Below are 102812 nucleotides of genomic sequence, written 5' to 3' on the forward strand. Positions count from 1 at the left end.
CTGAGCTGATCACCTTTCTGGCGGGAGAGCAGCAGGCCTGGAAATGTGATTTATTGCACCAAGACACCAGCCTGGAGGTAACTGTCACAAGAACAGGCACCACGCCACCCTTTGAGGGCTGACACGTTTCCGGAGGATTTTGGCCACCTCCCCATTAGAAGGAACAGTGAGACGCTTCAGATGCATCCCAGACTGGAAGTGCCTAACAGCAACTATTTCCACTGCTCCCACATCTAAACTCAGTCCCGTTCCCTCTTGCCTGCCCTTCCCTACTCCCACCCCCATTCCAGGTCAGGGTCCCCACTGCCCCTTTTTACTTGTGGAAACATCCCACGCTCTATTTCATAAATGTTCTTTACAGCTTAGTTCTCCTTCAGCCAGTTCCAGTCTTCTCTATGCCGCAAAGAGAAGGCCCCTAGGTCTAGTCACTGCTTTCTGTGACATTAGTGGCCGCCCTTGCAGTTACATCAGGCTCTTGATGGAGCCTACTCACCTTCCCTCAGACTCTTCATCCCCTCTGCAGTCAAACCAGACAGCTGCTTCTTGCCTGAAGACCTGTAAGGGGTCATTCCATTCAAGCAAGAGAAAAGAAATTACTACACACCTCCTATTCCTGAAGACACCTTACTTTCAAAGAGCTGTTACAGGGAATATCGCGGGACTGGCTCACATGCTTAGCACAGCTGGGACATGGACAATATGGTCAATGCTAGATGGAGTGAGGGGAAGTCACATGCGATGGAAGTTAACTACCTAGAAGAAACTATCAACTGATGTGCAGAACTTATACAGGAATTGCTAGTAATTCAGCTGAATTAAAGGCCTGAGAAAGTCACAGCTTCTGTCTCAATGTTTTAAAACAGACATGTTTGAGACCACAGCAGGGGGTTTTGTTTTAAGTTTTGTCAACATAATAAACAACTTGACACCCAGCCTTTTAACAAAGGAAAACACAGAACCACAACAATTTCCCTGCTCAATACAAATGTAAATACAAGGCAAGTAAGCACTTGACCATTTTTTTTTTGCCAGTTGTTATAGGTGAATTTGAATCCAGAAACATGAAGCAGTTCGCTCTTCTCAAAGGATATTTTGCTAAGTAGTAACCCAAATACAAAACGCATCTTGGCATGTATTAAAATGAAAAAGTGTTGACACAGATTCACACTTTATTTTGTTTTTTCTAAAAGAATAAAGTACCAGTAAAGATCCATGTGTTTGCCTTCCTGCAAACTCTTTGCTTTTGCTGAGAAGTACTTACTCCTGCAGACAATCCCACACAAATCAACGCTTCCTTTCCTTAGATGTCACATGAAAACTACTCAGGTTTTAAGTGTTGTGAACAGGATTTGCAATCTGTTATAGCGTAAGTAAAGAGGATTGTCTGTATTTATGGAGCAAGTGCTGGAAAACAAAGAGAGAATGACATCTCCTTTAAAGTAAATGCAGACAGTACGACTGGCATATTTTGAAATTCTAAGGCAACAATACTGGACCAGCATATGAAACTACTGTTGAGTCCAAGTTAATGTACCGCTTTCTTCTGCAAAGTAGAAGTACTCTGATGTTTTCTCCCTTTACGTTTTTTTTTTTTTTTATAATTCAGTAACAGGTAGCAGTATGAAATGCGAATATTGCCACCAGATAACTTACATACTCGACTTCTGCATTCAGTGAATCCCTTAAGATAACATGTAACTTAAATAGCATAGTAGTATGCTATTCAAGAAGATCTATCTGGCAATATTTCATGTATATTAAAAATACACATGCACATTTTTGCAGACTTGTAATTTAATTTATTTTCATAACTCACTACAAAAATGCAGGTTCACAACTGCTACCATACACTGGGACTCCTACAGTAGTATGGAGAATGTACAGGTGTCTTTCCCAGAACCGGCAATACTGCGCATTGTGCAAATTTTCTAGGACTCCAATCCTTTTTGAGCAGCAGTTAGAAGAAAACTTGCGGGTTGAATACTGATATCAAAATACAGATTTAAATAATTTACTCTTAAAAACATTCATATTTATAGCCTCTTACAGAAAATAAACAATTCATCTGATTATCAGTTATGTCCTCAGTTTTTCCAGTTCCAAGGTATACACAGGTCTCCATCCTGCAGCACAGAGTAGAAATGCGAAATGCAAAGGTGCATGCCTTGTAGGTATGGCAATGATTCTTCTAGCAGTCGCTTACAACAATCTATCATCTGTGCGCTGGAAACACTGGGTTCCTTATACAGCCGATCCAAAGAAAATTTTTCAGTGGAAGTATCGATTAGCTCTTTTTCTGTAATCATCATCCTAGCAAACGAAGACAACACACAGTGGAAAAAAAATTAGAACTTAATCTCTTAAAGAAACCCTTGAAATAAGTATATTTGTAGGTTATATGTATGTAAACAAAGGTGTCACTTCATGTACAGCTATGGTACAGCTGAGATTTTTGTGCAGGCTGGTACCCGTGTCTAACTCAGAGGTTAGACTGAACATGCTTCCATGACCATGGTCAACAGTACGCCTACAGAATCGCATTTGAAAGCCTGCACCATGACATTTTTTTGCTCACCAGGTAATGGGGAAAAAAAACCAAAATAAAAGTCCTACGAAGCTCCATTTTTAATGTAAGGGATGGAAGTACTTTAACCTTAAAAGTGTAAGCCTTAAGAATAAAATCATGTTAGTAACTGCTCTGTCTTCTTAACTACAACCAGTACTCTGCATGTCATCAAAAACAACAGATGACAGGTACGGCCACCTGATGCATAAGAAATGTGTTAATAACTTACTAATTGCAGGAAGTATATAGAATATTGAATTCATAGCGCGCAGATGACTTTTTCCATTCACCCCAAAGAATGGTAAGACACCAAATGGAAAACTCAAGCTACTCAGAAATAAAGTTAACACGCAGAATTAATTAAGAGTCACTGGAACTGTGGCTCATCTGATACAGACAGTTCAGGTTCAGGCAAGACTTACTAGCTCAGGCACTGTGCCACATTAACATTGCTACATACTTCTTCCAGAGCCAGCTTGGTTATAGAAACACGACTGTCGCTGCCCCATGACACAGACCTTGATCTAAGAATGCTCCACAACTCCAACCGGACTTTGTGAGAGCAGCTACAAAGCAGCAGCACCGTTTGCAGAGCCACTGGGATGTGAATCTGCCCAAGCTAGGCACGGACACAGCTACTGATACTATTTGACTCACATAAAATCACTACTGAAGGGGCTCAACGCCACTCTCCAGAGCTCAGTTTGGGATCTCCATGTACTTGGCATGGCACTATGCTCTGCTGAGGCACTCGGATGGCTCCACAAGAGCCCAGCTTTCGCACTCAGGGCTGAACTGAGCCAGTGAGTTACCCTAGAGCATATCTTCTACCCTCTCTACCGACTGTATCCGCACCACCCTCCTGCGCACCATCTCTGATACCCAAGCACCAATCTTTCCTGTTCTGTGAAGTCTCAGGCTCCCTTGAAAGATATAAAGATAGCTGCACATAGTCAGAACTCCAGGTTTATTTTTAGTCACTTCCACAAGGAGGTTCACACCTCTACCACAATACAAAACTGCTACTTTACAAAGGCAAGGGAAGAACTAGATTCATACTAAATCCTGCATTACTAGAAGACTGACATTATCCACACAGATAAAAGCATTTTCTAGAGCAGCAGTGTTTGAACTCTCTGGTGCATCAGATCATACAGAATTCCAGCTACGCTATGCTATTTACTGGATGTAAAACATTCATCTGCCTGGGCAAAGTAAATCCAGTATTTTTCAAAATATTTTCCTTTATCTAAGGCTACAGAAAATCGGAAGTACAGAATGGGTTCTGTTCAAGGAAGCATTAAGTAGAAGTTTTCAACTTCAACAAAAAGACAAGGGGAAACATGACATATCCACAAAAAAAATAAGTAGAGGCGATAAATACAGAATAACTGTTTTGTATTTCCTACAGCACAAGAACAAGACAATGCCAAATTAAATCATCAGGCTGTGGGTCTATAAATCAAAGAATGCCTCTTCCCTCCTTCATATACACATACTATATGTAATTCAACTGTGCAATTTGCTGCCGCAGGATATTCTGGAGCCATAAAGTGCAAATTGGCTTGAAATTAGACAATTAAGAGGGAAAAAAGAAGATCTATTGAACCCTCTTAACATGAGAGAATTATTTCCAGCTTCAAGTATTTTCTCAAGTGCAGTTGAGAAATGCAGAAATTGGGAAGGTGTACTGTAAAAAAACTCACCACATTTTTTGCCCCATTCATACAGTCTTTCCGTAAACAGATGATAGGGACAGAGCTTCAATATGACCAAGTATAGCTGCTGTTTACTATTTTATACAAACCAGCAATCATCCAACACACAACAGAAAAGCTGAGATATTTAGCTTGGCTCTTACATTATTACAACACAGCTGCTTATACTCTGAGGGGAGTCCCACAATTCTTTCACTGCTAGTCTAAAGACGACATTTTTCTGGATTACTGTCTTCATCATGTGGGGTAGTGAGGCTTTTTGCATCTGGGTAAATCGCTCACCAAATGCACGCATTTGCTACAACATCCCTCCCAACCTCTACAGACAATACTTTCCCAGCTGTCACATATGGACAGCTACATAGAGGGCTATTCAGCGGTTATTGTATGATAAAAGTAACTTAACTTCAAAGCTGGACTAGGGTTATGGAAAAATTCCAAACCTCCACGTTTTACAGAAGTCCACCTCCAAAATACATTCTCCCAAGTAATCAGATCTTAAGAGAGCTAGAACCATAAAGCCTTCAGTAAGACTCATGCCTAAAATAATCTTCACAAAAAAAGATCTGGATCCATACACCCTGCATACACTCACAACAATGTGATATTTCAACAAATCATTAAAAGCTTTCCAAAGCAGAAAAACAGACTTGTAGTAACAACATCTAAAAGGACAGTAACACCCAGTTACCTATCACAGTACTTTATTCAAAATAAAACCAGTATCTTTACTTTATGCTCTTAATCCTCAAAGACACGTACTACATACAGGGTGGCAAGGACAAAATTGACAGTTCTGATAGATATTACAAGTCACAGACTTAATATTGTCTAATATTGACTAATAGTATGGTACTATGACTCACTATTGTCATCTCTCCCACCTCACTCACACCTGTGAAAGTACCAAGGAGGTATTTCTCTCATCATTCTAACCCAATTTTTTTTCTTCCCCCTGTTAGGTGCTAACTAATCTTTTCCTCACCTAACTGACAAAAAACCAGAAAGAGTAATTCTCTAGTCGGTCCCAGTTATTTTTAGTTTAGATTTCACTGTTTTCCTGTCATAATGTTAGTAATATTAATAGAAGTTTGTTGCTTTTCTTATTGAATGAAAAGGTCTCTTCGTTAAAAAAAACACACCTCTTCTTTGGGGAAGTAATTGTAAAAAAAATTACATAATTTTGTCTTGTAAGCAAATATCTTTTATTTCTGCATAAAGTACAACTGTTTATGTTCACCGAACAATGAAATTTTTAACTTAGTAAAGCTGATAGGTAAAATTCTACTTCATAAATGGAAGTTTTTTCCACGAAAAAAATCATGAATACATTTTCCAAAGTTCTCCTCCTCCTCCAAATAAAATATATGACATGCAAAGATTTTGATGAGATAAATGTATTTAGTCACACAAACACTTACTCTTCCTTTCTTTTCAGATTCTCTCTTGCTTCCTGTGCTTTGGCAAAAATAAACCATTGAAGGGTTGCTGGATCGCAGACTGTTGGGATTGTAAAGTGTCCAAATTCATGTAAGCTTGGTGCGTATCTGTCACTAATGAAACATGATGGAAATAAAAAACAAGGTATCATTATTTTTATTATGCAAGTATTTATATGAATTACTTTCAGAATGAAGATAAAAAGAGTATCAATTAAACAAAATCGGAATAACTGATAAAAAATTAATCAAGTTTGGTTCATGAGAACACAGAAGCATCACACAAAGCTTTTTAAAAATTACATTTCAAAAGCAACTCTGTTGACAATACTCAAAAAATATAAACAGCAGCACCATCATACACAGCTGAGCGTTGACCTGACAGCATAAAACGTTTGATTTAACCCCACACCACATTGTAAGATAAAGACAGAACTTTTATTTTAACTTGAATGAAACATGCAGATTTTCTTCAATATGACTCTTCTTACCCTATAAAAAGGCACTTAAAACCTTCAGAAACAGATGTGGACATATTAGTGACTTTGATTATACCAGTTTTCTTCTTAGTGAGAACAATAATCACAGTAACAAAAAAAAAAAAAAAAGAGAGAAAAAGATCTAAAAGGAAGAAACTTTTCCTACAAACACCTACCTTTCCAGAATCATTTGCAAGCCTCGCAGACTGCGAGGATGAAAAGGTAGTCTACTGTCACATAATTTATTATAGAAATTGTCCAGGGTCTCATAGTACTCTTCTAGAGTCAACAGGGGTTGCAGTTCTTCAATATATATTACTTGTATGCCTCCCAGAAGCTGGCTTATGCGATCTTCCAAGAACAGCAGCCTTTTTTGAAGTTTATAATAATTTGGCAGTCTCTCAAAAATCTGTGCACACATACAAACATTTCCTATGTTACAAAGCATATAACTTAATTTTAAGAAATTAAAGAAATAGCAAGAAACTATAAAAGAAGAGACACTTAACAATGCAAACATGAAACCCAAGGGGAAAAAATAACCAAAGAATACAAAAAAAATCAGAAATATCAAGTATATATATTTTTGGGCAAGATATAATGGAATACGCTCTTACATATTTTCAGTATTTATACTATAAAGGCACCAAAAGGTCATAACAAGATTGATGGATGTCCTTTATCTCTCTATACACAGAAATTAATAGTCCCAGATCCAAAAATATAATGATCTGAGGCTTAAATAAAATGTTTATCACCACAGTTATAGTGGTATTCCACATACAATCAAAAGTGGTTTTGCCAGCCTAATTTATACCAATTCTCAAAAAATAAAAGTGTCTCCGTTGCTGGAACTATTTCTTTCCAAGGGTTTGGTGATAACTTAGCTCGTCTTGAGTCTGAAGGGAGAGGAGAAAGGAGGACGGTACCAGACTTCTAACTTACAAAACCTATACCAGAAAAAGTTAAGAAGTGATCAGACTTGGAAGCTGAGACACAGAAAGTGTGACAGGGAGAAGGCTGGAACAGGGCAATAAGTGAAAAAGGAAAGTCTGTAGTAATAGTCACTACTTACCATCTACCCAGTTATTACTAGAACATATTTCTCCACAGAAAAAATAATGCTGTTGTAACAAGTCAAGTGATTTCAGAATAATCTCTTCAGAAATCCAAGGCAGTAGCAGAATCAGAGCAGCTTTTGGCACAATAAAATCCATTGCTTCGACATCTCCATTTGTTACTGAGAAAAACTGCAAAAATCCTCTAAATACTGTGCCTCTGACCAAGCATTCTACAGATTGACTTGGACACTATGGCTTCCTTTTTCTAATAATTAGTAATAGAAGTACTAGCACTTAGGACTGCTTTCTAAAATGAGTTAGAATTGGACAAAAAAAAAAAAATCTGGTCTCTAAAAACCAAGCAACTAACCAACCTCACACAGATTTTCACTGACTTTTCTGTGTATCACTTAACATGATCTTCAGTGCATTTTAAAATAAAAAGCCCTTGATTTCAGATTCAAACACATACCTCTCCTCTGTCTTTCAAAGCAAATACTATAACCACAGCCAACTCTACATGTTGTCCCATCTGTACAATACTTTGCGCGGATAGATGACTCCTTCAGAAAAACCCTCAGGAAAAGTTCAAAAGAGGAAGCATTTCTCTTTTCAAGGAAGGAAATGTTTTTTAGTATTAATCAGAAGAACACTTTTACTCCAACAACTACCAACACTTGCAAATCTCAGAGTAGGAAGTTTTGCATTAAATTTTAGTTTCTCAGTTTAAGTTCTTTGTAAATCATTCACATTAACAAACCATAGTTTGTTTTCTCCCAGTGAAACAGATACTGGCAAAAATTCAAACAACTACCAAAGAAAGCTTCGGACTGAGTGCTAAATTTTCATATTATTAATTGATTGGAATACAGAAATAGAATATTCTGATAGTCTAGCTGGGTGAAAATTCCCAACTATGAAATTCCACCAATTATCTCCTTTACGAAGAAATATTTTTTGATAGAACTATGAATAATATTTCAGCAACTGAGACTGAAGAAAATTTCCTTGAGTGACATGCTGATATGACCATGTATTTTATTTGTGGCTTTGCATAAATACTTTATCACTTACGATGTTAGAAAGCTTGCCAGCTCTGAACTTTCTGCAAGCAGCAGAATTCACATAGCCACTAAAGAAATTTCTGCAACATCCACATTACCTGCCTAAAAGAACAAAGTGGAGTGACAGGGTTGGTTAGCAGCCATTGACTGAAACGATCACTTCACAACTCCCTTTAAGTCTCATTTTTACAAAAAAAAATAAATAATGAATAAAACTCCTAAATTCTTCATGGGAATGAGCTCATGATGGATAATGAAATATTGTCCCAGTTCTCATTGCACAGACTAGACCATTGCATAATAAATTAGTTTTCTTTATAGCTGCTCAGGGGTAGGACTGATTTGTTAGTGAAAGCAGCAGTAAAGATCTGACAAAGATTGTTGTTAGTAACAGTATATCACAGGATTAAATTTAGAATGCGATGCACACAGTTATGTTATACATAGTAGCTTTGTGTTTGCTTTAAATTACTCATCAGTTATCTGCACCCATTAATATTTTGGTTATAGTTGAAAAAAGGATGTCATAACAAGAGGCATTATCGTTTACTTTGAAATCTTCTTACTTTGGTCCAGTGATGGTGAACATCCATGGTCCCCAGCATTATGTGGCCTGCTGCACTCATACCTGAACGGTCTGTAAATACCACTGTGCGTCCTAAAGATTGAACAAAGCTCTTTACTAATTTGAGTTATTGCAGTTATTCCCACAACTATTTAAGGCTTAAATGTGCCACTAACATGTCACAAGCAACACATTTCTGCAGCACAAACACACATGGGTAGGTACTTTTGTTATTCTCAAAATATGAGAGTGATTCTTGACAACTCTAGTTCAAGAATTTTTTTCATACAAACTTGAGTTAGCATTCGCCTTCTCCCTGTTTAAACTTAATATATTTTTAGTTAACTGGATTCTTTTCTTACAAAGATTACTTTTTAAATAAGAGAAAATCTCAGCAGACAGCACATTCAAAGAATTTGTACAAATAATGTATGCAATTGGAAATATATGCTCTACGTATAGATCAAGAAGGTAAAGGTTGGTCAAAGAACTATTAGCACAGCCATTCAACACTACTCTCTCAGAACTCTCTGCAATATGCAAGCCATGAGAAACACCTTCGCATTAGGTGTGGGGGGTTTTGTTTGTTTGCTTTTTTTTTTTTTTAAAGAAAGAACAGAGACAACACAAAAGGATTATACTAGGCTCATTTTTTTGAGAGGATAAATCAGTTTAGAGTCTCAGTGTGGGTTTGTTTTCTTTTTTTTATTTAAAGTGAAGTACAAAGATTTTCAAGAATTCTTTAGGGTAAAAGCACAATTATTTATCACAATAAGCTTACACAAAAGTCATCAGTGACATCTATTAATCTATAAGACAAGGCTTAAATAGATGCTCCTGCTCTCAGAATCAGTTTTCCAAAATCCTTAAGAAAGAGCAACACTGACTTTAAGGCATCTAGTCCATCCTTGTACCCCAAGGCAAGATCAACTGTACCCGTATAATTACTGACAGGTATTTGTCCAGTATAATATTAAAGATCTTCAAAGATGGAGACTACAGCAGGTTCACAAAACAGACTTCTCTAGTACTTTAAATCCTCAGCATGCTTAGGTAAAGAAACTAATTTGAAACCTGATACAATTTAAAACTACTACTTATTGTCCTACCCACTCTGTCTTTTGACAAAGGATTAGGTGAACCCTCAAATGAAAGCAACTCAAAACTGAGTATCTGCAGACAGGCATAAAATGTGGAGTTACAATCAGAGAAAACAGCTACTGCCACAGGTCAAACAGCTGTATGAGAAGAATGGTAGGTCAGGTTTACAGAATATTACAGTTCTTCCTGACAAGATACAGACTTCAATATAGGTATTTTATAGAAAATGCATGATAAGAGAAGACAATATGATTTTAAAGGTATTCTACTAAACCCTCCTTATATGGGCTCTTTAGAGAGCTACTAGCATTTTTGTCTTGTATTTACCATGGGTAACAATTGATTGCTACCTTTGCCCCTTTCAGAGATTTAGTCTGGATTTTTTACATTCATTGTTAGTACTAAGTCTAGTGCCTTCAACTCACTCAGTTTGCATTTATCAAGAAGTAAAATAGAAGCCGAGTGTAGCAAATACACTGTAAGGAAAGGTCACTTTAAAAAATACTCAGTAGCTTAAAATGTAAGTTCTCATCAGCTGTTCAGTAAGCCCGTCAGGTTTTTTTTGCAGTTATCAAAAGCATTCTTGAGAAGCACTAGAGCTCCCTTGTCACAGAAGACTCATGCTCATCTTTGAATCAATACTATATTAGGATATATGAAACAAGCAACAGAAATACCTTTAACATGCTTTAATACTTCAGGTCTCTGCTGGACTAAGCGACCTAGACTGTGTAGTTGGCTACAGCGGTGAGCAATACCCCAGCTTCTCTGCCACCTAAATAAAAAAACCCAATTCAACAACTAAAACAAAATAACACTTCTTCATCAGTAACAAAAGCAAAGACCTACTGAAAAGCTGTCCGTGTCATATGCTATTTTAACACATAAATGCCTAAATAAAATTTCGCAATCTGTGTTAAAGTGAGTGCCAAAAAAAGGAATAAACCCAGATGAAGTCAGATATAAATAAATAAAAAGTAATAAATAATAAAATGGAATAAAGCCAGATATAGGAAAAATTAATATCAAACCTGGTAGACAGAATAGAACTTGCAAATCTTTCCCCCAATAAGAAGGGAATTAGCAAGTAAATAGCAACAGACAACCCATTATTTGGTTCAGTCATGTGGCACAGTTTCTGTTTGTACACTACCTGATGTTTGTCCAGAGGAGCAAATGCTATATATAAAGACATTGCCTCTTTCTTTTTTTCCCCCCTTTCATAGTCCAAAACATTGCTATGATTCCCATAGTAAGTTGCTATATATACATAATCATATTTTACAGTGGAATAATTTTTATATATGTATATATATAAATATATATTAAACCATACAGGAGCCAGGTATTATGTTGGTGACTTTAATATACATAGTTTTGACATCTCTTTTGTCACAGACAGATCAGACAAACTATTAATCAAATTTCAAAAAGCATTTAAATTGCAAAGTTGTCCCAGTGTATAGAAAAATTACATTCTTTCACAAACTTCTGGCTGACATAAAATTGCCTCATAATGGGAAATTTCCATTCCCTTATTGTACTGGTCTGTCTGGGATGGAGTTAATTTTCTCCATAGCACCCCTGTGTTTTGGATTCTTTAGTAAACCAGTGTTGATAACACACCAGTCTCTTGGCTGTTGTGCAGGGCTGACACAACATCCAGGTTTTCTCTTTCCCCCCGCCCCACTCTGCCCCCATCAGCAAGCAGGTTGGGGTGGGACACAGCCAGGACAGGTGACTCCAATTGACCAAAGGGATATTCCAGACCACACAACATCATGCTCAGAATAAATGATCAGGGAAAGGATGACGAACAGTGGGACCTTCATGGTTATGGCATTTGTCTTCCCAAGCAACCATTACACATGCTGAGGTTCCCCTTTCCAGAAGCAGCTAAACATCTGCCTGCTAACAGAGAGTAGTGACTGCATTCCTCCTTTTGCTCTGCTTGAATTCACAGCTTGGCTTCACTTCACCTATTAAACTTTTACCTTAATCCACGAGCTTTCTTGCTTTTCCTTTTATTATTCTCTTCCTCCCATTCCGCTGGGTGTATAAGAGTGAGCAGCTGTGTGGGTGCTTAGCTGCTGGCTGGGGTCAACACACATCATCTCATCTAGGGAAATCTAACTAGCAAAAAGCCACTCTGGGATGCTGATAATGGGACCATGCCACAGCACTTCTGAGGCAATTTGATCTATTATAACGCAAGTAATTCTAATAACTATTTACTGGTACCTAGCAATACCACTTTGCTTTTAGTGCCACCAGGCAGGAATGTAAAAAGGTGGCTTATAGATCCTACCTTCTCTTCAGCTGTCTGAAACATACATGGAATAAAGCCAACAATCCCGTTATTTTGCTAATCTCTGAACGCTAGCGTTAGGCAGCACGATCACTAGTAGTAGTTTCCTATTGAGACTGTCAGATTCCTCACACTCACGTTCTTTTCTGAATTATGGTAATACAACTCTTGGAAGGTTAGTAACTCCTCAAAGAGCACAATAGTTTTTGTGTATTTTAAAAGTGCAAACTATAAGAAAATTAAATATAAGCCATGAATAAAACCAAACCAACGGATTTAATACTGAAGACTGTTTCAGTAACTTAAATAAAAAACCCACCACAGCACAGTTGCAGAGGATTAGAAATTGTGTTCACAAAAACTGGGTTCAGCTTAAAGGAAGCTAGGGTCTTTCACAGGGGGAAAGGAACAAAAGCATATCAGAAGCTCCAGCTCTTTCATTCGTGGTTAAAAGGATTTTTAGCCTTAATAATTTAACAGACTAGCCCTTGAAATAATTCCCTCAAGTTTATTTTTCCATTGTTGAATAACCTCACTGCCATTTTCCCATTCTGAATATCCCACTTGAGAACATCCTCATTTAAAGGGGCAAAATTTAAAAAAAGATCACACATTATTTTCTGAAAAATATCCTGATGCATCAAGGTCACCAACTGTACCCAGGCCTTTTGAGCAAACAAATATCCTCCTCCTCTGGAGTGTGGGGAACAAGACGCTAGAAAGAATAACATTTTTTCTTAAGACTTCACAGGATGTCAGTATGTACCATGCGCAAAGTTGCATTTCACCGCCAATCTAGTCAGATTTGTAGACATTCACTTGAATTCAGGAAGAGAAATTTTATCCAGCAAAACACTCGAACTAATGCATACACACAGGTCCTATTTCAAGTGCTTAAGTGTTTGCCTCAACTGGAGTCTATGCTTTTAGTTACAAATACTAGGTCTTTTTGATCAGATTGTAACAGGAAGCTTTTGTCCCAGGAGAATTCTTCTGGAAAAATCTTATTCAGTGCAATAATGCTTTTACATATATGAAATATAGGTCTTTTGGAATAAGCCTTTAAGGCTCATCGACAGTATTACCCAACACTTATGACTGTCTTAACGCAAGTCCGACTGATTTAATTTATTACCTGATATCTGACAGCTGGAGTTGATGAGAGAGTTCAAATTTTAAACGTTCTAGTTCTTTTCTAAGTGGCAAACTCTTTTTCAGCTTTTTTACTGCACTTGCTTCATTACCATCTAGCCAGGATCTGAAAGAAGAGGAGGAAAAATAACCCAACAGTAGATCATAACAGACCATCAAATAAGGGAGGTGGTACTAAAGGGTCAAGATAGATAACTCTTACAGAGCTGGGATGAACACAGATTAAACAGGTCAAGGTTTTACAGTTCTTTTGTCAATAATCACAACCGGGCAAACATGACTCATGAAGTACATCTAAAACTTTCAATAAATACATCATTCTATTTCTAGGAAAAAGCTACTATAAGAGACTTAGCCTTTGTTCCTAGCATAAACTTCTTTTCATGCTCTTATTTTTACAAACAAATACTTGAATTCTCATACTGTATTCTAAGTGAAAAAAATTCAAACTCAGAAGCAAAAGGAGAGGCCTAGTGCCAAATGGCTAAGTATTAAAACCAGACTGTTAATATGTAACTGTTTGTGGCACTTCCCGTAAATGTGTAAAAATCAGTAAAAATATTCTGTAGTATGTTGAATCTGAGTTAGGTATTCTACAGTAGCATATATTGTAATATTTTTATTTGTGAGGTGCTAGGCAGGATGAGGGGTATTCTTTGCTCTGAAGATACTACCACTGCAGTTCTGCATTTATTTCAAATGGCACCTAAATCTTAGTGTTACAAAATGTTTTTCAAGGCAGTATTTTTCACCCTTCCCCAAAATGAGCACATACAGAATTTATAAACAACCAACTCCTAAAATACAACACGCTGCCTTTAATGCAAGTTCAGTATTTTTAATTAGTTCCATTTAAGTACTAAGGTCGGTATGCTGAACAACTAATCAGAAGCACAACACTAAGATATCTGGCAAATTAAAACCTTCTAACCTTAGTTTTCATGTATTATCTCCCTGACCCCCAACAGAACGTGGTAATGAAATATTAACAATCAAGTTAATAGCCTTATAGTTTTGTGTTACAGAAGTCCTGTAAGAGGTAAGGAGCTATTTGGAGCAAGTGGAAACTGTCTCCTTCTGAATCGCCACCAATATTCCACAAAACTGAAAACCTAGATTAACCAAAACTAGATTGACCAAACACGAATGCTGGGCACAGAGACAAGAATGCCTTGGCTTAGCTGGCATTACAGTTAACCCAGGAGCTCATCTGAACTCTCTTTAATTATAAGAAGTTTGACAGAATTACATGTTGGACATTAAAGTTTTGTAGTGTTCAGAATGTTTACTGATTCCTTTAAAAACCTCAGCATCAGAGTAAGACCAATTTAGGTTACAAAACATCAGTTAAATAAAAGCCTTACGTACATTAAAGTTGTTTCCACTCTCTGGGCTTGTTCTAGTTCCTCCTCAGGATCCTTGAATCCAGTAAATGAATAATAAGTCTTATCCCATTTGATAGGTCTGTTCAGCGTGCTTTTTGCTTCCTTGTGGGGCTGAGAGTTCACATTCAAACTTTGAATATGCTCCGTAGATAAACTGCAGGAGTTGAGAATATCTAATACTGTGCTCAGGAGATCCCTAGTATGTAATGTAAAACTGACTGCTCGAAACCCTATAAAATACAAGTCCCACAAAATTAGTATTATTTAACTAGAAATATTTTACATACATTCATACTTCTCTCTTACAAGAACCCAAACAAGGCATACATAGTTAGAAAATGTTATTATTTCAATACTCAATGCAAAATTCATGTGCAGTTTAACCTTAAAACTGTTATGTGTCCAAAAATATAAATAGAGCTGTTTTAACTATCTGAATCATTGGATAAATTGGAAGCCTAGCTACAGATGCAGCATAACCCAAAAAAGGATGCTTTTGCTTTAGCAGTCGCAATATTGTCCAACAGCTCTATACAATTCACATTATTACTGATCATCGCTCTGGATATCATTTACTGTAGAAGCACAGTACTACTACAGCTCTCCACAGGCTATGAACAGAAGCTTCAGAACAAAATATTACACTTGCATACTGGCTAAAATTAAGTCCCATCACTTAGCTATTGGGCCTAACCGTCCCCTTGGAAAGCAAGTATTAGACTCAAGAGCAGAACACAGCTGCCAGTTTAACTGTTATTTTAAGGAGACTGGACTTAACTCCACTATTTTCCTGAAACACAGCATGATTTTGTTTTCTAGACTAGGGTCCCTCAAAATTTTCTCAAGTGTTTTGACTAGCAGGATACAGAACACAAAACCCATCTGTTAGATAAGGCACATTGGTACATCAGAAAAAAATATGTAGAATAAAATTAATCAAAACCAATATTCCAAACTCGGCAATATTTTCTGTAGTTTCAAAGCTGAGAGATGACGTGCTAAGTTGAAGCTTTGGATATGTAAAACTTCTGATTACAGAGTAAGTTCCTACTGATCCTACAAGCACCCTGTCACTGTGTACTACACGTAATCTGCAATGAAAACAAGGACCCAGCTGTTCCAGTTAAACACAACAACGACAACCTATGTTTTTTTACTTCCTCATACTGTAACTTGACCTCAACTTTGTAATTTCTTATTCTTTCAATGCTTTTTGCAGCTTAAGGTGTTTAATTACTTGAGATGGACCTAGTTGTCTGATCTAATACATATTTTCATGGTTTGACAAGATTTTATTCAGTTGAAAAGTCATTACAACTGCACAAGACTAAGTAATGGTCTGAAAGAATTTAGATACAGGAAGATACATTCTGCACGATATAAAAGCACCTGAAGCACTGAAGGATTCTTGAACATTAGAAGAGTTTGGTTCTCTTTCTCTTACATAAAAAGTAAGCTGGGTTGGCTTAAAGGAGCGAAATCCTGGTTTCTGTAGATTCTCCAAGTAGCCATTTAACCTCTTCAGAGAGTTTTCATTTACTTCCTGTTTAAAAAAAAAAAAGAAAAACCCCAGTATTACAGATAAAGAATTTGGCCACTTTTCATCTAAATGTTTTTAATCTTACATGCAGAATTAGTTTCTACAAACTGCCAGCTGCTCTTAACAAGTATGATACAGTTCATATTCTCAGCATAAATGAATAATTACCTGGCATGAATAAAGTGTATGATGTACATACTTGTACATTCCAAAACACCACTTTTAAGGCTTTCAAGCTTAAAGGAACCTATTGATTCAAATGCAATGCTTTATCACTTTGAAATGCTGTGCAAGTAACATGTATTATAAATCAGACTGAAGAATTCAGTATTGTCTTTATAACAATTAAACAGAAAATATGACTAATAAATAATGGGTGTTTAAGGGATCTATCCTCATTAAAAATAAAGTCCATCTTTCTGTTCTCTGGTAACAACCATATTCAATTCTAATACTACTTTTGTTTCCCTGACAGCAGGAAAACTAGAAAGTTTCCATCCTTGATATACGACACATTTACAAAGAAAACATACTAAAAGATTCTTACCCTCTCTTTGGGATGCTGGCCAAAGAAATCTGGATGCACAGCAAAATAGAAAGGTCTGAGAGCATTGATGGCATCAGCTCCTGACAAAGTTCTTGACTGAAGAATGCATTGTACCAATACCTTCTCAAGACATAACCTAGTAAAGTAATAAAATGTTTATGTACTATGCAACCAATCAAGTGACAAACTGATATAAATTACATTAAATGTGATAGAATGGACTAAACATTCACAGTTTCCAGTATAATCATTTAAAACTGGTATTAGAAGTCTGAGTTCTGAATTCTTCCTGTTGGGACTCACAGAACAAATCCAACAGGTTTGAGAGATGGTGGATGCCAACAGCTGATTAAAGACATGTAAGTAAGTACAATAACTTTTCCCTCTACTTTCTCAAAGCAGGCTCAAATAGAAGTTCCCCAGTCAAACAGTTCGAATGATGAAGACTGGCTTTAGTGGTATTTTTTGCAGCTATTGCTGAAGCTGCTCTTAAAAGCCAATCCTTACATACTTTTGAACCTCCAAGTTAAAAAGCAAAACCCAGTATTTTTCAAGCAGTGCCAAAAGAATATTAAATTTTACCCAGGAATAACAATCACAATTCAATCAGAAGTTGTTCTGCATTATTTTCTGAGGTCCACATACTTGTGTCCATTAAAAATAAATTAATCTACTTTCCCAAACATATTCTTTTATACAAGACATCAAGTAAAAAGGTTGTACTTTGTTGTCCTTTGATCTTCACTGAAATAGAAGAAAACAAGGACTAAAAGAAATTTCAGTGGTGGGAAAAGAAGATTGTCTCAGCTAAGAACAGAAGGAAAAGTTGAAAAAGTTCTAGGAAGTTCAGAAAGTACAAGAGATTGAATACCTCCAATCATGCATAAATCAGACAACAGTTCTGCACCGAGCGCACTTGTGTAACAGAAGACTGAAATGGAAGGAGAAACAAGTTCTGAATTAAAGACCACCAAAAGCTCTTGCCACAGCTCAAAGTTGATATTCAAGTTCACAGACTAATTACCAAGAGACAGTATATATAAAAGCAGCAAAAAAATGTGAATTGGTAAATATTTAACAATAGATTTCTCCTTCAGCTGATTTCACAGGCTAACAAATTCAACAGACCAACCATTTTCTGTGTGATTAATGCTCATTTTTGTTTGCAACTCAGAAGGGTAGGGGATTCTGCTTAACAAGCAATACAATGCTGTTTCACTCCTCACAGTAACGTTCAAACTGCAAGCCCTAAACAGGACTATACATGGCAGATTGGAGGAAAAGCTGCTTCCAATTCACATAAAACTAGTAACTTTATTATTAATAGTAAGCAAGACTGTTTTACAAAGAGCTATTTGTTCAGCATCCTAGACAAAATAATTGTCCTGGACACAGAAACATATGAGACTATTTTCTGACTGCTTTCATTAATTAAAAAAAAAAAATCTCCACACTCCTGCTTAGACAATAAGCAGTATTTTTCACTTTGTCAAATGGTAGAGTAAATGACAACAGTTGAGTTGTCAAGCAGATGCAATGACCCTTACTTTACCTTTTTTCTGTCAGCCTTTCCAGCTCTTCAATTAGATAAAAGCAGTTAAAGCTACTATTTATTTTCTGCCTAAGAGGTGGGCAAATATTTAATTAGTGGATCTTAAAAGTCAGCTTGCTAAAAACAGGAGAAATTTTCGTAGGAAAGTGGAATGGAAAAACCTGTAATGTAAGATGACTGCTGAAATTTCAAAACATTATGACTAAAAGCAACTTTTATGTGAGCAGATTAAATGGAAGATTTAGATAAAAAGATAAAATGAATTACTGGCAAACACTCCTACCTCCTTGCTGGCTGCATCTCAGAAAAACTCTAAGACTAGTCATCACTATAGCCCAGGATCCTACTCAAAAGAGCAAGAGATGGTGAACTACCACAGCAATATCATGCTTTTATGGAGACCAAAAGCTCTCAATGGCAAGAACATGCCAGAGTTGCTCAGCGATGCAGGAAAAAAACCCTTTACCTGACCTGGCAAGAAAGGAAGCCAAGCACACTAGATAAAAGTCCACTTGGTCATATGCTTTACCATTCTGGATCCAGAAACACCCAAATAATTGTCTTGCTGAGAAAAAAAAACTGCAGAAATGTTCTTTTTTTTTTTGGCAGCAAGCGGACACAAAATGGTAAAAAGGAAAAACATTCTTTCCAACAAAGGAAAAAAAAGTAAATTAACCAGCTACCTATCTGATAGCAGTTTTGACTGAGAGCCATGCAAGAAACCCACATTCTCCTAGACCCAGCTGCTAGGAGGAAGTAAGGAGCTCAGTTCTCTCTTCACCTTATTCATACACTATTTGCCACATCCACTCTCGAGCTACGTGGCATGCCGCTTCCAGTAGTTAGGAAAAAAAGTTCCAACATACCTGGAAACTATTAATCATACTTCCAGGTTTATTAAGCATAAACTTCCATCTGGTATTCTACCAGAAAAATGGCAAAGTATGGTTAACTTTACTTCCCTTGTTTTGTATCTAAACAACACTATCATGCTAGTAGGAAGGCTCAGGATTCCAGCCAAAGCCAAAAGTCTATTTTGAACTTGCTTAAAAGAGAAACGCTCAAGGGCCAAAATTAGTCTGCGTGACAGAAGGAAGAATTCATTCACTGAAGGTGAAAGACAGAACTCTGAGGCATCCTTCAAGTGAAGTGACAAAATAAATGAATTAAAATGAATTTAGAGAGAAAAAAATGCAAGAGAGATGATTATGGCTTCGCTCACAAGGAGCAAGGATTGTTCCAAGAGCTTCATTCAGATTTGAAGAGCAGAGAAAGGCTTCCTGTTAAAACCAAGGTCATAACAACTTTGAGGACAGCCGTCTCCACTTCAAGAAAGATATGAAACACAATCTCTACAAGAACACATTATGCAATCTTACTCTAGGACTGATTTAATTTATTGATTAAATAATTCCCTTCAGCTTTCTTTTTACTTTTTCTTTGCATGTCTCTGAAGTTTAACTTTTTGGTTTATAGCACTGGCACTGAAAGGTTTTGTTAAATTAAGCTTATTATTACAGATATGTTCACTCATTTTGAAACACTGAGCTTTAATAACTCAATAATGCAGTGATATATTGGATATCATATTCAGATTTAGACTACCACTTTCGTATAATTGAGCTATTTTAAAGCCCTTGTTTTATTGAGAGCCTTTTTAATGTCTCACTTGAGGATAGGCATATGGCTTTGGGGGATTTTCAGCTGTGGATGGTCTGATGAAAGCTTCAAGCCGTAAAGATGAGAAAGCCAAAGAAATAAGCATTAAACAAAATACAAAACCAGTTCTACATATATGCAAATCATAAGCAAACACTTAAACATATGGCAAAGGTAAATTAGGTCAGTAACACGCCATACCTTCTCACGGCTCTCAAGCAGCAAAACATTTCAGCAACTCAGTGGTCGAGCCAACTTTTAGCCATCCACGAGCTCACTTAAAAAAAAAATAATCCTGTTTAGTAACGGACATGAGTATTTCCCCCTGTTACTTATCAGTGCATTCTCTAAACGCTAGGCAATAACTTTTAACGTCACAATATAAAGTAATATAAAATTGAGAAATCACACATAAAATCTAAAGCTTTTCATAAGAATGTTTTCAGTTTCCTCTACTAACAGCATGTCTTACAAATACTGAGTTGTTGCCAGATTTTGACTTGAAGCCAAATATTTAAAGATGCTCCAGTTCAGAAAAAAACCCTAAAAAGTTATTTATTGAAAATGCTTCCCGCCCTTCCTGATGCTCAGTTTTTGTCTTGAAGTATAGAAACAAAAAATAAAGCCTTTTTTTAAGCACCAACACATAACAGCTTATGGAATTCTGCATAAATTTTTACTCTGCTAAGTCCAAAACTTTCAAACAAATGACAATACTTTAAAATTTACATGCCAACTATTTTATGGAGGGACAATGTAAAACCAAAGGGAAAGACACTGTCATACAACAATGCCTGTAAATCTTTATCAAAAATTTGCTGGCATTCATAAAAATGAATCAGCAATTTTAACCAGCAACTTCTGTGCTATGCAACTGTAATTGAGAGTTTTCCAACAGGAGATCAACCACTTAGTGTGTCAGAGCGCAAACACACACTTAATGATTAGGCATTACGAGAGAAGCTCCCTACTGGCAATGGTTTCTCATGTGTTTTCATGCACTTTTTTTTATTAAATAAAAACCCCATACTTTTCTTTGCACTTTTCAAAGTAACGTATTCCCACTAAATATGCCATTTTAAAGCACCTGGGATGAGCAGTTACAAGAGAAATACCATCCTTGTTCCAACACAGCGTGACAGTTCTTATGATTATTCTGCAAAACACCTGAAGTTTTAGAAGTTCATCTTACTAATACTTAACTAAGCGTATAAATTGTTTACCAAATATTTCACTAGAGGCAAATGGGGCGAGACAAAAAATACGCAGAACTAAAACACCCCCAAAATACTTTATAAATTCTGTCTTCTGATGTTCAACTAGGTGGGCAAGACAATAATTATTTCATTTTGCGTGTCCCTAACAACGGTCCTAATCGTAAACTAAAATATGTCAGCAAGTTCTCTGCTAATAAAACAAGTTTTCTGTCTCTGTAATTTTAGCTTCAAGGGATTTGGACAGAGGATGGAAAAAAACAAGAATCTCACTAATCTGTGGTGACACTTTATATAACCAGACAAAAGCATCATTGTTTCTTGTTTTAAGTGCTCTACTAACTGCTTAGTTATAAAAATCTCCTGGTTTTGAGTAAGTTTCCCCCCTCACCCCACCTGAGAGAGATGCTTGCCAGCGCAAACCAAAAGCGTTAATTATATCGCATTTGGCAAAGAATCCTTTGGAAAGACGACGTTGGGGCGCTAACGCCTGGCCGCTCCAGCCGGGATTACCCGTTCCGGCTGTTTACCTGCCCCTGACGGCACCACGAAGAAAACAGGAAAGTTAAAACAGGGCGAGAGGGAAAATAAACGCTGGCGAAAGGGGACGGACGCACCTCCCGGGAGACGCCGAGCGCCGGCGACCCACCCGCCGGCAGTCTGAACTGTTTAAAGCGCAGAACCCTGACGGAATTCAGTTTAAAACTCACTAACGGTAACGACGTCGGCCTTTCCATCGGCACAACCGTCAGGGATGCGTGTCACAGGCCTTCCCCGCTCCCCTCCCCCGTTAAGAAAGCCAGGAATAACGGCGCAGCCCCGGGCCCTCCGCGGCGCCCGGGCAGGTGCCTCAGGGCCGAGCCACCGAAGAGCGGCGGCACCGACGGACCCGCCGCCCCGCCTTCCCCAGGAGGCTCACAGCCGCTCCGCGACCGGAGGGGCCGAGCCAGGCGGACACAGCAGAGCCCGGCCCGGTTTCAGCGCAGCCCCCCCACCCCCGGTGCCGTCGCGCCGTCCTCCAGCTGGCGACGGCCGAGCCGAGCCGAGCCGACCCCACCCCGGTGTCCCCCTCCCCGCGGAGGAGCCCGAGGCCCCCGTCCCGGTCCCGCTTACCGCCGCGGCCGGACAGCGCCCGCCGGGGCTCGGCCCCCATCGCCCAGCGCAGCCACCCCCGCCGACGGCCCCGGAGGCGACAGGAGGGGGCGGGGCGGGGCAGCACTGCGCGCGAGGGGGGATTCCCGCCGTGGGGGGCGGGGGGAGGGGGGAGCGGCACCAGCCCGCGCCTGCGCTCCCTGCCCCACCTCCTCCACGCGGCCCGCCCCGACCCCGGCGCTCACGTGGCGGCCGCGCGCCCGCCCCCCCCACCCCCGGCGCAGGCGCGGGCGCGCGGGGGGCGTCCGCGAGGGCAGGCGAGGGCTGCAGATGAGGTGGGGGCGAAAATGGCGCCCGAGGGGAGGGTGTGGGGGCCCTGCCGGCGCTTCGGCAAAGCGCCACGCGTCGGGGAAAGGAGGATTAGGTGAAACAGAAACGTAATAGCCAGTGATGTCATGTGTTAGGTGTTGCTGCTGCCCTTGGCTGCAGACCCGCTGGAGGGTAGGGTGGCCCTGCAGAGGGATCTGGACTGGCTGGATCGATGGGCCCAGGCCAGTGGTTTGAGGCTCAACAAGGCCAAGTGCCAGGTCCTGCACTTGGGTCACAACAACCTCATGCAGCGCTACAGGATTGGGGAGGAGTGGCTGGAAGCTGCTGGAAGCTGCCTGGTGGAAAAGGACTTGGGGGCATTGGTTGACAGCCGGCTGAATATGAGCCAGCAGTGTGCCCAGGTAGCCATGAAGGCTAGTAGCATCCTGGCTTGTATCAGGACTAGTGTGGCCAGCAGGACTAGGGAAGTGATCATCCCCCTGTACTTGGCACTGGTGAGGCTGCACCTCAAGTACTGCGTCCAGTTTTGGGCCCCTCACTACAAGAAAGACATTGAGGTGCTGGAGTGTGTCCAGGGAAGGCCAGTGAAGCTGGTGAGGGGTCTGGAGAACAAGGCTTATGAGGAGCCACTGAGGGAGCTGGGGTGGTTTAGCCTGAAGAAAAGGAGGCTCAGGGAGACGTTATTGCTCTCTACAGCTACCTGAAAGGGGGTTGTAGAGAGGTGGGGGTCGGTCTCTTCCGAAGTAACAAGTGATAGGACAAGAGGAAATGGCCTCAAGTGGCGCCAGGGGAGCTTTAGGTTGGATATTGGGAAAAATTTCTCCACAGGGTTATCAAACATCAGAACAGGGTGCCCAGGGAAGTGGTGGAATCACCATCCCTGGAGGTATTTAAAAGACAAGCAGACGTGGTGCTCAGGGACATGGTTTAGTGGTGGTTTTGGCAGTGTTAGGTTAATGGTTGGACTCAGTGATCTTAAAGGTCCCTCCCAACCTAGACAATTCTATGATTCTGTGGTATTGTGAATCCAAGGCCTGTAACATCAGATGCAAGGAAGCAGTCCCTCTCTGTTCCAGTGGCCTCTGCTTCTCAGAATGTGTCCACAGATGTTACTTGGGGACATAGAAGGGAAATCCCTGACACAAGGAACGGCTGCTCCTTTGCAAAGAGGAGGGAAGGGGTTATCCAGGTACTCGTGTGTGCTTCACGTTTCCTTCGTTCTGCAGAACACGAATGCCAAATGGGCAAAGAACCCACCGAGAGCTCTGCAGTCTCTGGGGGAAAAGCAAAAGCTATTTTCCTGCAATTACTAATGTTCGATGTATACATATATTTATACATCTGTTTTTCATCCAAGGTAGTTGGTGTCAAGAAGCAGCTGATGCAGAGACGTGCAACCTCAGAGCAAAGATGTCTCCTGCTGACAAGTTTCAGAACAAAGGGAGATTAACTGTTAGGGATTGGAGTTATTTGCATACCATCTATCGTATTTCTAGGCAGAAAAGGTTAAAAAGAGGACTGACAAGGTTTAGGAACTATCTGTAGTTCAGTGAAGCTTTAAATCAAGTTAACACTCTCACAACCTGTGGGGGATTTGCATAATTTCCATAATGTGCAGCATGTTTTTTGCCTCCTGATAGAAGCCATCAGTTATGTAAGCAAATTGGTTGCATAATTATGCAGATGGGAAAATAAATTTAATTGATTCAACAGAAAAGTGTGCTGTTCATTTCACCCGGGATTTCCTTTAACTTGCTGAGGCATAAAATAAATTGGGAGAGGTAATCAGCAGGTGACACTCCCAGATACCAGCTCCACTGTGTAGGGCACCCATTTTCAAACAGAGCCAGGGGAACCCGTCCCCCTGAGCACAGGAATTAATTCCTTCTTTTTAGCTAAAGATCTCAACACTTAACTGCTTCTGAATATCACCACAATATTTTATGGGAGTAGCATTGTGGCTTTAGCTGGTCTCGTCATTCCCTATCCCTTCCCAGGATACATCCCACTGGCTCAGCAAGCGCAGCACAGACATTTCAGAATGGAAAGCTTGTTTTATGCCAGATAAAATTAACATCTGAAGAAGTCTGTATTTTGACTACCTCTTGTCCCCGACCAGACAGAGAATTTTAAGCATTGCAGTAAAGTTGCTACAAGCGGCAACTGAGCCGTTTTCTCCTCGCTCCTTTGTTTCTGTTCTGCTCCTCGGTCTGCAGGGGGTCAAAAAGTGGCATCAGTTTCTCCAGTCCCATCACACACAATGGTACAGGAGCTCTGAGGCCAATGATGTCAGCGTTAATTTTTGATACTGCTCATCATACTAGGCATTTTAGAAAAGAGAGAAATGCAGACGGGGTCCGACTGACAAATGCAGATCTGGGATTTGCAAAAAAAACCAACCCAAACCCCACAAAGATGCAAAATGCGTCTGGAGAATGTGGAAGGACAAAAATGTAAACTAGTAATTGCTCTTAATGTGGCCATATTTTACTAAGCTGAGGAGTATTGCATTAAGATTTTGGTAATTGAAAGTTTGATTACTACACCAGTGACATTTAATTTTACTCTTTCTCCTCACATGAAACTCTCACCAACATCCATTAGGATTCTTCAGTGAATTGAGCACAGCCCATTGGCCTCCCTGTAGCCTCCACTGGAGGCTGTAGTTAAAACTGGAAGCTGGCCATGTCCACAGCTGGGAGTTTCAGCCCAATTTATTCATGAGCATTTGCTACATTATGTTCTATGACCTGGTGAAAAACTGCATAGTCTGACTGATTTCACACATTCTTAACCTCCTCCTGCTTTTCTTGTAGTAGTTACGAGAGACTCCACGTCTACTTTGCCATTTGCCTATCCTCATGCATAACTAAGAATATTAATCGCAGGGATCTGAACGGAATGAAATAATTTAATGACAGTACTGACTCACAGATATTTTGGATACTTCGTATAAAGAATAAAAAACGTTTATTAACATCTTAACAACTCCTCCAAAATGATCCCCCCCGCAATTGCTCTTTATAAAACATTGTAGAACTATCAAGCTTCTGTTTCCAGCTTCTCACCTCTGCCTCCGATGTGTGTTAAGAAACTCTCAAAACTATCAATGCTTTGAAATAAAATAGTGGTTAAGCCTTACAAACAACATTATTCTGTTTTAGTTACAAGAAAACTGTCCCTAGCTAACAAAAGTAATCTTTCCAAGAGCATACTTTGTAATCAGTGAAAACTGGAGAAAGATTTTCACAAAGGGACTTTTCTCATGTATCTAACAACATACTGAAGGATCACAGCGTTGTCTACACCTAGCTACTGAGTGCAGCACAGGAAAGGTTTTTTTGCACATTCTTCTGTCTCTCTCTCTCTGCAAACAGGTAAACGTACATTTTATTTCCTATATGAAAAATTAAATATATCAAACAAGTTGCTTAATCTCAAACACAGAAGTTCATTCAGCTACTAAGAAACAGTAACTTATACCTCGGGAAAAGCAAAAATATGGATATTATCTACCGAGTGGCTGGCTCTACAAAACTGCATTGTCTCTGTTGTACTGAACTTTAAAAGTTTTCATTGGAACATTTTTTCATGTTTCCAGGCTTTTTTCCATTCCACATTGGAGTTTTGTCCTGTTTGGCACATGCAATTTCTGTCACCAAAACGGTACCAAGAATGTTGCTTAAGAAACCTTTCTGCCATTTTGATACCCATGAAAATGACCAGATTTGTACGGTATTTCAAGTAGACCCAGACAGTACAAAACTCTGAAATACAGGACTTTAACAGTAAAGTTCTTTAAATTGCCTACTGATTTATCATGGTGATAGGGAGAAACACTCTATTGACAGAAACACCAGATGCACTAGTTAAAACATGACTGAGATTTCATCCTATCAGCTGAAGATGATTCTCAGGAGATGGAGCCAAAACATTGCACAAATTTTATACAGTTCCAAGTTAAGCTAGAAGGTCAATGATTAACCTCTGTCTGAAAAATAAAGCAACATTTGGATTTTTTTTTCTGGGGATGATCTAAGTGAAAATTCAAGGTTGCTTATAATGGAAAAAATAATGCTGTCTCTAGAACATCCCACGCTTTGAAGCCAGAGAGATTACTAAGAGAATTTTGTCCTTCTGCGTCTCTCAAACACAGTATTAGCCACATCTGGTACCGCTTGCAGAAATGTGGGATTTAGCTGACGTTCAGATAGCCTCTGTCTAATTCCAAGGAAGATTAAGCTACAAAGGATCTTACAAAAAGTAATTAGCGAAAAATGACTTAGTTTCTCACTGCCCGTTTTAGTGTGTTGAAACCTTCCAAAATTGCTCTTGCCACTAACGCTGGAGTGGCTTGAAGACCATCAGTTTAGATCCCATATGTGAAACCTGACCACTTCTTACCCTGTCGTTCAGCTACTAGGAAACAAAAGCAGCAGAATCCTACTGGATTTGACCAGGTGGATAGCGTTATGAATGGCAGAGCCATCTTGGTGAATACCAAGTGGTGGAACTCAAAGTCTGTTTGAATTAGTGCCAACTCTTCTTTAGGAGAAATTTTGAGGCAAGAGGCTTTTAAAGAAATGCCATCTGATTGTTAGTACTGAATCTACCGTTTTTGAGAAGGAAAGCAGATGAGATCTCTACAGAAGAACGATACCCTGGGAAAACACAAGAGCCTCTATCCTTGCATTTTTCTGTGCAAGTGGCACAGGAGGAAGGCAGTGATCTTGGTGGTCATCAGATTCAAACCTCTCTCTTACCAGCAGCAACTCCTAGACAGAGTGGATGAGCAGTGGTATTGAAAAGTGTCAGGACCTGACCCTGAAGAGGGTCAGGAATCTAACAACTGTCGATCAGATTAATCGCATGGACCTCAAGACTAACGTGGCAATTCCCCCAAACCAAAAAACACCAACGCCCCTCCAAAACCCTCCACAAACATCCATCGCTAAGATCATGATGGCGTTCATGATTCAGAGGCTCAAAGCACAACTGCAAGAACGCTGCTGGAATGGGGAAGAGACACATGCTGCGCCCAAGGAGGAAAGATTTTTCAAATATTGAGGGCTTACGTCACCATCTTGATCTCACTTATGATTGAAGAGCCTTAAAAACCCAGGAACTTCTATACCCAAGAAAGCAGAAATTTTCAGCACAAAAAACCCTAAAGAGGATGGAGAGCAGGACAAAAAGAGCTGCTATTATTGGCATGTTGGTGAAGGGGGGGAGCTCAGGTTCTGTATCTACATTGACAGAAGTCCCACTGATTTGCCACGAGAGTTTTTCGATATGAAATGTTTGTTTCTTCTTATTCAGGCTGCAGATCAGTAGATGAAGAGTGACTTAAGCAATTCATGCTCTGAATCTGATTCAGGATTTGCAGGTGGAAAAAAGAATTCCTGAAGAACCAGGAAGGCTAGAAACAGCTTGCTAGATGCCTCCATCTCATCTTGCAGTTGGCAGAAACTAAAAAATGGACAAAACCATTTCCCTCTAAGAGCACAATCAAGGGAGAAAGCAAGTTTTCCTTTTCAGTGTAAATATGCATATATACAAATGTGAAGCCATATACAAGTTATTAACAAGACACAACTAAACCTTCAGCCATGAGCAATTTGCATAAACTCTCTCAGTTCTGTGAAGGAAGGTATCCCAAATCAGGCATGTCTCAAGTGATTTTGAAGCTATTTTATCCTCAGTGCTTTTTATTGTTTTTTTGGAGTAAGGAAATTAAGATCTAAGAGGCACACAGATGGGACAATATCCTCACAAGATACTGTGAGGAAGACAAAAAGGAAACGTATTACTTCTACAGACTGTGAAGCAATGTGGAAAACGTCTTACTCAAGAACAGTAGATGCACTCAATCAATGCACTTATATACTATCACCTGCTGGGAGAAGAGTAACAGTTAGTGCTAGATTCTACGTAAAAAAGGAGAATGTAGGTTCTGAGGCTGCACCTTCCTCATTATCTAATCATGCCATTACAAAACATCTATGTAAGTCAGTGTAACAATATATATAGTTAGGGAAAAAAATTACTATTTCTGTGCTACTATCTGCATTATCATCAATATAAGTATTTAAAAACACAACTTGAGTTTGAAGCCTTGCTGTAAATCAGTAAGGCGCAGCCTGAACCCAGTGGGAACTGCCTTTATTAATTTGTATTATTTTCAACAATGATCGCTTTAACCATTATAAACCAAAAATCTTTACTTTTTAATGACTACTGAAACAGCCAGACCTTCCCAGCCCATTTCATATTCTCCTGAAGCCATTTTAGAGCAGATGTAAGGTCCAAGCTGTAAACTTCTTCCATGTTAACATTCATTGTCATATGCTTAAGAAAAAGCTTTGGATCAGATACACGAGCAGCCAGGATCAGTCTCTCCACTGCCGCTTGATAGTCCCTGTTATTCTGAACTGTCTGATCTTCACTTCTGCAAGTGAATTTTCACAAATGCAAAATTAGGTACCATACAGGCCCCGTGTCACTTGCCTGACATTTTATACTGGCAACAAGATTACAAAAACATTAAAATAATGTCTTGTGTTCACTTCACTTGTAATAGATTATGTTAATTTCTAGACAAATTTTAGCTGATTATTCTGAAGAATTAAAAAGTTAGAAAAAGTATATTTTTAACATACTTTACAGTAATGAAAAGTAATAGGATTTAATGCCAGTGCAAAGTAGGTCTGCAACATTCATAGCACATATCATGAAGAAATGTTCGACTCCAGACTGGAAAACTCAGTAAAGGAGTGTAAACCATTTTATGAACTGGATATATCAAGAATTCGTGTACGTGATTGACTCCAAAAGGATTAGTGATTTTTGGCATGTAAACACTTTTGGAATAAGGACGGGCCTCAGTGACATGCTGATGTTTCTGCAAGAGCAGAATTTACTCTTTAAGCAAACAAGCAGAGGTACAATAGCATACATGTGAAAACAAGAGATAAAAAACTTCTCATTTATCAAAAGAACAAAATTAAGACAAGTACTCGTTGGGAAAGGTAGAGGGGAAGGAAGACAGACTACTCGAGTTTGAGATGTCCCCGTTCATCCTTCTTAACAAATGTAGCTTTTCTATGGAGTTTCACATTTTGATGCTGAGCCAGAAAATGGGGTCTTGAAAAATTAATTATAGGTATAATCTAGTGCCAGTGGTTTGTGGTTTATGGACAAAAGGAAAAAGCAAACCCCCACATTTTTATCTGAAGGTATTAAGTCTCACAGGAAGGGGGAAAAAAATCTAGCAAATTTAATATTGAGATATCCCCTATAAAGAGAACCAAGTAAAATGTCTACATGCACTTTCCAAAAAACAGCCAAGAAATGTTAGAGTAACATTTTGACTGTGCCCTTCTACTCCACTGCTTAACCACAACACAAGAATCCATACACCAAGATATCAAGCTATCCTGGTTGTGAAGATACAGTACACCCTTAGTGTGGTAGACACAGTTAGAGAACACAGGCCAATATCACTCTGGAACAATTACTTTTCTGCCGCTCACATGTAAAACTAATAATAAAAAACTGCCAAACATCTACTATTCTATAACCAGTTTAGAAACAAGGATTAAAAACAAGTTTAAAACCAAGCACTCTTTCCCAGCCAATGGAAAATTAGATCTCTCATTAATTACACGATCACACGGATAAATACAATCAAAATGGTACATAACTGACAACAAACCTTTTCAGTATTATTTGAAGAGTCTGACTAGCAGCCATTGGACTTTGAATATCACTGGCATTTGAAACAAGAAATATTTCAATGGCCAACAGCATCTCAACCTCAGACAAGTAAGATGGAACCGTCAAAAGTTTGTGATATAAATTTCCCTGCAGTGGTGGGTAGCAACCCAATGATAAAGCACCTGAGAGTAAATACAGAAATTTAAGGAATTAATTAGGATTACCGATACTGAACATAGTTCTGTTTTCTTCAGTACGTGGCTAAGAATGTGGACACCCCCCTTCCCAACCTCTTAATGGATTTTATTATTTCACCTGTGAAATGGCCTGATTTGAGTACACAGAAAATAGTATGCACTGTTGTAAAATGTTATTTTTATCAATGAATATTATCAGTGATGATTAAAAAGCTCTGTCAGAAATCTGGAGCCTCCAAGTACGTAACAACGACAGGTCAAAGAGAAGCTTTATTAACTATGATCACAGTGAGAGGACCTCTGAACAGCATCTCCCCCTTTGCTTCCCTGTCCTCTGCCAAGTGATCCCAGAGACCCAACCAGTATAGCATTTCAGGGGGGGAAAAAAAAAAAAAAAAAAAAAAAAAAAAAAAAGAAGAGGTGAGGAAAAAAAAAAAGAGGTGAGGAAAAAATCATTTCGATGTTAACAAAGCCAAGCATCCATCCCTCCCAGGACGGACTCCTTAAGTAGCCTGCTAACCACCACAATACTACAATGGAATCAAACAGTAAATAATGGGACAAAATGGAGAGATAGGTGGACCCTATCAGAGTGGCACACCCAGTATTATCTTAGCTCAGAAGTGGGGAGTTGAAAATAATCACAGACTGTTAGCTTTTAGTTGAAAGAAATTCTCTTTTAGTTAGGATAAACTTCTTAGCCAGACCTCTCAAATCTTAAATAGTAACGCTTTTACCACCAGCTCTAAACATAAGTATAAAGAAATCTAATTTGCCTAGATAAAAAAGTGAAGATTATGCACTTTTTAACCATTTAAAGGTTCACATTTTTAAAATTCTGAAATCGAATGTGAAAAGTTAATGTTATTGCTACATCTATTTCATGACAGGTAGTATGCACTGATTCGTATTTTCAGCCGTCACTATTTCCCAATAAACATTTTGTTTACAAATAAACTCCTGATAGTGATACAGAAAGTACCGTTTTCTTTTTACAAATTAAACTGTTACCCATTTCTCCCCAACATACTGAGCTGTTATGAGCATATGTTATCTAAAGAACATAAGGGAACGATATTGTTTAAGAAGCAACTTACTTTTGTAATAGGTCCTAGCTTTAGACCACAAAGAACTTCTTCCCAAAGCTGTGATTAATCCTCTAAGTAGAAAAATATCAATTGCTATGTTTTTTGAAAGCATGAAGTCTATTGCAGAAGATGACACCCCGAGGTTCTTGCTCTCAAAACAGGCATTTATCAGGTTGTTAAAAAGGGAGCTGTACTGAGAAACATCTACAGTATCTGAAACAAAATGAAGAATATTAACTACTGAATTAAGTCAAATGCAAATCTAATTGAAGGATCGCTTCTCAATCAGTACCTAAATCAGGACTCTATGCTATCAGCTACCTGCACCTATGCTATGAAGACAGGCTGAGAGAGTTGGGGTGATCCAGCCTGGAGAAGAGAAGGCTCCAGGGAGACCTTACAGCAGCCTTCCAGTACCTGAAGGGGGCCGACAGGGTAGATGGGAAGGAACTCTTTATCAGGGAGTGTAGTGATAGGATGAGGGGTAACGGTTTTAAACTAAAAGAGGGGAGATTTAGATTAGATATCAGGAAGAAATTCTTTACTGTGAGAGTGGTGAGGCACTGGAACAAGTTGTCCAGTGAAGTTGTGGGTGCCCTATCCCTGGAAGTGTTCAAGGCCAGGCTGGATGGGGCTTTACGCAGCCTGGTCTAGTGGGAGGTGTCCTTGCCCATGGCAGGGGGTTGGAACTAGATGATCTTTAAGGTAGGTCCCTTCCAAGGGGAACCATTCTGTGATTCTATGATTCTTGCTTCTAACAGCAAAGCGGAACAGAAGTCTTTTCATAGTTAGTTCATTCATGTTGTGAAAGAGAACTGTTAAGATCCAAGTAATAATTTGCTGCCAAAACCAACAGGATCAGATAAAAATACATTAATTTGTCCAAGCCTATAAATAGAATCTTCACCTGATGCCTCAGACTTAAAATTTGCACCAACAGAATTCACTGTGGTGCTTCGAGTTCTGCTTCTACTCGTACTCTGAACTGTCCACTTCCCTCCAACTGTCCCTTTTGGCAGGACTGAGCAGCCTTGTATCCACCTCACACCTCAGAGGACCAGATACTTTTAGGATTCTCTAAGTAGATGGTCTTCCAACTAAGCTTTCCTAACATACACTGGCAATAAGAGTGAGACCTACACATAGGAAATCAACTGAGGTTTCCTCAGCAGAACCTAAGTAACTACCCATCTCCTCTTGAAATACACATCCAAAATTTTTCAGATAAGTTGAGTCCAAAAGAGCACTCAGTTCTTAACATGGTGTGTAAAAGCAGCCTTGGTTAGCTAGTTCAGTTACAGAAAACACCAATGCATTCATCTGAAGTGAAGATGAAACGAATCAATCAATGATATCCCTATTTTAAGTTATTGTATAGACTGTGAATGATCCTTAAAAATTTAGCGGGTCTTTCCTGTTGCCCTGTGTAAAAGAACCAATTGAAAAAAAGAAGATGTGTATAAACTGTGTGCATGTACGTGCATGTGTGTATGTGGCAACAGCTGCAGAGTACAATACATACTTTAACTGAGCCTACACTCTTCAGGGGGGAAAAAAACGGCCTTGTCTAAACCATCTTCTTCAACAAATTTTAGCCAGAAAACAAACAAAAAGAACAGTACAGAATCATCTATTCAATTTTTAGCTCTTAATACAGTATCTTTTTCTTTACTTACCAGAATGATTTTGAAAACCTGGTAAGTTCTGCAGAACTTCAAATGCCTGCCTGTATAAACTCTTCCCCAAGTATTTGTCCACTAGTGTACATAACAGATTATGTCGATTGAGGATGTCCATTTTATCACAGGGCCACAATGGTGCATTTGTTGTCCACTCTGACTCTGTGGCAAGCAACAGTGCAGTGTTATTTCTATGAACTGAAACTGCTGGACGCTGAGACTTTTGGCCATTAAAAATATACTGTAAACTGTAGCAGAAAACAAATTTCAGAATTTCACAGAAAATGGAGTTCTAGTTATTAATAATTTGTTCCTTATCACCAATACTTCTCAGATTGATTCTCTGAACCTTCATATTGTAAATAACCCCTTTTACTAAATATCATGGTAGTAAATGGACTGTGAGTGGCATATATATAAGTGTGTACATAAATACATAAATATCTATATACATATATAAAATTGAGTAGCAAATTTTAGATCCTCAATATTACTTTATAGAACACCTTCTATTCTTGTTTATACTTCTGAATTTCTTCTCTTTTCAGCAGATCAGAATTCCAAAAAGCCAGTAATTATGCATTATTTAATTGCAGAAATATGGTACTGTTCTAAAGCTATTTTACTAAATGTGGATATTGTGAGGGCTAAAGAAACTACGCCTTGACCGAAGCCTGAAAATTTTTTGACGCTGAACGTCACCTGGCTGAAAGGAAAGGTACATGGGGCACGGTCACTTTCTAAGATGCACCCCTCCCTTATTATGGTAGGCTTTTGAGTAGATTGGTCTTGATAACAGACTACTAAAAACTTTTCTGAAAAAAAATATGGTATTAGTCATAATATTTCTTATACATATCAAGAAGACTGCTAACCAGTAAGATGGACAGCATTTTATTTTTGTTGTCCCAATATTATTAACATTATTTAATAACATTGGCCAGATCATAACTTTTATCTGAAATCTGTCATAGAAGGTGACTGTTCAAATTTAAATAAAATCTCAGTTTTTTATAAGACAAGCTTACCTTTCAATACCCACACCGCTCCATCCAAACTTCCAGTTTTAAGAAAGATTTCTGCAGCTTTATTAACAATTTGACATCTTGATGCTAACCTCTCTGCGCCTATAAGTCCTTTCAAGACTGTAAAATGTATCTGCTTCTCATGCAACTTATCCAAAACCTTCCTTCCCTAGCATAAGAGGGAGAAGGGAAAGGGGAAAGGTCAGAGAAAGGAGCGATAACACTGAACACAGAGTATATTTACACAAAATACAGCAGATTTAATTTGGTGATATAGATGTATAGGCACCAGTTTAGTTATCCAAACTGAGTTGGGGAAAAAAAAAAGTATAGTAAAATTTCTAATGAATAATAAGTTTTTTTTGACTGTGTAGGCAAAAAAAACCCACCACCAGCCCATTGTTGAACAGTTCCCAGCACACTATTCCCTATAACATTATTTTTTCTTTATAATGTTCCTAGACAGTATTTTTAATATACTTTGTAATTCATTTGTATTTATGTACGTTAGTATATTAGTATTTTTACTCTTGATTCCATTCAGCACTACACAACCTATAAAATTCTAAAAAGATTATACAGGGAGTTTTCATTTTGCAGAGGCATAATCGTTAAACTGAAATAATTACTCCAGCATAAGCCAAAGAAAACACTGGTAGTTGTACCCAGCAGGACAATAAGCTGCAAAAAGTTGGGCCTATCTGGCCAACAGTATAACACCCAACAACTTTATCATCATATTCCAGGTTGATATTTAGACTGGTTTCCTACAGAAGCTTCCTCTTAACAAATTTTTGGTTGGCCTTTTCAGTCAAAGATGGAAGAAAGGCAGCAGTCTCAAAAATAATTAAGATCTGACCAATCTAAAAAAAGATGATGATTGAGTCAGGGTGGGATATCAAATTAACATCCCCAGCAAGGCAAGAATAGTCCGGATTCAGCACTTGTCCTGTCTGGCTGTGCCTTGCTGGTCAAGCAACACAAATGAAACTCCAAACTAGATAGGTTTCAGCTCTTGCTTAGTGGGTGTATCAATGAGGTGACGGCACACTGACACAAGGTGAAGTTCAGAATGTCATCACTGACCAAAATACACTCCAAAATCACTGGTGGTTTGTATTGGTGGTCACGTAGAGGATCTAGCCGGTATACACCGCTTCCTTTCAGGAAGAAAAAAGGCAAATTTAACACTGAAATGAATCTTGCTGCAGTGAACTTATGATCAATACTGCATGAGGCCTAAACAGTGTAAAACATCCAGTGAAAGGTCTAGTCCCTTAACCATGGTGCTCTGTAATATTTGAAAGCAAAGAAAGGATTATAAACGGCATTTCTTTGTGAGGTCTGAGTCTTTGCAGGATTCACAGAACTTCGAACCCTAGATTCACTGGAAGAAAAGCATTTCTAGTGATGTTCTGGGGAATGAGCAGTTCACCAAGTGCAGTAGCAGCCTTGCTATGCTTCCCTTCTGTCTTCCTGGCCTTATCCATTCCATTTGAGGTCAGGTTCAGAAGCATCGGTGCAGGAAAGGGCCCACTCAAACTTCTGTAACTATTGCTTGAGTTGGGAGGTCTCAGAAATACAGCAGTATTGCCAGACAGAAGGAAGTGACATTTCTGGGAAACAATCCCATCAGCACCTCACCCCAGAATCTCAGGAAGACCTATCTCCTAATCCAGATTCATCCTTAGCTCAGAGAAATCAAAAGGTGAACCTAAACAATCAAGTTTCTCAGTTGCAAGACAAAGTTATGATGGGCTCCATAGAAAACTGCTATGGACAATTAAAACTACTGGACAATTAAGAAGTACTAAGATGGTTGGGAGGCAGGTGGTACATCCAGCCATTCAACTAGAGAAACACATTTAAAAAACTAGAAAAGAAATGACTCATTCTTTTTCTTCCACTCAGGTTCCTATAGTCCAGTATACCTTTATCCACTGCAGTACTTTGTGATAAGAATACATTACACTTATCCCAATCCTTCCAATGAAAATTCTGTCTGCTTCATTATGTTGTGAATTTTTTATTACTGAAAAGAAAAAAAAAAGTATTTTTAAAAATTTATTTTACGTGTAAATGCAGTTTTAAAGAAATTACACACTTGAAAAACACGGTCATTGTGAAAATATTAAATGTAGTTTCTGAGATATTTGCCATTGAAAGTAGCAAAGTCCTGAGTCTTAACAGCAGAAGGAGGGTAAATAACTATAGTTTAATCAGACACTATTTCATAATGTCATGGTCTAATTCATCCATAGTATGCTTGGACACATTATGTCATAATTTGGTAACGTCATTATTTGTAAAGTATAAGTTTTTAATTTCTGGCACCATGATGACATGATGGCAATTACCGAACTGAGTAATTACAAGTTTTCCCAACCATATTATACGACCACTTTGGAAGCACTGTTGGTATTGTAGAGCAGTGGTCTCCAAAGTGGGGTGTGAGCACAACAATCCGTTCAGGTGTGGGAAGAAAATATTTTTTGTACCATTAAAAAATAAAAATAAAGAAAATAAAATATTTTTAAAAGTAGTGTTTATTTCATCTTCATCTCATCTTTTTAATTTCTATTTTTGTGTATGTTTTATAATGTGTTTAATGTATTAGTGCAGTAGTACACGTACATAATTTGTAAATAAATAAATTGAGGGTGAACGCTCAAATATTTTTTACTGATAGAGGTACCTATAAGTTTGGAGACCACTGTTCTAGCGAAGACAGACTAAGTTCCAAGCCCCACCAAAATCTTCTGTCTGTGTCACAACAGGAAGCTGCAGTAGCTATTTTATAATATTAAAGTCTGCGGTCAGAAAGGTCATGTCACATATCTTGAATAAATATTCATTGTGTTTTAGTAGTTAGTACAGGTTGAAAAAGATGCAAGTCATCCATTATAAAATGCTTTAACATCCCACTGACACTTCACTGAGCATCAACTTTCTGCAAACTTATTAGGAAGAATGATACAGATATGTAAATGAAGAGGCATAGGGAGGAAAGGGGTAAGAAAACCTGCCAGAACTATTAAAAAAAAGTAGAAGGTATTTTGTTGAACCAGCTCTTGGTTCTTCAGAGAATGAAATAATTCTGAAAATCTAAATTACTAAAATAAAAAAGTACATGATGTAACCCTGTTCAATGTGTTTGGAAATACACAAATATACCTATAGCTGTATTTACATCTCTAAAGTTTATTTATGCTATTAAGAGTTGTGACACTTCATATGGCAATACTTAATACATTTGCCTTTGTCCTGAGAATAGGTCATTCTTATAAAAGACAGCGATTTTGGTTTTTCTTCTTGATTTCACAAAGCTCAAATGTTCTTCTTTCAGAACTTTGACTTTAAATGTAAGCACTGTGGATTTTACTTCCACTAGAAAATGGCTTCTATTGAGCATTTTAACTGATTGTATTTGCACCTCGAGAAATTCTGAATACTGTAGCATATAAAATTAATATTCAGAAAACAGTATATGAATTTGGTTTTTTACCCCTTTTAAAACCTTTACAAAGAATAGGAATGAACAAAAAGCATTTATTACATCTTTATTTTACCTGCATCAGCAAAATCACAAAAAGGAACTCCTGGTCTGTCTGTCTCAGAATCTCTGGTTAGTATTTCAGCAATACATACAGACAATTTCTGAAGATCATTAAAATGTTCACATCCAGTTCTCGCATTAACATACAAAGCTCCCAGCTTCGTCCAATCACTATTTTCCCTGCAATGCTGTGAAGAAGGCAAGAGATAAGTGTAAGCAACCCTGCCTCCAGAACACCAAACAGAAAATATATTGAAATTCGCGAGATACAGCTGGGATAGACTTAAAGCAGAAAAAAGATGCAGATGAAACGCTGCTGCCAAGAACACCATGTTCGATATGGCACAGTTACATATTGCCTAACTTGCATGGACTGCTGATCACTTTTTTCCCCTCAAGAAATCAAAATTCTTTTTTGGTTTATGTCATGACCCCAATTGGGGAAGCTCATAACTTACTAATCCTATTTAAGAACTGGCATTCATCCAGTATTTTACTATCTTTTTTTTTCCACAATGCATGCCAAATTGATGGTTATTTTCTATATGAATTAGTCTTTTGCTTGCCAGATCACTGATGACTTTGGTGTTAAAGGAGTAAAAAAAAAATCAGTCCTGGTTCTTTCCTTCTTAAATTTTGGTCTCAGGATGTGTGCAGTAAGTGTGATAATACGTAAACTATATTATAAGCCTGCATAAGAAGTACTCTACCCTTGAATATGAAAGATGCAAGTGTCCGATTAAAGAATTGTTTATAATATTTTCTTATTCTTTAAAATACCTGCTTAGTGTTGCCAATTACAGCCTTTTACCATTGTGCCTTTTTATACTAGATGAATTCTATCTACTAAATAATTTTTTGGTGAGGAATGATGTACACTACCAATTGCAAGCACAACACATGTAAGGCATAGGAAAGAATTGCTTAAAATTATAAAATCTTTGAATTAGGTGAAAAACCAAGATAAAAGCTACAAGTATGTAAATTAATACTGATGTCACAGAAAAGTCAAAGACAGTTTTACCCTGCAAGTTAATCTTTCCCCAATATGGCTTTGCATAAAAATATTTTATCATAATCTCAATATACTTAACAATAAAGGCCACTAATTTTAAATGATATAGAAATTGCTATTTCTTGTAGGTTTAAAAGAAGTCATGGTTTAAGTATTCCAACAGGCTTGGAAGAATGCACATACTGTACCTGAATTTCAGCCACTGCCAAGTTGAAGTCAAAAAGCCAGTTCTTTTCAAAATGTCTTTCCTGAAATCTTCAATAAGAAAAAAATATTAACAGTTAATTTTAACACATCCTATTGGCCTAAACTATGCACTAGCAGAAGGTGTTCAAAAAATTATCATATATGAACTAATAACTGATGTGATTTTTGATCCTATTGACTACACACTATGCAAACCGTATACTGAAAACAGACGTTTACAATCATGCCAAGGGAAGTCAGTACGCATATTAAGGAAATAATTGAGCAGAGCTTTTTTCTCAGAAAATACTCCCTTGTCTCAGTAGAAATGTAACTGAAAAGGTATGAGTAAGACTTGCAATCCATTAAGTAAATGAAGAACTGTACTGTATGTATTTCTGACATAAAGGTGGAAAAAAAAAAAGTTAATTATATGAGAGAAAGCGCTTTTCAGCTTCACAATACTTTATTCTGATGCTGCCCCTGAAACAATGGGTGTATCCATCCAGTGTGCTGCTATCATGTAGATACATAACCTACACACAAATGAGCAAACACTTGTAGCACAGCTGCTGTGTCTTCATCGATACAGACCGTTTCTCAGTTTGTGCTGAAAACACATATATACTGAGGCAACCTGGAAGGGGTCATTCCTTTGTGAACCAGATTCCTGATGTGAAAAGTGATAAAAATTACCTCCAACACGTGTGTTAAGTTGCACTGGAAAAACACCGAGATCCGTGGCTGAAAGGTCCTCTATGGGAAAAGTATGAAAAGCAGCAAATAATTTCTACAGTGCTTTCACTTGAAACAGCAATGGCTTGTTTTCACATAGTAGATGCTGCATATTTGGTTTCCTCTAAGAATCAAAGGTTGCTTTATGAATCACAAATTTAGTTTCTCAACTTGTGTGTGCACGTATGATGCAGATGATACAAAAAAAAAAAAATGGATCACAGTCTTGTGCAAATGATGGAGAGACATCAACAGTTTTGGACCAGATCTGGGCTGTGATTTCACATTTTGCCCAGCATAATCCATCAGTACGTAAAAAATGAGCCTCCTCCCCAGTTGTGTTAGCACAAGGATTTACGCAGTTGCACAGTAAATGAAACTAGAAAACTACTTCACATTATAACTAATCCTCTTATTGCCTAGAAAGGTTGTTTATTGCAGAAGTACTGTTTGCTTATGCAGGACTAAATGATACATTAAACCATGGTGTTTCTAATTTGATTATAGTTATATAAACTTGTGGCACAGCTGGGAACAGATTGTACAATGATGATCACTATATAAAAAACTAATAATAACTGCTGTCAGAATCTAAGTTTCAACTTAACAATCCTTGATCTTTGAAGCACAGTACTTTTGACTGACAGTACTTTAAAATACGACTACGCATGATATGATAGTATTTTCATCCAAAACACTAAATTTGCATTTTCTAATTGCCTTTTAAAGTTTTTACATAAATTCATAGAAATGGAACCTGAAGCAGGAACTGTACAGATATAATTACAAAATAGCTCCTTAAAGACATACCTGGATTTTACGTTCAAAACAGTATTTATTTCCTGACTGGAAACTTGTAATTGGTGAAGGAACTTAATAATACAGTCAAAATGTTCAAACTCAAGGAACAAACCAGCATCAGTGAGCTGTAATATCAAACAGGGGGAAGACAAGTAAGCATACAAAAAATTGTGATCACTTACGTATTTCCAGAGGCAAGTGGCAAATGACAGTGGGAAAAACATGTCACAGGGAATCTCAGTCAAAAAACAAGGGATAAGCGGAAACCCGTACCACAAATTCAGCTAGTCACAATAAAACTTTTAAAAAATACTACTGAAATAATATTAAAGCGATATGTTTGAGTTTTAAAACAGGTAAGGAATTTCAGAAATTCCAACAAGTAAGCAGTAGTACAATCAAACTCATACCTTACAAAAGGTACTGATTAACGTAGGCACAGCATCTCTTCTATTCAAAGAAGCCACATGCTCAAAAAGTTTCAGAAGAACATCTACAGCTGGCTAATTTAGACAGAAAAGCACAATCAGTTTTGCAACTCTATTCAATTAGAAAGCTTAAGAGTTTTTACAATAGGAGCTTTTGATTTGCTCCTTTTTTCCCCCCCAAGATTTGAGTAACAGAGTAAAACCAAATTTATTACTACAAATGGCATAGCATTCAAAAAACTAAGAAACCATGGATCAAAGATTTAAAAAAATATTACAAGGTCACCTACCAGTGTATTGATTTGTACAGTTACATTCAATATCTGAAATACTTCCTGCAACAAACAGTTCTCGAGCAAAGAAATGAGAAGATCATTCAGCACTTGAGAAGCAAAATCCACACCAGGAGTAACTTCTCTGTAATATTTCACAAATATTTGGACTGAAAAAGCAATTATATTAATTTCACTTTGGGGTAACTGATGCTAACTAGTTAGACAAGTTATTTCCTTAAATTTTAAATGCAGCGTAACAACTCTTAATTATCCAGGATATTATGGGACAGGGATATGGAGAAAAATGGGTAAAAGGATCCAGTTTGAATACAGTGTTAACCTTACTAGATCCAGACTGACTCATGTCTCTGAGCTGAACACCATAAGCCCTATAGGTTTCAAGAAAGTTTAGCTGACTTGGTGCAGCCCAAGAAAAATCAACAAAACCATGTTAGATTTGGTAAGCGCATCAAGGCCTTTCCAGACACGAAGCTCTACAAAGTGAAATGCAGCAATTTGACGGTGGATTGTCTTGCAATCTGTTGCAGTGCCAGCCTTGGCAGACACGTACTGTATCTGCAATACAATGCTCAGTATTTCAGCATGGGAACATTACTACACATGGTGCAACTGGATCCCACGCTCACATTGTGCTACACTCTAATAAGCTTTCAAAAACTTCAGACTGCTCAGGACAGGTACAAAAGGAATGACTGTCCAGAGCTCTTTCCGACTGAACACAAAAGCTCAGATGGATGCGAATCAACTACAGTCCCTAAAATGTGTTAATCATAATTGTCTGCATACATGGTAATGTGAAAGGACTAAACTACAGCTGTCTGGGTGCTGTAACAGCACTTCATTTCAAGATCTTAATTCTAATGTTCTTGGATTTGTGATGTTTGGCCAGGGTGTTCAAAAGTGCCCTAAAAAATTTTGGTTCTGTTAAACCTCCCCCCTGTCCCAGTTACTCATTTCTACTCTCAAGTCTAGTTCCATTCAGGCTAAGTTCATTTTCCGTGGAAGTAGGATTTATAACAACCTCCTGAGATAACTGTGTATCTAAATACCTAGCCTTACTGGGAAACTGGAACATGAAAACACATGGACTAGATGTATTCCTTCGAAATCAGAACTTCCTATTCACTGTTCAAGTAGCACCCATTTCTCTCCTGACAGGCTATTTAATTTGCTTTAAATAAGCTAAGTGTCAACGATACATCAAAAGCTATTACTATATCATACCTGCACGTTTTAGAAGGCCTGATTCTTTGATACTAATATATGTCCTAAGTATTGCCATGCAAATCTAGAAAAAGAGGAAAAAAAATCCATAATAAAATGTTACCTCAGTTTATGCCAAACAAAAGAACTACGCAAAAACATAAGGAAACAAGCTTTACATTGCTTGTATTTAACCCATACATACTGATAAATGGTATAAGAAGGTAGCTGGCTCTCTAGGCAAAGGCACTGTCATTAGGACAGCAGAAAATTAATGTAGATGAAATGTTTGGTAAAGGAGATGCTGGGGCCACAACTGCACACATATGTGTGCATATACTCATAGCAAATGAAAAAAAGAATTTGAAAATACAGTTACTTCAGAACTAGTGTAAAAGTGGCAGACTGTAAACAAACAGAAAAAGGGAAACAAAAAGGTGAAAGTGAAAAGACGATAAAAATTACATGAACGTACCAACTAAGAAGTCAAAAAATAATCTAGAAATGAAGTTGGTAACACTGATTGTCACAAAGAATTACTTATAATGACATAGAAGAAAAAATTCAGAACTAACTCAATGTAACGAACCATTTCACCCCAGACCCACTTGGTTAAAAAAAAATAAAAATCGACACCTAGGTATTTTAATACGTTATTTGGTGTTGGAACATTCTTATCTTAACATCTTAAGCCGTCAACTTTGTGATACTTACACACTTTGCTCCATCTCTGCAGATGAAGAAATAAAGACTACTGAGATTAAATCTTAGAATTCTAAGTTAGGAAAAAAACCACCCACCCCTTTCAGATACCCTTTGTCACTTATGGAACATTTACAGTCTTTCTGCACACAATGTAAATGGGTCATATTTAATACTATTTTGTGAAATAATGAAAAAAAATCAAGAGACAGAAAACGCCCTAAATTAGTAGTCATGTTATTACAGAATTGAGTTGCGTTTATTTTTACATGCAACTTCAAAATTAAACAGGATACACTCATGGATTTTGTTACACAGCAAATGAATCAATCAAAGGAGAAGATACTGGCTTCTGGCCAAGACCTCTTCCTTTTTTTTATACCATTAACCTGTTCAGATCAAAGAACACAAAAATTGTACATGTAAGTTTGATGAATAAAAATAAAGCTTATTGGTTTTATTTTGAAACAGTGTCATAATGTTGTTGATATGATAGTCTATGATAGACCTTTCAGAAAATCATGCTGCATCTTTGATCATTTATACGCAGTGTCACTTGGCAATGGGTTAACTCATTTAATCCAAATCTACAATCCCAGGTGGCTGAGGGCATTTCCAAAACAAACTTTAGCACATGCTTACAGTATGTAAATTAGTTTGCTTTCTGTTGGAATCTGTTTTCCTCCTTCTTTGGACTGACTCCCAAAAAAAGCCAAGATTGCATCTGGAGCTCTGACTGTTCCAAGTATTAGTGAAATTGCTCGGAAAATCCAGTTGTAGTAGTATTTAACCATGGGACACGTTACATTACATTCATAAAGGAAACTGAATGTGTTACTCATTTAAGCTTCTAGGAGGCTTCAGTTGATTTAGTTGTTCCAATTTTAAAATGTGTAACTGAACCTACAGACCATGTAAAAGTGTAAGAATCTCTAAATTTTGAGTTAACCATAATAGATTTTGAATGAAGGTACATGAAAGAGACAATTCCCATTTCCAAAAGGTTGCAGAGATCAGACTATTTTGTCACCTATCAGTTGATTCCACAACTCATTTAACACAATTAAAAAAAAACACATGTAACAATGAGTATTTTATACAAGCAACCAAATGCCCAGTAAAACACAGTTCTACTACAGTAATATAGAAGTGCTTAAATCAGAACAAACACCAGAATTTACAAAATCCTTCAGCATCTCCCAGTTAGCGTGCACTCTGATGTTTAATAAGGGGGAAGACCCCATGCTGCAGCCCTTCGCTCAGTGAGATCAAAACCAGGACCCTTTTTACAAGAGTCTGTTTACGAACCATGGGTCATCCTTGAATGTTTATGAATCCCATGGCCATCCATATTAAATGTGGCTGAAACTGACCAACAGGTTCAAAAATTATTTAAAGGTGGCTAAAGACAGTGCAAGGACGCTGCAACTTCAAGTCTCATTTCTTTAGGAAGCCAGATTAAAAAAACCACAAAACCCAAAAAAACTCAACAAAAGCATACACCCAAGGCCCTGAAGTTGCAAGACAACATTAATGAAGACAGAAATCTTCCTATTTTATATTTTGTTTGTTTCCAGTTAGAGGTTCATAAGATCAAGGAAAAAAAAAAAAGAGTGGAAGAAGTCACAAAAAGTAAACGCTTCTTTAGTGGATACAAGTACAAAAAACTTAATGAGTAAGGTGCACAAGGCTAAAATAAAATCAGAGAGAGAAATACAGTTTGCATAAAGACATGTTTTCAAAGCACTTATCTAACTGTGCAATTTATTATCTGTGCTACAGTCTGAAGTGTCATTCAAGCCAAACTGAATGTCCTGTGATTTCAATTTATGCCCACTGTCTCTTGTCCTTTCACCGGGCACCACTGAGAAGAGTCCTCCTTCATCTTCTTTACGCCTCCCCCCTCCATCAGATACTGAGACACATTGTTAAGATCCTTCCCCCTTGAAAAACTTTAGGGAGTATTTATAACACAGTCTTTAATTGTTTTGTTTACTTTGCCTAATACAAAAGAGATTTCACTGTTTGAAATTAAAGGCATCTTTTTAAAAGAAATAAACCCCAGTAACTTGTAGAACTTGCTGAGCTCAAGAGTATTGTGATTTTCAAAACATATGATGTTTTTATGAATTAAATCAATTCTGTGTTCTGTGATCAACCACAAACTGTGGAGAGTGTTAAATCCTAGTAAGTTATGCCTTAAAGCATCAGCCAGTTACTTAATGAAAAGGAAGGAATATCCATTATGGGGAAAAGCATTTATCTTCAAAAATTCGGCTAACGATCATCACCGAAAACATAGTACTAAGCAAGTGGACCACCACCAGTCTGCGTAACAGTTCCTAAAGGGATTTATTTCGCCTATATTTGACAACATGACTTTGTTGCTGCTTTACCTGTCTTCCATTTATGTACTTTGGTGCCACCATGAGGTGCTTGGTCTATTATAATTTTTAAATGGAGAGTTCTAAAAAAATAAATAAATACACAAACAAACAAAACTCAAAGTATACTTCCAGACTACCACAAAAGCTAGGCTAGGTTTGATGGGCAGAACAGTAAGTGTGCTGGAGTGCTGCACCACAAGTAAAATCAAATGGAATGGATTTTTAATAGTTGTAGGCAAATAATTTAATTCTTTAATTTGTCTCTATATAATGAAGCACTACAAACCATGTTCATTCATACAAACTAGCTGAAAATTACTGATACTCATTATAGCCTGCCAAAGATATTTCACAATTAAGGAAAAGGGAAAACGTCCCATGCAAAATTACTCTCAAATAATCTTAGTATTTTTAAGGTGTCATACAGATTTTCAAAGGGGTTACAAAGCATTAGAAAAAAACCCACAGCTCTTTTTGAGACATAAAAAGGACAAGAGAAAACATTAAGAAAAATAAAACCCAATTACACTGATGTATTTTAAAAGTTTGGACACAGTATATTCAAAATATCAAGGAGATGGATGAGCTCCTTTAGATGCTACCTTTTTTTTTTTAATAGTATTTACATCTAACAGGTTCACCATAGGTTATTTTTCACATTTTGATTCTGTAATTTCTTACTTAGTGACACCAATGATAAAATTGTGCTCATACCAATAAGATGGTAGATAAGAAATAAACCTTGTAAGACCTGATGAGGACAAGTTTAGGCATTTGTCTTTGGTTGGTTGTTTTAATGTTTTTTGTTTTTGTTTTTTTTACTTCCAAGTGTTTTAAAGAACCACATAAGTCTTGGTTTCATACAGCCAATTCCAAAACTGTATTACATGACAGCACAATTATCTTGCCTTGCACAGTTTTTAGAAGTATTACAGACTCATAGTTTCTGTGTTAAATGGTTTGAAAACACATCTGTTTCGTCCACCACTGGAAATGTATTTTTTCTTGCAAATATTACGAGAATTGTCACTCCATTTAAGGAGATTACAGCATCTTTAACCAAACATGCCCCTGTTGCATAAAACTTGCAGAAAGTAATACACCATAGATGGCTTTTGATTTAAGAATACATACAAAGTCTGTGTTTGCTTACAGGTCTCTGCTGCTTGGGATAGAAATGTCAGAATCTCCCCATTCTACTACTACTCTATGCAGCCTGATTCTTGCTCTTTTGCTGATGTCTGTTTTCTTAAAAAGTCTACTAGTTCAAAATTCTACCATTTTTTAAGAAAAGAATTTTAAAAGACCTTGAGAGGAAGAATTTCTGGACATTTTTTTGATCCATCAGTCTCTGAAATTTATTCTCTTTCCATATATAAATGAACAAAGGAGAGGTCATTTTGTATTTAAAAAGCGTTCATGTTTACAATCTGTTCCTTTCGTCAATAAATCTCTTTACCTTTTCATCTCCCTGTTCAGGAACATGCCAAAACCAACATTTTGCTCTTTCACACCCACGCAAAGTCATGAAATAAAATCTGCAATATTTACGGGGCAATTCAATCGTCTCGAGGATCCGTTGGACTGAATGAGAAGCCTAAAACAAAACAAAATAAAAACAAACACAAAAAACCTAACAGAGTATTTTTTGAAAGCAAACATGCTCTTTTTTTGTGAATTTCAAAATACCCACAAATTATAAACATAAGCAAAAATTACATGATCTACAGTTCAACCTTTGAAACAACGCTCATCTCTATACTATATTTGCAGCATTTCAAAGCAGACCAGATCAATCCCTTGTCATGTCGTGTTAATGTCTAACACAACAAAAATCTGTCTTGAAGACCACGGACAGAGAGAATGCGAGAACTGATAAATGAGCCAGACAATGAGTAGAGAAGAGGAAGAAAGGTGACAAATTCCTGCATGGTTCTGGGTTAACAGTCTGAGAATTCTGGGGCGTCAATTTCCTTTGCCCTTTTTTAGTCCCCAGCATAATGGATAATGCAGTCTGTCTTAAATATGTGAAACCTTGTCTGCTTTTCAGTTTTACAAAAACAATAAAGCAAAAAGCATCATTTGATTTTGCTTAAGCTGGAAATAGAAATCAACAAAGCTCCATTGTGAACAGCTGTCCCCTCATTACTGATTTTGTTTTCAGAAATTGTATTTATTCAGTGGTAATATCTTCATAGGAGTAGAAATGTAAACATACATAGATTGATAATTTCTGACTATATATATGGAGAATTGTTTGAATAACCATAACAAAATTAGCGCCAAAGGATCAGTAATCATTAAGGATTTAACAACTCACAACTGCATTTTTTTCCATCTTCCATGTCTCAAAATCTCCGTGATTTTGTAATGGCAGTAAAGAACTTTTTACTGAAAATCTGTAATCTAAAAATTAGAATGAGGGCAATAAATGGTTCATGTAATAAAACGAATCATACTGAAATCATTCTCGTTTATCTTATTTTCCTTTATAGTTCCTTCAAGTCACAGCAATGATTAATGAAAATTTGATTAATACAATCTAAAGCCAGTAATTTAAGTTACAGCTTTCTTAATTATCTTAAGACTGAGACTTTACACAAACTTCAAGAGTAAGCACGTTTAAATCAAAAACTTCATTACTTTATCCAAGGTTTCTAATCTAACTTACAGAGACAAGAAAAGAAATGTAATAAAAATAACCCAAACTTTTAATTTTAAAAGGAGCCCCCCCCCAACTTTATCAGCAATCTCTGCATTCCCACATCACTAGCCACCAATTTAAACTATTCTTCCAGAATTAAAATATAAAACCTTTCATACCCTATGTTTTAAGCAGTGCATTATCAAGCTAAAGCCCAATGTCAGTTACTGGTTTCTTAACCATGAAACTTTGTTTTAGAACTTTAATTATTATTGATAACAGATTTCTTCCTCTGAAAAATGAATAGTGGAACATAAAAGTTCAAATTTTCTACTCCATAAAGACCGGCAATATAATTTGAAACTAAGTAAAAACCTCTGCCACTGTTCTCAATTCAGGAGATCCATGTTTATTAACATCCATATTAACCAGTAATTCTAAAAACACTAATTCCCAAAACAGCTGTTGTAATGCACTGTCTATCCAAAAGTAATCAATTTGTATCATCAGCAAGTCTGCAGATGACATGAAGCTAAGCGGGAGTGTTGATCTGCATGAGGATAGGGAGGCTCTACAGAGAGACTTGGATAGATTGGACCGATGGGCCAATGCTAATGGAATGAGCTTCAACAAGGCCAAGTGCCAGGTCCTGCACTTGCGCCACAACAACCCCACACATCGCTCCAGGCCTGGGGAAGTGTGGCTGGAGAGCTGCCTGGCAGAAAAGGACCTGGGGGTTCTAATTGAGAAGCAGCTCAATATGAGCCAGCAGCGTGCCCAGGTGGCCAAGAAAGCCAATGGCATCCTGGCTTGTATTAGAAATAGTGTGACCAGCAGAAGTAGGGAGGTGATTGTCCCCCTGTACTCGGCACTGGTGAGGCCACACCTTGAGTATTGTGTCCAGTTTTGGGCACCTCAATACGAGAGAGATATCGAGGTGCTGGAGCGAGTGCAGAGGAGGGCAACGAAGCTGGTGAAGGGCCTGCAGAATAAATCTTATGAGGAGCGATTGAAGGAGCTGGGACTGTTTAGTTTTAAGAAGAGGAGGCTGAGGGGAGACCTCATCACTCTCTACAACTACTTGAAAGGACACTGTAGAGAGGTTGCTGCTGGTCTCTTCTCACAGGTAATTAGCGATAGAACAAGAGGGAATGGGTTCAAGCTGCAGCAGGGTAGGTTTAGGCTGGACATTAGGAAAAAATTCTTCACAGAAAGAGTGGTCAGACACTGGAATAGGCTGCCCAGGGAGGTGGTGGAGTCACCATCCCTGAATGTGTTTAAGACTCATTTAGATGCGGTGTTAAGGGATATGGTGTAAGGGAGAACTTTGTAGAGTGGAGTTGATGGTTGGACTTGATGATCCCAAGGGTCTTTTCCAACCTAAATGATTCTATGATTTCTGGTTCTCTCTATCTTGTATGCGAAATAAAACAATGCATTTATGTACAGCTAAATGTCGAAGTTGTTATGTACGGAAAAAAAGAGAAGGAAACTTTGACCACAGTTCCATTACATTATGATTTCTCTGGTGGCAGAGACACTTAAGAGGTACCTGTCCCAGGTGTGAAATATACCAGGTCAAAATGAAGTGCTGCTTATTAAATCTAGATCATTTCCTTGATCCAGTCTAGTGAATGCCTCACAAACATGTGAACTGGCATAAAGAACAAGTTCTGACCTTTGGCAAGGTGGGAAAATCCCTTAGCCAAGTTTTGCCAACAGATAACAAGCAAATCTGCAGTCATATATGTTCTCTGACCACAAATAAAGAAAAAAAAGTTACTTGCCAATAACATGTCTCAAACACTATCCGTCAAAATACTAAGAATGCAGACATTGCTGTACCATTAAAGAATCTGAAAACCATACATACCAAGCTAGAATGATTGCTATTTGACCCTACCTAATAGGATTCTGCTAAAAAATCCAACCCAATCAACCTCGCTAACCTATCATATGAGAGCTTGCATTTTTGCTTCTGTGTATGCAAACTAAAACAAATACCAGCCAATGCCTTCAGGAACTGAAGAAATTCCTTATGATTTTGTGTAAATAAAACACACATAAAAATAAATTCTGAAGGGTTCACCAATACAGCATACGATACCATTTGTCCGGGGTTTCGTCACTGTAGTTTCACTAAGGACATTTACTTTTGGGGCATGCAATGGCAATCGTGGTAGCAATTCACAGTTCACAAGATCTTTGTATTTAGAGTCACTGTTGAGTATCAAAAAACAAAAAGTTGTTTAAACAAATTAAACAGGTGCCTCTCCCATATACTAAACACCTAAAAAGGAGGATTAAGTGTATAAAAGAATTTTTTTAACAACTTATACAACACTTAAAAACTTGCTGTAAGTTTAAATAGCTAGTAGTCCCAAAAACTTTACTTTCGTTACTCTCATTGCCTGTTCCAATGTGATTATGATTTTAGCTGAGATTATTCTGTTCTAAAGTGTAACTATATGAAATTCAATAAATAAGTAGAAAAAGCAGCCATGAACCACTTCTATTTTTGTTCCACCATGCTGACAGGAAGACTGAGATGATTTCTGTCACCTCTGAAGAAGTATCTACTTTTCAGTAGTCTTTTATGTAATATCTGCCAAAGAAGTAATCCACAAAGCTTTTGAAATTACATTTGAAGAGCCAAGTGTTTTCTTTCCTAGTAACCGACTCTACGTGGCAGAAGATTTAGGTGATTTCAAAGGAACTCCAATTAAAGACACTTCTGCCTTTAACTACTTCCAAATATGTACATTGCAGGTAATTAAACTACTAAACTATGATGTTTTCCAAAATAAGCTACAAGTATCAGTAGCAAAATATTTAGTGATCTCTTTCTTATTTGTAAATAAAGCCACAAAAAAAAATAAACCCCTTTCATGAGCTCCTCCTTCCCTCCCCCCTTCAATTAAGAATCTAGGTTCAGTACAAAGGGCACTTCAGCCTGCTTGCTGTTTGGAGACAGAGAGAGACTTGCTATCCCCTACGAGGGGCACATTCTAGCTATTTAATACTTCTCATAGCCACGATAATTCAAATCTTTCCTAAATTGCAGGCTGCTTTTTACACAGTTCGAAATAAAAATGCTATGGCAGAGACGAATAAATTATCTCTAATAAATCCACACTCTTCAAAATGAATATTTATTTTTATTCTAGTCAATGTATTGTATTGGTCTCCAGAGAAAAAAAATTTGAAGATCTAGTTATTCTGAATTTTCAAGTTACCATGTAAAATTTTTTTTATGCTTCCTTGTGATGCCAGCCTCAGATCTGGCACAACAGGATTTTCATAGTAGCTTACCTTCAGGATAACAATCTCAGCTTTTTTTTTAATCTAGACATGAAACTACACACCATTTTGCCAGGAACTGTAAACTATATAGCTCTACAATCAATTTATTTTTTTTAAATAACAGCATCACTAGAAGCGGAGTTTGCTAAATTAGAACTCTAGGCAATCCTGCTTTAGCAGGGGAGTTGGACTAGATGATCTCTAGAGGTCCCTTCCAACTCTGAAAAATTCCATGATTCTGTGAACAGTAACTGTGTTTTCTTCTTGATGAAACTTTGCAATGGTAATATTTTTGAGTAAAACTAGAGAAAATAGTTTGACTCCAAATGAAAGAATAAATGCCTCTTCTCTAATCACAGAGTGTGCTGCATTTCAACTAAGGAAGTAATGCAGTATCGCTTGCACAAACATTTTATACAGCATAATCTACTTATTCTATAGCATAAAGAACTATTTATGCTACGAAGATAAATTTAAATGGGTATTTTACCAGGAGGAGGAGCTTGGAGCTCTCTAGTGGATTAATGAAAAGATGCAATATTCTCCGTTTAACAGAATTCTGGTACACTTCAAGTCTGTCACAGAACTGTGACCAGTACTGGAAAAAAGCAATACCCTCTTCTATGCCAGCTAAGGTTTCTTGATTATTGTGAAAATGACTCTGAAATATCAGTTGTTTCTCTTCTAATTACTTAAGTATTTCATCAGTTAAGTATACTTTTTCTACAAAGTTTTATTCTGCTTCTGTTTTGGGCTGATGTTGAAAGTAAGTTTCTTCATTTGACATTTTAAGTCATATGTACAATAAACACTGTAAGCACAGCTTGAAGCTAGCAGAACAGTAAAACACATGCTTAATTCCACATGGCATGTTTTTAAGCAACTTTTTCTACTGCTGTTCAAATATTTGTCAGCCTGAATTTGAATGAGATCTTTCAATTCTTTCATTGGTTTAGAAAGTCCTGAGAGGCAGAAAAGAAAGCTTAAAGTTTCATGGATTATTTTTTTTTTTTTTAAGTTCTGGTAAATGCTGTTGTGGCTGGAAATGTATCTTATGCTATACCCACACTGAGATGCCAAGGTGAGACACTGGCATAAAGTGGATATATTTTGTCACCAGCCAGAGGACAAAATAACCTCTATTGTCCTGTCAGGCTATGACTATACTTGTACTTTGCACAGCGAAATTATATTATTTCACGTATTTATTTTCTTCATCACATAGTCACAATAACATAGAAAAATTGAAAATGGTGATGGTGTTTCGGTAAAAACATCACATTTCATTTGTACAGTAACTGGGGAACATCACAGGTTACATGAAGGACACAGTATATATACCTTTTTTCAGCTTCACCCTTTTTTTCTTGTTTAACAGCAGGCACTCCATCTGCAAACCTGTACTGTGAAGATATTTAAAACGTACTTTCAGACACAGCGAAGCACTACTAAGCCTTTTATGCTTTACACTACAGACTTAAAACTGTTAGTGATGGTTGGAGGGTGTGACATATAGTCTTGACTGTAAAAACTGCAATTTGGACTGTAGGTTTACTCTTACACCATCTTTTTAAATGGACACACTGCCAATATACTCTGTGATCTTTAAAATTGTGATTTTTAATTGGAAAAAAAGTGACATGATTGTCTTCAATTCTCTTTGCTCCCACTGATAATCCCAGCAATTTTTAGGCCCACTGCCCTATTTTAACTGCACCTGACAGGTTTGTAGAAACCCGCAAAAGACATTCCACCGTTTAATGAACACATAAAGCTGTACTGAGGAGAAATCTAAGACTGTTGCTCAGCTGCAGAACATGGTGTATAGGTAAAAAAAATCCCCAAAGATATGGAGAAAAAAAGACAGCACCTACCATATTTACAGGTGAGAATCTGAGAGACTGATGTAGAATAAAGTCATGGAATCCTGGCTTTGTTTTGTCCATTATTCATGAAGTAACTTGAACTTCACATTGTATCACAAATTCACAATAGCCAAAGAATTAGACATGGATATGCTCTCATCGGATTTCCAAACTTCATTTGACTAGTTCCCCAAATATTTTTAGGGTTTTCTCCATGGTTAGTTTTAGTCCTTCTCACGGCATTATTAGTTGGAAAAGCCATCAAAAAAAACCCCCAACACCAAGTATCACCCTAAATGGTAGAATACTTGCAACAAGCGTTCTGCCATTCCACTCCCTCTCCAGGTCGGCACAGCTACTTTTCCAACCACATACAGGAATAGTTTTAGGGCTGTAGCATGTATTTTGTGTCTTAAGTTTGCGGTTTGGGTGACATTAGCTGTACGTATTTACTGTTGTCCAACACAGCACAGAAAAGGCAACATTAGGACACTATGAAGTAGCCCAAATGGGACTGACCTGGCAATACCGCAACAAGTACTACACCTCCAGTAACGTATACGATTTGACAGACCCTCTCTAAGAGGTCAGGGAACAAGAATGGCACTGTTCACTTTGTGAATCAGATGTTAGCAGCCCCAACCCCATTTGCTGAAGGGAATGTTTCTATTCTGCTTTTAAATAATTATTTTGCCATGGAAACTGATTCCCTACTGTTTGATTATCTTATCAATTACTTACCAGTTTTTAGCCATGTGAATTTTAGTTTAACTTATCCAGTTAAAACCATTATCCACTCTTGAAGTAGTGAAAAACAGTAAATGCTATCAGCAGCTATGTCTGAGTGGTGGTGAGATGTAAATTCTAATCCATTATCAAAGAAGTAAATGGTATAAAACTTCAGCAAGTCTTAAAAGACCTAGACATTATCTAGAGGAAGGAGGACAGGGAGATCAGAAAGGTCAGAAAAAGTCAGTGAGCAAGGAAATGGCTGAATGTTCCCTCTGAACTGTCATGAAGTCAGTATGTTAATGTTAATGCCCTTCTGCCCAAGCAATGAGCCACAGAATGATCCTCATTGGATGTAAGATGGCTCTGCGGCTCCCCAGCTTTCCAACACCACACCATCCTTCTGAGACTGTGTGGTGAGACGCATTTAACACCAACTTTTAAAACTAGGCATGTTATGTAAAAATGCCACATATGCACAGTAGTGATTTTAGGTGTTCACTGGAACAGTAATTTTCATGCAGTTAGTAATACAGAATTACTGTAACAACTGACATAAAATACCTTGTTTCATTTCAAATTTGCAGATGAATTATTAGTGACATGTTAAATATGTTCTGTCAAGTAAAACTTACATTGTCAATAGCACAGTAATCTATGAAATGCTAATATTCTTTTCATTATAGGAAATTAAAAATTTTATCGATAAAACAGCATTAGTAATTAAAATTATCCAATTGCATGGACTATCATTTCTTAAACTACTTAGTGACAGAAAGCATGGCTTCTCAGTACCTTTCTCTCCACGTCATAACTCTTTAGAAGTTCATCTAGTTCTCTCAGTTGCTCATCTTCAAGAAAGTCCTCAGTAACACCTCCCAAAGGACTGCTTCCTCTGGAGGAGTTGTGAGTTTTAATATCCGTAGCTGAAAACGTATGAACACATTACTTTACGTGTTTTCCATGCCACAAGGCAACAAAGCTTTAATTTCCCAAATATTACAAAGCCTTAATACTAATGACATTTAAGAACTCCTAGAACTTCCTAAATGTGAAATTTATATGTAAAATTACTTCACCTTTAAAGCATGAACCATTTCAAATAAATATTAAACTGAATCTGCAATTAAAATTCTGTCCAAGCTGCATGTTCTGTAATAGCCCCTGTAGAACAGTACAACAGGTTTATTTATTTAATATTGAATTCAATATTTTAGAGATAAATTCAGTTAATCTTTGTTATTAAAACACAGCCAAAGTTATGTATGGTAATTTGCTAAGCAAATAAAGACTTAGTCTTTGCTGGAGAAGGGGATATGCTAATCGTAATGACATGATGCAGCCCTGAACTAAATATAGACGGCTCTGAGAAACTCCAAATTCCTGTAATACAGTAAACTCAATGAGAATCTAGTGTCAGGAAATTTCAGCACCTTTTGCAGATGCCACAGGAAATGAACAGAACACCTGACTGCAGCTTTCTGAAGCAGCTGTTTATGTACAATAGAAGAGCTCTATACAGAAAAGAAATTCACTATTTCATTAGATCACATGAATGAATTTCAACTGCACTGCATTGTCCAGATACAGGAAGAAATAATCAGATTATTATTGGAAAGGCTTTTATCTTCTAGTCACTGGTTGCTGTATGATCATCAGTACAAGACACATCTGCGTGAAGACAATCTACATTAAGATTTCCACCTGAAAGATGAAGAGGACTGATGTCATCCAGAACACGTTAACTGTAGCGTTTGTTGCCCTTAGACTGTGAAACCACTGAGACAAGCAGCCATGAACTCACTACAGAACACAAGACACCAAAGCAGTAATACATATTTCTAAATAAATACATAAATTGACAGTAATCACAAAAACGAAGCACCTTTCTTTTGTTCTGTACGGGTCTTTAAAAAGTCATACATCAAACATAAGTTACCATACGCATATTAATTTAAGAGTGTGATGTGATCCTAAGTTTCTCACATGTGGGAAGAAGGACCTACTTAAACCTTTTTCTTTATTTTAAACATGACAAAAAGACCCAAAGACTTTCAGACTCAAAACTCGTTACAACATGAAGTAAACCAACAAACAGTCTAAGAAAATGCAGAAATTACTAAGTACTACAGGACTCACTTGCTCCCAGGTTTGTTTTCAATCATCTCAGTACTGCAGATGCCATAGCACCAGCCCCTCCGGCTCTTTACATCACCAGAGGCCTAACTGTGTACTTCTTCCCTACTCCTCCTCAGGGAACTTGTGTCTACTTCTTGGTGTCTGAGCTCTTAAACCCTCATTAGCTTTTATTTTGCCCTCTACTCACTGGAGCCTGAAACTTTCTCTCTCCCAAACAGTCACTATTCAATCCTTTTTCTCCAGGAGGCTACATCTTCCCAAATCACTCACTCTTTCTACATGAACATAATACACTAATACAAGAAAACAGCAGACGAGGTAGTGTCAGACACTTTTCCAGCCTGCAGCAAAATCAATACATACTGGCAGAGTGCCAGATACCAGGAAGAGAAACACTAAGAACCTTCAAAAAACAGACTTAGCACTCTGTGCCTTCGCCAGCGTGTCAGTAAAGGGCTTCTGTTCAAAGTCAAAATCCTCTTCCTCCAACCTATCTAAGAGAAACTTCCACATCAGACATACTTCACATAGTAGGTCTGTATGCAAGCTGTAGAAAACAAAACAAATCACATTCAGATGCTGCCAATTTGGACTGTTCTGCTTAAAACAGGAAGAAAAAACCACTAAGTCAGAAGTATCCTTCTCTAAAAAAACAGAAGCATCCTTAAAAAGCAAAACCATTTGTCAGAGGAATGGGCATAGCATACACAAAACCCAAAAGTACAACCTGGAAAAAAACCCTATTATAAAATTCTGTCTGCTGATGAACACAAGAGAACAACCAAGCGAGATTACGAGTCAGACTCCAAAGTAGTATCGCAGTACTGTCTCACTATCATCTCATCAACTAACAGAATTCCTTGCCTGAAGTATCAGAGAGATGTCAAAAAAAAAAAACCAACCCCAATCAAAACCCCCAAATCCCCCAGTGCTATGAACAGACAAGTACCACAGAGAAGTAGGTGTTCTCTGTAAGGCTCAGGTTTGTATCATTTCAAAAGACATCCATTTCGTATGCATTAGAAAACAAATCGCTTTCACAATAAAAAGATACTACTGAACTGACAAGTTCTCATTTGATGTGTAAAGTAGAAGTCCAAAGACTCTTACCTTTTAGCACCCAATCACAGGAATTTTCAATATCATTTGACACTGCAGATTCTTGCATGGTAACATGTCTGTTTTGAACAGAAATTGTATTTAAGACTTCCATTTTGCACAAAAGCAGAATTAATCTAACCAGTTACATTAAATTAAAGTTCTCAGTAATGCTTTTAGCTATGGACAGAAGCCTTACATACAGCTCGCTGTTTTAAGACTGTTCTTAATTCTCTCTTTTGGCTTTCTTACGTTCATCCCTGTAGATATACACCTAAATATGTTAAGTAAAACCAAGACATTTCAAACGTCATTTCAAATTTTGGGATTCAAAATTTGTCAGTAAAAGCTGATTTTCCCTTTTCACCTTTGCCTAAAATACTGAGAAAGGAAATCTCTGTCTAGCAAATTATGGAAATACTGTGATAATGAGGCAATTCATCAGCTTCTACAAAATGTGATTTATAGTAATTTTATATTCAAGGCAATTTGTATAACAATGAATCTCAAAGAGTAACAAAAACGTTTGTTCATAGAAAGATATTTACTTCACCGATTTTAAAGGTAAGTAGGGAAAAAACAAGTATTTCTCCATAGAAAGTCTCAGAAGGTAAAAATACATATTAAAATATTATATATACAATACATATAAACCAACAACGTCATTATCGCAGATCTTGGAAGCTCGTACCTGGTGAATGATACCAAGGATAATTACAGCAAGCTGTCTAGTAAAGTGGAAAAATGAGAATTTGCAACAACCTAGTGGAAATGAAAAGTCCCCCAAGTATGTGTAACTTGGAACTATACAAACATTCAGGTACAGGTATCTATGTATATACACAAGACACATTAAGAAGCGGAGTTTAATAAGTTACAGAAAGTTTGCAGAGACAAGAGGGATTTTTTTATTAGAGGCAGGCTCTCTGTAGGCTTATTTCCTCTTTCCCCCACATTTTATATGAAATGTAAAATTTAAGTGATTTTGCCTACAACAACAAATTACTTTCTTTTTTTGTAAAATTGCAGTGCAGACAGTTCCAGAAAGCTGTCATCTTCATAAACATTGCTTAAAACTGAAAATACTCAATGGCATCAAGACACTGAAATCTTCATGTTCAGGTCAAAAGCTACTTTCAGATCTTTACCAGATTCTGCTAATTGTGTAGTTACAGAAGCACTTTATGTAACTTCTTGTAAAGAAGCTGCCTAAAACATATACAGAAAACCACATTTATTACAGTACTTGGCATTTAGTCACCAGTCTGACAAGTCTAGGAACGCTGACAGAACCAGAACTAATCAACACATCTTAGAGATACAGAAATGGAGACAGACTAGACCATGTCAGAATGTGGGATGCTCTTGCATGCTGCTGCTGATTCAGTTTAAGCAAATCTCCCTTTATAGCACAAGTTGCACAAACCACGCTGAACAGTTTGCTGTTTTGCACTGAAAAATTGATTCAAGTCTAGGCTTTTTATTCAAAAGGAAAACAATAAAATGCAGAATTCTCCAAAGAGCAAGAATAGCTGCTGATGTGTTTTCAAAGGTATCCACTGAACCTACTAGTTCTGTGGGATGAAAAGACATACTGGATGCCACTTAGAATTGAGTGTCTAGATTCACTACATCAGAGAAAAAAAAATACCTCAGCTGATTGATTCAAAAACCTGCACTGTTTGGAGTCACTTTAAGGGTAGGCAATAGAAAATGGCAAACAGAAGCACATGTGAAAACTAAGTTTCTCTGCCACATTCAGCCTGCAGGCCCAGAATCCTTTCATTGTGACTGGCAACTAATGCCTGGAAGTGACCAGCACTCACTCTTCTCTTCTTAAAATGCAACCACCAGAGGAATAACCAGTCCTAAATCCTAAAGGTCAGAGCGTGGTCATCTGAATCAAACCATTCAAGACAGAAACACAGAGCCTTTTCTGAATCTTCCTGGATTAAGAGACAGGACCTGCTTGTCCTGCTTACTCAAGAGACATCGGTTCTGGGCACAGGCACAAGCACAATTACAGCAGTTAGGAAACTTTAAGTCAGAGAGATGTATAGCAAGGTTAGGTGCCTCCTTGGTTGTTGGGCGCTTTGTTAAGATTGCTTAAAAAAAAAACCCAAACCCAAAAAACTCAAACCAAACCCACAAACCAAAAAACCCCCCAAGAAACAAGCCTTATTTGAATTTTGGACCTCAATCACTGTTGCAGTGTGTTCTACATTTGAAGGACATGTGCTCTCATTATCTGAAATTTGGAAGCCAAAAATTATTATCCCTGAATTTTCAGAACTCAGAAAAGCCCTCCAGATTTTAAGGTCACAAACAGTCAAAGATTAAAAGTGGCATTGGCTAAACACGTTTTTGTGTTTAAATTCACAGCTCAAACAAAATAGATGCCACTGAACACTTGTCAGTTACTGAATTAACCTGGTACATCCTTCACACAGTCTCAGTGCTTTGGTTTCAAAATAAAAGTTGAATAAGAAGCATTACTTCATTATAGCAACTGTCATTTTGACAAGCTGCTAGATCTCAGATTTTTGTGGTTGGAAGAACACCACAAATTAAGGCACTAATCATTTCCTTTACAATTACAATTTAAATGCTATTAAACTCAAAAGTAACACTCAACAAACTTTGAAAAGCTTTTTAACAACCCAGCTATACTTCCAGAATAACTTGCTGCTAGCAGAAATACGGTTCCTACTGCTGTGTACAATGCCAGACTAAAAGATCAGTACTCAGGAAGTAATGTACTGAAGCCCATCCCCATGGACTAAAAGAGTTTTAGCAAAGATCCAGATTCTTTCCGTCATCATCTGCCTGCTCTTATTAATCTGAAGGAAAATAATAACAAAAGCTATGCACTGATACAGTTAAACAAAACATACAGCAACAACTACCAGGTGCAGCCATTAAGTGCTTGCATTGCTCTTCTACCTAAAATCACCTAGATTACATTCATCTAGAGCGTAATGGCGAACATTAACCAAACATTAAACAAAACATACATATAAACTAATATTTATACAAGTAAGAGATTGTTTACAATAGTGCAGTTCTGACTCGCTGTTCTGTGTGGACAGATTGAAGTGGCATTACAAACTAACAGTCCAACCAAGCAAAACTTGAGTATGGATAAAATAAGAAGCCAAACAAGAAAACATACACAATACTCTAGAGTATCTCTAAAGAGAAAAAAAAAAAGGACATTAACAGAAACAACATTTTATTAAAAAATATGTAGTGATGTGAATGCAACTCTGCCAGCATAATCACTTCTTTTGGTTGGCCAAACAAAGTTGAAGTCCCAGTTGTAGCTGGTAAACACTAACAAAATAAAAAACAACAGTATAAACTGGCCATTCTTAGTATTATCTGGTGATATCATAAGCTACCTGATAAAACTGTGGTAAGGTCTCTTGCCTTACTTTAATATTCTCATATACAGCCTAGCTGCTTCTTATGGATGCTCCTACTAAAGACTTGCCCCGTTCTTCAGAGGCTTGTTTTTGCAGAGGTTTTATTCTATTAACATCTGAAAGTTTTATATTCTCATGTCTGAAAAAACTGTCCAGCACCTCAGAAAAGGTTCCCTTCCTCTTTGGAACACGGATTTAATGGAGGGGAAAGGATAAGGAGAGCAAAGATTAAAAAAAAAAAATGAATGCAGTTATAAGATGGTACAATTACTTAAAATAAGGATAACATAAAGCCACCCAGAGAAAGCAGAGGAAGAAAATTAGAACACCTCTCCCAATAAAAAACCCTAATCTTCACAGGAAAATCTTGTACTGTTTCTATGCAAGCTTTATGTTTTTCCTCGTAAGATGAAAAATTTAATCTTAAGCCTCATTTATTAAATACAAGTATCAAAGCTCAGGGGAAAAACAGAGTAGACAGTTGACAAGTTAATCTATCCTACGAAGGTCTACCACCTCTTTTTACAAAAGTTTGTTTCTACTTTAAACTTCCCTTCCCCCTTCAGTGACTTTTATTATCATCTCAAAACCCAGAGAAACATTAATACCTAACAATTCACATGAGGAACTTGCTGAATGAAGATGCAGGATCATAAACATCTATAATGTCTTAGTCAAATTACAGATTGAAAACTATTCACGTCTAGGGATAAAAGAAAAGCAGGGAAGGAGAACGGCAGAATGGAATACTACTGTAGAGACAACCATCTACTCAAATAGATACAGCAAAAGAATAAGCTACCCCTAGAAAGTTAAAAATACTTCTATTATACCACTTTACAACTAAAAAACTACTCGCAAAGGGATATCTGCTATCTCAAACCGTCAGATATTAAAAAATATTATTTATTAAGAATATTATTCTTAATTAGCTTTGTTTATACTTTCATATTTTACTCTACTTGGGCTAAACTGATTTTTTAGGATGGTATTTTCCTTCAAGTTTATCCTAGTCCTTACGAAGAACAAATTTATTTGCATTCAGAATACTGTCATACCTCAATCAAATTTAGACAAATTACTGAAATTCTGTAAGGAAGCCTGACCACTACAACCAAAGTATACTGATATGAGAACAAAGTATTTAGGATTAATGTAATAAAAAGAATGATATGCATACCTAAAGTTATCATCTACTGAATCTCTATTTACTGAGATAACAGGATACTCGGGCTTAATATCCTGATTTTCATCTTTAATGCAGATGCTATTACAGGATGACTTCACAGGACAATTTTCAGGGTCTGTGAGTGCAAGCTCCTCTTCATTACTAGTTCCAAAAAGGTCAGGATCATCCTGAATCACATCAATTACAAGAACATCTTCTTTGTAAGCTTCAAGAATATCTGGAAAATTTCGACTTTTGTGTTGTGAAAGATTCCCTCTTGATTTGCTATCATCATCTATTTCTAGTGCAACAGGGTGGTCAACTGCATTACAAAACTGATGAGGAAAATTAGATTTTAGTATGCATTCAGTACCATGGGTATCAGGTACAGATGACTCTAGCTGTCCATCAAGGAAAAGATGTGGATATAATGGAAAATGTTCAGGGAGCGCAGGTATCTCATTTGAAAGGTTTTCAGGGATATCATGCTTAAGGTCCTTACTGTTCATCTCAACCACTCTTTTCTTCACGGAAGCTGTAGATGTAGCCTCACTCATGACAGAAAGAGGCTGCTGCTCTGAATTTACCAAAGATGTCTCTTCACTTGTTTTCTGCCTTTTTGAAACCCTAGTGCTGTCAAGACGCTCTAGCGGACTACAGGTTTTTCTTTCAAATGAATGGACAGATTCCAATTTCCTGGATTCAGGTTTGTTTCTGCATAAAGGTATTTTGAATTTTGTCACGTTTCCAGTGTTTAATACTTTCATCAGCTTTAAATCAGAAAATGTCTGCTTTGTTACCGATACTTTACGGCTGAAGTTTATTCTGTTTTTTTTACCTGTAGAGGTACCATTCTGGACTGTCACAGACAGTTTTCTTTTTGTTACAGCTCCTTCATTTTTACCTTTTTTTTTTGTTGTAAAATTCAAGGTTGCTTTAACTTCTTGCGTATCATCACGGCTAAAAGCCACGGCACTTCTATCCGTATTAACCGGTGATTCCACATTTTCATTGCTCATTCTCAAAGTCTCATAAATATCCACAGAACAGGATTCTGGTGTTTCAGGTGAAGCCAGACTTTCAGTATTTGGATCCATTATTTTACATGTAGATTCTTTGTTAATTTCTGCTGATGACATACACAAATCCAACTGTCTCAAATTCCCAGTCACAGCACTGTTTCCTACAGCTTCAACGCTGCTTTTATCAGAGGATTCCTCAAAGGCAGCCCTCGAAAGTCTTTTTCCTTCTGTGATGGACCCATGATTTTTATGAAACCATTCAGAAGTCCTGGCACAAGATTCAAAAGGCCAAACATTTTTACCAGTCATAGGTACTGTTCTCTGACAGGTAAAGTGCTGCATTTTCATATTAACTTTCTTCAATTTTTCATCTCTCTTGCTTTTGTGAAAATTAGAAACATCATGGACTTGAGCTAGCACTCTCGGGCTACCTGAGGCAGCAGAATGATGTGCCACACTGTCTGAATTTTCTCCTTTTGCTATTACAGAGAGCTCAGATGTCTTCTTAAGGCCATCTTCAAATGCAAGTAATTTGGCACTACTCTTTCTCCAGAGTGATATATTTTGTCCTTCATGAGTATTTTTTCCTATATGAAGATTTGATGTATGATCACATGAAGCTGACAGGGTAACTTCTCTATGGTTTAGTCCCAAGACTGCAAAGGAGCTTGAGATGGCAACTGCCGCTTCTGTTTGTAACTCACACTCAGTGCGTTCATTAGCCATGTCTGTGAAAATTTTCTGACCTGCTGATTTCTCAGTGATTTTCATCTTTTTTCTAGGCTTTCTACCAATATTCCACTTTTTCCCCTTTAAACACATATTGTTTTCACTCTGACAGCATGAAAAACGCCCTTCTCCATTTTGATGTTTTTCTTCTTTATTGAACAAGAAACCACCTTTTATGGGTGATTTCTCATTTTGCATTCTACCAGTGCTGCAATTCATATCACACTGTTCTACAGTACCATCAGGAAAAACATACTTTCTTTTATTCTGAGCTACATGGAAGAATCCACTTAATTTGTAACTGCTGGTAGTTCCACTAGCTGAAGACTTCACAAATGTATTGATGTAACTACAGGCCTCTAATCTCACAAATGGGTTCTTTTCTGTTTCACAGAGCAAGCCATTACAATGGTTTAGGGCGTTTCTGTGATGTTCAGCATCACATTTTGCAGATACATTTCTAATTTTTTCAGCTGTAGTCACACTAGAACTTTGCAAGCACTTGATCCGATCAATTCTACGTTTCCTTTTTTTATACCGCACACCAGACTTTTTTGTTACCGGATGGCATAGAAAGCTCTTGCTTTGAGTCCCAGCTAATGTAGCAACCGTAGCAGATTCAGAGTGGTGAAGTTCCTTTTCCTTAGAATCTTCTGATATGTTTCCATTTGTCTTACGCTTCTTCACAGCCTGTGTACTGGAGTTTTGCTCAACTGCTTTCCATTTTTCCTTTGCTGGTTAAAAACAAAGAACTGTCATTAAAGAATATGTTAAGGGGAAAAACACTACCATATTGCAGTATTTTATAAAGAGAACAAAAAACATTCAAGGCTACTAAAGAACATGACACTGTGGAAGACTAAAACATTTCTGTAAAGTTGTTTTTTTTTTTTTAAATTGAGCAGTATAATCAGACTTACAGTAACAAATGATGTTTTGTTTTCAGAAAATGCAAAGATGAACAGACCTTAAGGTGTCAAAGAGACATTGGAAGTTGTCTATTTAAAACATAGGTGGAAACCAAATTGGAGCAAGTCTAGCAAGAAAATGCAGGTGCTGTTTGGACATTCAGCCTTAAAATCTTTTGTTTACACAGCAGATTCTCTGCAATAGGAAAGCTTGTTTATAAGCATATAGTGATTTATTTCAGATATGTAGTCCAACCAAATACATAAGACTGTTCAAAATGATCTAGGAAAACTACAGGACTTACATTTTTATAAAGTGCTATTTTTTTATTTAAGAGCAAATACAGATTACGTAAAAAACTGTACATCTGAAAATTACATCTGGATAATGGACTCAAGAATGTACTAGTAGAGTGTTGGGTTTTTTAGATCTTAGTTTTCAAAGTAAGTAAGATGCAATTTGAATACCTCAGTTTTTCAGAATATGGTTTCTAGATAAAATATTTATTACTAATAACCTGTAGCAAATATTTGTCATTTGAACGTGCCCGCTTTCAAAGTCAAAAGAATGTCTTTTAGGCAATAGTCCTGAAAAAAAATCAGACTTTTAAAAATCCCTTTTCAAAATTGTTCCAGTTTAATACAATCATAAAACACCATAATACAATTTTTGTTTCCACACCTTTTAGGATTTTGCAGAGAATAACAACTAAAAAGCAAAAAGTTCTGAAAACAAAACGCCAGCATCTTATAAAGGCAAGCACTAAAACAAGACAGCATGATACATATTCAAAAATAATCAGATAATATATGGATGAATGAAGAATTGACTAATTTTGGCTTTGCTGAAACTACTGCCTCCTTTCCTGCTTGTGTGTGACCTCCTACACATAAATGAACAGACAGTATTTCAGGCTGAAAAAAATCATATCATTTTACTTGGGGCCTGTTGCTGCTGATACCCCTTCCTCCCTCCACCGCCCAGAAGGTTATCTGGTCTCCTCTCCTTTGTGCGAAAGAGCTGCTTTTCTCCTTCAAGAAAAGCTTTTCCTCTTTCTAAAAATCTTCTAAGACTGGTTTCACAGCATTGTAAAGCAGACCCTAATTCTTTATCTCTACGCTTTTTGAGATAAGTTAGTAGCCACCCACTTTGAGATAGAGGACAGGCCGCCTCCTCCTGCCCCCATGACTTTGTCCCACACAGACACATCTGCAAAAGAAAAATGATCTCCTGTTTTTTCCACTTTCTAATGGGGTCTTACTACAGCTCCAGTCCCTTATCATGCTACACCCTACAACAGGGCACAAGTGCTTACCACTTTCCTCCAGGCTGTGTGCTCCTTTCTGAAGGTTTGAGCTCTGCTGCTCTTCTTTCATGCAACAATTGCACACCTTTCCTCTTGCTGTCGGCTGTTCTTGGCTACTTAGACCCTGCTGCCGCTGTGACACCAGTGCATTTCTGCCCCTCTTCCTCAGACGCACGGCTCCTTCCTTGGACAGTGGACACTGCGTATGCAGTTCTAGCAAGGCGGATCTACCCCTCTCTCTGGGACCTTGTAGTTTTGGTTTCATCAAAGATGTCCCACCTTTCTCGCTCAAGTTCTCCCGTGTCCCTGGCTTTCTTGATCCAATTAAAGAACACCGATTCAACTTCCCTGGCATATCTACCTCCTCCTGAGGCTTTGGTTCAGACAAGGATTCCCGAGTCCCCGGATTCATCTTAAGATCTGGGATCTGCATCTTCAGTATCATCATGGAGTCAGTGCTTTTCATTTCAGTACTACACATGCCCTTTCTGGGTTGCTGCACCTCTGGTTCTGGCAAACAGGAAATACCATGTCTCTCTGTGCTCTCCATTTCCTCATCTGAGGATGAGATTTGCAATTTTATTTCCATAAAAGAATATTTACCTTTTTTTTCTGAGCCACCTGAACTCTCCTGGAAACCTGAGACATTTGGTCCTTCTGAGCTATGTTCTCTCCTTTCAAGGCCTGCTAAGAATTTATTTTGCAAAGCAGTTCCTGAGCAAAATAGCTGTTGACCTTGCCCTGTCCCTCTCCTTCCAGTGTCTTCCCACCACATTGCTGGAGCCGTGGTCCCTGGTTGCCAATCTTCACATACAGCAGTGTCTGAAATGGGCAGAGCTACACCCTTCTTGCTTCTGGCAGCCCTTCTGCGCTGTATCCCCTTGTTTTTTTTACCTGGGAGTTTCTGGCAGCTCTCGCCGTGCTCCTCCTGCATGGGCACATGAGGAGCAGACTGCTCACAGGAAACGCTGGAGAGCACAGCAGGTTGCAAACAGGAAGATACGGGCTGCTCGGGTTTTCTCTCTCCTGATAGGTGAGAACTCTGCTCGACTACCAGCTTCTCCTCTGGCTCACGTCCTACCCCCGCACCCAGAGAGCCTGGGCTGGTGACCATCCAGTCAGCCGACTCCACCTCGCTGGCAGCCACCACTTTGCCTGATCTTAAATGTGGCATCACAGGAACCTGGAGACAGCAACAAAATTCACAAACCCCACTCACCGGTGCACTGGTAACAGCACTCCAGCTAGCACAGCACCCAAGGCGGGCACAGGCCCGACCAGGAGGGGAGCACAACCCCCCTCAGGCAGTTGCCTCAGGGAGTCCAGCCTGACAGAAAGCCCAGGCCGCCTGGGGCAAGCCCACGGCCACCAGCCAGCCCCAACACCGCCCTCCCCGCCCCGAGCCCGGAGCGGCCCCTCACGGCGGAGGGGGAAGGAGGAAGCAGCCCCGCGCCTCCCCCGCCTCCGGGACGGGGCCGGGGCCGCGGCCGCCCCTGCCAGGCAGCCCGCTGCCTCCCGCGCCACCACAGCAGCCGCTCAAGCCACCCCCGCGCCCCGCTCCCCGCTCCCTCTCCCCGTCCGTCGTCCACCGAGCCGTCCGTCCGTCCGTCCCTCGACGCTTCGTCTAAGCCCCGTCAGCGCCGCCTGCCCGCAACGCGCCGCTGTCAAAGAGAGAGGCAGGCGCCCGCCGCAGGGGGGTGGAAGGGTAATGGCGGCGCGGGCGGCGCAGGGCGGGAGGCGGCGGAGGGCAGTGGCGTGAGGGAGGCTCCGCGGCCGGACGAAGCTGGGGACTTTGCGCGGCCGGGCGGGCCGACACTCACGGGCAGGGGGAGAGGAGACGTCGCTGGAGCAGCCATCCGCTTGTGCTCGTCCTCTTGCCGGGTCAATGGTGCTGCCTTCATTGCGGACACTGCTCTCTTGAGCACAGGGGTGGCAAACTCTGGGCCTCTTGTCTGTCAGAGCTCGGTCCAGGCCGTGGTTTCTCAAATTTCGGCTGAGGAGCCTTCGTGCAGCTCCCTTGTTGCCCAAAGCCCTGAGCCGCAGTGGCTGCAGGGTGAGAGGCCGCTAGACCTGGCTGCAGCCGCAGGGTGAGAGGCATCCCCAGGCATCCCCAGATCCTGTGTGGAACCACCAAACCTGCCCAAGCGCCAAATTGCAGCAAAAATTCAGCTCTCCCAGAGCCGAGAGTCAGGTAGGAAAAAGCCCAGACTGCCCAGCTTGCCAGTTTCTTCAGGTGTTTCGTCCACCTCAGTGAAGCAGCATTACCTCCTTTGTCCACTGTGCTTCATAGGCCCTCCAAAACTGAGGGGTGATAGGCTTGTTTTCATAACTTTTAGCTTTACGTAGCTTACATAAACTTTGTGTTTCAAATTCCAGTCTCAAGACTGGAATTAGGGGAAAAAAAAAGCTCAAATAGTTTGGCTACCTACTCAGAAAACAGCCAGAGTTGGTGTTTGGGCTTCAAGTGCGGTGATAGTTTCAACATGGATGGAGGACACCAAAAAGCTTCAGCACCATTCACTGCATGATAACACGGACGCGTAGAAGTTAGCTTACAAAAACAATGTTGTACAAAGCTTTAATTTCTATGAAAATCATAAGTGATTACACTTCATAAGGTGATACTTCAATGCCAACAACGCAATCAACAAAATAGCACGTGGCTGATAAATGACTGCGTCCCACAGATGGTCCTTTTCTGTTCACGGGTGGTCTCTGAGGGATGAAGTGCCTTATTCAAATTCATGTCACCCTGACTTAGTGCTTGGCCTTGTTCACATTTCAGGCACCCTAGCTTGAGACCCGTGCACAGAAGTAAAGCTTTTTGTGTCACTACTTTCTAGAAGTGCAGTACTGTGGATGTAAAAGAGTAATTGAAGAGTAAAGGCATACTTTACCAACTGGCATTCGCTCACTATGTGACTTCAGCTCATGTTACTCACTTTATCTCTGTTTCTCCATCTATAGGTAGAGATAATACATTGCTGTCCAAATAAAGACAGAGAACACTGGATTTTTGGCAAAAGCTCTTCATAGATGAGGAAAGAACAGGCAGGCTGGGAAACAGTTAACATTCTTTTGCTTATCATCTTAGGCTGCACGTATGTGCTTAAGTACAATAAAAAAGTCAGCGAGTGGCTAACTAAAGCTAATCAAAGCAGAAAATACGGATTTGTTAGGCAATTTCTCTTCCCGCTCAGTATTGTGCTTCAGGTCCTTGGGACAGAAAGGACCCAATAGAAGGAAGTTAACTGCACAGCATTTATCATCATCAGTGTTCTGCAAGGCTAGTATTACATAAAACGTTCAGCTCTGGCAAAATTTAACCTTCTCTAGTTCAAATATGACCTTCTCCAGTGTGTAACATAGTCTTTTAAGTGTGATAGCAAGACCAGAAAGAAAAAGATACGCCAAGAAGCAGTAGTAAAGGAAATCTGGAAGAACGGTGTATGAATTATCTTGCTGCTCTCCAGTATCATTTTTTAAGATTTGGGTATTTAGTCAGTTATTTACAATGATAAGAACTCTAGTCAGACCAGATCTTTATGAAATGAATAAAAAATGTACTTGAAAAGAATATTAATTAAAGACATTCTTCATGAAAGTCCTTTGAAAAAAGGGCTAGAGCCTCAGAAAGGACATTTGAAGCAGCTGTGGATTATGTTAAAAAACAGATTGCATTCAGTTTACAATACTGCTAAAAAGAGGTAGTATAAACATTGTCTTGCAAAGTGGATCAATTTGACCATATTTTTCAAATGCTTGAAAGAAGAGAGAATTTTAATACACAGACATTATTTAAAGAAATTCTGTGTCAATTGTTTATTAAAACTGTAGGTTATTAAAGTGGAAATAACTTCAAAAAGTCATATAAACAGCTTAAGGAGGAAAAAGGAGTTATTTTCACATTCTAAAAACATATGAATTAGTAATACTACTAGAAAATACTTAAACTTTATTTTAAAATTGTATCTTGCCTGTCTAATTGCCTGACAATTTCCAAGAGGAAAAAAGGAACTTGCGTGACTACTTTTCTGTAAAGTCCATTAAATTATGATTTCTTTCTTCTCTTAGAGGAGTAAGTGTGCACACTTAGCCCTCCGACTAATGTAATTTACATTACTAGTGTGGAGAAATTGTGTCTGCAGATCTAACAATGATACATTTGAGTAACCTTCCAAAAGTTTTTGCAGGATTGAAATTTTTAAACACATAAACCAGCAACATAGGTGAGCAAATCCTATAAGCTTTTTACCGGTCTGTGTTTTAGACTTTGCTAATACGCTCACCTAGCAACAGGAATTAAGTCTTCTTTTTTAGCTAGGGAACTGAAAAGAATTAACTTGAAAATGAATTGGGTTTTTTGCGAGGCAGTGGGAAAAATGTCCCCCTCGACCACTTATTTTTGCACTGCTTACATCTTTATTCTCAGCTGAGGGATAGATCTGTTATCTCTAGCAAACCTTAGTGGAAAGAGCTTGACTGTGCTGTAATAACTGAGACTGAGCTCTGAAGAATATCTGTAGTCGGTTACATTCTTAAAATGCACCAACCAAATTAATCCCTTAAGTAATACAACTAAAATGAAACAAGGAAGAGTTTTAGTCCAGTATGTCTAAGAAAGTATCCTTTTATAACCCCAAGGATTTATTTATTAACAGTTCTGCGCTATTGGTTTTGCAAAGGTAGCATCCAAAGACAGTAAACATAGATATGATTTTAAAATCACTTCTTTAACCCCTGTTCAAACACATGGGGGTTTTAGAAACAGGTGTATTGCTAAGCTGTTGAACTGAGGAGTTTTGTCTCAAGTTGTTCATGTGTATCCCTCTAAAACTGCCTTTGCTTTCCGTTCCCAGCCCATTAACACAGGACCCACCTTTGACATGACACCTAATGAGAATCACGCTTCTGCCCTTGTTAGGTGTGAGGTACAACGTACACATTCGACTCATATCCTTGGTAGCTCAACTGTGTAGGTGTTGATCCAGTTTATACAAACAGCTCTTTGGCTGCTTGTCTACCCTGACACTATGAACTCTGTTAGGCAGGGGACATGCTTAGAAACCACTGGACATGCTTGGAAACCAAAGAGCGTGCTGCTGACATTATTAGAAATAAATATAGGAACAATACAACAACTATTAATTGATGCACAGCCAGTATGGTGTTGAGAGCAGAGGTACCTCGGTCATCTGTTTTGTGAAGAAGCTGGGTGATTATGCTCCATGACATCGTGATGGTAGACGAGGTGAACCCAGTGAGTAGCTGGATATTTCAGCCTTTATTTTGGTGGCTGTTTTTATTATAGAGCTCTACAGCGTAGATTAAAGTAACTTTGTTTTCTGTCAGTTTAAAATGAGACACTGGAGGAAAAAGGACAGCTGGTCTATTTCATAATGAACCATCTGGCATTTTTTGGTAGATCCTCTGATTCCTAATTTATTACTGAATTGTGACAGCATGAAAATCAAAATTATTGATTGTGTGGAATCAGTGTTTCCCTCTGGCACATTTTGTGCTCCTTCAGTTTCTGTCAAAGGGTAGTCATAGGAGGGATAAGGACCTCTCACACTGAGCTTTGCAAAGCTTGAAAGTCATCTATACCATTTGCCTTTTTTTTGGTAATCACATTGTTTGACATTTATTCTGGAAGACCAGCTTTCCAGATGATCACATCTGATCTGAACCTTACAAAAAGTGGCACTAATTGGTTTTAAGCTTCCACGAGGGAACTCCTGTTTCGTTTTACTCCCTTTCATTTATGGCTCTTTTTAAAACTTCCACTGCTAGGAGTTTAAGAAATAAAATGAATTTAAAAAACCTGAAATTTGAAATTCAAAAAATACAGATGCAGTAGAGGAATTAACTAGTCAAACAGGAGGCTACACATTCAGTCTTCATTTATTTTAAAATTCTCTAAATAAAGCATATCTTTGCTTTAACTAGATAGTGCGTAACCATCTAAATCTGCCTTTAGAACCAGCTTCTTTTAGTGGTTGGATAAAAAAGATGTTGGACTTTTGAGGAAAGCATCTGCACACTAGCAAGTATATGACACCTCTATCCCAGTGCCAAAAAGGATTATGAAATGTGATTTCTAAATGAGAAAATTAAAAAAGAAAGAAAAAGAGGAAATAAAAGATGAGTAAATCAGAGCTAGAAAAGGCATAGGATTAGAAACAGTAGGGTGGGGTAAGGCAAGACAGAATGTAATAAAATGGATAAACGGGGAAAACGAGTGCTAGACAGAAATCAGACCAAAAAAATATCAAATGGCTTCAGAAAATTGCTCTTAAAAAAAGAAAGAAGAGGTGAAGACAAAACACAGTAATGGGAAATTTCTCTGTGGTTCAGACTGACTGAAGAAACCTGGACGATCATCTTCAGCAGTGCTCCTAGGAAAAGTAAAGAGAGCCTTGAACTTTGAATGGTGACAGTGATCAATCGCAAACTGGAATCCAAATCTGAATCCTAATTAATCTTGCTGTTGGATATTGAACAGTGACTGGCTCCTAGGTTCAATTTCTTGTACTACGATGATCCATTAAGGCTTACATCTCTGCTTAATAGCGTCAAGGTGGCTGACACACGAAGTGTGGAGCCTCGGAATAACTTGCTATATCTTTTTTTCCTTGAGTAATTCATCCATAAGGATCAGATGACTCCACATCCCCCAGTAAGTATTTGCAGTTACTATATGTTTTCAGAACTTGAATGTGAGATTTTTGGAGCTGCAGATCTAGGAAATGGCTGCTGCTTACCTCTTGTTTTTCTTTGAGACAATATTACTCTCTAGCAATGAAAAGTACCTTTTACAGTTGATGAAACATAATAGACTTGTAAAAAGTCCCTCTTCAGCTTTCTTGTAGGCCCCCTTCAGATGTTGGAAGGCCACTGTAAGGTCTCCCCACAGCCTTCTCTTCTCCAGGCTGAACAGCCCCAACTCTCTCAGCCTGTCCTCATAGGAGAGGTGCTCCAGCCCTCTGATCATCTTTGTGGCCCTCCGCTGGACTCACTCCAACAGGTCCATGTCCTTCTTGGGCTGAGGACTCCAAAGCTGGATGCAATACTCCAAAAGTTGCATGAAAGTTGACATTATTGGTTCATGTATGCAACCAAGTGCTGCACAGGGTAAGGGAGAGGAGACCAGAGATTTACCTAGTTTTGCTTTCATACTTCTGCTTACTTCCTTGTATGAAATTAATTATGCTATTTGAAAACAACAAATATTATCTTCAGATAAAACAAGGACATACTAAGTTCTGTTGTGAGGGTTTGAGATAAAATTCACTGATGCTAAGTCAAAGCAAGGCACCCATTCAGCAGGGAGTTGTATCCAGCATAAATTCTTCAGTTAATGATGACATCACTTGCATGTCTTCAGACCTTGATGAGCTGAGTGGCTGGGTCATAACCTCTAAGTGGTATCTCAGCTATTTGTATTCTGCGTATGAGAAGATAGGTTAGTTTAAAATCTAAATAATCCTTGCCTGTATGCTCTGCTGCTTAACCAGCATTTTGGGGGCAGATAATTTCTTTTACATCTCTTCACTAGATAAATATTTTTCTAATCAGCAAGAGGGTTGTTAATGAGTTTGTGATTGCCCAGGTTCCATACTGTGTTAAATGCAAGAGTGTCCACTATTCTGCTTGGCTGTAATCAGGTGGGTCAGACTGACCACGTAAGTAATTATGGAAAGTGTTATTTCTGGAATCAGTGTTCCCCAGACAGCAACTCTGTGACTGCAGAGAGATGATCAGAATGTCCCTATACCTGTCAGGTGTAGAGAAATATGTAATTACTGAAGAAATTAGACTATTCACTGTTAAAAGAGGAATTATTTGCTGTCCTTCAGCCTTGCCACTTTCTAGAGCAATTCCTTTGACACTAAATAAAGAAAACCTCCTTTAATGATGGAATACTCACAACAACTCTGAAACCCTGTTATGAGTCATGACTCCACTGTAGGCTTTCTGAATAACATTACTATTACTATTACATTGGTAGAATCCTGAAGTGCGTAATTACATTCCTGGTACCCAGGCCAGTCAGCTGAGGATGGTTGAATGAGCCATCTCAAGTGCTGGTTTCATGAGTACTTTCTGAGCAGAGACTGTACATGGATGTTTTAAAGGCTTTTACTATTGATAATTAAAACTGTAGTTTCACTGCTTATTTGGCCTGTTGCTCAACATGAGAATCGGAGTGCTTTGCATTAATCATGTTGTGATGATCAGGTGAGAAGTGAGGTTACACATTCCCACAGCGTAGGGTGCAGAAGTCAAGAAGAGTAGGTCTTCTCCGCTGTTACTGTATCTATACAGAAGTACATTTCTTGCACCTCAGGAGCCTCTCTTTCAAAAGCTAACTCACCTGTAATAAGGCTGGCAATAAGTGATAATTCTCAATTAATAACAATGTTGTTGTTACTGTTCAACAGAGTCAGAAGAGCAAGGCAGTCTGTTTCCTTCTTGGCTGCAATGATGGTGTTGCACTCACTGTATGTGTGCCTGCTTGTGTCAGTCATTCCTTCCTGGCCTCTGAATAAGGGGAATTTTGTCTGAATTTGACTGTTGTAGGACAGAGACCACAGACTTATGAAGTTCCAACATATTTCATGAAGATAGACATCAAAGTAGGTGAGAAATCATCCATGGAAAAAAAGGCTCACCCTTTGTTAAGCATCGGAGAATCCACAGAAAAGAGAAATTTCAGATACGAGGTCTTCTTGTCCTACTGCTCACAGATCTCTTGAACGGGGTTTCAGGCAGGACTTGCTGCCAGGGAACATCTTGCTTATGAGAAGACCTGCTGGAGGAGAGAGAGTTTCCATGGGAATAATGTTGTTCCTGAGGGTTTCCCTAAAGTTGGGGCACATGGGCTAGTGGCTGCAAAGTGGTATTAATCCATGTGTGGATTGATATGTTTCCATACCTGATGCAACCAAATGACTTTTCAGGACTGTACCAATAAATGACTCTCTCCTTTACAGCAAAATCATTTTTATATATAGTTTATGTTGTGTAATAGAACTATAAAGAAATGTAAATAAATGATATCTTTATTTATATTAAAAGTATATTGGTTGCTCTTGTAAATATGCAAATAGTTATTTATCTTTGCAGCCTATGTTTGAGTTTCCTGTTCTGTTTGGAACCTTGAAAAGAGCCAGGTAATAATTTGTATTCATTTTGCACGTTTGACAGTCTGAAAAGAGACAAGTGAAATCAGTCAGTTGCCTTACGTGAGCTAGGAGTGACGCCTTCAGGGATTCAGGTGATCAGGGCTAGGCAAATGCTGAACTGAAACCTCTGCCCATGGCACAAGGTACACTTGGTGCCTTGTCTTCTCCCCACCATTCCATACCATTTACATTTCATCTTCAGGTGGTGGTTTGTCACATAAATCTATATTGTGGTCTTCCTGGAGGGTGTTATCTTCTTGTTCCTGGCCATTGAGGAAATTAAAAGATGTAACCAAAGTTATACATGTTTGGATATTTTTAACTAACATCTTTCCTTTGGTGTAGTTACAGACTTCTGTGAATACAGTATATTCCCTTACTTTATGGGCTGTATTTATTAAAACAGAAAGACAAATTAAAAAATCACTGCCTCATTAAAAAAGTTGGGCACTATGTACAGCATTTATTTTTGATGCTGCTTTTTCAGGGACCTGTTTTCAGACACCCTCATCCTCCTCTTCTCTTTGCCTAAATAAATCTTTCTGTGGAGTAAGATGGGAAGGAAGTTATTGTAAGGAAGTTATTGAAGGAAGTTCAGAGACTGTGCCAAGTCCTTACATTCGCTTTGGAATTTGTTGGTGCTGCTGGACGTACTGCACTGCCAAGAGGCCACACATGGGGTCGTGTAGAGCTCTGCAATGCGTTTTTTTTTTGGTATTGCTTAGCTCCAGAGAAATAGGAATGAAATGTTCCCGTGCAAGTCACTGCCTGATCTCTTAGTAAAACACCCTCGCACTCTGGTGTGACCTTTTGTCCCCAGCAGTCCTGAGCAGTGGATGATAGGCAGAGACTGTCATTTCAGTTGGTTTCAACTGGGTGTTAGTAGCAGGACAAAAACCAACACAAGTGTTGCTAAAATGTAAAAATGAGGCAGGACCCTCCAGCATGTGTTTCTGGCAGGCGCAGCCCTCCGGCACTAGCCTGGGGCTGCAAGGAAGCTCTGCTCTGGCTTCTGCACAGCGCTGGCCTCGGGCTTCGAAGCCTTAGCCGATGTTTTAGCTGAGCCTCCATTTTGAATGGCTGCCAGCATTCCTGGCATTTGACCACGTTTTTCTCTCAATAAAGCAATGTAAGGATTTAAAGATGGCCCAAAGGTCATTTGAATCTATGTCCAGCCCTGGTACCTATGTCTTGCTCTTTGATGTGCGAGTAGATGCTAAGGGCACACCCCAGTGTGAAGGAAGAATAGTATTCATACAACAAATCCCTCCATGCCAGAAGCGGCACGCTTGAACCCTCACCTCGGGTTTTGTGTCTGTTGTCCTCTTTCAGAGTGACAGCCGACCTGCTCGACCAGCACGTGCTGGCCCCATGAGCTGGAGTTTGTGCTCTGCCACTACGGTCAGACTTCACGCACGTACAAACCTCTGCCTTTTGGGAGAAGAAGAAAAAGGAGAAGCAGGAGACTTTGGAGAGAGAGAAATACTGGCTTGTTCTGTGAGGAGGCTGCTATTTCTTTTCCTACCTCTGCTTGCTGCTCCACCATGCAGAAAGTCTTCAAGCTATTTAATATGAATTAGTACGTAGCCTATGTGAAATAAAAGCAAACTAAAACAGCACGCCTCATTAGTCGGGTGGAGATTCAGAGGTACTGTTCTGAAAAGGAATTATATACACTGCAGTAGTATTCACTAGAACGCACAACCTATACATTTTTATTATCCCCTCTCATATAACCCCTCATTTATGTCACTCTTTTGGGGAGACTTGGCTTTGAAACTGCCGGGTTTTGGGTCAGGGACCATTATTCTGGGCGTCTTTGACTCACAGAGTGAGGCACCAGCTGGTGTACCCTCAACTTGCCACTGTGCGCTGTACACATGAGATAATAGCAATAACGTTTGCAGGGGCAACTGAACGAAGAATTTTATCATATATGGCCCTTAAGTATTGACTGACTGGTTTAGCACTTGAAAAATATTTTGGGCTTGTGGATTTGTCTACTAAAACTGTAAATAACTACTGCTAGCAGTCTCCAGCTGGATTTGGAGAACACTGTTGGTCACAGTGACCTTCCCTCCTGTTCATTTTTTGTTACTAAAAGTAGTTGGGAAAAGAATTAATCAGGAATGTCATTCAGATTATTCAAACTATAGTAATCTTTATGTCAACATGTACCTTTTGTGAAATGAAACCATTTTTATGAGGAGGAAACTAAACGATGTTGAATTAAAGAGCCAGAGGTTGTTACACTTAGGTATTTATATAGATATATGCGCTCAGTTTTCCCTGCTATTTTATGAAATTCTCGTGATAGAAATTGTTTTCCAGAATCATAAAATGTTTTAGGAGAAATATAGGTTGTGGGTAGTAGATTGGATTTTTCAGGAGTGAATGGCTGCTCTGCTTGCAAATGCCCTTGTGGGGCAAATGACACAGCGGCATAGTGAATTTGCAAAGCTGTAGACAAATAGTGATGAAACCCTAGTAATATTTTGATACCTTAATAACTGTGAATAGGAAGCGTTTGTTTGAAAAACATAATGGACGTCCCTTTCTTGACTGTTAGTCTATGATGATATTCTCAGTGCATAAAAAGTTAGTTCTTGATGAAAGTTTGAATGCACAAGCAGATTTACCTGTGCTAACTCAGTCCACTGGGATTACCAATAAGAGTGGAAAAGAGTTTCTTTAACAAACTAGATGAACTGGCTCTCCTAAGTGCATCTGGTCTCTAACTCTCTGGCATATTTTTTCATCCTGAACCACCTTACGGCATGCACAACTGGTTAGCTGATCCTGAAGAAAGCCTACAACTCTGTCAGAGGTTCCTGGGGGTCTTTCCTATGTTTTTTACTCATTGTAAAGTTTATCCCTTAAGATAACATCATTTAGTTCAACTCACCCTTACCTACATCTTACTAAGAGATCCTTGGCTCTTGGAGGTTTTGTTTTGCTTTTAAAGGACATCCAAGAATTAAGGTTTTGCCAAAAAAACCCCACCAAAACCACAAAAGCCTTGGGAGTCTCACTGAATAGAGCATTTTTCAAGCAAAAAGTTTGGATGTTTTCCAGTAACGTCCTTCTGGCCCTGTCTGTGTCACATAACGGGATGGGGTGAGGAGATCCCTGATGAAGGACAAATCGAGGTATTTCCCACAGCAGCAGCAGCAGTATGGTTGTCTCAGTGTGTTGCCCATACCCCTGACCAGCCCTTCTGAGGGTGCAGAAATTCTGTCCTGGAGTACCCTTTGAAGGTAAAAGCTTTCCGATTTACATCAAAGGTTCAGACTCCTCCAATGGATGTTTTTCTGAGCAGTAAAAAATTTCTGAGAGAAAAAAAAAAAGCCTGCCAAAATTTTCCAGCTGGCTCTTGCTGTTAATGTGGGGAGGCTGCATGGTGTTTTTCATAGCTAATGAAGATTCATAAAGTTCATGTCCTACTTTATAATGAAGCTTAGTTTTGACTGTGGAAATGTGACTAATTCTTCCACAGATTTAACACTGGCAAAATAACACAGTCAGTGCTATGCTCACTAGCTTAGATCTCTCACCTAGCACCACCTTCTGATGAATTAACCCTTGCCTTTTCCGTCTCACTTTTGAATGTCTGAAACCAGTCTCTTTGGAAGGGTTGAACACCTAAAACCATTGTGCAGTCCAAGGGGCGCTGCCTCAGGTTCCCAGCTTCCTTTTGGCATCACTAGCCTGTCCCAGTGTCTTGAAATTGCCTGCCTGTGTAGTTAGCCCACAGAGATTAGAGGCCACCGTATCAAAATGTCTTCTTGGGTAGGACCTTAAAATCCAAACTTTCTGCAGGCTGTACTGTGCTTTTTGCCAAGTCCTCCGAGCTGCCAATTGCTCAAGTAACAGTCTGATTGACTTGCAGTGATCAATCACTTCATCTTTGCTGAAAAGAAAGGCAAAGAACCAAAGAGGTGGAAATTTTCAGGGCATCTTGTGTTCAGGAAGACGAAGTGGTGACAAATGCTCGTGCTGGAAAGATTTGTCCAAAGTGTGTGTGTTCCCAGCAGATGGTGCTGCGCTGGTGGCCATGAACGAGGGATGAGCCCACGACTGCTCCTCGTCCTGCAGTTTGTGATACACAATTTGAGATGCAACATTTATTGAGGGAAAGGGATCCCCAGGACACTGGAAATTGCTGTCGTGCAATGTGGAAGTGGTCTGTTTACATACATGCATAGGTGCTGCACAATCTGAATTTCCCCTTGTGGCATTTCGTTATGTTTGCATTAATCTTTAGTTCATTTTCTCTATTGGCTTTGTATTGTATTGTCTTAAGGACTGCATAATTTGTATAAATATACAGCATACTTCTGGGGCTAGAAATAATGTGTATCTTCATTTCATTAGTCCTTTTGGATGGGCCAGGGCAATGCTTCTCTTCCACACTTAATAAAAGAATTATTGAGCTTTTTGGTAAAAAAAGAAAAAAAATCTTTGTATCACCTCAGGCTCTGCTATTTTGGAGTGATTTGTAAGTATGCTTAGCACTTAGCAGTTAGCTAAGCAACACTGCAATTGTTTTTTGTTTTACAAAATCACATTTTTGCTATTGTAATCACAAGCACTGTACTCAGGAATTCACACTAAAAAATGTGAGCGTTCACTAAGCGCTGGCTTGCATTTCTCAAACAGGAAGACGCTGGCAGCAGTCAGAAACAATTTTGCTGATGTCCTCCTGCCTTGTGGAGGAGCAGTTGTCTGTGGCCCATGGAGTAACTTATAGGGAGGGGATCAAGGTTCCTGAGAAATGGGGAAGGGACCCCACAAAGTCACCTCATGGCTGATAAAGCCCTAGCAATAGCAATTTTTTAGTATTAATTTCTTCCCACAGAATTTGTCTAAGTATCTCTGAGCAGACAAAAATTTTAGGGCAGCCTTCATATCATTGGCATGTTTTGTGCCTCTTCTAAACACATAGTGCGTAAATGCTGTTTTGTAAGTATGAAAGAGGAATGCAAAGTATATGCAAAATGCTGTGGATTACCTTGTGCTTTGAAATACCACCTGATTTTTAAAGACTTTATTACAAAGGTCGTAGTAGCAATATATTAGAACTCTTAACATTATTTAGTGGGAAATTTTTAACCCTGGAGTCAAAAGACCTGATTACCAACGTTGAGTGTAATGAAGTAGAATAAGCGTATGAGAAATCTTCACAAGCAACACAACAAAGCAGCTCAGTGTTGTTTCTCTTGCAAGGCCGTGGCCTTTTCATCATGTTGACTGTGCAGATATAGCAGGGCTTGCAGTATTTTCTTCCCCGCCTTTGTGATTATCACTAAGCAACTGGCCCTGCACTGTTTCTCTGATCAGAACTGGTTTAGAGAGATTTGCATCATTTCGAACTTTTTTCTTTTTTAGAAACTGTATCGCAAATTAATGGACGAAAAGGAAAGTGCCTTAAATGAGTAACATTACTTTGTTGAAGAATTACGGATGACATTATCTTCTCCAGCCCTGTATGGAGAGAACATGCAAAGCGTCTCTGCAGCCCCCACAGCATCCTACCGCTGTTGAAATCTTGCGGTTTTGGAGAAGGTGAATTTTGGAGGTGCCTACAAACAATATATCAAATGTATGTGCTTGCACATAAATGTCCTAGTTCAGCAGTTGAGTAAATCATATGCTGTCAGTGCAATTCAGATGGTTTGCTACCTTGCAGCACAAGACATTTCTATGCAGAGATCAGATTTATATAACCTGTTTCCCCTCTGAGGACGAAATCTACTGCAAAAAATCTTTCTCTACTGCTCCTTGTAGGTCATTTCTTGGGAGAGAGGCACTCTCTGTAATCACAGAGGTTGAGCTGGGCTGGAACGTAACAAATACACTTTTCTAGCCCCCTCCCTCCCAACATGTGTTGCAGACATTAGAACATCACACGTTAGCTACAGGAGAAATAATTTTTAGAAGTACATCTACATTTTCATTCTAAACACTGAGCATAAAAGTGAATGCAAGAAGAAGTGTGTGTCTGTACACTAGCTCTATCCCATGCTCACTGAATCTGCTTAAAAAGAGTGGTAGCTTTTTCCCGAGACGGTGAGCTCTTAAAAACTGCATGACATATTGTTTAGGATATCATCTGTTTAAAGCCTTTTGTTAGCCTCCATTTAGTGTCAACAAAAAGAGACAACAGGAAAGGTTGTCTTGGAGGTTTTCCAGTGCAGACTTCGTCCCTTTTAATTCCACCACGAAATGAAGAGACGCCCCTGAAGGTACCACACATTTCTGATACAGGAAGCATTGAGGTGCTTTATAGTAAAGCAGCAAGATGCAAAAGAGATGCGCCACCCTGCCATTTCCTAGTGATGCATGCTTCCCACATCAAATGTCTTCAGGGAACGAAGGAAAATCAAGTACCTCTCAGCTCCCCCTTTTTTGTGCTCTAATGCACTTCTGAATGTCATGGAAATGTGTGTAGTGAAAGTTGGTATTTTTAATTCAGGTTTTAATTCCATAATTGATTCAGATTTTCAGTTCATCCTTGTAGCGAACTTTCATTAATAAGTAGTAGGAAATTATCTGAGAAACTCCATTGCTTGATACAGATGATTATGGTGAGTTAATTGCCAGTTCAAAATTCGTCCCCCCATGATTAAAGTTTCAGAGAGCTTGGTGACACAGTTATGGGACGTTGCTTTTCTTCAAGATTAGTTGTCTTTCATTAAAGTCTAGTTTTACAACTTCTGGTATTAGACGTTTCATTTGAAGAAACCTCATTTTTCCATGTGGATAAAAGGCATTCTGCTCTCCCCGTTGAGACTGTATGGAAGGGGGTGTGCGTACCATCGTGCGAAGACGGTATGAAAAACCCCATTTCTGGACTACAGGTGTATTAGGAAATGCCATTCCCACACTCCGCGGAAACACCAGGGAAAGCGCGCTCCTGCCCCAGAGAATCAAACCTTTAATCGTAAGGCTAATGATGATTTATTACAGCCTATAATGTGATTTTTTTTTCCCCCTGGCGCTTCCTCAGAGTAGCCAGGTCTCTCCCCTTTCCCTCTTGCCACTCTCCGTGCGTGCCGTACGCAGGGGGCTGAGGTAGCTGCGCTCATGCCTGGAGTCGCAAAACTTCCTCTTACAGCAGCGCAGCAAGCTACCATTTATTTTTAATTGCTCCCCACCGTGTAGGCCAATTAAGGATGAAGCCAGCAGGGCAAGGATCACTGGCAAAGCCTTTGAAGGGAGCAGACCCAGCATTTGCTTCGCCGGAAGGCTGCCATTCACACATTTGTGCAAGAATGCAAACAATTGGGCTCACTCAGTGGGATCAAGTGCTATCTAGTTCAGTCTGAGCCACTTTCTAGTGCAGATGGCAGCGAGAGTGGCAGCACCACTGACTATTATCCCCGGGGTTAGAAACTTTCCAAATGAGATTTACATTCGTGACCCTCCCTGTTTCAGCAGGAAACACCTGCTAAAGCAGCTTTAGGAAATGCCTCTCATTAGCAGCTTATGTTTGAGCTCAGGTTTTCGTAGCCATTGGAGTTCTGCAGGCTTAAGAACTTGATCTTTTGATAATATGAAAGGGAAAATATTAGAGGATGGTAGGTCCAGGCTCCATTTTTGGCTCCCGTTTCCTGCCACCTTAATTAGTCCTTTAAAAACCTTCGACACATTTATTTTCCTACCTTTTGAACCTCCCAGGAAAGAGGGTTGCTAGGTATCCTAAAGAGCTTGGTCATTTCCAGGAAATCCTGGATGGAGGGCTCGCTGGGTAGGTTGGAATTAGCAACCAAATATTTTAGATGCTTTGGGAAAGGAGTGAGTCTGCAAATTTGGTCAGGGTCTGTGCTTTCCTGCTTCTGTGGGAGAGAGCTGGCATTCTGTCCAGTCTCACTCAGAACTGGGAAATGTCAGTGTACGTAAAACCAAAAAGTACTGAGGAAAAGTAAGAAACCAAAATGGAGTCAACCTGATTTTATCCTGGGAAAAGTTTTGCACCGACTCATTCCGGGATGGCTCGCTGTTCCTTGGGGTGGGCTTGTACAAACTGCTGGCTGTGGCTCACACATCGGCGTCATGTCTGCTCACTGTTGGGGACACACCGACACTGGGCTCAGGAGAGGTTTGGTGTCTCCTCATGTCTGAGTGCACATCATGCAGGTAAATTTTAGCCAAAATACGCCCAAGCTCTGGCTTTGTTCTTCTTGCATGCGTTGCAGGAGGAACCTGCTGGTGATTTCGTGAGCGGTTCCCCCGGGGAAGCCTCCCAGTTACACACTGGGTGGGATGGTGAAGGCAGCTGGTGCAGCCAGTCTTTCTGGTTAGTGACACCATCCTTCCCTGCTGTTTGTCTGGCACAGTCAGTGATGGCAATTCCACAGGTTTTAACCTTTTTTAAAAAATACATTTCATTTGTAAATCCCTCAGTTTTCCCTGTGGAGAGGAAGACCCTGTGTGAGAAATCTTAGATTATTAACAATGAGCCTTTTGTGCATCGCTTAAAGATTGTGGCCACTGCGGTCTTTTCTAGACATGGGCATTCTCAAAAAATACTCATTACACCTCTTGTCTGGGCATTTGTTCAGTCATCTGTCTGGGGAAGCTCCCTATGTCTAAAAAAAGGGCTGATGTCAGGTTTTAAATGCTATTTTTCATACAGCAGCAACGGAAAATGATGCAGCTGAATCGACACTGCAATTCCATGGCGTGTAGGCAGGTTTATTTTCACGTGTATGCCATGTAGCCTGGTTTCACACATTACAGAAAACGGATGCTCTCTGGCTTGTCTGTAAATCGGATTTTCCCCACAGAAACTCCTGCAGACGCCTGGGAGGCAGAAGACCAGTGTGTCTAGGCTTATTCCCAGGTGCTCCCCACTTCCCCGGTCCCCCTGCAGCGCATCTCCCTCCTCGGCTCCCCGAGCTGCACTGCCTGTGCCATGGCTGCAGCCCAGCCAGAGCAAAAGAGGAGGAAATTCCCGACACACAGTGAGCCCCCGGAGTGCCTGCTCCCCGAGCTGCCAAGCTCTCGCCGACACGGCTCCGCGAGGAAACGTCGATGCTGCGGATGAGGGAAGGGCTGGCACGCCGCTAGGGCTAAAAAGAATGGAGCTTCTGGGGTTACTTTTGTTCTGATCCTGGTTTATCTCTCGCTGTGTGACTGCTTTTTAAAATTTCCCTGCGTATAGACTTCTGGGGATACTGCGGCTTTCTGTGCCACATGAAGTCATTGTGAGGATCAGTTATTGATGGCTGTTAAAGCAAGCTAGCTATTAACGTTACTAAGGGGGTTTCCTTTTTTTTTTTGTTACATTAAATGTATTTCAGCAGTAATGTAAAATTTTAATTAAATTTCATCCTTCATGACACCAAGAAAAGCACTGTTATTTTACAAAATGTTCACATCTCTGACGAGTGTAACTTCGTCCTCATTTTTAAGAAGCTAATCCTTCTATACAAAATATGTATAAAACAAATTGCTGCATTTGTGGTTTTTTTTCCCTTTAGATACCTGTAACAATACTATATTATAAAGATGGAAATTCTCAGACAGTCTTTTCTGGAAAGAAATGCAGCTTCCTAAAACTGTATAAATAATATCTGAAAGGAGATGTATTTGTGCTCTCCTGATAATGGAATAATATGGTGCCTGTGTATATTTTAATCTGGCATTCGGTGATTGCACAGCATGGTGATATAACAGTCTTCAGATTTCAGAGCCTGGATTCAGCAGTAGATGCAAAATTGTTTTCAACAGGGTGGAGAACTGTAGCAAGGGATGAGACAAAGCTGTTCAGTGTTAGACAAGGGTTTATCTCTCCGATTGCTAGTAGTGTATGTTTTGTAAATTAGGATATGACGGAGTATCTATTTATATGGCTGTTATAAAAATATATGGGTATGTGTTTGGAATGCGTTTTTTCAAAAGCAAGCTGGATGTGCACTCCTGTATGTAGTTAATCATTTTACTATGATGCTTATATCATGAAAGCTCAACAATTGTTTTACAAAACCCCCCAATATTATGATTGTTTGTCTTGCTTTCCTCATGATTGATAAATTTGTGGTGCATCAATACATCAAAAGCAAGTTTATATACTAAGACAGGAGCCTGTCATATCAAGGACAAACAAAAACATTAGATAAAAGGAAACTGCTACCTTACATTCATGAACACCTGTCAGCTTTTAATAAGACAGCATCCAATACAGACCAAAAGACGTATCCTGCCTCGTATCAACTATGCTGTCTCAGGCTGGCGATTTGACTTGTCATATTTGCTTCCCATGTTTCTGCAGTCAGAAAGTCTTTGAGAGAAAACTTTAGTTCTGATTTCTTACTGATGAGAATCACATTTCCGTTGACAGAGAGCTGCTGGGTCTGCAGTTGCTGCAGTCATTTGGGTATTTTCAGTAAGAGAAAAAAGCTTGCGCCTGGGGTCTAGAAAGTGTTCTATTGCTTCTCCATAGCCTGAATGTGTGTTAGAGTGGCTGAAAAGAGAAGGCAGAAGAGCCAGCCCACCATGACTATCCACGCTCCTAAAACAGCGCGCAGAAAACACACCAGGCGTTGGAGGCTTTGGGCATTGCACCCATAGCGACTCAGTCACCGCTTGCCAGGGAGGGAAGGGTCGTCACGGGAGTACAGGCAGGGGCTGGCAGGGAGAGAGGACCACCAAGCTGCAGGAAAGCAGGTGCAGGTGGAAAGAACAACTAGATTTTGGAAACGTGCGACGGGAAGAAAAGGTGGCTTTAGCTGAAATTGTGAGCTGAGACCCTGAGGACCTCGGTTCAGTCTTCACTTTGGCTTGGGCTCCTTGTTTCATAGTGGGTAAAACAACTTCAGTATTTCTGTCTTTCAGTCGCCCATGGGCACCCGAGAGGTAGCAGTGTATCTGCATGCAATACCAAATGGATGAGGAGTTACGAGTAGTTGCAAATACAAGTCAAGGTGTCCCTCAAGACCATCTCTCCTTAAGATAACCGAAATACAGAAAAGCTTTTGGTCTACAAGGTCCAATCACCTTAGTGTCATTCTTTCTTTGGAGATACTTCCCTGGGAATTTCCCCGGCAGGGTTCTGGCCAGTTCAAGCCTCTACCACCTTTCCCAGAAACTGTCTGTTGCTTTCAAAAGAGAGGTTTGTCCTGCCCTGGCACAAATATTTGCCTTTCGGTTTTCATCTGATTTCAGTATATGGGCAACACCCACTATTCAAGAAATGTATGTTTTCTGTTGCTAGAGGAATTGCTTTTCTTTCCCCTATTGACATCAATCACAGGAGCAAACATCTTCCTGACCCCGTGCTTGTGTTATGAAGCTGCAAAACCAGCACTGCAAAGGAACTAGCACCAACCTGAGCCTGTGTTGACTCAACCAACCCGTCTTCCACCTCTGTTTTGCACCCATACTTAAGGGGAGAGAGCACAAAACCGGAATTCCTGCATCTCAGCGAGTATCTGGAATAGCACAAATGAGGACGTGTGTTTCAAAGGGGGTCTGGACACCTAAAGCTCCAGTTTGTTTGAGACATATTGATCTTTCGTGGCCATACGAGAAGCTGTTGTACAGGGGATGGGCTCATGTCAACGTTATGCTGCAAGAACTGTCCTATAAGACTTTTTTTGTCTGTGTATTTCAAATCCCCACTTCTATCACGTCAACACTAAAATTACAAATGTCCTCTCAAAAATCATTATGCCCAAAACGTTAGCAAAAATTACTTTTTTACCAAAATTATGGTGCATTTTATTCTCCTAGTGCAGCCTACTGTCTGTCTTATTAGCCCAAATTTGCATTTGATGAAACTGCATGCCACGGATTTTGTCAGCAATTATCATTCTTTTCAAGGGAGGATGTTTGTGATTTGGGCTGAAATATGCTAATTACCGAAAACCATCGACACGTGAAGAACTCGGTATTTCAGCCTACTCCCTGTACCACCGAAAGCGGCGAATGTGAAATACCACCTGTCAAGCGCTCGCAGCAGATTTGGTATACGTTCTGCGGCGTCCTATGGAGTCAGAGAGATGTGGGAAAGAAAGTGCTGGAGGATGCGATGTTATTGCTCACCCCTGCGATTTGTACACGGAGCAGCCTGGCAGCGTGGCGTGGCAGGAATTCCTCAGCTGAGGCACGGAAGGCAGCATCGCAGCGAGCTGCCGAGCTCGCTAATGCTTCCCATGCCAAAGGGGAAAAAAAGTTTGCGGGGGGATTTTTTTTTTTTTTTGTTTCTTTAAAAATCCATACTTGCAAACCAGCAACTTCCACACAAGAATGACATCGAGGATTATTTTGAACGTGCTTTAAAAAGATTGCGGGAGAAGGGGACTGCTGATTGTTCAGAGCAACGCAAAGCTGTTGCTGCCTATTCATTTCATTCATCCTAAATACCCAGTCACAGTTTAATTCCTAGATGTACTGTATGCCCTTTCGTATATAATCAGCCTAATTTGTCTTCAGCTGCAAGCAAGTGAACCAAGATTCATTTAGTTAAGCAAGCTAAGCAAAAACATTCTTTGCTCACAGATGGGTAAGCCAGCCGATATCTTAAGATAAATGAAGGGAATTTTGTTTTCTTTTCTTAGCTACTGTGAGGAGTCCTGCGGACAGAAGAATGACAAAACAAACTCTGTCCCTCCATGTTTTTAATTAGTTAAACAGGGAAAGACTAATAGATCTCATCCTGGAATCTGGAATCCTAATTTGCAATATTGGATGTTGTTTTGACTTCAACTGGCACTTTTAACAAATAGACTTTTCACTAGAGGTTTTCAGAAAGACCGTGTGTAATATTAGATGAGAGGTACTTAATTAATGTAGGAAAGCGCCAACAAACTATCAGCCAGCACTGACTTGTCTTGGATTTGAAATAAAAGGTATTTGCTCTGTGCTGCCTGCCTAGCAATTACCATTAAATGTGTGTGGATTTAGGCCAATTCTTAATGAAAAAGGGGCCAGCTCACAACAAATGTCACCCGTGTTGTCTTGGGTTACGCTGATAATGTGGTGAATGAATCAAACAAACTGCAGGCATTAAATCTGGCTCACCCCAGGGCAACCGGGGGAAGGCAGAGATCGGCTATGACCCCCCTTATCCTCGTGCCTGGTCTGAGGGCACGAGGCAACAGCCAAATCTGCGTGTCACACCTCTCTCCCGGATAGCTAAAAGATTTGCAAAATAGCTGCAATAGGACATTGCATTGTCAAAGGAGAGTGTACACAGAGGAAAGTGCTGAAAATTGAAATCCTTTTAACCCCAGCGATCATGCTGAATAGTGGCAGGACTTGCTACTAAGAGAACTGTACAACCATTTTTCAGATGTATCCTTCCTCCTGACTGCATGCAGGTTAAAGCAGATGGGGAGGGGAGGAAAGTGCACCTTCCCAGGCTCTGGCATTTTCTTGGCAGAGGAACAAAGTCCAGGACAAGTTGCAAGTGTCTCAGCCCTGCATCCCAGTGTTGCACCCTCACAGGCTCAGAGAAAAAGTGAGCGCGGACAACTCTTGCTGCCTATCTCCCTCTTCCCAGGAGAAATTTGAGAAGGTGCAGGAGCAAGGGAAGAATGCGTCCCATTCTGCCCTCTGGCTCCAAGGGGACAGGGACCCCCTCTAACTTGGTCTGCAAGGGGAAGAGGCACGCTTTGCTCTGCAGCCAGTGGAGAAGGAGATTTTGCAGGGAAGGGGTTAGGAGAGAGGAGACTAGATCTCTCCAAGACTATACAGGGAACCCACAGATTATAAAAGCCGCAGAAATCCTGCCACTCCTTGCTGAAAGGATTTTGCTCATTAGATGGCAGGGTGATTGCCTTGGGATCGGTAAAAAACCAGAGAGCTGGATCCCCCTTTTTCTGTCTCCTACTCCCTATCTTCATGAACCACAGCCATGAAGGTCCACTCCCTGATTTCTCACCTGTGTTCGTACAACGGGCAGCAGGGAGCAGGTTGGCAGCTCTCATGAGCTTCAACATAACAGCAGAGGTAAAAAAATCTACTAATTCCCTGTCCTAAGGTCTCACGTCATCATCATTACCTTCCTTCTCTTCTTTTTGAACAGTTTCCACGTAGCAGCTTAAGGTAAAGATTTTCTCTGCCACTGTCCTACCATCTCTCCCCTGTCCTCTCCCTGTCTCACCATCTCTGGCCAGTCTCTACAAGAGAGACTTTGTGCACCTGTGTATGTTTTTTTCTAATTCCAGCACTGTGCAAGATGGATTTTAACCCTGGCTGGGGCTGGGTGTCCATGTGCCCTGCCGGTGGATAGAGCCTCTTCTCCATTTCAGTCTCCTTTAGGTGTTTGAGCTCCTCCCAGAGCAACCAAAAGCCGAAGTGTGCCCTGGGTATTGCTCCCTCCCAAAACACCGGCATTCCCCTAGCCTGCTCAGAGATGGAATTCAAGGAGGCGGTGGTGGGCTGGCAGTGCACACCCTGAGAGACACCCGGGGAAGCTTGGCCCCAGCTCCTTTAGCAGTGACCCGTGCAATGGTTGCATCATTTTGGTCTGGCTGTTCTGTGGGACTGCAGCCTCTTCTTCTTGTCTGTCTTTTGTCTGAGTGTTTCTGTCATCACCGCTGAAGTTTTCTGGGGACCCACATCACCGTCCCCAAATGAGAGCAAAGTGATGTATGACTTTCTGCTTTTGGGATGCAAAATGGAGCTTCTGACTCCTTACAAGTCATTTGCACTACGCTTCTGTAGGTACCCTCTGAAATCTAGAGGTCTCTTCAATAGAAAATTAGTGTCCCAGGAAAAACAGCAGGTGCTTAGCACTTCCCTCTGTCCTGTCTGTTTCTTTTTGGGATATCAGGTTGCTCCAAGGTGGCTGGGCTTTTGGAGGAGATGGTGAGTGAGTCTACCTTGAGTGCGGTCCATGGGAATTGTCTGGGCTCATCCTGAAGCAGGTGAAGGTATCTGCTTGGAAAATAAATTCTGTTTAGACAACTTACTTCTTTAGGTTAGCTGGGCACAGCAGCCAAATGAGGATTTTCCTCATGATCTTAAGGGAAAAAGTGCAGAATAAGCTGTGGTTATACGGGAATATATGTGGTTATACCAATCATGGATTGCACTGGCCACTCATGGGTGTAATCACAGCTTCAGGCTCACAGCCCTCAGCTTTTCTGTGGTAGCGGCGGTCAGCCGGCCTTTCTCTTCCCAACCAACTTCAGATGCACTGAGGGAGCAACCTTCAGTACCCACCCACAGGGCTGGTTGCCTCCCATTAAACTCCTCTGGCCCCCTGCCATTTGGATGGGCAAACTGCTATTCTTTCCGTTGTTACTCTTTTTTTTTTTTAAAAAAAAAAAAAAAAGAAATCAGACTCATAATGTATTGAATGACTTTTTCAGCTACCTGGTTGTGCGTATAATTGAAGGAAGTGGTTAATTTTTGAGCACAGTGGGTTATTCACAGCACTAAAATTAGTTTTGCTTTTGTTAGACCAGAGATCCATTTGCCGCTAACACAGTTAAGGCAGAAACCAGTATTTATACGAGAGATGAAAAATGCATTGATTGACTCAAACCTTCTGTGCCACTGAACACTGTGCAGCGATCTAACTAGCGGTGAAACAAATAACTTATCACAGCATTGGAATTACATGCACGTAGCGGGAAATTCTCTTTTTTTTTTTGTTCACAAAAGGACTTGATCACATGCCATTATTCAGAGAGTAGCTGAAATCTCTGCAGGCCTTTACTCTGTAATCTAAAAAGCCCTTTGCTTTTTACTATCGTAGGCTTTGGCAGCTACAAGAAAATGCAAAATGATGGCTGTGCTTGTATCGATTATCATCCTAATTCTGCTTCAAGTGAAGTCCATCACAGACCTGCCACAGCCTCCCATGGGAGTGAGTGCAGGCTGTGTATAATTGCAGTTACTTTAATACAAATTTACTTACTTGACACTTGAAATTCTGCATTCTTGCTGCAGTTATGCTGTGAGCAGCATTAAATTAACTGACTTCCAGAAAAAGGCTGAGACCGCTCTTGCTCACCTATACTCCTATTTTCTGATGGAGGAGTGACAGTCCCCTACATGGAGTGGGTCCTGAAGCAGCGCAGAGCTTTTTTTTCTGCCTCCCCTGGTCACCTGTGAGATTCCTCCGACGTACTATGTCTTTGTGATGGATACGCTGCCCGCTGGCAATTGCTCATTTTGATGCTCTGCGTGACGTCTCTGCTTCACATCTGGCTCCTTATCTCGTTATTTATTTTATGATCTCTCTACCCGTTCTGATCTTCAGTCACTCCAAATTCTCTTTGCTGCCTACTTCTCTTGCTCGGTTTGCTCGGTCAGCGGCCCCGCGTCTGGTTTTTGGGTCACAGGGAACGAACAGGCTCTGGTTGAAAGCCTCCTTCTTCAGGTGGAGAAGAAGGTGACATCTTCTAATAGTTCTAAAGCTGTTCAGTGCCTTTTATCACTTCTTTGCATTGTCCGAACACAGTATGTATAGCCATTTAGCTTTGCCAATGGGGTACCTTCAGCGATAGCTTTAATTCATTCTGCACAAGAGGGGGTCACGAGGCCATGGCTTTATCCAGAGTCTATTTTAGGTTTGTGGGTTGGGCGGAGAAACAGAAATTGAGCAGTTTCTACCATCTCTTTAAGAGGTGCAGTGCAAACCTGGGCAACCCTGACGCTGTGTTGTGCAGAGGAACCAGCGCAGGGGAAGATTCGCCCCCTTCCAGCTGCTCTATCAGTGCAGCAAAGCCTCTTGACAATAACGCTTGAATTACCTGCTTCTGCTGTGAGCCTGGGCAAGATTAGGACACCGATTTAACCTCATATTAGATCCTAGGTGCCTCCATGCACCTACTTTTTGTGTACTGGGATTGGCAACCTATGCTACTTAAAATCTGGCTGCTACTTCTGCCTGCAGTTCACCAGCTGCCCGTCAGTGCGACATCCAGATTCTGCAGGGAGCTGCGAAGGAAGAGGCAGAGCTGTGTATCACAGCTGACTTGCATTTCATTTCAGAGAAACCTCTCTGCCCTAAAATAACTGGAACGCTTCAAAGCATCATTTACAAACATTAATACGGAGAATTCCAGGTACCAAGTGGGTGCAGACATCCAGATAAGTCTTTAGAAAATGTCTGCCCCAAAAGTGGAGAAGTCTCAGATTTGTGTTTTAGTATCTATCTGCCTGCCCTATTTCACTTCTGACCTGTTGCAAATGTATAAATATGTTAAAGATCTCCAGCTAAATGTCAGCAAGTTATGCCTAGCCCTGCAAAATCTTATGGATTCCATGATTGGTTTGGGAGGGGACTGTGCAAGCCCAGCTGGTAAGACTGTTCAGATCTGTGACCTTGCAATGGGCCTCTGGTTCCCTGGGTCAAGTGTGGACCACACGGGCTTGGTAGATGTAACCGAAGACAAGGACTGTTCATACAGCCGATCTTTTCATGGCCGACGTATGAATGGACTTGTTCCCACACATCAAAGCTCTAACGGTCCTCTCCACAGAAATCCTCTGTTGTCTCACAACGATGGGATGTGGCTATACTCTGTATAATTCTTTTGCCTTTTGCTGACGAAGGTATGAATTGGAGCCGAGGTGATTGCGTCACCTCCTGGGAGCTTCCTGGGTGTCTGGAGCAAAAAGCAGGGCTTGGGAGGAGTTTAGAAATGATGCTCACACAGAGACTTTACTTCACCACATATCCTCCAGCCTTGGACCAAAGGACACTGGCTGATTAGGCTGGAGGCAACTCTGTAATAGGAAGCGTGCTAAAAATCAATTTAAACAGGGAGAACACAGGGCATAATTTGCGCCACACCATTTTTATCTCCTGTGATGGTAGGCTCAATCATCTTGCAAAACTGAGCTTCCAGCTTTGCAGGTTCAGAAGACACGGAATACAGCTGGTTTGCACCCTGGACTGGTCCCACCATGTGTTACACCAGTGCACACCGACATGCACTTCATGGTAGTCTGTGAAAACTAACCTAGAGATGTCTTTTCCTTCTTAGCCCCTTATTCTCCCCTTGCAGGTGATCAAATACACATATTCATTTGACAAGATGCTGCTTAAATCTGACAGGAGAAAAGAGTTTGAGAGCGGGTACCAGCTTTACCAGGGCAAGTTACAGGCAGCTTCTGGCCAGTGGCTGAGCCCTAGAGACTGTGGGAGGGTTACAATGACATCCTGGAGGGCCCTGCCCCTGCAGAGAACCAGGAAAAGAGAAGGGATGTGCACATGGATGTGTGAAACTCGGTGCCTCCATGATCAGGCTGGGAAGTTTTTCACGTGTGGCCAAGAGGTTTTACTGAATCTACCAGTGCTTACATCTGTTGCAAATGGGTGGCTGTAGGAAGCACTCAGAGAAATATAAGCCATGACTTTTTTCCCCCCACCCATCATAACATAAAATTAAGGACATGCCAAAAGACACCAGCCGAAATACCGTGGGAAGGACCTGGCCACTGGCTGCCTGCCCTAAGGACTGAGGGAAGGGGCTGGGTCCCCAGGGCGAGGGCAGGAACATGGGCTTATAAGGGTCCCTGGTTCCTGCACAGCTGAGATGTCACCGGCCTTGCAGTTGAGCACCGTAGATACTACGTGTGCTTCTGTGGTGGCTTGATAGGCAGCACGTTTTATTCCCTTCTGAAAATGGGCTACAGAATTCACTCTTACCTGACAATTGCACATAGGCAGGGAATTTAATTTGAGAGAACAAACTCCCAGTCGCGAGTTTTTCCCCCCCTCCCACCAAAGCAGTGTGCTGGAGGACCAGTGTCCCAGCCCTCTCTTCCCCAACACTCAGGCACCGACGTGTCCGCAGAGGCTGAGGCTGATCATCTGTTGCATCTGGAGAAACTTTTTATCGTTAGAGACTTTTGGGTTTTGTTCAGCTGACAAACAGGAGTTATTAGAAACTCATTTGCATTGCAAGTGTGCATTAAAATGCATGAGGTGTGTAAGGCTGGGGCTGGTGGAAGAAAAATGCATGCAATTTGTGGAAACTGTGGCTTGTTATGACTCCTGAATTGGCATATTTGTATGCTTCATTGTTCTTAGATTTGGGATTTTCTGTTTGTCAGATCTAGCGTGTGTGACATACATACAAGGACAGACTTTTCTTTGTTTTTCTTTCACCAAAAACCTTTCAAAGCAACCGATGTCATAGCATAGCCATGACTACTGGGCGATGGGCTAGATGACCCAAGAGACATCCTGTCCAGCCTGAATCATTTTTTTTCCTGGAATACGCTTGCCAAGCTAAGATATTTCTTGAGAATTCATCACGCTACAAATCACAGTTGGGGAATGAATACAAATCCTGTTTGATGTCTCCAACTGAGACAGTACTTTTAATCCTCCTTTCTCAGTTGTCTAAACATGGTAAAATTGAAGGCAAGATTAAGACGTGTTATGCAAAGGATCAAAAAATATTTCTTGAGACATAATATTAAGAGGTTTTTTTTGATTTGGGGATCCCAAATGTTTTTCCGCAGAGGTGCAAAGTCCTTTGGAAATGTAATATATGCAGACACGTACTGAATAACAGACAAGCTCGTTTATCTTAGTCCTCTTTTGCAGGATACTTGGAGGAACTTCATAGATCTTGCAAAAGCTTACGACTCTTGCAGGTGGAAAAATCACTGGTGCTAAGAGAACAGATTTTAAACTCTTAACCACTTTTCATATGCTGCTGTATGGGACCAAGAAGTCATAATATATGACATAGCATGTAAAATGTTATGTCAGTGATTATATAAATTGCATTTCTTCTGGTCTAACAAATACACAAGTGAAAGTTATGAGAATGTATCACAAATTAGATATTCCCACATAAACACAATAGATATTAGTTCTCTGTTAGATGCATTCAGCATTCCACTCAGGGTCCCGATTTACTAGACAAGGTCCTTTTTGATCTCCAGACTGACGCTGAGCAGCCTCGCCATCACCTCCATGAGCTCTGCAGACCTCCACTGTTCAAACAGTACCTGTTGCAAGTCACCTGGGTCATTGTCACGACGCAAACCAGTGGGCCGTGAGGTGGGTTACAACACACAACTCCAGCCCCGTACAGAGGATGGCAGCATGAGAGAAGCATCAGTGGAAAAGAAGAAAGAAATTTAACATCTTGCAGTTTTTATCCTCCAGGCAACAGGACAAGCTGCGGAAGGAAGGATTGATTGACCACTGCAGCTGCTGCCTAATGCTGGACTTGGACTTCAGTAGCCAGGAATACGGTAGGTGCAGGGGAGCTGCAGAGGGACGGGGAAAAGGGGGAGCCGGGGAATTCCCTTTTGTTCAGAGCTGCTCTGAGTGAGAGGCCCGAAAACTGGCATCCTCTGGGGTGACAGAGGTGGTGACAGACAAGCCCCATTTCTTGTGAGGATAACACAAAGAGAAGTTGTGCAGCTTCAGGCAAGAACAAGCTGAAAAAAACAGGGAAAAATACAGTATATTTTTAATGTTTGTGTGGCACTTTGAAGCTGGAAATTGTTATGAGTGCTAAATATTATGTTCCCTAATGTGTAAAACGGTGACTAATACTATTACATTCTGTCATACAGAAGCCCTTGGGATGCAAATTCAAAGAGGCACAATAAATAACCATAAAATAAAATAAAAAAGAAATAGGAGGAGAACAAACCTCCTCTTCCCGTTTCAGTGTGAACGTGCTGATTGACAGCAGACTTGCAGAGACGTTTCTCCTCCCTGCTCGGGCTGCAGAGCCCAGACCCAGCGCAGGGAGAAGAAGGGATGGCGAGAAAATGTGTCTGACCAGCTACTGCCTTGCAGAGCATCTGCTGATGGGCACTGCCCGATGACGGGTCCCCTCAGCCTGTGCAAAACCCGTGGTCACAGATCCCACTCTTTTCCCTCATCCCTTTTCGAGCTGCTGAACATAAGCCGCCACACTGCCCGAGCCCTACGCCTCCGAGCCATTAGTGCAAAGCCCTGGGTGGCTTTTTGAGAGCCCATCAGCAGCTTCTCCTACAATAGCCCTGCTTTCAAACTGCTGCTTGGGGGAAGCGGCATCTCGCTGCCACCCACTCTCCCGACTCCTGCCGGACACCGCCAGCGCTCTGCAGTCAAGGATACGGCCCTCCTTCCTCCTACACTTTGCCTGCAATAATTTTTTTCTCCCTGAGTTTTTGCATTGTTTGTGTGTGCCGTTGTCAAATGAGATTACTGGTCTGTAATCAGTAAGGGGTGGGGAGAAGCAGGATTGTGCCCAACCAGATTACTTGCTGCGGTGAGGTGAGATGACAGCCTTGGTGGCCGGGGGGGATGGCAGTGGATGCCATTTTTCCCTACTTGAGCAAGGTTTTTGCCACAATATCCTGAACTATCCTTGTAGCCAAACTGGCAAGATGTGGTTTGGTTCTCTGGGGGTCAGTTCTGGGGCTGTGACGGTGTAATGTTTTTGCCATTGAGCTGGGCAAGGGTCAGAGCACACCCCTGACAAGTTCCCGATGGCACTCTGACAGCTGGCAATCCTTACAGGCTCTGCCACAGGGACGGTCCCAGCTCAGCCACCTCTGATGCCCCACGCCGTTGGGGATGCCTTGCCAAAGCCCCAAACTGGTCGCGGCCACAGATGTCCCTGTGGGTCCCGCTGGCCACTGCTGCCGGCCCTGCGGAGGGGCAGGGTGCTGGAGGCAGCGTGCAGTGGGAAAACCCCACCCAGTAAGAGAGAAAAAAAAGCCATGGGATTGTTTCCCTAAACCCAGATATAATAAGCGGAGCTTGATGAAATGTGCTGGGTGAGTGCGTCTTACGTGCCGCTGTTTCTAGGGGAGCAATTTTTTTTCTTTTTGCTTTTAATTAGCCAGGCTTAAATTAGCAGCATCTACTGTTGATATTCCTCCGTGAACAGCTAGAACACTTTCAATCAAGAGCCTTATTAATATGCTAAAAAGTGATTTGTTTTGATTTCAATCTGGAAGGGTTTCCCCCCCTCCCAAGTTTCCTTTTCAGTATCTTCTGCTCTAAATGAAGGTGAAATTACTGTGTCGTGGCCATATAAGACAGCTCGGGTTATCTGGGGAAAGAGGGAAGACTTGATGGAGAGTTTCAGAAACTCCCGTCTGGGTTGGTATTTGTTCTGCTGTATTTTTCTATGCTGCAACAACACGCTGCCATGGGATGGCAGGAGACTCACCCAGGCTGCTGTGCTCCCTCACAGGGTAATTAAAATGAACATGACTTCGCTTCCCAAAGGCATTGGGACTCTTCTCAGCTGCCTCCTCCCCTCCCAGCCTACAGTTTTGGGTAGGAGAAAGGTACAAGTTCTTTTATTCCTTAGTTCCCGAATCCATTCACCAGTATATTTGCATTACTATATTCATACTGCAGATGACTGATGCTGGTCTGTGCGTAGAAATATGTCCCCAGTGAGCCTCACGCATGGTGGAGGGTTTCATTCAGTCCTGCTAAGAACATCAGGTCCAAGGTCTGTTTCCTTGCTACGAAGTTTTTGGGCTGATGTGGCAGCAGACTTAATTTGTTCACTTCTCTAATCATGAAATCTTCGAAGAGGGGCAGACATCAAGATCGAAACTGGGCCAAAATGGCAATGAAGGTGCCTGAAAGCCAGTTTGGGGCTGTAGAGCATCAGAGGTCTCCTCCCCACCTTGCAGTGGGATGGTGGGACTTGGTCAGCCTCTTTGTAAACGCTGTAGACTGTGAGGTCTTTAAATACATTTCTGTGAGACACCCAGATGGCTATGGTTGGGGGTTTTTATTATTACGTTTTATTATTATGAGTGTTTAGAAAACCCTGCAGTGTATCAAAGCCCCACCGTGTTATGTGTGATGCATATATGGAGAAAGCTGGGGAAATGCTGAAAGAAAATCTGAAAGGGACCAAATTTCTTGGCCTTTTAAGCCCCCTTGGCAGAGCACGAGTGGCAGCAGGAGAGCTGTGCCTGCCCACCCTGCACCCTTGCAGGACACACTCAAGGCACCCAGACCCTTCTTTGCCACTGCGCTGTGGGGGGAGGCTGGTGTGGGCAGAAGTTTTGCTCTCCCTCACTTAATCCTAAATTTTATAGGGAAAAAATTCATTTATAAGTGGTTTGGATTTTTTTTTTCCTTCTGAGAGAATCCCAGAGTTTGTCACTGTTAATCTGGGTGATGTTCAATACCAGAATGTCTGACTTTTTCAATTAAGCTATTTCCAAATATGTATTTTTCCTTCTATGAATGTATGAGGAAAAGTCAATTTTTTTTTCCTGACCAGATCTAACTATGAGACATGGTGGACTCCAATCATGTGCTTAAAGTAGAAGAGTCCTGATTCTTCAGATGTAGGTTAAACTCATTCATGTTGGGTTTGAACCAAGCAGATTGTGAAAAGCAGTGATTTACACAAGCTGGAATCATTCGGTCTGGCACTATTGCCTCAGGCCGGTTGTGTAATTATGAGTTCTGAGTAACAGGATGTTATCTGATGTTCCTGCCACCTCCCCAGTCAGGTACACCTCCCAGGAGGAGACATGGGGGTATAGCCTCAAGAAGAAAAAGGAGGTTATCCCATATTAGAGTGAGAAGAGGACCTTAGTGAGGGGCAGTGAGCTCCCCATGCTCCCCAGGCAAGGGGTGATGCCTTCAGCTGGGGACCTGCCTGCGAGGCCACGAGCCAGGTAGAAAGTCAATCACCGAAGTGGGGTTTTGAGTAACCTGGAGACAGGACTGATGGGGCAGACTGATGGACTGACAGACAGATGGACAGAGGCTGTGGGACTGGCACAGAGAGAGCATGTCAGGGTGCTACAGCCCTGGCTGCGGTCTGTGCTCAGGGACCACTTCATCTTCAAAAAGCCTGTGAAGAAAGGGACTTGGATTCCCTAAATATTGCCCTCAAAGGGAAGAGTTTTGTGACTGAGGGGGATAAGAGCAATGCCTCTGAATGACATTTGCTTTGGTGGGTTGGAAGGACAGACTTTTGATGTGTGTTTTCAGTGTGCCTGTCTTCGACTGCAATTCCTCCTATCTCCGGGGAATTGGAGCCCTGCGTGTCCCTGGAAATTAAAACTGGCTTCAGTGGTATTTCCTGAAATGTGTTTTCATCTCATTGAATCTGTCCTAACAGCAGCCCCGAAGCACCCAAGATTTCATTTTCATCTAGTAGTGATCAAAAGCAACATCAGCAAGGAATAAATACACAAAGCCACACTGCGGGGACATTAATTCACATGACAAGGCAGTGCAGTTTGCTTTATTAAAAAAGAAAGCTCACGTGAGGGTTTTCTTGGTCACTGAGTGTTTCAGTCACTGTGAACATCTGTATTTTGCAGTCTGGTATTTTTCTGGGTCTTGGCTTTGAGGGAATAAGTCTTCAGCTCCTGTGAATGAAGCTGCGGCCCCGGTGAAGGTGCCTGAATTTGTGACGTGCCTGGGACACGGGCAGCCGAGGCAGGGGCTGAGCAGGGAGCCCGGCTGCATCGTGCTGGAGGCATCGGTGTTAATGGTATTTGGCTATTGGAAATCTGCTCGCTCATCCTGGCAGGGACAGGGAGACGTTTTGGTAAACATCTCCCTTTTCCCCAGCACAAATATAACTTCTTTGTTTACAACGGCAAAAAAAACCCCAACCCCCAACTAGGTGGGCTGTCTTTCACATGGGTTAAAACAAGGCAATTCCACCCAAAGTTGCCTGTGACCGAGCCGCCGGTTGCAGTCCGGGGCATGGAAAGCTCATTTTGGCTGCCCTGGCCCTGGAGTTATTCTCACCTCGACACCAGGGCCACCCCCTCCTGCCTGCACGCTCACCACCACTATGCCGGGGCAGGGGGAATTTCTAGGTTACTTTTGCCTGACAGCAGACACTTCCCCCTCCCCCGACAGGATGAGCGATGCTGTTCCCTCGGCACATGCTGTTGGGAGCAGTCACCAGCTCCACTTCCCTTACCTGGTCATTAAGCAGCAAAGACATTGCCATTTTGGATTCAAGGCTTGCAGACAGTATGCTTTTAATTCAAGTAATAAAACTAGAAAGGCTTTTTCAGCAACACAGCTGCCAGAAAGCGATTCAATACTTTTGTGTTTAGACTAGCTGAAAGTGGGAAGAGATCAAAAACCATTCCTGGAGGAAAAGAGCTGCTGCTTCTCACCAGAGAGTTATCACAGATTGCAGCTGACGTGGGAGATGCTGCCATTGTGTTACCTCTCTGGAGGTCCCTGAGGTAGAACAACAACAAAAGTTTATTTGGAACAGTAAAATTATAAACTAGATATATTGAAATGTAGCGAAGAGAGAGGTTGTGGAGAGCAGGAGTGCTTCCCCTGGAAACACCCTGCTGATGTGCAGCAGTTCCCGAGGCACGCGGGGATTTTTATTCTCCAAGAGTCTTCTGCAGCATATCTCCAGAGTTGGGGTAAGTGCTGGCCCACATGGCTGTTACTATGGAAACTAGTATTTTTGCATCCTAAAAAAATAGTGATGTAAAACCCCTGCAGGTTGTCGGCCCTAGAGCCTTTTGCCATTCGGCAAGGAATAGGGCTGTCAGGCGTACAGGGAGAGCAGTGCCTTTTCCAGAAGCCTGTCCTGCTCTTTATCAGTTGAGGGTGATGGGCACCTACTCCTGTTCAGCCATCAGGGAAGGCTCTGGGGAAGGGAGCAGCTGGGTGGGAGCCCATCACTGGGGACATGTGCCTCAGCAGAGCCAGGTAAAACCAGCACAAAACGCTGCCTCCTCAGAACCTCCACCAGTTCTGGTGTATCTCTGTGGCTGTGAAATTCAGACGGAGCTTTGGAAATGGAATGTATTTTGCAGCATTATCAGCTGCTTCAGTCCACGGCTGCTACTCACAAGGAGGAGCTGGAGGCTCTTCGGAGAGCTCGGGGACATGGTGTAATACTGCAGCTACACATCCCAAATGGCAAGGAGGCAAGGACACCAGGGTGGAAAGAGTTCAGGGCATGAGACCCCCGCGCAAAGGAAGGAGCTGAAGTACAGGTTTGATCCTCTTAATAACCACTTCACTGAAGGCATACAGGGGACAATGTATTCAGATGTTGAGTTTCTGACATGTGCTGAAGAGTTCTTCTCCAGAATTGGGCTGTTCTTCGCAAACCACCAGAATTTTTAGCTGAATCACTGAGATGGCACTTACTCAAAGTATCAATACAGCCTCCCTCCTGGCACCCGGCACAGTGCCCGTGACCCCCTGGGAGCAGAGGAGCTTTCCTGGCATGAAGCAGGCATCAGAGAGCTGCTGACTGTGCTATTTTGCACATATTTTTCAAAAAAAAAATCTTTTTCTGTGGCGGTGAGAGCTGCATGCACTGATCTTGCATGCGCAGGCAGCTCCTTCCTGCTAATGCATGGCTGGAGGACTAGGTCTAATCAAATGCAATGTAAAAACTCATTTATTGAGGCACATGTAGTTAGTCTTGTTAAAGAAGAGAGGCAACTGTTTGTCAAAGAAGCACTGTAATTTTTGGAATGTCCCATCTACACAAAGACAAGGGAGTATGACACAGCAAAGTCTCCGTTGCTTTGGCTTTTAAGCAGGGAGAATCTCCTTAGAGGATGGGTTATAAAAATTCTGAGTAGTTTATGTGATCTTCAGAGACTGCATTCTCTCTTCTGTTGTTTACATCAACCTTTGAGTGACACGGTTATTTACCCTAGCTTCGTGACTTTCATCCTCTTTGCGGTGCCACTCCATTGCACAGTGGGGATGTTCCCGCCCCTTTGATGTGTATGTTTGAGGCCTGATTATATACTGGGAGGACTCTGCTTTTTTAAACAATAAGTACCTAATATATATACTTGCATTTGTGGACTGTAAAAATTGCTGTCAATCATTTATTACAGGGTGATGGAGCTGGGCATCGCCAGGCAGGCCGCACTGCCGAGCAATTGCCTTGCAGCAACACGTGCAGGGCTAGCGAAGGGGAGCGCTGAAATAGCACGACCTCTCTGCTGCCCGAGACATACATTTCCGAGCTGCTTTGCCCACAGCGAGATAATGTCCTCTCGGTGCCATCAGCTGAGCGGCGCTGGCTCTCCAGCCGGCGGTTTCGGCATTGCCCTGGTGGCTTTCTTTGCCACCAGCCATCTTTTTGCCCTGTACTGGATAAAGCACAAGTCCCACAGAAATGATTTCAAAGTACTGAGCACAGAATAAGGCAATGGGAGTGCCACAGGTTATTTACTCTCATCAGCCTTCCTATCCAAACCCTACTTTGGTTTTTAAAACAGTAGCTGTGAACAAGCCCCTTTTCTTCCTCCTTAGTGTCACCTCTTTCTCACTGTGTTAAGATGCCTCAAGACTGTTTCTATATTTTCTCCCTCCTATTGAGATGCTTTTATAAAAACTGAAATAAAACTTGACTCAGGTTTGTGGGTACCAAACTTCAGTCCCACCTACTGTTTGCTTTGCAATGCTGCCTGAAATATAATTTTAATTTCATATTAGTTGTTTGAAAAAGAGGAAGCCCAATTAAAGAGATGAAAAGGAAATCCCTTAATGGCACTTTTCATGAGGAACCCCACAATAACAAAGCAGCGTGCATGCGAACACAGAAAGTGAGAGATGATGAGCCCTAC

The 102812-nt window shown here is 40.1% G+C and overlaps 2 protein-coding genes across 3 annotated transcripts; both read right to left on the bottom strand.

The window, feature by feature from the left end:
- Positions 1–1776: 1776 nt before the first annotated feature.
- TCAIM (T cell activation inhibitor, mitochondrial) lies at positions 1777–22686 on the bottom strand. 2 transcript variants are annotated; one of them, XM_063325256.1, is made up of 12 exons: positions 22464–22686; positions 20338–20413; positions 17797–17856; positions 16926–17061; positions 16228–16381; positions 14822–15068; positions 13437–13559; positions 10671–10768; positions 8894–8985; positions 6379–6611; positions 5706–5837; positions 1777–2310 (listed from the first exon to the last, which is right to left on the bottom strand). In XM_063325256.1, the coding sequence occupies exons 3-12, from the start codon at positions 17808–17810 to the stop codon at positions 2085–2087; spliced, it is 1455 nt and encodes a 484-aa protein (XP_063181326.1). In that variant the 5' UTR covers positions 17811–17856; positions 20338–20413; positions 22464–22686; the 3' UTR covers positions 1777–2084. The 2 variants fall into 2 exon arrangements, with proteins under 2 accessions (XP_063181326.1, XP_063181325.1); XM_063325255.1 differs by lacking the exon at positions 17797–17856.
- A 3101-nt stretch (positions 22687–25787) lies between these two features.
- Positions 25788–67358, bottom strand: TOPAZ1 (testis and ovary specific TOPAZ 1). The gene is made up of 21 exons (XM_063323918.1): positions 66133–67358; positions 62170–64642; positions 57577–57644; positions 55123–55253; positions 53075–53136; positions 50538–50650; positions 48107–48192; positions 47246–47383; positions 42719–42782; positions 41489–41640; positions 41181–41273; positions 40780–40895; positions 39237–39303; positions 38047–38221; positions 36409–36509; positions 34481–34646; positions 33450–33614; positions 31783–31986; positions 30487–30670; positions 29025–29220; positions 25788–26424 (listed from the first exon to the last, which is right to left on the bottom strand). The coding sequence occupies exons 1-21, from the start codon at positions 67295–67297 to the stop codon at positions 26362–26364; spliced, it is 5982 nt and encodes a 1993-aa protein (XP_063179988.1). The 5' UTR covers positions 67298–67358; the 3' UTR covers positions 25788–26361.
- Positions 67359–102812: the final 35454 nt, after the last annotated feature.

The sequence above is a fragment of the Chroicocephalus ridibundus genome, chromosome 2, assembly GCF_963924245.1.
Source record: "Chroicocephalus ridibundus chromosome 2, bChrRid1.1, whole genome shotgun sequence".
In the NCBI taxonomy this organism is placed as follows: domain Eukaryota; kingdom Metazoa; phylum Chordata; class Aves; order Charadriiformes; family Laridae; genus Chroicocephalus; species Chroicocephalus ridibundus.

Coding starts and splice junctions, on each gene's coding strand:
- TCAIM (XM_063325255.1), bottom strand. CDS start 20,366: ATGTTTTGCTGCTTGAGAGCCGTGAGAAG. Junction 8,986..10,670: donor AGTATTAAAGCATGTTAAAG/GTATTTCTGTTG, acceptor TTCAATCTTTAG/GACGCACAGTGGTATTTACA. Junction 6,612..8,893: donor TTCACCATCACTGGACCAAA/GTAAGAAGATTT, acceptor ATGTGTGCACAG/ATTTTTGAGAGACTGCCAAA.
- TOPAZ1 (XM_063323918.1), bottom strand. CDS start 67,297: ATGCCACATTTAAGATCAGGCAAAGTGGTGGCTGCCAGCGAGGTGGAG. Junction 53,137..55,122: donor GTTATGACGTGGAGAGAAAG/GTACTGAGAAGC, acceptor ATATCTTCACAG/TACAGGTTTGCAGATGGAGT. Junction 36,510..38,046: donor TTGTGATTTTGCTGATGCAG/GTAAAATAAAGA, acceptor TTTTCTTTTCAG/TAATAAAAAATTCACAACAT.